This window comes from Peromyscus maniculatus, chromosome 2 (assembly GCF_049852395.1).
Source record: "Peromyscus maniculatus bairdii isolate BWxNUB_F1_BW_parent chromosome 2, HU_Pman_BW_mat_3.1, whole genome shotgun sequence".
Lineage (NCBI taxonomy): Eukaryota > Metazoa > Chordata > Mammalia > Rodentia > Cricetidae > Peromyscus > Peromyscus maniculatus.
The window spans coordinates 39,835,543-39,957,438 of record NC_134853.1 but is presented as its reverse complement, the minus strand read 5'-3'; the positions used below and the strand labels follow the sequence as shown (position 1 = coordinate 39,957,438).

Below are 121,896 nucleotides of genomic sequence, written 5' to 3'. Positions count from 1 at the left end.
GCAGGTCACAGGCCTGTGTTTAATTTCCAGCATCAAAGAGGTGGGGGGACCTAAACGTTGGTGACATGAGATTGTTTTTACCTGGACAAAAATAATCACGTTGTGGAGATTCTTCCTTGAGAAGCCCACATCTATGCTCTTGGGGCTGCCTTACTCTTTCCTGGGTAAAGTGCTTCTCATCCTATTAAGCCCAGTTTTTGGTCTTTTAAAAAATGTTTTTTTAAATAAACATCTACTCTGCTTCAAAAAATAATAATCAGGTTGGCATTTACCTCTCTGGTGAAGACTTCAGCAGGAGAAGATGATAGAGATCAAGAGTTTACTTTTGGATGTTGTCTTACTCTATTTTGATTTCTGTAACAAAATAATCAATATTTACTGGCAACTGAAAAGTCCAGGAGCTTTGTGTCAGCTTCTGCCCTGCATTTAGTGAGAGCCTTCCTGCTGCATCATAGCACAGTGGAGGCATCACATGATGTGATAGAGCCAGTAAACTAGAAAGGGTCCAATGTTGGAATTTAGCCAGTTGAGAAATGCCAGAACCTTCATGATCAGTTCTTTTCTGAAGGTCCCTCCTCTGAACACTAGTATACTGGGCGCCAGATTACACATATAGTTTGGTGTGACACATTCAAACCATAGGAGATATGAAAGATGCTCAAACAAAGGCCCACTTTCTCTCCTAAGCCCCTTTCTTGATAACTAATGCTGCAGATAAGACCAGCTATCTCCGAAAGAACTATGAAGAAGGACCTTTGAGTGTTGCCTGTCCTAACTTACATGGCCCCTAAGTAGCTCACTTCTGCCTCACTTTACTCTGTCCTCAGGCCCTCCTTCCTCCTCCTCATTATTCCCATTATACAATGCCTCTACAACTTCTCTGCACAGGTTTTCAGCATAAATGCATTTCAAAAGTCATTAAATACTGTGTGAGGTCAGAACTAATTATGAACTGTAGAAATACTGTTTTAAACCATTGTGCTTCCAGAGTGAACATGAAGATTTTAAGTAAATGCAAATAGAAGTGTGTTATTAATAGTTGAGTGGTCCTTGAATTAATAATAATCTGTGGCTCTACTAACCATGTTTTATTTCAAGCATTACCACTCCATCTGCCCAGTTTATATCAGTGCAGGCAAACTCTGCCTTTCTACTTCTTGGTTGCTGTTTACTGGATCCTTGGGACCTAGAAGAAGGATGATGTTGATGTTTCCAATAGCAGAAAATTTAAAAATACATCATGGCTAAGCCACAGCAAAATAGAATTTCAAACATAAGGTCTTGTACAAAATAGATCACTTCATAAATTTAAAACTAATTTCAAACTGTCTTAGCTGTGATTTTTAACTCTATGGGTGATTACCCTATTTTGGGAAAGGGGAAGTTTAATTTGCCATAGGTGTTTCCTTTGTGAAGTGCTATTGTTTAAATGCAAAGAACCTCAGTTTGCCCGGGAACCAGGGAAATATTGTTTACATTGATTTGAGTCTGTCTTGTTTACTGTGCAGAAAGTCATTTTCATGATCTTCAGCAGATGATATAATTAATTGGGGAAGTCAATATTCAATCAGTATACAGCCTCTAAGTTGTCTGATCCCTAAAGATCAGTGCTTTCAGGAGTAGGGATTACATGATGATTCCACTGTGTGACTGTTACCTGCACCTCAAATTGACACTCAGGATCTAGTTGAAAAGCAGACAGGGGCATCTGCAGTGCATGGGGCTGGGGGGCAGACAGGGGGCGGCTGGAGTGGAGAGTCTGGCAAGGTGGGGATGGGCCCTCGGGTTACTCAGACAGCTAAAGGTCTTTTCTGAGATAGCGTTTCTCCGGTCGAATTTTGTGGCTGCAAACAATAGTCTGTGGCTCTCTCTGTTCTTGCTGTTGGGGCCTATAGAGCACTACCACCCACACCCACCATACTTACACCTGGGGTCCTACCCAGGCTTCCACAGCAGGAGTTTCAAGACCAAAACTGGTAGCAGGCTAATCTAGGGAACCCAAATGGTGAGTGTCTCCAGATGAGCAAATGAGCATAAACTTTGTTTCTCTGGGATCTGTTAGAACTTTTATTCTGCCTGAAAACTTCCACAGCTCCCTCAAAAGGGTCTCTGTGTTGAAGCAGAGGACCGGAGCAAAATGCCTAATGAAGCATACCCAAGGAAGGGGCTTGAGAGAGACTGGGGAAGACTGGCTGGGAATAGGGGGCGAAAAAAGGAGGGTCGGGTTTTCACAAACACTGTGACACCAAACGCCGCCGGGGTCTACAAAAGGCCCTAAGCTTCTTCAGTTCCCTTGAAGGCAGTCCAGGGTCGGAAGTGTGCCGGGAGCTGCCAGCGTTTTGACTGCATTCTAACTTTCCCTGTGAGTGAGCCAGTAGCGATGGCTGAGCCTGGGCTCCGTCCAGGTGTAGGTCGCTGGGAAGGAGCCAGCCCTGTTTTAACTTCTTAGCTTCACCTAGTTGCTGGCGTCCTGCACAGGTTGGCGAAGGGTTCTGGGACTGCCCTGTGGTCACTCTGCCCCTGGGGCTCGGGAGCCAGGAGCAGGTGTGACCACGGCCAATGGTCCAGGTAGCTGAGCCCATAAGAACCGCCCAGGCCCTGCTCCTCAGTGCAGCTAAGTGTGTTGGCATGTGTTGGACAACCCCTTCCCACCCACCAACACACACACACACACACACACACACACACACACACACACCTCGAGAGGGATACATCCACTGCCGCCTCCCAGGGCAAGGCGGTTCTCTGGGTGAGGTGGCAGGTCTGAGTTTTCCAAATGACTCACTTGCCCTCCACAGTGAGCTGTTGGCATTTCTCCAGAAACCTCCAGTGCTCATAGTTCCATCCGCAAAAGTAAATGCACCATGGCAGAAGGCAGGCGTGGGGGCCTGTGAACCTGGAGATTGAAAATTCTAGGATGACCCCATTCCCCGCAAGAAACGGTAGTGAAGGAAAGCGACATTGTGTGTGCTTACACAGAAATGCAAACCCAGATCAACTCCCAAGCATACAAACGACAGGACAAATCAGACAGGGCTCGGCGGCTTCCCACAAAAGGCCTCATGAATGAGAATGGGTTGCTAGGTTTCCCTGCCCCCACCCCCATCCCCCGACAATCCCTTCCCACAAGACTTCCACAGACAAAAGAAAACAGGCTGGCCGGGTGGCTACAGACACTGGGAACCCAGCCAGGCCCGGGAGTGCCCGCGGCCGCTCCCGCATTCAGGACCCTGGAGAGCTCCCGCGCCTCGCCCCTGGGACCTGAGCCCAGCTGTCCTGGCTCTCTCCCCACAGGCGCCCCAACACACTGTCACTGGTATTCTTTGCTTCCCGCCTCCACTTTCATTTTTCTTGGCAACCACTACTCTTTTTTTCACAGACAGATTGAAATGTTTTTGTGTTTTGCTTGAGGGAAGTGTTTGGATTGGCAGAGCTAGGTTCCGGTTTGTAGCTACACTAAATGTTAGTGCCCAAGAAGCTAAGAAAAACTTAAACATGGAAGCCTAAAGTAAGTGGTCTTCAAACAGCACTAAAGCGCAGGGTGGCACTTACCTGGAACCCTGGAACCCAGGAAGCTGAGGTCAGAGAAGGAAGGAATGACAGCCTGAGCGACTCAGCAAGGCATTGTCTCCGTAAACAAACAAACCACAGATTTTTAAAAAGCAATAAAAACTTTTGAGAAATAGTTCTTTTTGGCAGTCCTACTGTATATCTTCTCTCTCTTCCCCTCCCCCTTCTCCTCCTCTTCCCCTCCCCCCTCCCCTCCTCTTCCTCCCCCTTCCCCTCCTCTTCCTCCCTCTTCCTTCCTCCATCTCCTCTTCTTCCCCTCTCCCTCCCCCTCCTCTCCTCCTCCTCCTCATCTTCTCCTTCTCCTCCCCTCTCCCTTCCTCTCCTCTTGTTTGAAAGAGATTTCTCAGGTTCTCATGTAGCTTGTGTTTACCTCAAATTCTCTAAGTCTAGGATGACCTTGCCTCCACCCACCTCCCCAGTGCGAGGCTTACTGACATGCTGGACTAGGGCTAGGTAAGCATCCTACCAAAGAGGTCCATTCACAGCCTTAGCTCCTGTGCATCCTCATTCTCCTACTAAGGCCAGAAGAGTTAAAGTTTAAAGATTCTTTCAAACAAACAAAACAAAACACAAAACAAAGCTAACAAAGGTCTCTCTGCACTCTCTACATAGCTCTGGCTGTCCTGGAACTCACTATGTAGACCAGGCTGGCCTTGAACTCAGAGAGATCTGCCTGCTCACATGCTGGGATTAAAGTCATGTGCCACTACCTGCCACTAAAGGTTCTTTTTAAAAACTAACTTCATTCTTCCATTTTTACAAAAGAAGTAGATAAACTCTAAAGTTAAAGTTTCATTCCCACAGTTGGGGGTTGTTAGTGGGAGAGCTATTTCTAGGACCCTGTGCTCCTGACTACTACACAAAACATGCCCAAGGACGATATTTTTTAACGTTCCATTGGGGGGGGAGCATGTTTACTTTCACCCTCTTAATGCTTAAGTCTCCTAGGAATTTGTAGAAAGTGGAAGAACTCTGAGAACAAGATGTGCACATGGAGTTCAAAAAGAGACCTGAAGTACGAATGCTTACAAAACCGAACCCTGGTCTCCTCCACTCTACTGAACGCTAAGGCCAACTTGGCCAGCCTTTCCCCACACAGCTTACAGGTCTGGCATTCTTCACCCACCTGCATCTACCATCCATGTCTCACTTAACAGCTACCCCAGTGTGACCTGGTAATCAAGTGTATCACTACCTCGGGCAGGTAGTGGTGTATTGGAAAAGAACAGGGTGAGAAGGATTCAGATGACAGAAGGAAAGAGGAAGAATTGCAAAAATGAATGTGTGGACATAAACCTTCTTACACAAGCACGCCACGTTGAATATGCATACAGATTCCATTAGGTTGTTAACTGGCAGATTCTGATGAACCAGGCTGGGTAGGGACACAAGTTTTGCATTTCTATGGAGTGGCTGGATATTGGATATGAGCAACAGCTGCTGGTCCAGGGACCACAGCATTAAACAGCATAGTTTTAAATGCACAGAGAGCAGGGCAATGGTGGTGCATGCCTTTAACCCAGCACTCGGGAGGCAAAGCCAGGCGGATCTCTGTGAGTTCGAGGCCAGCCTGGGCTACAGAGTGAGTAGCAAAGCTACACAGAGAAAGCCTGTCTCGAAAAACCAAAAAATGGGCGGGGGTGGAAGGAGGCTCTAACCTCACTCTTTTTCTTTTGCTTTCACCGACCTTCTCTTGAACCCCCAAAGTAAATTCTCAAAATGCTTCAGCAAGCTGTCTCAAGTAGGTGAGTGAACACGATACTAATGATGTGCTGGGTTTGTTTCTCTCGTTTCCCCACACCCTTCCCGTCGTCCTCCCTGCACAGCTCCCAGACTCTCCCGCAGTCCAGACGCTGCTCCACCACCTTTCTAGCCTGCTCAGCAGCTTCATGCTATTCTTGAAGGATCTTCTGCGGCGACCCCCTCCCACGGCTTGCCCGCGACGCTGGGACTTCACCCCTCAGCTTCCCGCCTGGCCGGGTGCCTGTCTCTCTCCAGTGACCCGCCGTCTCCTGCTCCTGCTTGTGGCCTCAATGGCATTGCCAGGCCGACCTCCGAGGGGTCGTCGTCTGAAGCTAGCAAGTCCAAACCCAGAGCCCAGAGAAGAGGACGCCTGCACTGGGAAGAGTTCGCCTGAGTCTGTGAGTACTGGGGACTCCACCAAACCTATCCTCTGCCTTCTGTGGCCCCAGCCTTTCCCACTCGTTCTAACCCCGACTGACCCAACCCAGTCGGCACAACGCTGGGCACACTGGTCTCCCTGACACTCCCACATCCGCGGAGGCATTAGAAGCTGCTTTCTACCAAACCACTCATTCCCTTTGTACAGTTCCTAGAAGTGGGAGGAAGCCCTCTGACGCCTCCGAGGATCTTTTCCAAGTGTGGTTGCAGCTCCTTCCCTGGAGCCTCCCCAGGCATCCCAGCGTGTCGCCACCGCCCACAGCCAGGTTGGCGCACCCACTCTTCTGCCCTCTCTGTGGGAGAGGGAGGAAATGACGTGATGTTATTTTTGTGTCAGGTCACTTTGCTGCTTCAGGTTAGCCCCCCAAGCTCAAGCTCACTGTCCCAGGGGGCCCCTCCAAGGCTTGCTCCCAGAGCTGCGGCAACCCGGCGCTGGGTGTCCTCAAGAGCCAGGCACCAAGTGGCGAGGCCGCACGGGGCTTCCCCTCCCTCCGCCTTTGAGTCCTAAAGGAAAGAAGGCTACTGAGGACATTCCACCTTGCCATTCCAGTCGCCAGGTTAGGCCACCCGACTCTGGATGACCCGGACCAGGGGGACCACCGTGGAGACAGAGAGAGACAGAGACAGAGAGAGAGACAGACAGAGAGAGACAGAGAGACAGAGAGAGACAGAGACACACAGAGAGACAGAGACACACAGAGAGAGACAGAGAGACAGAGAGACAGAGACACGGAGAGATAGACAGAGACAGAGAGAGGGAGAGAGAGACAGAGAACTGCGCTAGAGGCTGCACCGAGCGAGTTGGGGGCAGAGGTCAGAGGCGCTGGGGCAGCGGGGACAGTGGCGTCTGCAGGAATTGTCCTACAGAGGCGGGCAGTTCACAGGTGCGACCCAGGGTACAGAGCATCTGCTACTCTCACGACCCCCGCTCCCTCATCCCTGCACTGCTCCCCCCTCCCTCCACTCCCTCCCCGCCTCACTCCATTCACAAGGTTCCAGCACTCATTCACTCACTCTGGATAGGCCCGCTCAAGCTAAGGCCATGGAATAAAGGGGGTGGGCTTTGCAAGAACCCTCAAAGCTCGCCCCGCATCGCACACACTCCTTCGGTGCGGCTGGAAGAGAGAAGCCTAGGCTGGGGCTCTCTGGCTAGCGTGGGGACTAAGAAGTGCCCCCAGCCTCCGAGTGCTGCGCGCCGCCGCCAGTAGGAGGCGAGCCCGGGAATGCCCAGCCCTAGGAAAGCGAGCGCGGAGGCGGAGAGGAGTCAGAGAAGGAAAAGGAGAAGGAAGAGAAGAGCTCGGGAACTTGGACCCAGAGACGCAGGAAAGGGCGGGAGGCAGAGAGCCAGCACGGGCGGAGTAGGAACCGCGCTTACTTGTGTAAGAAAACTGAGGCTCACTCTGGACGCATGCGCACGGCCAACGGAGGCCAGAGGGCCAGAGCTTCCCCTCCAGCTAGTCCAGTGGATCCTAGCTTGGTAAGAAACTGTCGTCCTCTCCTTCCTCTCAGAGTCTCCCCTGAAGCCCTGAACCGGTCCGTGAAAGGAACCCCGAGGATGGGCTCGCTAGAGGGACCTGGGGCGCCAGTCCCTCCTTGCCCGGTGGTTGCAAGCCCTGGCGAGTCATCTCCCCTGGGTTAGTGAATGGCTGTGGCGACTGGGTTGTGGGTTAGAGGCATGACAGTGTCTGAAGGAGGGCTCGAACCATCGAGGACAATTATTATCAGACCCCCTTAAGCAGGTGGTCCCGGGTCTGAGACTCAGTGCGGGACGACAAATGTCATTAAAGTCTAAAGTGAATATTGGCCATGCCAAGTAAGCATTTTTGGAAAACCCAAGCGCCCTCACTGAGTTGGGGGAAGGTTGCGCTCGGGGGCGAGCGCCGGGAGCGAGCAGTTTGAGTGCAGGTGGGAAGGAGGTGGCACTCCCGGAACGCACCACCTCCCTCTCAGAGAAGTGCAACCTAGGCGATCCAGCAGAGCTGGGTAGAAAGTGGGCGCTCAGATCGCACCCCGAGCTCTAGAGTCTGCATGCACCTGACAACTGAGCAGATACAACAGTTGCTTAAGGAACAGGCGCTGGGGGCTATTCCTTAGCAGGCCCGGGCTCTAGATTCGCCACACTCGGAGGGGCGCTCTGGACGTTGGAAACAAGGCAGGCGCTCAGGCTGCGGCGACTGAAGGTACTAGTGGGAAGCGGAGAGGGTGCGAGGAGGTGAGCGATGGAGAGTCGGGTCCTTGTACACTGGTGCCCTGGGCCTTGGGAGAACTGAGTTGGCTGGGAGACAGCTCCTCGGGACAAGAGTGGGCTCTTTCGGAGATCTGAGTGTCTGTGGATATCCACACCCACTGCTTCAGCGGAGTAGGTAAGGGAGAGGCCTTGGAAGAGGCGGCGCGCGGGGCGGGGTGGATGTTTGGGGAGAGGTTTGAATACGCTTCAGGATTTCCACACACAAGGAGTGGGCGGCCGGAGATGGGCGTTGGGGAGGAGTGCGCGGGTGCTGCGACCTACCCATCCCACGCGTGTCTGGATGTGGGGTGCTGAGAGAGGTGGCTCTCTAGGGCTGGGATGGATCGGGAACTTAATGAACTCTACCAGAAGCACGGGGAACCAGGGCGAGAGGAGCTAGCCACACACACACAGCCCAGCAGCTAGTGGACACCGGGTGAAGTGTGCTTGGGACCAAGCTAAGGAGATTCCGGAGGGAGCAGCTTCCTCTGCGCCCCCAGGCGGTGAATAGCTCCGCGGCGCCTGGAAGGTGGTGGTGCAGAATTTCTGTCCTGAAGGAAAGTGTGGGAAGGGAAATCTCTCTTCCTTTCCAGAGACTTTGGCGAAGGTCTACCACTCTCTTGGGCTTTCCGACTTCACAGCCATATAGCTGTCCGGATGGGCTTGGGGGCCAGTCGCCAAATCAGTCAGAGCTCTCAGTCCTGGCGATAGCTCCTCGCCCACTAGCTAGCAGAAGCGATCAGGGGTTATTGGGCTCCAAATAACTCTGGGAATGTGGGCAGTGGGGGGCTCCAGCGTCAATCAGTTCTCACCACCTCCTTTGCTTGGTCAATCCCTACCCTTCCTCAGGGGCACTGGTGACAAGTCTCCTGAAAGACTTGACTTCCTCAAGGACATTTGTTCTAAATGACACTTACCTTTAAGTGCTTTGGAACAGTTTTAATGCATGCTATCTACTGGTTTTGTTTCTATTTGCCCCAAACGTATTTTTTTTTTACGGCTTCATCCTGTTTATCTTCTGTTCGTTAATGTGTATCTTTTATTTTCTTAAATCAGCAGAGTTTAAGACCTGAAGAGCCCTTCCTGCAATCTGTTGACTGTGATCTCAAATCCCAACCAACCTGTGTGACTTTAAGAGGTTACTTCATGTCTTTGTGCTTTAGTTTATCATCTGTAAAGGGGGAGTGGCCTACCTTTGATCAATTAATACAGTACAATTTCTGGGCTCATGCTATGCAAAAAGAAGTCATAGGACTGGAGAGATGGTTCATCTCATAGGTTAAGAGGATGTGCAGCTCTTGTAGTGGACCTGAGTTCAGCTCCCAGCACCCATGCTGGCTGCTCCCAACAACCTGTAACTCTAGTTCTAAAAGGGATCCAGCACCCTCTTCATGCCTCAGCAGGCAATGGGCACACTTGTGGTGTACCCACATACATAGCCATAAAAAAGAAATCTTTTTAAAAAACTATTCTTACTGTTACTATATTGATGCTACATTGGCTTAGTGGAATTCAAAAATCTGAAGACATATGAACAGAGGAATATGCATGCATCATTAGCCCTGGCTCTCCAAGGCTAAGGAGGAAAAATGTAAGCTTTGAGGGCAAGTGAGCTACATACTGCCATTTTTTTTGCCTCAAAATAAGTAAAATAAGATAAAAAGAAAGAAAGATTAAGATCAGGAACAGGATACCTCTTTTTGTATGCTATAGAGAGTATGTTTACATACTGAAATGGGTGTTCGTTGTCAAAATCATGAAGCAGTAAATGTTTTCTCTCAATACTTAAATTTAAATACAATTCATTTCTCTATCACATGGACCCATCATTATGAATAATTTTGAGATATTTGCATATAGTGTCAAACAGCATTTTAAGAGAAGTTTACTCTTTAAAAATAGTTGGGTGTGGTGAGATGTTAGAGCAGGTAGAGGCACTTATTATGCAAGCCTGAGGACCCAAGTTTGAACCCAGGAGCCCAAGATTACAAGGTTGGAAGGTGAGAACTGGCTGCACGGATGTGTTGTCTGACCTCCACATGGCCAGTCCTGAGCACCCCTCCCAACACTGCATACAAAAGTAAATAGTAATAAATGAGTACTTTAAAGAGTTGAGTTTATGAGGGCTGGAAACATATCTCAGTTGATAAGCACTTGTCTAAATCACAAAGCCCTGTGTTCCAGCCCCAGCACCAAGTTAACCCAGTGGTATCCATGCAGGTAATCCCAGCTCATAGGAGACCAGAATCAGGAGGATCAAAAGTTCAGGTCATGCTCAGCTACATAGCAAGTTCAGACCCAGCCTAGGCTACCTGAGATCTTGCCTTAAACAAACAAAAAGAGAGTTCCCTTTTTTAAACATATATACATTTAAAACTTAGACAATAAATTATGGTATTTGCAAAACATCCAATATTGTCACTGAAATAAGGGGCTTAGTCTTTTAGGAAATTTGGAGACTTACTGTAGGAACTAGACAGGTTAACTTTTTTGAGAATACTAAAAATTTACTCCAAAGGCTTGTTATCATATAAAAATATGGAATTATGATAGCCCAGTTACTTACTCTAGCTTTTTCATTTTACAAAAAAAAAAAAAAAAAAAAAAAAAGGAAACATTCAGAGGGTTTAGGATTTCAGCTACTGAGGAGCTGAAGGAAGATAAGAATTCTGACTCTTTCCTCAAAGCTCTCACAAATGACACTGAGGATTTGTGACTCCTTTCAAAAACAAGAGCTGGCTCTATATAGAAGGATAAACATACAAGTATGTGTTAGCTTCAACACCGAGAAATACAAACCTTTGTTTTCATGGTACTTATAAAGACATCATGGTATAATAAAGACATGATCACAAAGGTCACAGGACAAGCCAGCACAGAATTAAAGTCCCACTAGGGGTGCATTTAGTTGTATGTTCTATTAATCCCTTTGAGCAGTGTTATATTAGAAATCATTTCAAGCTTTTCTTACATTTTAAAAATGTTCCAGCACTTGGGAGGCAGAGACAGGCGGATCTCTGTGAGTTCGAGGCCAGCCTGGTCTCCAAAGTGAAGTTCCAGGAAAGGCGCAAAGCTACACAGAGAAACCCTGTCTCGAAAAAACAAAAACAAAAACAAACAAAAAAACAAAAAAAAAAAAAAGTCTTTCCTGCTAGTCTGAAGGTCATTCCCATGAGAAAGCGTTTTAGGAAAAGCCTTTAAAATTACACAGGAGACTTTTATTCTTTCCAATTTGTGAACTAGCAAGTGAAAAAGAAAAGTTTGCCTATTTGAATGTAGTAACTTAGCTAGTAATGTCAAATGTCAGTTCTTAAAATTCCACTGTGTGTTCCTACTTGTGTATTCATGTCTGTGAGGAGGATGTAGAGGATAGCTTAAGGAAGCAGCCCTCACAGGAACAGTTGAGCAACTGCCGTGGTGGTGTTCTCTCTTACAAAGTTATTTTAAGGAACACAGTGTTTTCTGGGGAAAGTATTTCTAGGAATTGTGGTTGCATCCTTGAAGAAGGAGACCATGGTTCTTTCTGGTGTGTAAGCTGAATGGGTATGTTGCCCTTGACTTTGCATCTTCAGAGGCCTGTATGTTCTTAGAAATACAGGGCATTAGGCAGGAGTGACTCTCTAGCGTGCTCCCAAGCCAGTTCTGCAGAAATGAATTTTGAAATGACATGTGTCAGTCAAGTCAGGTCACAGTGTGCTTATCTTGTGAATCACTGTCCAAGTGGAAATCTGAAGGATGGTTTTTGGGGCACCACCAGGTGACTCACAATGTGAGCTTCTATTCAAGTAAGCACAGTGCGATTCAGCAGCTAATAGATTCATTCTGAGTCACAGTTTAGCATTTAGTACAGTAAGTGTGAGTCACTGACTGCCAGCACTGTCTGAGGTGTTCCCTGAATATTACCTTGAGCTGAGAGTTTGAGGGTTTAGACATGGCTGCAAGGGTAAGTTGGCCTAGAACAATTGAATGGGCTCTGGCAGAGGCCATTCACAATCAGCTTTGATGGCCCTCCAGTTGGAATGCTCAAGGTGATATCCCATGATTAGGAATTCGCAGACTAGATTGCCTTGATTCTCGTCTGCTGATTTGATCCGTGTGTGCTGGAGATCGTTTGTGAAATAGAGTAAGGTGCTGGATTGCCCCTGCTGATTTGATCCGTGTGTGCTGGAGATCGATTGTGAAATAGAGTAACGTGCTGGATTGCCCAGTAGTGCTATTTTGCCTGAGTTATCTCTCAAGTCATTAAAGCCAGATGACTGTTCTGGTTTGTAAAGTAATTAAATTGTAAAATCCTTTCAAATCCATATTACTATTTGCATTTAAGACCACGGCACCTGATGTAAAATTACACAGCAATTTGACTTGACCAGGAGCTGTGCCATGTACTCTCTCTAACAATGTGGAAACAGAGGCCAGGGACATGGCTTGGCTTTCCTCATGTCCCTGAGTGAACAGCTCAGAGCTACATCACACATCTTGTACTGCTGTGTCAAGGATAAGAACATCTTGCTGGCATTGTGCCTCCACATAGGCACAAATATGTGTGTAGAGTGATGCATATGTATGTGCATGTGTGTGTCTGTGTGTGCATTCACACTTGGGAAGAAATGCAAGGCCTCACGCAAGGCCTTATGCAGTTGTGGTCATCACTAAACTACACCTCCAGCCCCAAATATGAAACACATGTAACTCCTGTAGGGCTGTATGGCCTAAGACAATAAAAATAATCACATTCCTTTCTAACCCTATAAATAAATGACTGGTGACTGATAGTAGGGTGATAATGAGATTTAATAAACTAGAAGTTTTCTTAATTTCTATAAAGGTTTTGTTGATAATTGGCGATGAAGAAAAGTGTTTGGAAGCACATATAAGGGGCTGGGGAGTTAGCACGGTGCTAGGGCACTCACCTAGCAGGTGTAAGGCCCTGGGCTTGATTTCCAACACAAAAAGTTATGAAGAATGTACATGTATATTTTCTTTATTCATTCTATTCGGGGTTTTTGTTGTTGTTGTTGTTGTTGTTGTTTGTTTTTGTAGAACCTGAAGTTTTTCAACCTCTGGCTTTGGTTTACTGAGTATTGGGATTACAGACCTGTAGCACTATGCCTGACTTCTTCATCTATTTTCTTTTCTTTTTTTTTCTTTTTTTCTTTTTTTGGTTGAGACAGGGTTTCTCTGTGTAGCTTTATGCCTTTCCTGGAATTCACTCTGTAGCCCAGGCTGGCCTCGAACTCACAGAGATCCGCCTGCCTCTGCCTCCCAAGTGCTGGGATTAAAGGCGTGCGCCGCCGCCGCCGCCGCCGCCGCCGCCGCCGCCGCCGCCGCCGCCGCCGCCGCCGCCGCCACCACCACCACCACCACCACCACCACCACCACCCGGCTCTTCATCTATTTCCTAATGCTTACAAAGAAATGTAGATCCACAAGCTATATGAGTTACCCTTTTGGGGAAGAAAGAGGTGCTCACCTGACACATAGGCATGCCATCTTCTAACTGCCATGTAGGTCAGGGCTCCCAACCTCAGAACTGCCTACATTCCGAATAGCTGCTTTCTATGGAAGACTTTTAGTGGGATGTGCAACAACATTCCCAACCTGGGTGTCTGGAGAGCCCTCCTAGACATGGCAATCAAAACATCTCTAGGTATTGCCAGATTTCCCTGAGGGTAGCCAAGACAACACCCTTGCTCAAGATCAAAATATGTAATATGTTCAGTCCCCCACATGTTGAGATGCCATCTTGCTTTCTCCGAGTCTGTTCCTGCAGCTAACCACTTTCATAGCCCCTTATGTCAGCTGTGCTGAATTCTGAACTTCATGTGGAAATTCAAAACAATCAACTATGAAAAGTTCATAGTCCCGAGCCTGCCTCACAGTTTTGCATGGTGTTTTTGAGATTCACTCATTATCTGAACTGTTATTTTCAGTGCTGGACAGTGTTCCTTTTTGGAAGATATCACTGTGTATTGGTCCATTCCACTATGAAGGGCACCGGAGGTGTTTCTAGTGTGGGACTACTTAGATAGAGTGGTAGTGGTATGCACCTTCTCACCCATGTCTGTTGACTGATTGATCTCTGTTGGCTGTATGAGCAGGGGTGAAATTGCAAGGTGATAGGTCCTGTATATGTTGAGCTTAGTAGACACCGCCAAACTGTTGCAAACTCCAAATCAATTTGCATTCCCACTAGCAAAATATGTCTTGACATATTGACAGCCTCACTGTACTTGATGCTGTTTGCCTGTTTCATGTTAGTCATGTTGATGGCTATGCAGGACCACCCTATTGTGGCTTTCACTCATCTTCCCCTGATTACTAATGACGTTGACTATCTTTTCATATTTTTTGGCCATCTGGGTAATGGCCAAATTATCCCTTAAAATCTTGCTCACTTTTGTGCACCATCTGTTGTTATTGTCATTACCAATTTGTATGAATTTTTGTGTATTCCACAGATGTCTTTCAAAAAAATGTATGTCTATGTTTGTGTGGATGTTCTGCTTCTCTAGTCCAAAGTTCCAAAGTCTTCATATTCCTCCAAAGACAGCATGGTCACATTCTTCACAGCAACAGCCCACTCTCTGATACTTGCTTCTGTATTAAGTTGCTTTTCTGTTGCTGTGATAAAACACAATGACCAAAAGCAACTTATGGAAGAGAGAGCTTATTTTGGATTACGGGTTCAGAGTTATAAAAACCTGTTATGTCAGGGAGGCACAGCAGCAAGCAGCAGTCAGCGTGGCATGAGCAGGAAGCTCACATCTTCCAATGCAAGCACAAAATCAGACAGCAAGGATGGGGTAAGGCTATACACTCCCAAAGCCTGTCCTCAGTGACATACTTTCTCCAGCAAGGCTGCATCCCTCCCCCAAACTTTCCACAAGTCCATCAACTGGAAAACAAGTGTTCTAATTCCTGACATTCTCATTCAAACCACCACAGTAGTTCAGCTGATAGAGTGCTTGCAGGAAACCTTGGCTTTTATCCCAGCACCACAGAAGCCAGATGAAGTGGCAAATGCCTGTTACCCCAGCAATTGAGAGGTGGGTGCAAGATGATTAGAAATTCAGGGTCACCTCAACTACATAGCCAGTTCAATGCCAGCATGAACTACATGAAAATAAATAAACAATAAATAAATGAAGGTTTCCTCTTTGTTTTTGGCTTGCTACAGTGACATTACCATGTACAGGTGCCTTTTCCTGGCACCTCTGTTTTGGAGTCACTGTACTCCTTGTATCTGTGGGTTGATGTTTCTCACCAGCCTTGGAAATTTTTCACTCACTGTCTCATGGTGCCCCCCCCCCTTTTTTACTTTCTTTCAATATCTTTTCAAATTCCCCATTTGTACTGCTTTTTCTTTTCTTTCCTGTTTCTGTGACTCAAACTATACATATTTAAGACTTTTTTTCTCCTCTCCCATCATGCCTCTTGCTTTCCTTGGTCCTGTGTGTATGTGCATGTGCGTGCTTGCTTCAATTTGAATATTTTCTGTTCAGTTGTGATTTGGTTTACTGGCCCTATCTTCTGTTATTCTTAATCTTCTACAAAACCAAATAGCAACTTGTTAATTTCAGAATTCATTTTGTTCTACATTAAATGTAGTGTATCCATTTGATACTTTTATGCATATAAAAATTTCTTGGCAAAATCAATCTTTTCAACAGTTCTATCAATTTAATTCTTGTCTGCTAAATTTAATATTAAAATTACCTATGCATCTATATCTATTGTTTTAAAAACTTATTGGTTGTGTTCTTTTGTCCCTAGTATCTTTTCCCCAGAGGAATCTCTACTATAGGAATTAGGAACTGATAATTTCAGGCCTAAATGACTTTAGTGGGCTGAGTCTGATTTCAGTTTTAATAAACTGTGCCTTACCCCTATTCATTCCTGTCCCTTGAGTTTTCCCTTGTGCTTTGTATCAAGAGCCTATGAGAAACTTGGTCTCACCTCCGAGGTTTCCAGCTTTGCTCTTTCCCTCTCCCTCCTGTGTGGCACAAGTCTGAGTGCCCAGCAGTGTCTGAGGAAGGTTAGCTGTTGAAGGGTATTTCTTCTTCCACATGAGACTAGAATTTGTTTGAAGAAGATACAGTACTCTTCTTGGGAGAGTCCTCACTCTCCGAAAGTTTACTTCCTTTAATCATCCTTGCTTCTGTAGAACACTCAGCTTCCCCAGAAATAGCATGTTAGTTGTTCACTTGGTTTTTCAGGTTGTTGTGTAACAGCAATCATCTTTGACCTACTGATGCTTTTTAGTTAAGTTTCTTTTTTTCTGCCTTGGGGTTATTTTATTTATTTGTTTCTTTGTTTGTTTGGATTTTTGAGACAGGATTTCTCTGTGTGTATTCTTGGCTGTCCTGGAACTCGCTTTGTAGACCAGGCTGGCCTCGGCCTCACAGAGATCCACCTGCCTCTGCCTCCTGAGTGCTGGGATTAAAGTCATGTGCCACAACTACTCAGCTACATTACATTTTTATCTTTCTATTATATCACTTGTTTTCTGTGAAACTCAGAAAATGTACATATTAAATATTTATAACTATGTACAAGATATAAATATATCTGTGATTTTAAATGTTGGAGAAACATATAATCCTGACAGGTCTCCAGTTTCATCTTATATCTCTGTGATTAAAAAGATGAGGATTAGATGAAAGAAAATTGGATTTCAAATTTGGTTCTACCTATTATGTTATAAACCTGAGTCTGAATGCATATAATGCTTATAACATTTAGTAAGCATACAGACCATGGTTCATGAAAGCTATTAAAGACTCAGCCCTCCAGCATGTATCCATCACTGTTTTGGCATCAGACTATGTATGACTTTAAACATTTGTGCTTTGACATAATTCTGTTTTATGAAAATTTTAAACGTTGTACCATTTAAACATGGTTCTGAGAAAAAGGTTTTAAATATAAAAGTCTGTACCCATGACTTGATACCTAGGTAAATGTTTCTGAATAAATTCACGAATTTACATTTTGCCAAATAATTGGTCATTCATAAATTTTTAAAACTACCTGAATCTGAAGAATTCAGATAAAATTTAGTTGTGGGTAATTACATTGATAATAGTCATTCTGTATTGCTGAATGAGAAAATTTTTCTTGGAGAGATGTAACATACATGTCTACTCACCCAAGATAGGAAGCCTTTGACAGATCAAAGTATGGATACCACCAAAGTTCAATGAACCATGAGTTTTATTGAGATTACTGACAGGAATATGGATGGGAGTTACTCACAGCAGCAGAAATTACCCCCTAAGACAGCTGCATCACCAAAGCCCACACCAGCCTGGTGACAGCTCACAAAGCTGGGAACCTGGAACACTGCACAGCCTTCAGGAAGCTCAGCAGGTGCCCCAGTTGGTTTAAGTCTATTTTAAGTAGCTGGGCTGGTTTTCACTTCTTTCAGACAGCTGGTCTGGTCTCAGGAGTCTTCTTTGCAGCTTGGCTTGTCTAAGAATTTTCTTTGCAGCCTTTATTGCTAAATCTGGCAGGGAGGGGCCTAGTGAATCCGGTCAGTTTCAGGGACTTCCTGAAGCTATTTTGGGTTGTTTGCTTTCCTGCTTAAGGAGCTTCCCTGAAGTGTGGAATGTTTCAGTCTCAGAGGAGACTGTTACAGAACATCTGCAAGCCGTCTTTTACCACTGCTTCATGCTATAGCCAGTGTTTGTAAGAAAACAGTATTAAGAAACATTAAGAAAAATACTGACTGTATTTTCTTTAAAGAACATTTCTTTGTCCTTTACAATGTTGCATCTGTAGGACTGTAAGTTATTTAAACATTATCTCTACTCATGATTTAAATATAATTAATTGTACATTCAATTTCCTGTTACCAGAGTGCTTTTCTTCTGTATCATTCACTTCTTTCTTAAGCATACTGTGGTGATATGTATGCATGTGTGTGGGGCTAGGTTCTACTTTGAATCTGAGGGGAAAACAGTAATCCTGGAGGCAGACAGCAGCAGGCAGGGCTGTCCCATCTGAAGCAGGGACAGTGGCTTCTCTTCTGTATCCCTGAGGCCTAGGCACATTGCCCTCTTCATTTCTGTAGCCTGAGTACTGGCTCCATGGCTCTGGCACATTCAGGGAGGTCTGAATGCCACACAACTATGAACAGATGTCACCCTTGACATCTGTTATGCATCAGTCTGGAGTTTACCAGATTCTCACTAGAGCTAAGTTTCACAAATAATTCACTTCTGGTCTTTTGAATAAATTGTGAGGCTATGCTGTTCTTTTGGGAAAGTGGCATTTAAAAAAAACAAAAAAACAAAAACAAAAAAAAAAAAAAAAAAAAAAAAAAACGAAAAACCACCATGGCATCATAACTCAACCCTACAAATAAATTTGGCATAAAAAGTAAAAAAGAAGTGTGAAAGGGGTAAAATCACACAAAATCAAAAGAAATGAAGAATTCAATCTGGATTTGTTGAGTAAATGTCATAAATGAAGTAAAAGACTTTATTTCTTTTCCTGATTTTCTAGTATCTGTTTTCAAAGTTATAAAAACTGAAAACTATAAATATCAATTTAGAGAATATATTTGTTTAATTTATATGAAATCCATGCCCAAGAATCAAAATGTTACATTTTAAATGAATTTTTACTATACCAAGAAATGTGTTTCATGTAGCATTTTTCATGCATATGGGTAAGAGTATTTGTTGCTCTTGTAGGACTTGGGGCGGGTTCCCATGGTGGTTTGAAGCATCTATAACTCCAGTTCACATAATCAAATGCTCTTTTCTGATCTCCCTGGGCATGAAGCACACATGTGTTGCACATACATACATATATACATACATACATACATACATATGGTGAAACACTCACTGTCTTAGTCACTGTTCTATTACTATGAAGAGACACCATGACCATGGCAACTTTTAGAAAAGAAAACATTTAATTGGGGTTTACTTACAGTTTCAGAGTTTTAGTCCATTATCATCATGATGGAAAGCATGGAGGAATTCAGATAGGCATAATACTGGAAAAGTAGCTGAGAGCTTCACATCCTGATCCACAGGCAACAGGAAGAGCAAGAGAGATTGGATCTGGTGTGGGCTTTTGAAACCTCACTCAAAGCCTCACAGTGACATACCTCCTCCAACAATGACACACTTCCTAATCTTTCCAAACAGTTCAACTGAGAACTAAGCATGCAAATATATGAGCCTATGGGGGCCTGTAGTGGTTTGAAAGAAAATGGCCCCCAAAGGGAGTGGCATTATTAGATGTGGCCTTTTCAGAGTAGGTGTCTTCTCATTGAAGGAAGTATGTCACTGTGGAAACAGGCTTTGAGGTATATGCTCAAGCCATGCCCAGTGAAACAGTCTACTTCCTGTTGTCTGCATGTCAACATGTAGCAACTACTTCTCCAGCACCATGTCTGCCTGCATGCTGCCATATCAAACCATGATGTTAATGGACTGAACATCTGAACTGTCAGCAAGCCACAACAATTAAATGTTTTATTTGTAAGAGTTGCCGTGATCAAGATGTCTTTTCACAGCAATAGAAACCCTAACTAAGACAAGGCCATTCTCATTCAAACCACCACACCCATACTCATAAAATAAAATAAATCTTAAAATTCCACTGAAAGAAAAAGGGGGGAAAACTGAAGCAAAAAGAGAAAATGTCACCCAGTAATGAAAAGAGGATAGAAACATTTAAATAAATGTATGAAGGAGAATAAGAGATAATAAAACAATTTTTTTTAAATATGATTAAGTAAAATGCTATTGACAGTGTAGTAAAAACAAGAATAAACACAAGGTGCAAAAAGAAAGAATAAAAGGAAAATGCAAAAAAAAAATGTGAAGTGTTGCAACACCTTCTTTTCTAGGTCCTGGAAAATTGGAGACTGACAGACATATGGCAGGAGGGGGCTGCTGAACTATGGACTCTCTGCTGTGTTTTTTGCTGGTGCTAGCTGAGCTTGTATTGAACAAGTGTTCAGTGTCTACAAGTTTTGTTTTCACTCAAGGGACCATTGCTGGCCACACTCCACTTTCAGTGCATGGGCTGGACAGGTTCTTCCATCCTCCCAACTCTCCCCAGTTCTTGTGTCCCACGTTGCTGAGAGTGTCTCCCAAGCGCACTGCAATTGGGGAAAGCAACATAGCTTCCCTGAGGTATGTATGGGTAGGCCTGTCTTTGTACTTCCAAAACCCTCTTGCCTCAGCTGTGGGATCACTCCTATGTATTTCCAAAGCGCTTTCTCTCTTTCTGTCTTTGAAATTGAATCTACTTTTTCTTATCCTGATGCTAATCACCTAATCACACAGAGGCAGTTCTTAGTCTTCCCTCTTAGAACCATACCACCACAACAGGAAAGGAGATTAAATTTGGATTACATTTTTAGTTAGCTTTTTATTGAACTGGCCATGAGTCTTTTTACTTATCCTTTGGTATGGCTCTTGTGTTCAACCCTTGGGGCCCAGCTGGTGGTTCTATTGTGGAAGATGATTGAAATGCTAAGTGGAACTTACCTACAGGAATTAGGCCCCTGGGTGTGGGTCTCCAGGGCATGTGTCTTCCAGAGGGTCCTCTCAGTCTCAGTTGACTTCCTGTCCACCAGGAGGTGAATGCCACATACTTTAGCCACCATGACCTTCTTCATCATGGGCACAAAGAGCAGCAACGAGAACCATGGGCTGAAATAAACAATGCTCTGTAAGCTGCATCTCAAGTATTTCACTACAGCAGTGCAAAAGCAGTGAGGCGGGCTTTTTCCTGAGTCTCATGTCTGTATGAGTGCCTTGTGTTCACACACACACACACACACACACACACACACACAGGGACACAAGTTCTAAATTGATGGAATCCTCTTAAAAAGAGGAGTCCAAAATGAATAACCACTAAGCATTGCAATTCTTTGAAGCCTTTTCCATTTTTCATCCTTATTCAGCCTATTTTACATTTTATATCTAGGGTGTAGAGCACTAAACTTCAGTGCATAATTAATACAATGTATAGAAAATGCAAGTGTCAGGGAACAAAGACTATTTCATGTTCTCCCTAGGGACATTAACTCAGAACATTCCATCATCTCAGCCCACAGAGAATGCCTTGGGAACAATCAGACTGTGGAGGGGTAAGATAATATGGGGTTTCCATTCTCCAATTCTAATCAACTGCACATCTGCCGAGGAAAGGACTCCATGGGCACCTACTGACAACCATCTAAAATAACCCAGATCTGTATAACTGTGGCTAGTGTATGTATAACTGTGGTAAGACCAGGATAGCTCTGTGAGATGGTGATGTGCTTCGAAACTTGAAGCTGAAATACCTGGATTTGTGTCTGCTTGTGGGCTGACTTATAGACATCAGGGAACTTGTGGAATTATATGAGTCTGAATTTCTCTAGTGATTAAAGAAAAGGATCTTGAGCCTGGTGGTGGTGTGCACCTTTAATCCCAACACTTGAGAGACAGAAGCAGGTAAATGGATCTCTGAGTTTGAGGCCAGCCTGGTCTACATAGAGCATTCCAGGACAGCCAGGACTATGCAGAGAAACCCTGTCTCAAAAAGCAAAACAAACAACAACAACAACAAAAAAGATCATGAAATCAACTAAAAAATAAGATGTGAGGGAGATATGTGTCATAAGTTTCCATTACTGTGATAAAACACTGACCAAAAGCAACTTGGGGAGGAAAGGGTTTGTCTTACATATCCCAGGTCACAGTCCATTGAGAGAAGCCAAGACAGGAACCAAGAGGCAGGAACTAAAGAAGAAGCCATGCAGGAACACTGCTTGCTTGCTCCCCATGGCTTGCTTAGCCTGCTTTCTTATACATCTCAGGCCTAACTGTCCAGAGATGGCACCATCTACAATGCTCTAGGCCCTCCCAGATCAATCATTAATCAAGAAAATGCAATTAGTCCTAGAGTAGTTGAGTTCACATGAGCTGATCACAACCAATTACAGATTTCTTTGCCAGGTGTGGTGGCACACACTTTTAATCCCAGCACTTGGGAGGCAGAGGCAGGCATATCTCTGTGAGTTTGAGGCCAGCCTGATCTATATAGTGAGTTCCAGGATAGACTTGCCTACAGGCCAGTCTGATGGATGTATTTTCCCAACTGAGGTTCCGCCTTCCCAAATAACTGTAGCATGTGTTAAGCTGACAAAATCTTAACTAACACAATATAATACATTTGCTCTGTAGACAAGGAAGTGTAGGGGTGTGTGCATTCATTGGAAATTGCTAGTGGGAAAACGAGGCTCTGATAAGAGATGTAGGTTTATTCTTGTGTCATGGGCTGGCACTGAAGATCCAAGGAAGATTAGTCTAAGCTAGCCCACATCTTAAGTCGGTAAGTTTTTATTATACTTTGCAGGCCATTCCTCTCGTATTAAGTCATGCTATGCTACAAAATATCTGAGGGAGGTTCATAGTCTTTGGAGGTTCAAGAGCATGGCGCTGGCATTGATTGAGGTCTGGGGAGGCCATTTGCTGGCCATCCAGGCAGTGTGAGATGTGGGCTTCAAATTGGACCAATTATAGGTTGGCCACTCCCATAAGCTCTGTGCGACCATTACTCCAGCACATCTTACATGCATAACAGATTGTTGGTCAAATTTTTCTGGCTAAATTGATGTCCCAGTCCCACTTCTGGGAGCCTTGCATGGTTATAGAAGATAGCCAGTTCAGGCTCCATATCCCCCATTACTAGGAGACTTAACTAGGGTCACAAAGAATCTAGGGAGTTTCCACTGTACTGGTTTTCTACATTGTTCCTCAAAATGTCCCCCAATTCCAGAAGTCTCTCCCAGAACTCTCCCCTTCAACCCTTCAACCCCCACCACCATCTGAACCCTCCTGTTCACATCCCCACCCACCTGCCCCCAGTTCACCTTTGAAATCTATTCTATTTCCCCTTCCCTGGGAGATTCATGTGTTACTCAGTGAGCCCTCCTTGTTACTTAGCATTTCTGGGTCTGTGACTTGAAGCATGATTATCCTTTACTTAACCGCTAGTTTCCACTTATACCATGTTTGTCTTTCTGGGTCTGGGTTATCTCACTCGGGATGATTTTTTTTTTTCTAGTTCCATCCATTTGCCCACAAATTACATGATGTTATTTTTTTAACAGCTCAGTAATACTCCATTGTGTAACTGTACCATATTTTCTTTGTCCATTTTTCTGTTGAGAGACATCTAGGATGTTTCCAGTTTCTGGCTATTATAACTAAAGCTGCTATGAACATAGTTGAGCAAGTGTCCTTGTGGTAGGATGGAACATCCTTTGAGTATGCACACAAGAGTGATATTCCCAAGTCTTGTGGCAAATTGATTTCCAATTTTCTTAGAAACCATCACACTGATTTCCAAAGGGGCTGTACAAATTTGCACTCCTACCAGCAATGGAGGAGAGTTCCCCTTGCTCCACATCCCCTCCAGCGTGAGCTGCCACTTATGTTTTTTATCTTTGCCACTCTGACAGGTGTAAAATGGAATCTCAGAATTGTTTTGTATTTCCCTGATGTCTAAGGATGTTGAACATTTCTTTAAGTGTATCTCAGACATTTGAGATTCCTCTGTTGAGAATTCTCTGTCTAGATCTGTACCCCACTTTTAATTGGATTATTTGGTTTGTTGATGTCTAGTTTCTTGAGTTTCATATATATATTGGATATCAGTCCTCTGTCAGATGTGGGGTTGGTGAAGATTTTTTCCCCTTCTGTGGGCTTCCATTTGGTCCTATTGATGGTGTCCTTTGCCTTACAGATGCTTCTCAGTTTTGTGAGGCCTCACTTACTGATTGTTGTTCTCTGCTTGTGCTCTCAGTTCCCTGTTCAGGAAGTTGTCTTCTATGTCAGTGCCTTCAAGGATATTCACCACTTTCTCTTCTATTAGATTTAGTGTGTTTTATTTTATATTGAGGCCTTTGATCCATTTGGACTTGAGTTTTGTGCATGGTAATAGATATGGATCTATTTGCATTCTTCTACATACATACAAACATCCAGTTAGACCAGCGCCATTAGTTGAAGATGCTTTCTTTTTTCCATTGTTTATTTCTAGCTTATCAAAACTCAGGTGTCCATGGGTGTGTGGTTCTTCTATTTATGTCTGGATCTTCTATTCTATTCCATTGATCAACCTGTCTGTGTTTTATGCCAATACCATGCAGTTTTTATTATTTTAGCTCTGTAGTACAGCTTGAAATCAGGGATGGTGATACATTTGAAAGTTATTTTATTGTACAGGATTGTTTTAGCTATTGTGGGTTTCTTGTTTTTCCATATGAATTTGAGTCTGTACAGAATTGTGTTGGAATTTTGGTGGGGATTGCTGCATCTATAGATTGCTTTTGGTAAGATAGACATTTTTATTGTGTTAACCTTACCTGTCTGTGAGCCTTGGAGATCTTCTATCTCTTCAGCTTCTTTCTTCAAACACTTGAAGTTTTTGTCATACAAGTCTTTCACTTGCTTGGTTAGAATTACCCCAAGATATTTTATATTATTTATGGCTATTGTGAAGGACATTCCTTCCTTGATTTCTTTCTCAGTCCATTCATCATTTGTATATAGGAGGGCTACTGATTTTTTGAATTAATCTTGTACCAACCACTTCACTGAAGGTGTTTATCAGCTGTAGGAGTTCCCTGGTAGAATTTTTGGGGTCACTTATGTAAACTATGATATCATCTGCAAATAATGATACTTTGACTTCTTCCTTTCCAATTTGTATTCCCATGATCTCTTTCAATTGTCTTATTTCTCCAGCTAGAATTCAATTACTATATAAGATGCAGGGGGTTATTTCAATTTTCTTATATCTGTTGAGACTTTTTTGTGACCAAGTATGTAGTCAAATTTGGAGAATGTTCTGTGGGGTGCTGAGAAGAAGGTATATTCTTTTGTGTTTGTGAGAAATGTTCTGTAGATACCTTTTAGGTCCATTTGGTTCATAACATCTGTTAGCACCAGTATTTTTCTGTTTAGTTTTTGTCTGGATGACCTGTCTATTAATGATAATGGGGTATTGAAGTCTCCACTATCAATGTGTGAAGGTTGATGTGTGATTTAGGCTATAGTAATCTTTCCTTTACAAAGGTGGGTGCCCATGTGTTTAGGGCATAGATGTTAAAAATTAAAAAAAAATCATCTTGGTGGATTTTTTCTTTGATGAGTATGAAGTAGCCTTCCCCATCTCTTTTGATTAATTTTGGTCTGAAGTATATTTTGTTAGATATTAGAATGGCTACCAGCTTGGTTCTTAGGTCCATTTGCTTGGAAAATCTTTTCCCAACCCTTTACTCTGAGGTATTGTGTACCTTTGAAGTTGAGTTATGTTTCTTGTGTGCAACAAAAGAATGTATCCTATTTTCGCATATATTCTGTTAGTCTGTGTCCTTATGTTAGGGTATTGAGCCCATTGATATTAAGAGATATCAGTGATCAATGAATGTTAATTGCTGTTATTTTGTTGGTAGTAGTGGTACTGGTTGTGTGTGTTTATTTCACTTCTTTTGGTTTTGCTGGTGTGTGAAGTTATGTATTTTCTGTGTTTTCATGGGCGGTTAACCTCCTTGGGTTGGAGCTTTCTTTCTAGTATTTTCTGTAGGGCTGGATTTGTAGATAGACATTATTTAAATTTGAGTTTATCAATAGAATATCTTGTTTTTCTATCTATGGTGATTCAAAGTTTTGCTGGGTGTAATAGTCTGGGCTAGCCTCTGTGGTCTCTTCGAGTTTACAGGACACCTGCCCACCTGACTTTTAGAGTCTCCAGTGAGACTCTTCTATCATTTCTTCAACACCTGAGATTCTCTGTTCCATCTCTTGTATTCTGTTGGTGATGCTTGAATCTGTAGTTGCTGTTCACTCACCTAGATTTTCCATTTCCAGAATTTCCTCAGTTTGTGTTTTCTTTATTGGTTCTATTTCTATTTTCAAAACTTGAACAGTTTTGTTTCCTTCAACTGTTTGTATTTTTGTGGCTTCCTTGACTTTCTCTAAGGAATTTATTTATTTCCTCTAATTTTTCTCTTTTCCTCTATTTCTTTAAGGGATTTTTTTTTCTTTTTTCAATCTTCATAAAGTTGATTTTAAGGTCATTTTCTTGTGCTTCAGCTGTGTTGATTCAGGCTTTACTGTAGTAGGATAGCTGGGCTTTGGTGGTGCCATATCGCCCTGGTTGTTGTTGATTGTCTTCTTATGCTGGTGTCTAGGCATTTGGGTGATTATAAATCTAGGTGCTGATTCCTGAGTTTGCCTCTGTTTGACGGGTGTCTTGTTCCTTGGTTTCTGTTTCCTCTCTGGTCTTCTAGCCAGAGTGTCCTATGGTTGAGTAGAAGTTCTCCATCTGAATTGGGAACCAGACTTCTGATGGCTGTGGTGGCCTCTGGTTTCCTCATGTGCTGGAGGCTGGAGTTGTGTTGGCATGGCCTCTGTTCTGGCCGGGGGTCCTCCACGGGGATATGGTGATAGGGAGGAGTGGAGTAATCAGTAGTAGGCTGGGTGGGCACTGAGTAGGGACAGTGTGGGCAGGTGGATTATCTGTGGCCATGCATGTTCTGATGGCCAGTATGGCCTCTGGTCAAGCAGGGGGTGTTTGCTGGAGCTGGGGGACAGAATACCATGACAGGGAGGAGCAGCTGGAGGTAGGGTGGGTAGGGACTGAGAGAAGGGGGTGGTCTACAGGCAAGCAGCCTACCTGGGATTCCGATGGCCAGTATGGCCTCTGGTGGGGCAGGGGCTTCCACCAGAGTTGTGGGCTGTGATATGGTGGTAAAGAAAGGAGTGATGGTAGGGAGTAGGCTGACCAGGCACTGAGGGAGTGGTGGCAGTTTCGGGGGCAGGGGCCTTACCTGGGGTTTTGACTCCCCGCGTGTCCTCTGGTGGAGCTGGGCTGATTGCAATTTTTTTTTACCTTTCTAGAGCTTTATTGGGAGAGAGAGAGAGAGAGAGAGAGAGAGAGAGAGAGAGAGAGAGAGAGAGAGAGCTCTCGAAGGGGGGAGAGTACGGAAGGAGAGAGTGCGGAAAAGAGCTCTTTTTTTTTTTTTTTTACAGCTGAGTAATTCTCTATTATGTAAATGTTCCATTTTTTTTTCTTTATCCATTCATCTCTTGAGAGGCTTCTAGTTTCTTTGCAATTTCTGCCTATTATAAATAGTGCAACCATGATCATGGTTGAACAAGATTCTCTGTAGTAGGATGTGGAATCTGTCTTAGTCAGGGTTTCTATTGCTGTGAAGAGACACCATGACTGTGGCAACTCTTATAAAGGAAGACATTTAATTGAGGTGGCAGCTTACAGTTTTAGAGGTTTAGTCCAATATCATAATGGCAGGAAGCATGACAGCATTCAAGCAGACATGGTGCTGGCTATAACTTTATCAGAAGGCAACAGGAAGTGGACTGATTGTCACACAGAGTAAAGCCTGTGAGAAAGAAACCTCAAAGCCTACCCCCCACAGTGACACACTTCCTCCAACAAGGCCCCACCACCCAATAGTGTGGGGGCCATTTTCTTTCAAATCACCAGAGTCCTTTGACTGTATGTCTAAGGGTGGTATAGGTGGATCTTGAGGTAGATGTATTCCCAGCTTCCTGAGGAACTGCCATGCTGGTTTTCATAGTGTCTGTACAAGTTTGCAGTCCCACCAGCAATGGGGGAGTGCTCCCCTCTTCCACATCCTCACTAGCATGGGTTGTCGTTTGTTTTACTGATCTTAGCTGCTATGACAAGTTGAAATCTCAAAGTAGTTTTGATTTGCATTTCCCTGTTGACTAAGGATATTGAATATTTCTTTAGGTGTTTCTCAGCCATTTGAATTTCCTCTATTGAGAATTTTCTGTTTAGATAGGTACTGCATTTTCAATTGGATTATTTGTATTCTAGTTTTTTGATATCTAGTTTTTTTTAGTTCTTTATATATTTTGGAGATTAACCCTCTATCAGATATGTAGTTGGTAAAAATTTTCCCCATTCTGTAGCCTGTCATTTTGTTAGAATAATGGTGTCCTTTGCCATGCAGAAGCTTCTCAGTTTCATGAGGTCCCATTTATTAATTATTGTTCTTAATGCCTGTGATAATGATGTTCTGTGCAGAAAGTCTTTTTCTGTGCCAATGAGTTCAAGGCTATTTCTTCTCTCTCTCTCTCTCTCTCTCTCTCTCTCTCTCTCTCTCTCTCTCTCTCTCTCTCTCTTCTGTCAGGTTCAGTGTATCTGGATTCATGTTGAGGTTTTTGATCTGTTTGCAGTTGAGTTTTGTGCGGGGTGAAAAGTATGGATGTATTTGCATTCTTCTACATGCAGCCATTCCATTTGACTAGCACGGTTTGTTGAAAATGCTGTCTTTTTTCCAGGGTGTATTTTTGCTTCTTTATAAAAAATCAGGTGTGCATTTGGATTTATTTCTGGGTCTTCAGTGATTCCATTAATCAATGTGTCTGTTTTTATGGCAATACCATTCTCTTTTTATTACTATAGCTGTATACTAAAATTTGAGAATGAGGATGGTAATATCTCCAGTAGCACTTTTATTTCTTGAAAATGTTTCAGCTGTCCTGTTTTTTATGTTTCCATATGAAACTGAAAATTGTCTTCTCAAGATCTGTGAAGAGTTGTGTTCAAATTTTGTTGGGGATTGTATTAAATGCTTTTGATAGGATGGCCATTTTTACTATGTTAATCCTATCAATCCATGAGTATGGGAGATCTTACCATCTTCTGATTTCTTCAATTTCTTTCTTCAGTCTCCCATTTCTTTTTTTTTTTTTTTTTTTTTTTTTTTTTTTTTTTTTTTTGGTTTTTCGAGACAGGGTTTCTCTGTGTAGCTTTGCGCCTTTCCTGGAACTCACTTGGTAGCCCAAGCTGGCCTCGAACTCACAGAGATCCGCCTGCCTCTGCCTCCCAAGTGCTGGGATTAAAGGCGTGCGCCACCACCGCCCGGCTCAGTCTCCCATTTCTTAAAGGAGCAATTACCATACAATGCTATGTCCTAGGGCCAAACTACAAACATCGACTCTTGGAGAAAACCCTGTCTAAACCTAGTGGCTTTCTGGGGTGATTACTTAACTCTGCCACAGTAGCTGGAAACCTTTAGAGAACAGAAGCAAGTGAGTGTATCAAGTTTCCCTTATAATAGTGTAGGCAAGAGACAGGACCCACCTAAGCTAAGGATGGGACAGGATAGATGCAATGTGCAGACCTGATATATACTGCTGAGATTCAGCCATCTGGTCAAGAGAGAATGCTAGCAATTCCTTCAATGTGAGTAGATTACCACTGTGTGTCTGGCCATGAGGAAAATAAAAGGAGGAGCAGAAAATGATTCAATAGTCTATTTTAGATGCTAAGGTTGATGATTCCCACTAGAGCCCCAATTTTGGCATCGAGTAGGCAGCTGTAAGTTGTTGAACACACGCCTCAAAAATTTAGTGCTTTCCTATCCCTCACAGCAAGAATTTTACTAACCCTGACCTATTACATAAATTGTAGGTGTCCGAGAAAATACTGAAGGAAGACCCAGACAAATACTATTGCAAGAACAAAGAACATTTATTACTATATGAGCATGCAGGGGTCAACCCCTGTCCAAAATGACAATGACCCTGAGAGGAGCATGCAGGCTCCTTTTAAGCACAGCTAGGGGAATTTCAGAAACAGTTAGATCATCTCAAACATAATTGATCAAGCAAGCAAGAGTTACACTAGTACACTTTTAATTGGCTGAGGTTTAGTTTTACCATTTTTGGACATTCTTGAGTTTGTCTGGACATGACTCTGAAGTGGGGCTGCAGAATTTGTCCTTGAGACATTGTGGGGCTGATTTAGGACTTGTATGTGCTCTCTGCCTCATCCTGAATGAGTGTTTTGCTGATAAATGGCCCTTTGTTGGGAGAGACACCTGTTTTGCTCCTCTCGGAGGACTAAAACCTAAATTCAGTTGTAAAATTTAAACCCTTCCAATTAAAGCCACAGAATGTTATGAGGCTCCTAAATAACTAATGTCAAAGTGAATGTGAATCTGAGAACCTACAGTTTCAACACTCAACATTTTCACATTAGAAAGAAAACTTAATGGCAATTAACAATTAAGTTCAAACAATAATATTCTTTCTTACAGAGATTGTATACTTTCAAACAAATTGTTGTTGTTTTCCCAAGCTAGGCATGAGGCAGAGGCAGAGAGCACTCTGTGAATTGGAGGCCAACCTGGTATAAAAGGCCAGCCAGGGATGCAAAGAAGAGACTCTTGTCTCAAGAAAAAAAATTTTTGGAGTCTTGAGAGGTGACTTGGTGGTTATGTATACTTGCTTCTCCAGCTGAGGACCTGAGTTCAGCTCCCATCACCCACTTTGGGCAAGTCACAACTTCCTGTAACTCCAGTTCCAACAGGATCCTGTGTCTTCTTCTGGCCTCTACAAACATCACATGCACTTGGTGCCCAGACAGACAAGCCGGCCACCACATGCACACCTAATAAAAATAAATGAAAAGGTTTTTAAAAGACAGGCTGTCCTAGTTAGCTCTGTGTTTCACCAGGGAAGATGGTCCTGAGCTGATAAGAAAACTAGCTAAGCATGAGCCTAGGAGGAAGCCAGGGAGAGAGTCACCAAGCAATGCTCCTTCATGGTTCCTGCCATGGGTTCCTGCTGAGGTCCTGCCCTGACTTCCTCAGTGATGAGCTGTTATCTCTGGAAGTGTAAGCCAGATAAAACTTTTTTCCCCAAAGTTGCTTTTGGTCAGACCATTTTAATTCAGCAACAGAAAGGAAAACTAAAACAAAGATCAAAATTCCAACTAAGGACTGGAAATAAAATCATGGTGCCCAAATGTTCCTCTGAGAACCCACAGTTTCAACACTCAACATTTTCACATTAGAAAGAAAATTTAATGGCAATTAACAAGCTCAAAAGTACTAATGAAGAAGAACCGTGGGGAACTATTATACACAGAGGTTTTGCACGTAAGAGCTGAAACAGCTTTCAGAGGAGTAAATTGGATACCACGAGCTTTAAATAGGATGGTCCACTCTTTCTTATCATCTATAACAGAATCACATTTGATGGTGGAGCATTTTAACAGTGGCTATAATGCCAAGTTACAGGAGCCAAGCTGCTATTCACAGGGATCGCAGAGATTTTCTGTAAGGATTAGTGTAATTTGTAGTAAAATAAAGGAAGGTAGTTACTTCTGCCACAACTTTGTGCACATTTTTATTATGCTGGATTTCTATGTAATGTAACACATTTCATGGTCCATCCGCCGTGAGTCATGGGGAAGTCCTGCAGTACAGACAAAAGGGCACCAACAGAATGAACCCAAAGGATGTCTTTCTGCAAGACAAGCAAGAGTGCTGCACAAGCTGCTAAGGGGAAAGGCATGGATGGAATTATCTAGCTGTGAACCCCATGAACTACAGTACCAACCTTCCAAGTAAGGCGTGTTCACTGGTACAGGAGTAACACAACTGTAGTGGGGAAATCAACTGCTTTCCGGTTAGATTTGAGACCTGTTCCAGGAGAGGGAATTCATGCCTGGTAGTATAAACCTAAAAGACAAACAAACAAAAAGGTATTGCTGAGACAGTCTTAGTGAACTTACTACTGTTGTTTAGCTAAATTCTCTTCTAAATATGTTTATACCCATAAACTTAACCCCAGTCTTCACCAGAGAAGCTTGTCTTTGCAGTGAATTCAGAAACAAGTCACTGCTCACACTGCTGAGACAAAGGGGCAGTTGAGTGATATTTATATCATTTCCTCTAAGTCTCAGGGGTCATTGTGGAAAGGTAGCAATCAGAGCTGAAAGAAAGGGAGAAGGGCTGTGAAATGCTGTCTTCTGGGCATAGCTCAGACAATAGAGTCATGGCCTCATAATACTGTGGTTGGCTGTGCTGGTCATGCACAGCCCTGGGCTTCTAACAGTCCGTGGTGGGTTGCAGAGGAGCTCAGAGGGCTCCAACCGTCCCCACTGCACTACAGGGTACTGGTGGATTTAAGGAAGCAATCTGTCTTCAGTTGTTTCCCTACTGAGGAGGCCGCCAGGCTCCAATGGAGTTCTAACTCACGTTATCAAAGTAGACACTAGTTAAAGAAAGACAGGGGGTAATTAGGATATATTTTATATATGTATAAAATTGTCAAAAATCAATAAAATATGTAAAAAAGAAGTATGATTCTATGATATGCACATTTTGAATAATAATGTCCATATAGAAGCTGCAATTTGTCATGTCCAACAAAATGATCAGTTGTGCTAATCTAAAACCTAACCATGCCGCATTATTTCTCAGTCTCTTTGTTACTTTTCCCTTATCCCCCAGTCTTCTTTGCCCCAGAGAGTGTTTTCTCACTTTCCATCTATTTGCTGCTTCCTCGTGGTGCTGACTTGTTTTCTTTGATCCCTAAATTCCTGCAAACTAGATGTTAGATCCAAAGGCTCCAGGGAGCTTGGGATCAGAAGCCCATTGAGGGTGCTTGTTTTTCCTGCTGTGTCAGGGGACATAGCTGCTTCATGTGAAGCCTTCTTTAAGTTACATATGAAACTTTATTCCCAAAAGCTGGGTGACTGAGGGGCTGACACGTCCAAGATGTGCTACAAAGATATTGGCAATGACCTTCCAAGCTGCCCTTGGAAGTCCTGACCCTCAGTAGGCCTAAGAGATAGGTCCCACATCTCCTTTTATTTCACCATGAAACATTCCTCTCTGTTCCCCTGGCTGTAACTCCCTGCTGGCATGGGTGTGAGAAAGAGGATGATGATAATGATGATGATACCTCTACACTATTAAATTTGGAAAAGATTCTAGATAAGGAACGTGTGTCATCTTTAGAAATATACCTGTAGGTTGCCGATATTGCCTGATCCCTTGCCCTGGGTACCTAGCGTACCAAGGAACTTGTATAGCAATTTACAGAGCCAAGAAGCTCTTCATTGTCTTGGAAGGCTGTGCCCCTTGTAGCACTTCAGGACTGGAGAAGACACTGGCTTCATTGTCCTCCTCATCACTCCAAGCACTTTATTAGAAGTGGGGATTTGTGGAGGATTTAATTCACATCAAATTTCAATTCTCGTTCTTTGGGTTATATGAAGCATGCATAATACATAATACCCTGTGAGCTCTAGATTTACTTAAACTTCAAAACTAGAGATGGAATGAAATATGCATGAGATTGAGCACAGCAAAGAATCATGTGGCATTAATTGCACATATTCATGGTCTTTTTTATTAAATAAAACCTGAAGTGTAATTAGTTCAGCTTCATGATTGTTGCCTCTCCAGATGCACTGTGTAGATGTGGGAAAGGCTGGATGCCATCACTGGCAAGCATGTCAGTGCTTTTCTCCAAGACAAGAGCTTGTAGTTCCTTATCTTTGCAGACTTAGGTCTGTAAAAGAAAGTGCTAAAATGCCCATAGTGTGATGCTCAGTAAAAGTATTACCTGGCACATTTCTTTTCAAATACACACATTTCAGTATCTGCTAAATATTAGGAGCTGCAGTGTTCTGGACTTGAGTTGGCATTTCCTTCTGAGTTGGGCCACTCCTCCCTGACTATGACTGAGATGAGCAGAGGATGCTGTCAGGTGCTGATGCTGTGAGATACTGATGCTGGCTGTATGATTTCCTAGGGTCCCTTCTCCAGAAGGATGTGCTGCGTAGACCACTGGGATCGTCACAGTCGTTTACCAGCACACCATATCTGTCTTTCGTATCTCCTTAATTTTCCTCCTTGGATATTTTCCCTGTATCTTCTCTGATGTGTCTCAGCATGCTGCCATAGAATCTTAACCTCACAGTATAGAATTGACGGACAACACAGGCACTAGCAGCCCAGAGCCCACACATACCTCATAAGACCAGCAAATTGATGAAAGAAATGAATTTGCAACCTGTGCTCCTATGGATGCTTTTTCTAGTCTACCACCTTTCAGTGAATTAAAACACAGACATTTGAAACCTGTATTATTTCCATGTGACTAACATGCCATATGATACACCCTTAAACAGATTTAAGTAGAATCCCAGGGTGGTATAACCATCACCACAATGTGCTTTAGAACATGTTATATCATCCCAAGAAGAAACCTGGTTCCCATTGGCCATTACCCACAAAGACTCTTTCCTGTGGCCCCTGGCCTGGTTCTGCAGACTTGCATGGGCCCAGTATTCCATATCGACGAGTTTATGTACTGCGTGGTCTGTAGCTGGCTTCTCTTCTGTTTGTACAGTTAAACCATGCTAGAGCCTATAACGACAGCATTTTAAAACAAGGAAGAAAACTTGATTATCATGCTCCTCCAGTTTGCAGGCAAGATAAATCTGGGCCCCAGGGGATGACTTCACTGCCAAGTGGACAAGGGCACCAATCAGAGCCTTCCAAACTCGTTCCTCCTGGCAGATTTCCTCAGGATTCCTGGTATGAGAAAATGCTGTTGGGCAAACTGGCAGAGTGACATCCCTCTTACCTAGCATTTCCTTTCTCGGCTTTGCAGCGCTGTTGTTGTCCCCGTTTGCATGGTCAGTGGCATTCTGAGTTGCCACTTCTAGTCTGTGAATGGTATGGATACCAGATGCCTGAGTGGGGTCCCCAGAGTTTCACTCTGCTGGCAATACACACATAGACACAGCACCAATGTGCAATGGTCTTAAAGAATGCAGGATGAGTATCTTTGAACAGAAATGCTTAGACTAGAAATTTTCTTGATTTTAGATTTTTTTACGGATCCCCACGACAAGTGTTCTGCCCACTGAGCCCTCTCCTCAGCTCATCATCTGTTTTTCTGTTTTGTTTTGTTTTTGTTTTTTTTAAATCACATCCCATGAAGTCAGGTGTGGACATTTCTATTTCTGATGTATATTGGTTTTCAAGTTCAGATTCTGAAGCATTTATTTCAGTTTTCAGATTTTTGGATAAGGACTCTCAACCTGAGTCTCTTCATATTTTCCAGTCATCTTTCACACCAAACAACAGGAGGTACTAAGGTAAAGTAACAGTGTTGGAACAGCACTTAGATTTAGGTTACTGTCATCAGTGTGTGTGTGTGAGACAGAGACAGAGACAGAGACAGAGAGACAGACAGACAGAGACATGCAGACAGACTGTGTGTGGTGTGTTTTAGGTGTAATTGCCAGCACAGGCACATGAGGAGGCAAGAGATTGGAATCCAGAGTCATTGGATTTCTAACTTAAACAAATATAGTCTCAGTCATTATCATTTAAAAAAAATAGTTCTTCCATGTTGCCTCCTAGTTCTTTGACACCAGGGTCAAAACCATCGGTGGGATAAAGTAAGCAAGTTGTAGCAGAGTAAAATCATGTAAAGATAGTTAAATGTGGGAAAGGAGGCAAGTGTCTGCAGTATGATGGATGGGCTGTTAAAGCCAGGATCCGCTTTCTTGCGAGCATCAAAGGTGACCCAGCAAACTAAAACAACCAAACCTTTGTTAACCCTGTTCCACTACGTTAACACATCTTATGTCAGTCTTACCATTTACATGGAGCTTTTAAAAGAATGTGCATGACATGTTAAAGAAAAGTATATATAGAGTTTGATACTGTTTTATAAACCAAAACATTTACATACCAGGCATCCAAATCAAGTACCAAAATCCTCCACACCCAGTGTATTGGTTAATTTCATGTTAACTTAACACAAGCTGTGAGTTAAGAAAATGTGAAGATCCTATAGGCAAATCTGTAGTGCATGACTGATATGGGGTGGCTGAGCCTCTGTGTCACCCTGCACTGGGGGCCCTGGGTTCTATAAGGAGACAGGTTGAACAAGCCATGGGGAGCAAGTCAGCAGTAAGCAGCACTCCTCCAAGGCCTCTGCTTCAGTTCCTGCCTCCAGGTTTCTTCCTTGAGTTTCTACCCTGACTTTCCTTCATGATCAACAGTAATTGAGACCTGTAAGCTGAAATAAATCTTCTCCCTCCAAGTTGCCATGGTCATGGTGTTTATCAGCAGGAGAAACATCACAAGCAGTGTTCTGACTTTGAACAGTATAAAGAGTTTTAGCTAGGTCTTATGTTTTCTTTAAATAGGGTCGTACAGAATACACTCTTCTGTATCTTGTTGTCATTGTCATTGTTGGATACAAGAGAATGAACCCAGGACACTATGCATGCTTAATATGGACTCAGTAACTGAGCTATGGCTTAGTCACCCTGGGCATTTTCTTTCACTCAGTATTGCTAATGAGATTCATCCAGATATTAAGAAGACTTTAGATCTCTCATTGTCATTGCCGAATAATATTCCACTGTAAGGCTATCCTACAATTTTACTTTGCCATTCTTTTGTTGGTGAACAGTTGGTTAAATTGTAGGCTGTTTGTATAATAGATTAGGGGTATCTGAATGAATTTTTTGGTTCAACCTTCCTGGAGAGTTTGTTCCAAAGGCTGCAGTTGCTGCATTATAAAATGTGCTTTAGTAGATTCTTAGAGTGTGACAAAGTCATTGCACCAAGTCATAACAGATCCCTACCAGAAAAGTAAGGTTTCTGGTTGCCTACTGTTCTTATTGCTGAAAGAACTGGAATTGGCACAGGATACCCCAAGACTAACTTCTCAGCACACAAGAGATGTGTTTGCCTCAGAGGACAAAGGGCACTAAGACAAGAGACAGAGGATGAGGGAGGAGAGGAAAGGAACAAGGGAGAGGGGACAGGGATATTTGTCCCAGAGGAACAAAGGACTGCCTCAGGATAGAGAGGAGACAGACTTGGCCGTTAGGCAAATGGCAGTTTATAAAGAGAAACTGTGTCAGGATGAGGTATTTAATTTTGATTTTACATGGTAATTAGGTGAGCCAAAGGGGGCTTTTGATTGTTGGGCTTCAATACTTGAACCTTGGTAGTCAGCCTCAGAAGGAAGAAGTGGCCAAATAAGGGAATGAACCTTAGTGACTAGGTTTAGGAATGCAATCTAACGGTGTAGCAAGGGAGAGGGAATGGGGGAGCAGAGTAAAGGGTAAAGCCTCTTGGCACCGCTTTTGCCGTGCTCAGGCCTGCAGAGCCCTTCAGTGGCCACTGGAGTTTTCCTCATTATTTTAGCTGTTGCAGCCAAGATGTGGCTGGGTACACACACACTTGGGCATCACTCTTTGGGCAACTTTGTATACACTGTTAGTCTATAGTTACTGCAATAGAAATTAAGAAAAAGAAAAAAACTTTAACTGTGAAAACAAAATGACTCAATTTGATATATTTTTTCTGCATATCAAATGATATATTTTGGCAGTTAAATCTCTTTCCTTTAAATCAGAATGAACAGACTGATTTATTAAGCAGACATATATCAACATTATGCATGTACGTGTGGATGCCTATGTTTATATAAATATGCACATTTGCACATATACAGCTCACTTCACACAGAATTTCAAGTGTCTACTCTATGCTAAGTCCTGAACTACCACCACAGAAGGCAACACTGCCCAGTGTTTCCTTGTAGATTTCTTTTTATTCTGTTGAATCAATACTGAGATTTTCACAGTTGTTACAGGAGAAGTTCAAACTTGGAGAACTATATCAGATTGACTACTCTAGTGTGCTAGGGACCTAGTCCAGAATTTGTTCTCATCTTACTGTGACTACATGTGTCTCCAGCTAGCCACAGTCCCTAGCAGTGAAGTCCCCCAGCAGCGGTCCCCACTATAGGGACTACAAGAAAAGAAAACTGACTGCTTCCTGCCCATAACCTTGCCAGCCCCTTCCAACTCTGGGGCCTGGGTTAGGCCACCAGCTTCTTCTCTAAGGTCAGAATCTAAACAAATCAACCTACATTAGCCTGGCCTTCCCTTCTAAGCTGCCCGCAATGGAAAGCGCTTCTCCCAGCACACACCTGCCCCCAAGCCAATACCCTTCCTAGTCAAGTCCCCACCGCTGCTTCAGAGGGAGGAAGACTGAGCACAGTGCTCTCAAGGCGCCAGATTTTACATTTTCTTTATTCGAAGGGAGAATGGAGACAGAGTTACAGAGAAAGTCCCATCAAATCTAAGCCCAAATATAGAGCCAAGATAAACACAAAAGGCCTCTGGGAGAAACTTCATTTGGTTTTGCTAAGAATTAGAGGTGGAAAAGCTGAAGTTAACTGCCCCCACACCACTTATTTTGTTTGTTTGTTTGTTTGTTTGTTTGTTTGTTTGTTTGGTGTTTTGTTTGAGCCAGGGTCTCATTATACAATTCAGACTGATTTTGAACACAAGAGACTCCTGCCTCAGCTACCCCTGAGGAATTACAGACATTCATCACCATGACTGCTTGAACTACTGAACAAAGAACAATGTCCCTTACCAAGGTAGAAAAAAATAAAGAGAATGGGTATATTTATTCAGTGAGATGCGGTTTGATTTTACAAATTGATTTTACCATGTTGTATCTTGTTCTTTTTTTAAATATTAATTTTCAGAGATTGCTCTACAATTCTCAAAGGAGAGTCCTTTCCTCCTGGGAACGTAAAAACCTGGCAGACATTCTCACAGAAACCGTTAAGGACTGCCTAGCACAGTCTTCAGACAAAATGTTTAGTGCATATTAAATGCTTTCAAAAGTACCCAGGGCTAGCTTATCATTGATGATGCCACCTACCTACATCCTCCCGAAGAACCTCCCATTATTTCCAGGGATACAGAAAGCCAGGCAGGGTCCATTCAGTGTTGGTGAGCTCCTTGGTCATTTATTGCTGCTGAGATAAGCAGTCCAACGGATAGATAGTTCATGCCCACAAACCAAGAACTTCGAAGGCAGAAGATCAGGGGCTGAAGGTCAGTATGCGCTAGGCCCTGCCTCAAAAAGCAAGAGAAAAAGAAAAGGAAAAAGATGTACAATTTGTTCATTTCCTCAGATCATATTTATTCCAAATCACAGTAAGAGTTGTCTTATATAGCATTTACTCAGTAAAAGCAGGAATGGAGAGACCGTGGTACAGTCTTAGTCTTCTCTGGCTTCAGACCTCCAGTGGCTTACAAATTTGGCAACAGCTATATAAACAAAAGTGTAAAAATTTCCATCTAAGTCCCTGCAATACAGTAACATGCCCAAGTGGCTTTTCAAAAGACATATATGAGCAGCCACTTGGTGACAAGAACTTAGAGCAGTCTTTTGTTACTAAGCTCTCGGCAGACTTCTACTTGAGTAACATGAAAACCACGTTTCCTTCACACCCATCCCAGATTATTTTAACAATAAATCCAGAATTTCATTGTACTGTTATTCATGTAGAAGGTCCACTCATTACCAAAGGCTGGCTGTCTTGCAGTATCATCTGTAGTAAATTACAGAGCTTTTTATTAGATTTGTGGTCTACTTATTCTGAAGTCCTTTTCATTCTAAATCTTCATCAATATTCATGAGCTAGAGCTAAATGAGCTTCTTCACGCTGATGGCCATGCTGCAGGATAGTGTACCAGCACCTAGTCAAAGGTAAAAATGAGGTCATTTCAGCATCCCACTAAACAAAATAGAAACCACTGTTGATCAGGAGTCACTCACTTCCCAGCAGTTAATAATAACAGGTGGCAGCCTTGGGCAGGCAGAGTGCCTGTTTGTGACTTAATTAGCATCATGTGATCTGGCCTTATGTTGGGAGGCTGTGATTCACAGAATCTGCTTTCACCTGTTGCTCTTTTCCGAGTAGGCCACTAAATCCAGAGAGCTTAGTGTGCAGTCTGCCCTGCTGTTGCTGGGGGATGTTTTCCAGAATCACTGTGGGATTCGTGAATGAGCGAAAATGAGCAGCCTACAGAAGACTTCCTGTGGGCTGAGTAGCCTGGAAGCCTGTCACATCTCCTTGGACCTTTCCTTGGGTTCCAGAAGCTGATGGCCAAACATCTGATGTATCTCCCTCCAGCACACTCCAGTCTCCTGTCCGTGGCAAGTCAGCTTTTCCTTCCTTTTCTTGCTTCCAGTTCATCTGAGTCCTTGCAGTTCTGCCCAAAACGAGAGGCATAGACTAGGAGAGTTGGAGTGGTAGATTCCTTCTCCTTCGTCCACAGGTGAGCACTCAGTTTTAGAAACATCCATACTCATCTGCTTACTTACACCTTCATTCGCATCAGGGTGTGCTAGCAATTGTAGAGCTGTGAAAAACATGCGGCACCCACAGCAAAACACAGCAGGAAAAGTTCTCCAGGGGCAAGGCAACCCTAGAAGGCAGGAAAACCAACAGGAGGTAGAACTGGGAGCAAATTGGAACATATTGTGCTAAATTACTCAGAAATGTGGCTTCAGAGAACAAGAAAATGAGGGTGTCTCTGGAGGCCACAGGACGGAGATATTCCTGGAATATCTGTGCTTTTCCAGCACTGAGGTACCTCAGTCCCCAGGGCCTCCGTAAGCAGGGAAATTAACTGGAGTAGGACTCAGGAGGAATGAACCTTTGTCCCTAATAGGGAACAGCAACAAAAACCCGATCATTGTAACCCGCTCAAACCCACAGCACTGAGGAAATAAAGCAAAACGATAGCATCCTGCCCCGGTGCAAGTCATCCACATGTGCTGGGGAGAGAGCCCGCTGGGTTGTAACTAGCCCTGAATGCTTTTATTAGAAAACAATGATAACTGAAAATACAGCTATGAAAATGGACTATTGTTCGGTTTGCTTCTTTGACATGGGGGGATTGGAGTTTGTGAGCCTCCTGTCTCTGCTCCCCCCCACCCCCACCAGCCAGCTGGAAAGTGGCTTAACAAGAGCAGACAAGCATGGAAAGATGGGAGCAGAGCCGAAGTCAATCGGGTTTCACTGGACAAAACGTAGGGCTGATCCATGCAACCTAAAAGGCAGTTCTGTGATGAGCAAGGGTCCATAAAGCAGGAGGAATGAGTTGTGGCACAGCCAGAGATGGGAATATTTTAAATCAAAAGTAAATACTATGTGCAAGTTTATGCCAATATATTTGAAAATCTTACACAGAATGGACACTTGTGAGAAAATATTTAAAATGTTGTTATAGCATGGGGGATATAGTGTTTGTCTACCTTTACAAAGCCCTAGGTTCAATCCCCATAAACACACACACACACACACACACACACACACACACACACACACACACAGCAAAAGCAAACCAAAACAACAGAAAAACTGAGTTATGTCGAAGTTGGAAACCCTTAATCACATGAATAATCACACTGTGCAGAATATGTTGAAAGGGTGGTGATGTATTTAATAACCTCTTTCACTGGCAAATATTTAACAGAACAACATAGGAGCAGAAAGGTCCATTGGGGCCCAGGGTTAGAGAGTCTCAGGCCCTCTGGCAAGGAAGGTGTGGCTGGGGATCTTCACACCTGCAAGGACCACACAGAGTGCACCCAGAAGCAGAAGTGACCATCAATGTAAAGGCTGCCCCCCAACAACCCAGTTGTGCTAGCTAGGGCCACAGTCCCAAGGTTCTACAACCTCCCCAAATGGCAATACCAATTAGAGACTAAATGTTCAAACAAGCCTATATGGTCATTTCACACCCAAATCATAGTAAGTATTAGAAATCTGACCCAAAGAAAGGCATAAGACCCAAGGCTTGTCACTTCAAGGAACAGGTGAGTCCAATGTTTCAGAGTATTAAGATCCCAACTAAACTTTCCAACCTCAGTTTGCCACAGAACAGTCTAAGAAAATGTAAATCAGATAAGGGTGGCCCAAACAAGAATCTTCTTAAATGGACATCATAAAGACACAGAACTTAGAAGATTGCAATCCCTATACATAGAAATAACTCAACATTCATTGAGTGCCACTGTAGGTTACCGACATGGCTAGTTGCTTCACTGGTATAGTCACACTTAATCCTTCTCCTCATCCCAGGTCTGTGGCTAAGAGAGGCAGGACTCCAGAGATGCAACAGTTTCAGATGATCAGCCTTGAACTGGTGGTTAAATCACTTTCCTCAAATCCTAATTTTTATCAATGTGTGATAGATTTTTTTTCTTTATTTTATTTTATTTTATTTTATTTTATTTTATTTTATTTTATTTTATTTTACAATACCATTCAGTTCTACATATCAACCACGGGTTCCCCTATTCTCCCCCCTCCCACACCCTCCCCTTACCCCCAGCCTTCCCCCCATACCCACCTCCTCCAGGGCAAATCCCCCCCCCCCAGGACTGCAATCAACCTGGTAGATTCAGTCCAGGCAGGTCCAGTCCCTTCCTCCCAGACTGAGCCAAGTGTCCCTGCATAAGCTCCAGGTTTCAAACAGCCAACTCATGCAATGAGCACAGGACTTGGTCCCACTGCCTAGTTGCCTCCCAAACTGATCGAGCCAATCAACTGTCTCACCTATTCAGAGGCCCTGATCCAGCTGGGGGCCCCTCAGCCTTTGGTTCATTATTGGAGAAATTATTTTGGCCACTCCACGTAGTTAAAAGGATATTTATTTAATGGCGTAACTCACAAATTAAGTAATGGGTAGGTCGCAGGGTTTGGGGAAGGTGTAATGCAGTCCAGCGGTGTTCTCTGGAGCTCTGCACAGTCAATCTGCACCGGTCAGCGTTCCGGCACCGAGAGAGCGCCCAGAGCGAGCGCTGGCCCATCCAGCTCTCGGGTCCCCAGGCACCTCCCCTCGCCCCGCCTCGTAGGCGTGACAGTTGCCAGAGTCTCAATGGGGGTTGGAACTTCCAGAACCAAGCTGGAATGGCTACCCACTACAGTTCATAGTTCATGTGTTTCCATTCATTTGGCTATTTTTTTTCAATAATTGAGTAAAACCGAAATTTATTATAAGCCACAGTCATCCTAGGAACCTCCATGCCATATATATAGCCTCTATGGTTCTATGGGTTGTGGTCTGATTGTTCTTTATTTTATATCTAGAATCCACTTATGAGTGAGTACATACCATGACTGTCTTTCTGGGTTTGGGTTAGCTCACTCAGGATGATTTTTTTCTAGTTCCATCCATTTGCCTGCAAATCTCATGCTTTCATTGTTTTTCTCTACTGAGTAGTACTCCATTGTGTATATGTACCACATTTTTTCCATCCATTCTTCCGTTGATGGGCATCTAGGTTGTTTCCAGGTTCTGGCTATTACAAATAGTGCTTCTATGAACATAGCTGAGCATGTATCTTTATGGTATGAATCAGCATTCCTTGGGTATATGCCCAAGAGTGGGATGGCTGGGTCTTGAGGTAGTTCGATTCCTAATTTTCTGAGAAACCGCCATACTGATTTCCACAGTGGTTGTACAAGTTTACATTCCCGCCAACAGTGGAGGAGTGTTCCCTTTGCTCCACATCCTCTCCAACATTGGTTGTCATTGGTGTTTTTGATCGTAGCCATTCTGACAGGTGTAGGGGGTATCTCAGAGTCGTTTTGATTTGCATTTCTCTGATGAATACGGATGTTGAGCATTTCTTTAAATGTCTTTCAGCCATTTGTAGTTCTTGTTTTGTGAATTCTCTGTTTAGCTCTTTAGCCCATTTTTTAATTAGACTGTTCAGTATTTTGATGTCTAGTTTCTTGAGTTCTTTATATACTGTGGAGATCAATCCTCTGTCAGATGTGGGGTTGGTGAAGATCTTTTCCCATTCTGTTGACTGTCTTTTTGTCTTATTAACTGTGTCTTTTGCCCTGCAAAAGCCTCTCAATTTCGAGAGGTCCCATTTATTAATTGTTGTGCTCAGGGTCTGTGCTGATGGTGTTTTATTTAGAAAATGGTCTCTGGTGCCAATGCGTTCAAGAGTGCTTCCTACTTTCTTTTCTATTAAGTTTAGTGTAACTGGATTTATGTTCAGGTCTTTGATCCACTTGGACTTGAGTTTTGTGCCTGGTGACAGATATGGATCTATTTGTAATCTTTTACATATTGACATCCAGTTATGCCAGCACCATTTGTTGAAGATACTTTCTTTTTTCCATTGTATAGTTTTGGCTCCTTTGTCAAAAACCAGGTGTTTGTATGTACATGGATTAATGTCAGGGTCTTCAATTCGATTCCATTGGTCCGTATGTCGGTTTTTATACCAGTACCAAGCTGTTTTGTTGTTGTTGTTGTTGTTGTTGTTGTTTGTTTTGTTTTGTTTTGTTTTGTTTTTGATTTTTCGAGACAGGATTTCTCTGTGTAGTTTTGCACCTTTCCTGGGACTCACTTGGTAGCCCAGGCTGGCCTCGAACTCACAGAGATCTGCCTGCCTCTGCCTCCCGAGTGCTGGGATTAAAGGCGTGCGCCACCACCACCTGGCCCAAGCTGTTTTTATTACTATAACTCTATAGTAGAGTTTGAGGTCAGGGATGGTGATGCCTCCAAAGGTTACTTTATCGTATTGGATTCTTTTAGCTATCCTGGGTCTTTTGTTTTTCCATATGAAGTTGAGTATTTTTCTTTCCAAGTCTGTGAAGAATTGTGTTGGGATTTTGATGGGGATTGCATTGAATCTGTAGATTGCTTTTGGTAAGATTGCCATTTTTACTATGTTAATCCTACCTACCCATGAGCATGGGAGATCCTTCCATTTTCTGATATCTTCTTCAATTTCTTTCTTTAGAGATTTAAAGTTCTTATCAAAAAGGTCCTTCACTTGTTTAGTTAGTATTATCCCAAGGTATTTTATATTATTTGTGGCTATTGTAAAGGGAGATGTTTCTCTGACTTCTTTCTCAGCCCTTTTATCATTTGTGTATAGGAGGGCTACTGATTTTTTTGAGTTGATCTTGTATCCTGCCACTTTACTGAAGGAGTTTATCAGCTGTGGAAGTTCCCTGGTAGAGTTTTTGGGGTCACTTATGTATACTATAATATCATCTGCAAATAGTGAAAGTTTGACTTCTTCCTTGCCAATTTGTATCCCTTTGATCTCCTTTTGTTGTCTTATTGTTCTAGCTAGAACTTCTAGTACTATATTGAATAAATATGGAGAGAGTGGACAGCCTTGTCTTGTTCCTGAATTTAGTGATATTGCTTTGAGTTTCTCTCCATTTAATTTGATGTTTGCTGTTGGCTTGCTATAGATTCCTTTTATTATGTTTAGAAATGTTCCTTGTATTCCTGATCTTTCTAAGACCTTTATCATGAAGGGGTGTTGGATTTTGTCAAAGGCTTTTTCAGCATCTAAGGAGATGATCATGTGGTTTTTTTTCTTTTGGTTTGTTTATATGGTGTATTACATTGACTAATTTTCGTATGTTGAACCATCCTTGCATCCCTGGGATGAATCCTACTTGGTTGTGATGGATGATTGTTTTGATGTATTCTTGGATTCAGTTTGCCAATATTTTGTTGAGTATTTTTGCATCAATGTTCATGAAGGAGATTGGTCTGTAGTTCTCTTTCTTTGTTGCACCTTTGTGTGGTTTGGGTATCAGGGTATTGTAGCCTCATAAAAAGAGTTTGGTAGTGTTCCTTCTGTTTCTATTGCGTGGAACACTTTGAAGAGTATTGGTATTAGTTCTTCTTTGAAAGTCTGGTAGAATTCTGCACTGAAACCATCTGGTCCTGGGCTTTTTTTGGTTGGGAGACTTTTGATGACTGTTTCTATTTCTTTAGGGGTTAATTGGTCTATTTAAATGGTTTATTTGGTCTTGATTTAATTTTGATATGTGGTATTTATCCAGAAAATTGTCCATTTCTTCCTGGTTTTCCATTTTTGTGGAGTACAGGTTTTTGGAGTATGATCTGATGATTCTCTGGATTTCCTCATTGTCTGTTGTTATGTCTCCCTTTTCATTTCTGATTTTGTGAATTTGGGTGCTCTCTCTTTGCCTTTTGGTTAATTTGGCTAGGGGTTTGTCTATCTTGTTGATTTTTTCAAAGAACCAACTCTTTGTTTCATTGATTTTTTGTATTGTTCTCTTGTTTTCTATTTCGTTGATTTCAGCCCTCAATTTGATTATTTCCTGGCGTCTATTTCTCCTGAGTGAGTTTGTTTCTTTTTGTTCTAGAGCTTTCAGTTGTGCTGTTAATTCATTGGTATGGGATTGCTCCATCTTCTTTATGTGTGCATTTAGAGCTATGAATTTTCCTCTTAGCAGTGCTTTCATAGTGTCCCATAAGTTTGGGTATTTTGTACTTTCATTTTCATTGAATTCTAGGAACTCTTTAATTTCTGTCTTTATTTCTTCCTTGACCCATTGATGTTTCAGGTGGGCATTATTCAGTTTCCATGAGTTTGTGTGTTTTCTATAATTTTTGTTGTTGTTGAGGTCTAACTTTAAGGCATGGTTGTCTGATAAGATACAGGAGGTTATTCCAATTTTTTTGTATCTGTTGAGATTTGTTTTGTGTCCAAGCATGTGGTCAATTTTTGAGAAGGTTCCATGGGGTGCTGAGAAGAAGGTATATTCTTTTGTGTTAGGATGGAATGTTCTGTGGATATCTATTAGGTCCATTTGAGTCATAACATCTGTTAGGTCCTTTATTTCTTTGTTAAGTTTCAGTCTGGTAGATCTGTCTTTTGGTGAGATTGGTGTGTTAAAATCTCCCACTACTAATGTGTGGGGTTTGATGTGCATTTTAAACTTTAGTAGTGTTTCTTTTATGAATGTGGGTGCTTTTGTATTTGGAGCATAAATATTTAGAATCGAGACTTCATCTTGGTGGATTTTTCCCGTGATAAATATGTAATGTCCATCCTGATCTCTTTTGATTGGTTTTAGTTTGAAGTCTATTTTATTAGACATTAGGATAGCTACACCAGCTTGTTTCTTAGGTCCATTTGCTTGGAAAGCCTTTTCCCAGCCCTTTACTCGGAGGTAGTGTCTGTCTTTGAAGTTAAGGTGTGTTTCTTGTATGCAGCAGATGGATGGGTCCTGTTTTCTTATCCATTCTGTTAGCCTGTGTCTTTTTATAGGTGAGTTGAGACCATTGATATTGATGGATATTAATGACTAGTGATTGTTAATTCCTGTTATTTTTTGTGGTTGTGTTGTGTTGTCCTTCTGTGGTGTATGTTGGTGTGGGATTATCTATTGCTTGATTTTTCATGGATGTGTTTAGCTTCTTTGGGTTGGATTTTCCCTTCTAGTGCTTTCTGTAGGGCTGGGTTTGTGGACAGGTATTGGTTAAATCTGGTTTTATCCTGGAATATTTTGTTTACTCCGCCAATGGTGATTGAGAGTTTTGCTGGGTATAATAGTCTGGGTTGGCATCCGTGGTCTCTTAGTGTCTACATGAGATTTGTCCATGATCTTCTAGCTTTCATAGTCTCCATTGAGTAGTCTGGTGTTATTCTGATGGGTTTGCCTTTATATGTTACTTGGTCTTTTTCCTTTGCGGCTCTTAATATTTTTTCTTTGTTCTGTGTGTTTACTGTTTTGATTATTATGTGGCGAGGGAACTTTTTTTTTGGATCCAGCCTATTCGGTGTTCTGTAAGCTTCTTGTATCTTCATAGGTATTTCTTTCTTTAGGTTAGGAATGTTTTCTTCTATGATTTCGTTGAATATATTTTCTGTGCCTTTGAGTTGGTATTCTTCTCCTTCTTCTATCCCTATTATTCTTAGGTTTGGTCTTTTCATGGTGTCCCAAATTTCCTGGACGTTTTGTGTTACGACTTTTTTGTCTTTAGTGTTTTCTTTGACTGACGAATCTATTTTCTCTATCGTGTCTTCAGTGTCAGAGATTCTCTGTTCCATCTCTTGCAATCAGTTGGTTATGCTTGTTTCTGTAGTTCCTGTTCGTTTAGTCAGGATTTCTATTTCCAGCATTCCCTCAGCATGTGTTTTCTTTATTGTCTCAAATTCATTTTTCAGATCTTGGAATGTTTCTTTCATCTGTTTAATTGCTTTTTCTTGGCTTGATTTGATTTCTTCCCATTTTTTGTTCGTTTTTTTCTTCCATTTCTTTAAGGGAGTTTTTTTATTCCCCTTAAAGAAATATTTATTTATTTAATGGAGTTTTTCATTTCCTCTTTAAGGAAAGTTTTTATTTCCTCTTTGAGGGAATGTTTTATTTCTTCTTTAAGGGCCTCTATCATCTTCTTAAAGTCATTTTAGGGTTGATTTCTTCTGTTTCTTCTGTCTTGGTATGTTCAGGTCTTGCAGGTGTAGAATCACTAAATTCTGATGTTGCCATATAGGTCTTTATGTTGTTGCCTGTATTTTTGCACTGGCGTCTACTCATCTCTTCCTCTGTGCGGTGCAGGTGGTGTCTGTGTCTGAGAGTGCCTCTCTTGTTCTAATTTTTAGTCTTGGTTTAGTAGGAGTTCTTGGTTAAATTGGTGCTATTGGGCTATTTCTTCAGGGGCAGCTGATCTCAGTCAGTGAAGTATATACTTATGATTCTGGTGATCTGGTTTGGTGGCTGGGCAGCACCTTCTTCTGTGTTCCCAGGTCACGTTTTGTTCATTCGTCAACTCCTCAGCTGATTTTGTTTCTTCAGACTTCCAACTGTAGGCATCTGAATCCTCTCCCAGATGGGTTTCAGCTGAGCAGGGTAGTCTCACCCACACCTCCAAGTTGTTGGGTTTTGCAGGATCAGCAGCTGGGCCCTGGGTTGTCCTCAGACGGAGTGTTCAGATTCGTTCTGGTTCCATCTCATGGAGATAGCTTCTTCCCCGGGTGTTGGGGTTAGAGGCGTCCCTGTTCCAAGCTGTGTCTGCTTGTCTCTGTCACCGGGCCTGTCTTCCTCTGCGGTCCGCTGCCAGGCCTGTATGTCCCTGTCAGCTGCTGCTGGGTCTGTCTGCCTCTGCAGGCTGCCGCCGGGCCTGTATGTCTCTGCCTGCTGCCACCGCGGGCCTACCTACCTCTGCTTGTCACTGCTGCCAGGGCCCATCCACCTCTGCGGGCCACCACCGGGCCTGTATGTCTCTGCCGGTTGCCGCTGAGCCTGTATGTCCCTGTGAGCCGCTGCCACCTGGCCCGTCTACCTCTGTGGGTCGCCGACCTGCGTCTGCCTGTCTCTGCCTCGTGGCCTGTCTACTTCTGTGGGCCGCTGCCGGGCCCGTCTACCTCTGCTTGTCTCCGCCGTGTGGATTGTCTACCTCTGTGGGCCTCTGCTGGGCCTGTATGTCTCTGCCAGCTGCCACTGGGCCTGAATGTCCCTGTTGGCTGCCGCCGCTGGGCCCGTCTACTGTGACAGATTTTTAATTTTTTTACTTTTTATAAATCTGACAGGTAAAATGTGATCCCTGGCTTTAAATTATTTCTTATATTTGAATCACATTTTTTTTCTTTTGTATCACTAATTCTTAGGAAATGCTTTAGTGCACACATTTCTCTTCCCTAACGGGCTCATCCTGACAGGTGCTTGTTCAGCTGTTTGGACACTCTGCTGGGGTGCCAGGAGCCTTTTAAATGTGGCAAAACTAACCTTCTTTTATAGGTGATTTAGTTACACACAACTGCCATTTATATGGGAAAAGTAGGATAAAAGTATGATTCTTCCTGCTTATTTACCAGCATTCACAGTCATTTGGTTCCCTAAAGTCTTCTAGAAATAATGAGTGAAATATTTTAGTATTATTCAGTGCATTGAATGTGTATTTTTAAAATTTTCATGTGCACGGGTGTTTGGCTTGCATGTATGTCTACACCCTATGTGTGTGCCTAGTGCCCTCAGAGAGTAAAAGAGGGCACTGGGTCCCCTGGAGTTGGAATTACAGGTGATTATGAGCCACTCTGTGGGTGCTGGGGCTTGAACCAGGTCCTCTGAAAGAGTAGCTCATGCTCTTAGCCACTGAGCCACCTCTCCAGCCCCACTAATATTATTTATACTTCAATTTACCCATTCTTGGCCAGCAGCAGCCTTGCTTGTATTTATCTCTTGTGAATCAGAAATTTAGTGTTTACATATAACCAATCTGCCTTTTATTACATACAGTCATTGGGAAAAATTAAGCATGTTTACTATTTAGATCAAAACATTTTAATTATAAAATACTACCCAGCTATCAAAAATGAATGTGAAAAGCTATACCAACCTTCAAAGAATACTTTTGAGGCATTTTAAAAATAAAAGTAATTAAGGAGTGACCCTTGGTGGTAGAGTGTTTGGAGGTGTCAGGCTTAATTCCCAGCTCCAGAACAAAGGTCATATCATCCTAAACATATGTGTGAGAAATAAGTTTGAGGTCAAAAGGAAAAGACCACCACTTCAATTAAATTGTCTCCACAAATAAAACTTGAATTATCAGAACTATGTACTGCATTCAAAAGCAGAAGAGCAAGCACTAGGGCAGGACAGCACTTGGTTTTTTTGTTCTAAATCACATGGTGACTGTGCCTTTCCCCGTTGGCTAAGGGCCAACCTCATGGTCTTTTGAGATAAGAACAAGCCCAGAGGAAAAGAAGGGAAGGGGGCAGAGAGTGCAGCAGGCCTCTGTGAAAACAAAGTATACATGCATATCCTCTAATGATATTTAGAGAAGTGTGTTTTAAACTAAAGTTATTTATGTTTTTAAATTCATAGAAATGGCTCTGGAAAGATTCACATTAAAACCTTAATATCACTACTTCTGGGACTAAAAAACATTAGTTAGTGTTTGGGGCAGAAAATGATTAGTGTTAAGCATCATGCATTCCTTTTGCATGTGGGATAGTGTTCTTTGAAATTAGTTGCTCTTTTTCAAACTCAAATTTATTACAGTATTTATCTATTATGTGTGCATGTGGCGGGGGAAGGGGTGGTCAGAGGACAACTTGCAGGAAGGAGCTCTTTCCTTCTGCAACACGGGTCCTGGGGTTAAACTCAGATCATCAGGCTTAGCAGCAATGCCTTTATTGCCCTAGCCATCTCTCCAGCCCCAAACTCAAGTGTAAATTGTTTTTCCTTTGAATAGACCTTATAGCTATCAATTTCATTTGGTTTCTGTATTTGAGACAAAATAAATGCAAAAACTTGGTTAGAATATCAAAAGACAAAAATGTGGTAATGTTTATAAAAACTTGTAGCTTCCTGGGAAACTGATATTGAGAAAAGAGTGACACTGTATGCATATAGCATGGGAAGTAAGAATGTTTATAGGAATGTAATCTCAAATACTTTTGACTAATTGCATGACTATTAACAAACCCCTTATATTCCTTTGGCCTGAGTCTGATGTGGTGGCACACATTGTCAATACTTAAGCTCCATGCCAGCCTGGGTTGCTGGTCAAGCTCCTGTCTCAAGGCCGGGCATGGCTGTAGATACCCTTAATTCCAGCACTCAAGAGGCAGAGATAGGTTGGTCTCCGTTACTTTGAGGCCAGCCTAGTCTACATAGGACAGCTAGGGTTATGCATAAAGAGCCTCTCTCAACCCTTGTCCCACCAAAAAAAGAAAGATTCTGTCTCAAAACAAAACAATAAAAGAAAAACCTCTCCTAGCCTAAAATTAAGCATTAGACTCTGCTAAATAAAGGTCACTCTTAGAGCATGCGTGCTTTGAGGCAAACATGTCTGTAATGAGCCAATGAGCTGATATGAAAAGGAGAGTTAGATTGGTATCTCGGTGACAAGGTTAAAGGCATACCATGTCACATTGGGGAGATGAGTTATGCCATTTAATCCTTGTTTTTTTCCTCTGAAAGGGGAAGCATTTGCAGTCATACTTAAGAGTCGTAGGAAGGGCGAAGTGAAATAACACATATAAGACTTTCTTGTAATATATAACAATATAAAATATAAAGTATTATTTCTTTTAATCAGTCTTGAAGGCTATGCATCAAATTGGGGCCTTCAAATATAATAGTAGAATAGTTTTTTTTTCCTGTATATAGTATAGAAAAGGCCTAGAAAAAGACTGCAGCATAGCAAAAATATAACTATAGCACAACCGTGTTTACCCATGATTTGATGGTCACTGACTAGGCGAGTCACAGATCTTAACTTTGGAACAATCCCTGATACCATCAGTAATTGAATAAGAAAACACCTCGAATGTAGGAGACCCTTCAGAGACTGATCTTGATATGGTTGGGCACTGGCTAACTGTATTAGTTTCTGTTCTATTGCTGTGAAGAGACACCATGGCCAAGAACAGTTATAAAAGAAAGTGTTGGCTTACCGTTTTAGAGGGTAGGAGTCTACGATAGCTGAGCCAACCTATCCTGACAGAAATAGCTGAGAGTTCATGTCTTGAAAGACAAGGCACGGAGAGCTAACTTTAAATATCAAGTGTCTTTTGAAACCTCAAAGTCTGTACCTAGTGACACGCTTCCAACAAGGCCACACGTTCTAATCCTTCCCAAATATGTCCACCAACCGAGGACCAAGTATTCAAACAAATGAGCCTATGAGGGCTATCCTTATTCAAACTACCTTATTCCACTCCCTATCCCCCATAGACTCTTGGCCATATCATAATGCAAAATGCAACTTCAAAAATCTCCCTTGTCTTTTACAGTCTCAACACTGTTTTAAAATTCAAAGTCCAAGTCTCTTCTGAGACTCAAGTCAATCTCTTAATTGTAACCCTTGTAAAATCAAAAAGCAAACCACATGCTTCCAACATCTAATGGCACTAAATATACATTACCATTCATAAATAAAGGAATGAGGACATAGGCAGGAAATACTGGATCAAAGTGAGACCAAAACCTAGCAAGGCAAATTCTAAATCCTGTAGCTCCTTGTCTAATGTCAAAGGGTTAAGCTGGCCTTCCAGCTTTGCTGCCTAAAACACACATTTCTCTTGGGCTTCTTGCACTCCCTGTCTGCAACTCTTGCTGGCAGATGTCTCGTGACTCTGGCATCTCTGATATCTTGGTGTCTCCAACAAAATCCAGTTTTGTTTGCAGAGTTTCATTCAATGGCCTCTCCGGACCTTCATGCAAGGATGGCCCTGTCCCACATCACCTGGATTCAAAGGCTTTCCTTAACTATGGAGGAAGATCCCATAACCCCTTTACTCATGTATCCCTTCATAACTCTAAAGCCAGATTCGTGAGGACAGTGTTGCCAAGTTCAGTTTCCCACTGATGATGGAGTCTGTCCCACTTGAATCACATTTGCTGCTTTCCTTTGTTGCTGGTTTTTAGGCCTTTGCCTTTTGCAGGTTGGAAGTTTAGCTGTGTGGGTCATGCCCTGAGGGCACCCTTCCCTTTTTTGCAAAGCCTATTTTGCAGTCTCAGCTCTTTCAGCACAAGCCTTGGCTCCAGAATTAAATTTTCTGGTGCTCTTTTTCTCTTCAAACTATATATTTTTATTTCTTTTCTGCCTTACTTGCTCTTTACATTGTAGACCTGCCTAAGAATGATTACTAATGACATCACAAAGCCAATATTAGGCTTCCTTACAATCTCCTCTCCAATGTAAATTTGTCTATTGCTTTTGCTTTTCAATTTAACATCAAGCAAAATTTTTAGGAAAAAAGCAGAAAGCAGTCACATTCTTTGCTAAAATATCACAAGAATGGTCTCTAGCCCAGTTGCTATTGTTGTCATCGGAAACCTCTTGAGCTGGGCTAAGGATGGAGAACAAGACCTCTCAGTGTCTACAGTACACATGGAACAATAGACCTAATTATGAAGCATATTTTAGTATGTTTCTATTCATCAAAATTGTACAGTTAAATAAGAAACCATCTTCTTGACTCTCCACAATTATTTGTGCCCATAAGATTGAGATGTAATCATGAGATTACATGTACACATTACATGGAAATGCATAGTGAATGGGGAGATATCATAGCTGTTATTAAGGAAGGAATGTAGTTCTTAGGGAAGCAATGAAGTGGCAGATGAGAAAAACACAGACAAGGATCAACTGGTCATTTATAGTCAGTTACCTCATGGCCTTGCCAGGTGGGGCTTCCCATCAAAGAGTCATTCATTTGGTGGGTTGACATTTGAACACTAGTTAACACCTGCTGTATACTCTCACGCCAATATCATGTATCAGAATCAACCTCAGGAACACTGATACTTATAGCTCCTTTCCCACCTCCTCATTTTGGTATAGTTATGCTGTGTAGATGTAATCAAGTGTCTTATTAAATAAGAAACACAGAACCAATGTAAAAGAGAAAGCCAAGAGGTCAGAGCTCAGAGCTAAAACCTTACCCTTCCTCCTGCGGTGGTCCTACCTCTCCGAAAGAGACCTACTTCCTGTGTGTTTGTCTTTAATACAGTCTTTCTGTTCTGCCTTCTCATTGGTTGTAAACCCAAACACGTGACTGCCTCGTCACTGCCTGTAAGTACAGCCCTCCAGGTCTTAAAGGCGTACGTCTCCAATGCTGGCTGTATCCCTGAACACACAAAGAGATTTACCTAGCTCTGCCTACCAAGTGCTGGAATTAAAGGCGTGCACCACCACCGCCACGCTCTTGCTATGGCTCTAATAGCTCTGACCCCCGGGCAACTTTATTTATTAACATACAATTAAAATCACATTTCAGTACAAATAAAATATCACCATAATGCTGTGTATATAAAGTTTATGTGTGTTTCAAAGCCAATAAAACATTGTTATAATTTTAGTTTTACAAACCTTTTAAAGAAGCCAAGGAAAGAAATAAGAGTACTAATGCATTACTGAGTTTAATTTTTTAAAAATTAACCTTCTGATTTCAGGAAGCACAGGCAGGATGATGTCTGAGTTTGTGGCAAGTTTGGTCTGGATAGGGAATTCCAGGCCAAGGGGCTACATAGTGAGTACCTATCTAAAAGGAGGAGAAGGAGGAGGAGGTGGGGGAAGGAAATGAAAGAAAAAAGAAAAAGAAAATTTAACCTCTTACTTACCATTCCTGGGTTTCTTCTTCTCTTGGTCATTTCCTTTGCTGCAGCGTCCTGGCCACCTGTCTCTTCTCTGTTATTGTCATGGGTTACCTCTTTAAATGTTAGTCCAACAGAGCAGTTTCATGAATACTGTTTTATTCAATTGCTTTTCTAATCATGTGGAAATAGAAACATATAATCTTTTATCTTTTATCATACTGTCTTTTCTTTATTTAGATAATTATATGGACTGTAGTCCCTGTGTATATATGAGAGAGTGCAAGATTGAGAGCATAAGAGAAAAGAGAGATGATAGATAGGTGATAGATAGATAGATAATAGATATATGGATAGATAATTATTATGATGATGATAGATGATAGATAGATACATAGAAAGATAGATAGACAGATAGATGATAGATAGATACATAGATATATACGTAGATAGATACATAGATGATAGATAAATAGAGGTTGAGAGATTAATTACTATCTGGTATCATTTCCTTTGAAGGATGTCCTTTATTTTTCCTGAAAGATACCACTACTTGCATTGAACACTTTTTTTTTTCTTAACTGGAAATATCTTTGACTTCCATTTTTAAAAGACAGCCTTAGAGAATGTAGGCTTTTTAGTTGATAGTTTTGTCTTTCAGCATTTTGAATGTGTTGTTCCACTGCTTCCCGGTCTGTTGTTTGTGACAAATAAAAAATAAAAATAAAAAAATCAGCCGTTAACCTTCTTTTGATTTACTTGTTCATTATGAGTCTTTTTTTTTCTGCTTTTTTCCTCTTCTCTCTGCATTTTGACTGTGGCTTCTCAGCTTACAGTTAATTGTTCCTGTTGCAAATGTATGTTAGTGGTCTTCATGAATATTAGGAATACAGCAGCCATTATTTCTTCAATTTTTGTTTGTTTGCTTCTTGAGACAGGATGTAGCCCTGGCTATCCTGAAACTCACTGTGTAGACCAGGCTATATTTGAAGTCACATAGATCCATCTGCCTCTGCCTCCTGTATGCTGGGACTAGAGGTGTGTGCCACCATGCCCAGCCAAATATTTTTTTTCTGTCCTGCTACTGAAGTTAATTAACACAGGCTGCTATCTTTAGAATCTTTCCAGTTCTGCTTGTCATATTTTCTCCTGCCTGGCATCTGGGGACCTGGGTTTCAGTGTTTTCAGTCAATGGCTAGGTGATGGCAGTTGTTCCCTAGTGTGTTGTACAAACAATAGGCTCATGCTGAACACCTGCTTTCACTTTACGGCTCTGGAATTTTGTTTTTTGTGAGCCAGAATGCCAATATCCCCAGTGCTCAAACAAAATCTTGAGACTCCATCGGGCTTCCTGGGCAGAGACAGCACACACTTGTTGCTGGGGAAGTGTTCACTGAGATTAGTCATGACACGGAAAGGGCCAGGGAATCCTGCCCATGGGCCCCTCTCACTTTGCCCAGCCACATCTTTCACCCTTGCAGACGCTATAGATCATGGCCCCATCTGCCTTTTGTGTATTGTTGCTAGTGTCAGGGATGACGAGCTCTGCCTTGATTACCACTACAACACCACCTTCTCTCAATTTCCTCAGTCATTTCCTCCTCCTTTAAAGATGTAGTTCCCTCAGGTAGAACTGAGAAGCCTTTATCTTGAAAGCTTGGAACTTCCTAACAAGAGGGTACCATACACACAGCATACCTCCCTGTAGCTGCATCTCTACTCTGAGAATATGAGTGGACAGCCTAGGTCTTCCCAGCCAGCTCCTCTCACTGTAGAACTTTTTAGATTTTGTTTGTTTATTGTTTTGCCTGTGTATATGTCTTTGCACCACATATGTGCAGTGATAATCTGGTAGGTTATGAACCACCATATGGATACTAGGAACCAAACCTGAGATCTCTGTATGCGCAGAAAGTGCTCCTAACCTTTAACCTATCTCACCAGTCTCTGTAGAATCTTTACTAGCAATCTAGAGCTTCTATCCTGAGTGTGGGGACTAGAGCATGAAGGGAGCCCTTGTTGTCTTGGCCACAGTCAGTCTTCATTACTTTTCAAAGGCTGTGACAAAACACCATTACCAAGGCAACATAAAAAACAAAGCATTTAATTTCACCATTCCAGAAGGTTAGAGTCCATGACCATCATGGCAGGAAGGATGGCAACAGGCAGGCAGGCATGGTGCAGTGGCCTCTGTTGAGAGCTTATTTATATCTGATCCACACATGAGAAACAGACAGGAGAGTGGGGCGGGGGTTGAGCACTAACTGGGAATAATAGTATGGCCTTTGAAACCTCAAAGCCCACCCCAGTGACATAACTCCTCTAATAAGGCCGTATCTCCTTACCCTTCCCTGTAAGACAAATGTTCAAAGGTTGTATTAATAAAAAGCAAAAAAAAAACAAAAATAAAAAACAAAAAAAACAAAAACACCCAGAGCCAGATAGTGGGGTAAAAGCTGAAAGATCAGAGAAGCAGAAAGAAGCCAGCCATGCACTTACCGCTAGGAAACAGCCACTTCCTTTTTTTTTTTTTTTTTTTTTTTAATTAGTATTTTATTGTGTATACAGTGTTCTGTCTGCTTATATGCCTGCAGGCCAGAAGAGGGCACCAGCTCTCACTATAGATAGTTGTGAAGCCACCATGTGGTAACTGAACTCAGGATCTCTGAAAGAACAATCACTGCTCTTAACCGATGAGCCATCTCTCCAGCTCCACTACTTCCTGTATACTCATGCCTATATACCTTTCTGTGCCCTGCCATCTTACTTTCTCTCTCCACCCAGCTACATCACTTCTTTTCCGCCCAGCTCTATCACTTCCTGTCTGTCTGTACAGACCTCCAGATCTCTATGGTTAACTAGCACTGGGATTAAAGGTGTGTGCCACCACACCTGGCTCTGTTTCCACTGTGGCCTTCAACTTACAGAGATCCGGATGAATCTTGGCCTTCTGAATGCAAGGATAAAAGGCATGGTCTACCATTGCCTGACTTCTATGTTTAATATAGTGACTGGCTTTTTCCTCTGATCTCCAAGCAAGCTTTATTTGTTAGAGCACAAATAAAATATTACATTTCCCCCCTTTTTTTGGTCTAAAATAGACAAAATTATAACTAATACAATATATACAGGCAATAAATACATCAACAATGCCTAGGCCATTTGCATTTGACAAATTCAGAGAAAACATTCCATTATCTATCCAATTTTGATGAGTCCAAAATGTACCTAATTCACTTTCTATACTAAATTGTATTACCAACCGAAAACTATCTTTTGATGTCTTTCAAACTTATATATTTTATATCTCTTTAGTGCATTTCTTTTCTGAATTTGTTAACAAGGAAAACTATAACTATTGTATCTTCAACTTCCTCAGAGACTTGAGAAGGAAATAATATTACCTAGTTAAACAGGCTGTGCAAACAAGCAACTTCCAAAAAATGTGAGAAATGACAGAAACAGCTGGCTGTCTGGACAGTCATCTGAAGTTTTTCTGCAATGTTGGAGCATCCATCTCCAGCCTACAGGCCTAGCATATCTGACAGACTCATCTGTGAAGCAGGATTTTCTAAAGGGCCTTCCTACCTTGTCTTGGCAAGGTTTGGTAGTCCTTTCTTTTGTGTCCTGCTTGTCCCATTTGGACAACATACTGTCAGCAGTCAAGGCAAGGACACTTTCTTGCTCAGTGGCTAACTTTTGCCACAATGAAAGTAAACTCCATATGCAGTTTCTTCAATGCCCATCATCTTCTCTGAAGTAGATTGGTGCTGCCAGGAGCAGACATGTCTCATTGTCATACAAAAAGAAAAAAAAATCTATGTTATTAAAACATCTTAAATGCCATATTCTGTAGATCTCTGAAGTATTTGAAGATGACCTGTATATCTAAAATATATTTCTGCTTGACCTTGAAAACATATCTAATATGACTACAAGTTTGATTGTAATGACTAACTACTAACCTGCATTTCCTTATTATCCTAAATAGTTGGTAATAATTTTCAAGGACTAGAAAATTGCATTACATTGTTAAATGAACTATATAGGTACAATACCTTGAACAAGATTATAAATATATGTACAGTATTTTCAAACAAAATCAATCTCAAATTTGTATCACTATACAAAAATCCAATCCAATGTAAAATATTTAAAACTAGTAGTTGCCTTTTAAAAGTAGATTCAATAATCTACCTTTTCTCTTATATCCATAGTCTCTCTTTTTTTCTTTTCAGAGTAGATTCAATAATCTACCCTTTATCCATCATTTCTATATCTTTTTTTAAAGTAGATTCAATTATCTACCTCTTATCTATATATCTATATCATCTCTTTTTTCTTTTCAGAGTAGATTCAATAATCTACCTTTTATCTATATCCTCTTTTTTCTTTTTCTTTTTTTTAAACAAGAACCTTGAATCTAATTTCCTTTGTTTAGATTTTTTTCCTGACCATTATCAATTAACAACTTGTAACCAACCACCCTAAACAGTGACAATTATTCATAACCCATTGAATAACCAAAAACCACCCACCCCACCTCTTGGGAATGTGGGTATCATGTTCTTAAAATTACTTCCTGCTGTCTGGGGGTGACAGCATCTTTAGGGGATCCTGAAAAGAAAATTTTGGGGTTAATTGTCAAGTTCTGTGAGAGGTAGCTGTATCATTTGTTGTCCAATCTCTGCATAATGTGAAAATGTAGGGTTTGTCTCAAGTCCTTGCTGGAGTAGTCTCTGAGGCTAGATCATCTCAGCTAGCCATCTCAAAATTGTTCTGAGCAGTTTATAGTCCAAAGCCAATCTTTGGGTGGTATTTGTCAGCTTAGTGGTATTATCCTCGTCCTGATGGAATCAACATTGTAAGTCCTCATCATCTTTTTGGATACCTCAAATTTGCTGTTAGGTGTGGTCATGATTCCCTGAAGAAAACTGATTAGACTCAAACATTGAAAACATGAACAGGCAGCTAAATGAAGCCTTTTTTTCTAGAATTAGTTAGTTAATTCTGACTCCTCAGGGATAAATTCTGCTGTTTCAATATGTAAGACCACTCTTTCATCATACTGAGAGTCAGTAACTATGTTGAGGGGTTCCAAAAAATCCATTAATAACACCAGAATAACATATAATTCTGATTTTTGGACAGAATTATAAGGACTTTAAAACACTTTACTTAAATTTTCTAATTTGTAACCTGCCTTTCCTTGTTTGTTTTTATCTGTATAAAATATAGGGGCTCCAGATATTGGTGTTTTCCATACAATGCAAGGCAGGATCTAGTTAGCTCTCTTTATAAGTTTAATTCTATTGCTTTTGGGATATCTATTGTTACAGGATACATTAAGGTTGACTGTTTGAACGCCTTAGACTGTTTCTCTGAGACTATATAATTCAATGCTAAGATAGGTTCACCCTTAAATTCTTCTGTCTGGGTCTGAATTTCTCTATGATTTGTTTTAACAAGTTTTTCTAAAACTTTTATCTTGGTGCTCAGATTAACCAACCATTTTAATGATAAAACAAAAATGACCAAACAAATAATATTCATAATTGACATTACATAAATCCCATCAACATTAATTATCCTCATTTAATTGTTCCATTTTTAGACCACCTAATGTGTTATCAAACAGAGACCAAATTCCCTCCATTGTAAAAATGTTAGAATATTATCTTTTAACTAATTTCTCCCCTTTAAGAAATCTTACTTTACTCATTGAATTTGCCAACAATAATGATTCAGATGTGAGGCTGATTCCTCTGTGTAGAACAATAGAAGCCCAAGTAGGTTTCATGACAGCTACTTATTGTGGTATCAGCCCGAGATGGGGATTCAGAGAGAGCCCCCAACACACCAGGAGAGAAAAAGTGAAAGATCCAGCCATCTGGATCCAGCTGGTTAGGGACTCTGGCCCATGTTGGGTGGAGACTCCAGCGGAGTGCAGCTCAAGCTTGAGCTGGGACCTATAAAGCCACAGGCAAGCAGCTTTTTCATGAATTCATGCCACAAACGTTGGGAAGCCAGATGTAAGATGAATTGCTAAGTGGTCCTATTAATAAAAAATCTGGAGCTAGATATTGGGGTGAAAACTGAGAGATAAGAATAGAACAAGCTAAGCCACAAGTTCTTACCACTAGGAAATACTCAGCTCAAGAGAGAGCTACTTCCTGTATACTCATGCCTATATACCTTTCTGTGCCCTGCCATCTTATTTCCTCTCTCCACCCAGCTAAATCACTTCTTTTCTGCCCAGCTCTATCACTTCCTGTCTGTCTCTACAGACCTCCAGATCTCTATGGTTAACTAGCACTGGGATTAAAGGTGTGTCTGGCTCTGTTTCCACTGTGGCCTTGAACTCATAGAGATCCAGATGAATCTCTGCCCCCCCTAATGTTAGAATTAAAGGCGTGTGCTACCAGTACCTGACCTCTATATTTAATATAGTGGCTGGCCTTTTCCTCTGATCTCCAGGCAAGCTTTATTTGTTAGAGCACAAATAAAGTATCACTACATTTCCCCAATAGTTCCACCAACTAAGGACCAAACATTCAAGTATATGAACCTATGGGAACTATTCTCATTCAAACCACTACAGAAAGAATAGACTTTCTGTAACACTGAGCTGATGGTGGATGAAAGATAGTGGGGAAAACCAGCACCATGTATTAGAAAGAATGGAGAGGATCGAGCACCCCCTGGCTTCTTGGTTCAAAATTAGGTAGGGGTGAAACCATGTAACCAGAACTCTAAAGCAATGGACCCAACAATCTCATGCTGAAAGAAGGATAGGCTAAATTCTAGTGTCAATGGAGGAACTTGCTTCCAGGAAGGGACTTCATACAGTCCTGACAGATTATCTCACAGGTAGAGTCAACACAGGTAATCACTTGGCCTCATTTTCATTTTTTCTTTTGAATTGTAACAGCACACTAGGAAAGGCAAAGAGAATCTAAGAACTTGTCTCCCACTAGTTCTGACCAAGTTACAAATAAATTCATTTTAGTTTCCCAATTTATGTTTTCTAATTACTTTTGGAATATAGGGAGACTGCAGTTTATATACATAAGTACCCAAATAACATTTTTTTTATATTTGTCTTAGTTAAGATGCCTATTGCTGTGAAAAGATACTATGACCATGGCAACTCTTATGAAGGAAAAACATTCACTTAGATTTTCAGAGGTTCAGTCCATTATCATCATAATATGACATGATAGCGTGCAGGCTGACAAGGTGCTGAAGAAGTAGCTGAGTCCTACATCTTGACAAAGGCAACAGAAAGTGGTCTGTCTCACTGGGTGTAGGTTGAGCATAGGAGACCTCAAAACCCACCCCCATAGTGGCACACTTCCTCCAAAAGGCCACACCTCCCATTAGTGTCATGCCCTTTGGGGGCCATTTTCTTTCAAACCACCACATTCTACTCCCTGGCCCCCAAAGGCTTGTAGCCATATCATAATGTGAAAATTCATCCAGTCCAACTTTAAAAGCCCACAGAGTCTATCACAGTCTCAAACTTATTTAAAAGTTTAAAGTTCAAAGTCTCTCTTGAGATTCATAAAACCTTTTAATTGTAATGAATGCCCTGTAAAATAAAAATGAAAAAGCAGATCACATACTTCCAACATACAATTGCACAGGATATACAATATCATTCCAAAATGTAGGAAAGGGAGCATAGTGAGGAAATGCTAGACCAAAGCAAGACCAAAAACCAGCTGGGCAAACTCCAAACTCTGTATCTGTATCTCCGTGTCTGATTTCAAGATGCTCTTCAGATCTCCAATTCTTTTCATCTTTGTTGAGTGCAACACACTTCTTTCTTTTGGGTTGATTCTACTCCCTGTTAGCAGCTTTCCTTGGCAGGCATCTCATTGCTCTGGCATCTCCATCATCTTGGGGTCTCCAAGGCAATACAGGCTTCACCTTCACAGCTTTGTGCAATGGCCTATCTACGCCTCCATTCAAAGAAACCCCTGACATATGCCTGGCTTTCCTTAGTAGTGGAGGAATGTTTCAGAAGGCCTTTCTTCTATCCTTGACTCTAAAGCCAGAACCGTGTAGCCAAAGCTGCCAAGTTCTGCTGCTTGCTGGGGCTGGAACGTGGACCCCTTGTTCAATTACATCTTCACCAGCTTCCTATTTTCAATGGTTACCTTCACTGCCTAAGCTTGGCTGTCCTGAAACTGTATATGTAGATCAGGCTGGCCCCAAACTCAGAGATCCCCCAGCCTCTACCTTTCAAATGCTGGGATTAAAGGTGTGTACCACCAGACCAGACTCTAAACTTTTCTTTAATTCCTTTGCACAAGTTGAAAAGTTAGCTAGGTAGGATCTTGCCCTGAGGTCATCTCTCACTTTATTCCATTTCTTAATCTGTTTATCTCCTTGCTCCTCTTCATTATAAATCTTTATCAGAGTTAACACTAATAACCACATGACAGAGTCTATACTACGCTGTTTTGAGATTTCCTCTTTGAAAGGAATTAACCTAAATTCTGCACTTTAGCCCCAGGCAGACTTTTCAGACAAAGGCAAAAAGCTGCCACATTCTTCACCAAATATCACAGGAACAATCTCTAGACCACATACTGACATTCTTCTTCTCTGAAACCTCTTAAGCCAGGCCCCCACAGTTCAAATCACATTCAACATCACTATCTATCTTCCATGTTCCTACCAGAATAGCCCATTAAACAGTACTTAAAGAGTTCAACTGCTTTCTAATCCAAACTCCCAAGGTCCATATTACTCCAAACAAAAATATGATCTGGCCTATCACAGCAATACCCCAGTCCCTGGTACTAACTTCTTTCTCAGTTAGGGTTTCTGATGCTGTGAAGAGACACCATGACCATAGCGACTCTTATAAAGGAAAACATTTAGTTGAGTGTCTTACAGTTCAGAGGTTCAATCAATTATCATTGTGGTGAGACATGGCAATGTGCAGGCAGACATGGTGCTGGAGAGGTAGCTAAGAGTTCCACATCTTGTTCAGGCTACAGGAAGTGAACTCAGACAATGGGCAGTAACTTGGGCATAGGAGACATGAAAGCCTGCCCCCACAGCTATGCACTTCCTTCAAAAGGACCACACCTACTTCAACAAGGCGACATCTCTAATAGTGCCACTCTCTGTGAGCTTATGGGGGCCAATTACATTCAAACTACCACAATATTTTTATTTATTTGTTTGTTTGTTTATGTGTTTATTTGAGACAGACTCTACCTTTGTAGCTCAGGTTGGCCTTGAACTTTGAATCTTTCTGCCTCTGCCTTCTATGTGTTGGGATTACAGGTGTGCCCACTGCTCCTGGCCTCTAGTTGGGGATTTATTTTTCTTTCTTTTTTTAATAAGTCACATATTTATCTCATAATTTGGGATTTTGTGGGGGAGAGCAATAATTTTTTGTTGTTTGTTTGTTTGTTTTTGATGCAGGATCTCACTCTACAGCCCTGGCTAGCCTGGAACTCATAGAGCTTTGCTTAATTCTGCCTCCTGAGTGCTGGGATTAAAGGTGTGTGTGACTGGGTCTACAGTTCGTAACAACTATTCAATTCTGTTTAAAAAAGGAAACAAAAAATCACAGACATCACCTTTATTCACATTTTACATTTGGTTCCATAAACAAAGTTGTCAAAAAAAACCCTCTAATCATATCTATATTTATAAAAATTTCATGAATATAATCTTTATTACTTCTGAAAATATATTATTCTAAAGATGAAAATTCAGGAGAAAAGAAAAATGTTCACAACAGACTTCTTAAATTTCCATCCTTCCAAGTATCTAAAACATCATTACATAACAAGCCCCGGAAATTCCTATTTCTTCCCATTTGTCTGAAGTAAGTCTAGTAGAAATTGTACTGGTGAACTACACATTCTTTCTCCTTGCACAGGAAGAAATACCTTTCTTCCTTCCTTCCTTTCTTTCTTTCTTTTTTCTTTTCTTTTTTTATCCAGTTCAGCATTTGGTTCAGATTTTCTCTCTTAATTTGCCCTAATAATAACCTCATTTTTCAGTGGGTTTTTGAGAAAGCAAATTATTTGTATTCTTGCTATCACATTCATTGGGTTTCTGAGGACTTGGGGTATAGTTTTGAGCTTCTCGGGTATTCTTTTGGCATGTATCCTTTTATCAGGTCAGAATCCTGACAAGAAACCAAATGAAGGTCCTTTTCCTTCAGATCTTTAGCTTGTATTCCACTTGCTGAGACATCCTTTGTTGTGGACCCTCCTGGCCTTGGGATTCTCATGGCTTTGGTTCATGGCAGCCACCAACACCTAAAAGTTGGGTACAGACTAGTGCCTGACTTTATAGCTGCAAAATTGCCTGAGTGTCCACCTCCATATGGACAGTCGTCAGGTCTTTCCAGGGAATCTGGGCTCCAAAACACAGAGAAGGATGGACACAAGCCCAAGGGAGTGTGCTGGGCAGTTCTAACTGGCAATTTTTATGTGCTTTGCACTTTTGAGTTGCAGGTTCATTTCCGTGAATTAGCTCTTCTCACTCTGTTTCTTTGCTGATGGTGGTTTTCCATGTGCCATAGTTGCACTGGTTTAACATTTCCTGCACTGTACATAAGAGCATCCTATTGAGAGCCTGGTGATATTATGGGAGCTGTTAGGGTCAGATCCTATGGCCTGACAGCCTTAATAAGCCAAATTCAACTATGCAGCCTGAATAGGCCAGTTAAAGAGACAGAGTAACAGTAAAGATCATAAGATGGAGGTTTATTTGATGTGGGTACTTTGAGAGGAGGAACCAAGAGGTCTGGTGAACCCCCCAAAGTCCATTTTGGAATACAAACATTAGGTTTAGGTTTAAATAGATACAAGAGGTCCACATAGCTAAACAGTACTGTTACCATATAGGGGTCTTGATGGGTTCTCTTTTCCTGCCAGTCAAAGAATTAAAAGGCAGGGAAATCCTGAGTATGAGAGGCAGCCGCAGGGGAATCTCGGACCTTAGGCCAGCAGTAGATAGTCAGCCAATGACGGGGGTTTGGGTAATTACAGACTAAGGAGGGGTGGACACACAGACAGAAGACTGCAACGCAGAGGTGGGCCCTGGAGACTGCGCCTAGTCTCTCCGTGGGGTGCTGGGGGACCAAAGAATCTTTGAGTGGTCTCCCTCCCCTAATTTAGCATTTGTCAGTTTGAACAAAGGGAGGGTGATAGGCCTTTGATTTGGGGTAAACATGCCCTAATCAGCAAACAGGCCCCAGTGGAAGGAGAAACAGGCTGTCAGGCTTTGTTTTAAGCTGTCTCCGTGAGGAGGGTGAGGAAGAAGCCAGACATTTGACATTTTGCTGCCTAGCTGTGGCCCCTCTCCTGATCTATCTGCCTGTCAGGGATCTGTCTAACTTTGCTCCCCAAGTCCTGCTCAAGGCACACTATCACCATCACTGTCTAGGTTCCTGACTCTCCAGCAAGGTAGGCTGACAAGTCACCTGCACTGTGTGGAATGTCCTCCTGGAGACAAGCTCTCCTTCTCTGCCAGGCATCTTGACCCCCCAGGCCTTTTCCTTCTCCCAGTACAGGAGAAATTTGTGGAAATTCTAATTCCACTGGCTGCGTTGTCTCTATAGTCTGATAGCCAAAGGAAGGGACACATGTGTCTCTTCAGAATATCTTACTCCTGCCAGCAAAGTAACAAAGCGCAGTTCAGAGTTCCAGCACAGAAAATACTGGGGTATGGATGATTTGGTCTCAGAAACAGCAACTCCAGCTCATCCTATAGCTTTCCACAATCTCACATGTAGGGGCAGTAGAGCCATGGTTGTTTCCAGTGAGCTTTGTCCATACATAAGAGAAGATTCTGTAGCTGGAATGGCAGAGTTTATGCTGTCTGTCACCTCAAACACCGATGAGCAGAAACAGCAATTAAATCATTAAGCCATAAAGTATTCAGAGAGTTGGCAATCTGGGAAAAGAGAATTATCATCCCAGGAAAAAAAAAAAAATCTGGCTTTCCCCTTTGCTCATCAGGAACACTTACAGGAACTGGCCAAGGCAGCCACTCAGTGTTGCTATTCTCTGGTCAAGTGGTCAGCCTTGTCTCTGAGATCCCTGGTTCTGCCTTCACACCCTAAAGGATCAAAATTTCAGAGGGGAAATTTAGGGAACAGAGGAAGGAAAAGGAGCCTCCTGGCCCTGGAATCCAGGTGATGCCTTTGCCAGCTGCAGAGCAGGAATTCCTGAGGCACAGTTACCAACAGCTTCAGGTCTCCAGGAATCTCACCTGTAACCTGTTATGGGCAGAGGGCATATACTCACCCCTCTGCAGGCCCAGCAACTCATGGCTTCACTTTATCTGATTATGATTCTCTCTAAGCATCCCCAAGAGCCATCACACTTATTAAATGAGAAAAGGGAAGGGGGTGGTGGAGTTTCCTAGCAACCTCATGAGATGGAACTTGAGAGTCATCAAAATGGTGTACATGGCTGATGCTAAGATGAATTGATTTCTTCCCTGAGAAGCTCACACCCACACTTGAATGCAGTCATTCACACTTTCTGCAAGTCATTCTTTGAGAAACCCACACTCATACTCTCTGTGTCTTACTGTTCTGAGAATGTCTTCTTTCTCTTAATCCTTACATTGAAGCCTATATTAAAATATTTTTAAAAATCTCTGCTTCATAAACTGACTATTCCTGTTATTATTTCAACATTGAAGCAATGAATCAGGATTTGGTCTGAGTTGGGATCCATAAACCTCTATGGGAACTCCTCAGGCTGCTGAGGGTGACAGTGGGTGATTTGTGTCTGTCCCTTCACTTCTGACAGTTTCTGTGCTGTGGGGTTCTCACACCCATTCCTCCCCAAATGCAGCCTAGGTCAAAGGTTAAGTCAGAATGGACGGGACATCAACAATGTGTACCGAGCTGTTTACAATGTGAATGTCCAAATAACTTCTTATAGTATGTAGTACAAATGCACCTTTATCTCTTGGAATATAAGTGCCATCACCCTTCCTTCCTGTCTCAGACCAATCCTTCCTTGCTGCTGCTTCTTCTTGTTGTTGTTGTTTGAAGCAGGGTCTCATGTAGCCCAGACTGGCACTGGACACCCCCCCCCAACTTCTAATCTTCCTGCCTTCACGGTGTTGGTGATAACAGGTACCCCACCATGCCTGGATTTTACTTGGTACTGAGAACTGAATTGTTCTCGGACTTCTTGCGTTTTAACTAAACACTCCACAGAATGGACTACACTCCTAACTGCACTTTGCATTTAGAAACAGTGAATCCAGCTCCAGACTTTAATCTCGGTTGCCTTCTAGAGCAACATTATCTATACCTCTTACTTGGGCTAAAACCCAAGGAGGCCAGCCCACTGCTATTCCAGGCAATGATTGACATTTCCATTGCCTCTCTGGCTTAGAGATACATTTCCCTTGTATTTGAACTCAGCCTATGTCTAGATTTTTGGCTGGAAGGAAAATGGGTGATCAGAGTAAGGAACTCAGCTTGATTAGATTCCCCAGTGATGGTTATGATAAACGCACTGGTGGTGATGCTGGTTACCTCGTGGAAAGGTCACAGTCACAACAGAACCCAGTGTTAGTTTTAGAGCTTTATTAGGAGGGAAAGGGGGGGGTAGAAAGAGGAGAGCCAGGCCTGGTGGGGGAGGGAAGTGGGGAGCAGAGAAAGAACAGGGAACAGAGAGAGAGGGTGGGGTCTGCATCTGGCTTTTTAAGGCAGGGATTGTGTGACCACGTGGCAGGTATGTAGTCGCCAGTGCCCACTGATGACACAAGATGCAAGACCCCGAGCTATGCATGTACAGGATCCTAACATTCCAGAGTTTTTGCTTATTATAAAAAGCAAGTGAATAGGAATAGGGGCATTGTTACTCCCGGAAAAACTGCTTCCAGCTGACTAGCTTCTGTTTTCCTTTACCTGGACCTCATCTATAATTCTATATTCTTATGAAACAAGAACTTGTGTCTTGGGCCATGAAAGACAAGAGATCTATTTCCCTCCATAAAACTTTATTTTTATTATATTGATATAGTCTCATTGTATGATTCAATAATGGCTATTTTCAAAAATTGGAAACTATAATAGCTATAATGAAAATAAACAGCTGATAATGAAATGAAGTCATTCAGTTTAAAGCCACCAGAAAATTCAAAATAACTTCACTGAGCTAACTATAGCTGAATATTTTTCTGACTAGTGATGCTACTTTTAATTCAAATTAATAAAAGAATGCAATCAAGACTGAGAGTGAACCAGTGAGGTGGCTAAGCAGGTAAAGGCACTTGTCCCTGCCCCACATACTACACACACACACCATACATACCACATCACACATACCACACATACACACACATACTACACACACATACCATACATACCACATCACACATACCACACATACACACACACACTACACACACACCATACATACCACATCACACATACCACACATACACACACACTACACACATCATACACACATACACCATATACACCTCTACACATCACACATAACACACACACACACACACACACACACACACACACACACACACACACACGCATACATATGTCATACACACCACCACACATACACAAAATAAATAAAATAATTTTTTAAATTAAAAGTTTGCCCTGGTGCTGGGTGGTGGTGGCACACACCTTTAATCCCAGCCCTCGGGAGGCAGAGCCAAGTAGATCTCTGTGAGTTTGAAGCCAGCCTGGTCTACAGAGCAAGATCCAGGCCAGGCACCAAAACTACACAGAGAAACCCAGTCTCAGAAAAAAAAAAAAGAAAGAAAGAGTTTGCCCTGGCATTTAGATGAACTTCTGAAAGATCCCATTAAACGTCAGGTTGCTAGGAATTTTCTGACTTTGTTAGCCTTAGATTATCTCTTATTGAGATCTGAAATACTAAGACACTATCAGTCTTGGTCCCATTTCCTCAGGCAGGTTTTTATGGGGTTCCCTGCAGACAATATGGCTGGCTGGCAGAGAAACAATCCAGGTGGGGCAAAAAGGAAGTCTGGTTTAACATGACTTAGTTAGCAGGTACCAGTTCAAACTTCTGGAGTCCTGCCCTAGCAGTTTATCTTTTACACATTTAAGCACTGTACAACTTTGGAAAAATTGTGAAAAATGTTTTTTCCTCATGACAATTATCATAAACATGTTTAAGGTATGAATACATCAAAACACTTTTGCAAAGTACCTGAGGTGAGGCCTCTTCCATAAGAATGAGTTCTATCGACTGAGAAACAGTGCTCTGGAGTCTAGGGAATTTGGGTGAGTCCTGGCTCTAGATCACCAGATTATTAACTACATCCAATCCCAGCTTTCCTGGTGGCATCATGTTTAGAGCCCTTCTGCTGAGAAACAAGCCTGAGTTTGATTTCCTGGTTCCCCTAGTGCTATCTGTGAGCACACGGACCTCGTGCCCTCTGCAGTTGTGAAATGCCTTAATTATCAGCAGAGCATCTGGGATGGTTAACATAGTGTCACACTCACCCAGCTACTCAGACTCTGGACTCTTAGGCATGTTGTCCAGTACATAAAGGATGCTGCTTGTGATATGCAGTGTCTTTCCAGTACACATCAAGATGACACCAGACACACAGTGAAAGAGAAATGGAATACTAGTGGCAAGTAGCTCTGTTTCTAAGAAAGAATCGTTCTTGCAGATATCATGAAGCCAAATGTAAATCATATGAAGTTAGTTTGCTTAATGTGGTGGTTTGAATAAGAATGCCCTGCCACCACCACATAGGCTCCTATATTTGAGTGTTTATTCATTAGAGAATAACACTCTTTGAAAGGATTAGAAGGACTGGGAGGTGTGGCCTTGTTGGCATTGAGGTTTCAAAAGCCCATACCAGGCCTAGTGTCTCTCTCTTTCTATTGTCTGTGGATCCAACAGCTACTTCTCTATTAAGATCAATCCACGTGAGTCTATTAAATGGGTAATAGGAATTTATTAAGATATAAATTGAGGAAATACACTCACAAATACAGAACGGAGTGGACAGCTGAAGCCATCCTCTGATCTGACTGGCAGGAGCAGGGAGAAGGGGCATGTGACCCTCCCCCCTTTCCTTCTAAGAGGTCACAGACAATGGCAGGAAGCACTGCTTCCTTCAGGCCCTGTAGCCCGAAGTCAGGAGCAGAGCAAACACCACTGCGCTTCTCCAGCGCCATGTCTCCTGTGTGCCACCACGCTCCCCACCGTAATGATAAAGGACTAACCTCTGAAACTGTAAGCAAGCCTCCATTCAATGCTTTCTTTTATAAGAATTGTCTTGGTTATGGTGTCTCTTCACAGAAATAGAGCAGTGACTAAGACAGTTAATCATAATCATTAAAAACAACAAGAAGTGCCCCAGACAACTATGTTAAGACATACTCCTATACCACATTGTTAAACCTTATGGGTATGTAAAACTTAATACACACTATTAAACTTCATATCATTACTAACACATTTAAAATATTCATTTTTTTATCAAAATTATTGACACTAAATATGCAACTCTTAACTGAGTATATGATTCAAGCACTCAGGAAGCTGAGACAGAAGGATCAAGTGTTCAAGGTCAGGCTGGACCAGTGAGAATCTATGATTCAAAAAATAAAAACTCTTCCCTATACCACTTCATATTTGTCTTTTTTTAATAGATTTTTTTCCAAATTGAGCATTGTGGTATACATTTTTAATGCCTCCCAACACTCAGGATACAGAGGCAGGCTAGAGAGAAACATGGTCTGCAAAATGAGTTCTAGGATAGCCAGGGTTATACAGAGAAACACTGTCTTGAAAAACCCAAAAAGAGAAAAAGAAAATGGATTATTTTTTATGCCATATATTATAATTACAGCCCCCCCCACTACTTCTCCCTATTTTCCCTAATCTCCCCTACCATCCAGATCACCTTTTCTGTTTCTTGTTAGAAAATAAACAGACATCTAAGGAATAATAATAAAATAAGATAAATTAAAAACAAATTGGAATATGCTTACACAACCAAACAAGAAAAAGAGCCAAAGAAAAACTATAAGAAATGCTTATAGATGCAGAGACACACATATTTGCACACTCAGGGTGCCTATAAAAACCCAAAACTGTAAGTTATAATGTATACAGAGGACCTGTAAGGTAGAAAACAAACAAACAAACAAATAAAAAATGCCCTGATCTAGCATTATGAGACACAAAACCTCCGAAGATGCTGTTCAGCACGTTTTGTGTTGGCCATCTACTGCTGGGCCTGGGATCCACCCTTAAGCATAGTTTGTTCCCTCAGTGAGACTCTCTTGGAGAAAACTAATTTTTCATTTGTAAGTGGCTATGAATTGGATATTGCTTCTGGGTTAGAGATGGGGGCTTGCGTCCACTTCTCCTTTCAGCTCTAGGACACCAATCTACTGTATACCCTTGCAGGACCTTGGCAAACTGCTTCAGTCTCTGTGTCTTCACATGTGTGGTCATGTTGATTTAGAGACTTGTTTCCTTGATGTCCTCTATGCCCTGTGGCTCTTACACTCTTTCTGCCTCTCCTTCCACCAGGTTCCCTAAGCCTGAAGGGAGGGATTTGATGAAGACATTCCTCTTAGGGTTCAGTGTCCCAAGGTCTCTTACTCTCTGCATATTGTCCGACTGTCTTTTCTGTATTTGATCCCATCTGCTGCAGCAGGACGCTTCTCTGGTGATGGGTGAGCAAATCACTGACCTATGAGTACAGCAGAATGTTGTTAGGCATCATTTTATTGCTACATTATTTAGTAAAACAATAGTATATGATTTTACCCTAGGTCTCTGGCCTATATGGTTTCAGGCTCTTGACTACCAAACAGTGTTGGGTATGGGTTCCATTTCATGGAGTGGACCTTAACTCAAATCAAATACCGTTTGATTACTCCCACAAAATTTCTGCCACCTATTGCACCAGGTATCTTGGAGGCAGGTTACTCTTGTACACTGAAGGGTTTATGGCTAGGTTGGTGTTTACCTTTCTTCTTTGGTAGCCCGCAGAGTATGTTCCAGTACCATGTAGTGGTGAAGGTTGCCAGTGTTACAGCTCTGGAGGGAAAGGTATCCTGGCTTGTTGGGAAGCCAGGCAATACCTCAAGCTGGGGTGCGGTGGGTGATGGTCTCCCTGCAGGATGTAGCAATACTGCTCCTCTCCTAGAGAAAGCCCTTACAGCTGAGCGTTGCTCTGCCTGCCCCCTTAAGAGGGCTTCCCAGCAGAGCTCTGTTTCTTCTTCCCTCCAGCCAAATATGTTGCTTTTTCCACTTCACTCTGCTAAAAGGGAAACCCCTACAGAAATGTAGTGATCTCCTCCAGCTGTGGTGGAAAGTTGTTACTTTTTTCTGCTCAGCCTTGCTCAACACCCCCTAAGAGACTTAATTTAAATGATGACAAATATCCATGACCCATCTCTTGGAAATGTGGGCATTGTTTTCTCTAGACTGCTTTCTGCTATGTGGAGGCACTGGCACCTTTGGGGGACCCTGGGAAAATTAAGGATTATGGTCAAGTCTTGGCTGGAGTAGTCTGAGAGGCTGGGCCATCTCAGTCAGCAGCCATGAAGCTGTTCTGGATGCAGAACTCTTGAGAAAACTACAACAGAGGTATTTTGAGATTCTGGATCATCTGCACCATTCATTTTCATTGGTATTTGCCCCCCCCCTTGTTCTAAAAATACATAAACTTTCAAAGGTAACATATATATTTGTATTAACACAAGTATGGAATGTGTGGTCTGTACACATCGGTTAAATATTTTTTTTTGTTTTATTTTAGAGCAAGTAATATATACGTTTCATGTCTTGTAGTTTTGGAGTGGTTTTTTTTAGGTTTATTTCTTTATGTATGTAGCCAGGATTTTCAGGGGGCTCTTCCTCAATCAAATCTGATCTCTATAAATATGGTTGCTTCACAGGGCTGTGTTTTCCTGGTATCCTCCTTCCCCTCTGGGTCTTAATACTGTTTCCATCTCTTCTTCCATAGGGTTCCCTGAGCTCTGAGTCTACTAATTGTAGGTTGCTTACCATATACTTAAAGGCTAATATCCACATGTAAGTGAATACATACCATACTTATCTTTCTGGGTCAGGGTTACCTCACTCAGGATGATTTTTTTTTCTAGTTTCATCCGTTTGTCTGCACATTTCATGATGTCATTTTTTTTTTTTTAACAGCTGAGTAGTACTCTGTAGCTAGAGTTTTTCTGGTCCTGCCTGGCCCACAGTCTGGACAAATCTCTCACCCACCAGTCCCACAGCCACTCAGACCCAACCACGTAAGCACACAGAGACTTATATTACTTATAAACTGTATGGCTGAGGCAGGCTTCTTGTTAACTGTTCTTGTATCTTAAATTAACCCATTTCTATTAATCTATAAGTTGCCATGTAGCTTGTGGCTTACCAGTATCTTAACATCCTCTCATGGAGGCTACGTCTCTCTGCCTCAGCCTTCCACTTCCCAGGATTCTCTTCTCTGCTTGTTCTGCCTATACTTCCTGCCGATACTGGCCAATCAGCATTTTATTTATACAGAGCAATATCCACAGCACTTCCCCTTTCCTTTTTTTTTAAAGGAAGGTTTTAACTTTCACATAGTAAAATTACATATAACAAAACAATTATCAAGCAAGGATTACAGTTAAAATATCTAGTCTATTTATAATATCTAGTCTATTTGTATTTGGCAAAATTAAAGAAGATATCCTATCTATCCTATATTTGTGAGTCTAAGGTTTCATATATAACTTATATTTTATCATAACTGAAGGAATTTATAACTATCTAGTCTTTAGCTACATCAAAGACCTCAGAAGGATATAATATTACCTGAGAAATGGGAGAAGGATGCAAGCAACTTTCGGGAGTCTTGCAGGGTAGACAGAGACAGCTGGCAGCCTGTACAGTCACCTAATGTTTCTTTGTAAAGCTGGGGCATCTGTTTTCAGCCCACAGGGATAGAGTCTCTCAGTCATTTTTCTCTGTATCCTCTAGAATGTCTGGCAGTTTCCTCTGCGAAGCAGGAACCTGAAGGACCATTTCGCCAAGCAAAGTTCAGTGATCACCTTCCTATGGGTCTTGCATATCCAGTTGATCAAGCAGTCCAGGCAAGAACAGTTTCATGTCCAAATGGCTATTTTTGCCAAGGTGAAGATAAACTCCATATGGAGTGTCTTTGATGCCCATCCTCCTTTCTGAAGTAAATTGGTGCTGCTAGGAGCAGACATGCCTCATTGTCCAGAAAGTCTAAATTTTTAAAAAAAATTTAAATGCCATATTCTGTAGATCTTTGAAGTGTTTGAAGATTACCTATGTATCTGAAATATATCTATGTATACCTAGAAAGCTTAACTAACTTGGCTACAAGTTTGGCTACCATGGAAGACTAATTATTAATCTGTATTTTTAAATTATCTATTACAATCTAAATGAGTTACATAAACATAATACCTCAAATGAGAATAGAAATATATATATATATGTATGTATATATATATATATACAGTATAACAAAATTAAGTTTAAGTTTAAGTCAATAGACTAAAATCCATAGCAATGTAAAACATTTCAAACAAGTTGCTCTTTAAAAGTAGATTTAATAATCTACCCTTTCATCCTACCGTATCCATATCCCCTTTTCTTTATATTCAACCTTTTTTAAATAAAAATATTGGTTTTTCTCTATTCCATACCAGAGGGCTCATCTGATATGGGACACAAGAATCTCTTTACCTTTTCTTTTAGTAATATGCTTGGGTTTAGAGAAGGAGTGATTCCATCTCCAAAACCGGATTGGTATATTTGGGAATTTGGGCATAGCTTCTCTTACTACTTCCTGCTGAAGGGTGGCGCTGTATCTTATGGGGACACAAAGAAAATTTTAGGCTTATGGGGTAATCTATGAGGCTGTATTGTCTGAGCCAGTTGCCTTGAAACCGTTCTGTATGTTGGATCATCTGGGCCATGGTGTCATTGGAGACCTTTGACGGGGGGGGGGAGGGGGGGGGCAGGTCTTGGCTGGTCAAACCTGATGTATCTTAATCTGGAACAAATCCATAGCCTCTGGCTTTCTATGGAAACAGAAGTAGAGCCTCCTTTCCAAAGCAACATATCCTTAGATCCAAATTTTGAAGTCAAGGTACCTTTAAAATATACAAATTTGCTTAACTCGACAGCTTTTACAATCAAATGTGTTTCTGCAGTTAAAAATCCCAAAGATGGCCGGGCGGTGGTGGCGCACGCCTTTAATCCCAGCACTCGGGAGGCAGAGGCAGGCGGATCTCTGTGAGTTCGAGGCCAGCCTGGGCTACCAAGTGAGTTCCAGGAAAGGCGCAAAGCTACACAGAGAAACCCTGTCTCGAAAAACCAAAAAAAAAAAAAAAAAATCCCAAAGACAACACAATCGAGATTCTCTGTGTTATATCCATCTTTACATGGCTTATTTTTTAAAACTATGTATTTCTTTATATAACTGAATATATATATATATATATGTATATATATATATATATTTCTCTCTTTGAAGCCTACATACATTTTTACACACATTGTAAAACATTTAAAATCTTGTTCCATCTGAATATGTGAATCTATTGTTTTAAACTGCAGCATTACTAGGGCTGAAATAGCAGCTTTGGCTGATGGCTCCACCCACCTCAGCTTCCCAACATGGCAGTGGTACATTTACCACCAACTCTGGGCCACTGCCAGCTCTGGGAGCCATCAACTCTTAGAAACAGTAGTTCTATGCTTCTATCAAAGCAGCATGTAGCCCAGAAACCTCTTTTTTTTTTTCTAACTAGCAAAGACTAACTCTACCACACAAAGTAATGTGCCACTTGTACACACCTCATTCCCACCATACTGCTGGTCAAATGCACATGCCAGGAACCTGCCAACTTGAGAGAGACAACTAGGAAACTGTTTTTAGCTCCGTTTAAAAAAATTTTTTTTTCAGGTTTTAGGTAGAAACTCTTGCCAACCTGTTAGGCACCTTTTGTAGCTTGAGTTTTCTCTAGCTACAGTACTCCCTTGTGTAAATGTACTTCATTTTCTTTATCTATTCTTCTGTTGAGGGGCATTTAGGTTGTTTCCAGTTTCTGCCTATAATGGATAAAAGAGCAATGAATATGACTGAGCAAGGGTCCCTGTGGTAGGGTGAAGCAGCCTCTGGATATATGCACAAGAGTGATATAACTGGATCTTGAGGTAGATAGATTCCCAACTTCCCAAGGAACTGCCTTATTTATTTCATAGTGTGTACAAGTTTGCACTTTCACCAGTAGTGGAGGAGTGTTCTCCTTATTCCAAATTCTCACCAGCATGAACCATCATTTATGCTATTGATTTTAGCCATTCTAACAGGTGTAAGATGGAATCTCAAAGTTGTATTAATTTGTATTGCTCGCCCTGGCGGTGGTGGCACATGCCTTTAATCCCAGCACTCGGTAGGCAGAGCCAGGCGGATCTCTGTGAGTTCGAGGCCAGCCTGGTCTACAGAGTGAGATCCAGGACAGGCACCAAAACTACACAGAGAAACCCTGCCTCAAAAAAACAAAACAACAAAAAAATTAATTTGCATTTCTTTGATGTCTAAAGATATTGAACATTTCTTTAAGTGTTTCTCAGCCATTTGAGTTTCTTCTATTGAGAATTCTCTGTTTAGATCCATACCCCATCTTTAAATTGGATTATTTGGGTTTTGATATCTAGTTTCTTGAGTTCTTTATGTATTTTGGATATTAGTCCTTTATCAGATGTGGAGTTTGTAAAATCTTTTCCCATTCTGTAGGCTGCTACTTTGTCCAAAGAGTGGTGTCCTTTGCCTTATGGAAGCTTTTCAGTTTCATGAGGTCCCATTTATTGATTGTTGTTCTTAGTGCCTGTACTATCAGTGTTCTGTTCAGGAAGTCATCTCCTGTGTCAATGAGTTCAAGGCTATTCCCCACTTTCTCATCTATCAGGTTTTGTGTGTTCTGTTTTATGTTGAAGTTTGAACCATATGGAGTTGAGTTTTGTTTAGGGTGATAGTATAGATCTATTTGCATTTTTCTGTATGCAAATATTCAGTAAAATCTGAAAAAGCAGGTTTTTTTTTTAAATATGTGAGAACAAATTTTTAGTGGATTTAACATTTGACTGTTAAAAGTTATATTTGGTCTTGCCTATCTTAGGATATTCTCTAATGTATGTTCATGAAGTGAAGATTCTTACAGGTTTTATCAGAAATTAGTGTGCATAAATGAATAGAATGCCATAACTTGTAACTAGAGATGTAACTCCACCATAGAGTGTATGTGTAGTGTGTGCAAAGCCCTAGCACAGAATGAACATCTATATGTGCACATGCTAATAAGATGGGAACCCAACTTGCTTTCTGCTGTGTAAGTAGAAGAAAGCTTGCTTAACTTGTAAAGTTATCTTCAAATGTGTTTCTTCAAAAGTTTCTCAGATGTACTGGAAAGCATTCTTATATTCTGATTAAAGAGAATCGTGGAAGGACTAGAGAGATGATAATGTGGTTAAGAGCACTTGCTGTTCTTCCAGATGACATGCGTTTGATTCTCAGCACTCATATGGTGGCTCACAACAATCTGAAACTCCAGTTCCAGGGGATCCAATGCCTCTTCTGGCCTCCTCATGCACCAGGCGCACAGATGATGCACAGACAAGCATGATGGCAGATACATATAAAAATCAAAGTTAAAATATAACAGAAACACACAATAATCATGAAGAAGTCAAAAGAGCAACAGTATTTCCATATTTTCATACTTTCTATACTTCTGAGCCAGTGAAATAAGACAGATGTTCATATCTTTAAAAGAATCAGGAAGTAGAGAAGCAAGTGTGATTATTCATAGATGGTATGATCATATAGCAAACTAAGAGTCTTCAGAAAGACATCTAAAGCAATTAGATCAGTTGGATCAGTACAGTATTGTTAATTTTCTTAAACTCCAAAAACTACTAAGAAGACACAGAGAGGTAGGGGTGCAGCAGAAGTGGTTCACTGTATCAGCAATGATGACTTGTTTGAAAATCATTCAAGAATAGGTCTACAAAAATGTGCAAGACCTGTGCAAAGAAAACTAAGATGATACATAAAATGGGTTTTAATGAATTGGTATTTTTTGTACTAATTAGGTGGACCTGATGTTGTGAATATTAAAGTATGAAGACCTGGAAACTCTCAGGCATCTCTTTCTCTGTTAGAGTCATGGATTGGATCCATAGCGGGGCATGATGTTTTTCAGTACTGACATCTTTTTAGCAGATTCCTTGTCTCTTGCCCCTGCTACTTTTCGATAGCATGGAGGTACATATTTGCCAGCTGGTCTGTACATGTGCCTCATCTTTGCAGGGTACCTACCAGGCTCTGGCCTTTTCATCTTCTCCCTCATGGCCTTCAATAATCTGGAGAATATGATCTTTGGTAAAGGTGCCCTTGCCTGAGATTCTCTTGCTGTTGGTACTCTTTGCATCCAGTCTCATCCACCAACACTCTGTCACCACCTGCCCCATTTTCTCCATGGTTGCTCTGTACTCAGTCAACAAGATCTCCTCTTCTCTGTACCAGGCAATAGCTCCAGTCATTACACTGGCTGTGGAAGTTTGAATGTAATTGGCCCCCATAGTCTCATGGGGAGTGGCACTGTTAGGAGATATGGCTTTAATGGAGTTGGTATGGCCTTGTTGGAAGAAATGTGTCACAGTGAGGTGGGCTTTGAGGTTTTCTATGCTGAGGATACCACCCAGTATCTCAGTCTATTTTCTGTTGCTTGCAAGATGTAGGACTCTCAGCTACTACTCCAGTATCATGTCTGCCTGCATACTGCCATGCTCCTGGTCAAGATAATAATGGACTGAACCTCTGAAACTACAAGCCACCCAATTAAATGCTTTCTTTATAAGAGTTGCTGTGGTCATTGTGTCTCTTCACAGCAATAGAAACCCTAACTAAGACACTGGCCAAAGTGACTGTTGAAAAACAAACAAAAAACACCATTCTTGAACATCATGTGTAACAATTCATCCCCCTGTGGGGAGGAGTTGAAGCTTTTATTTTTAATGAGACAATATTCTCAAACAGCTGGCTGGAGTCTTTTATTTATCTAGATAGACATCAGGGGTAGTCAAAGAAACTCTTGAAGTACTGGGCTTCAATAGTCTTTGTGTCCTTCCATGTTTGACGGTCCACAGTGTAGCAGACAGGCAGAAGAACCAGTAGGCAGTACCCTCATTTGTTACAGCACATGTGAAGGTTTGGCACCTCAAGATTCCTCAGCTCTTGGCAGTGTCAGGGTGACAGCACCCAAGCCTGGGGTTTCAGGGACTTCCAAAAGTTTGACAGATTTCTTGAACTTTTCTCACTTCCGCAGACTGTACTTTTTCTTCTCTGGCTCTTTACAGCCTTTTAACCTTTAGTCTGCTCTTCTCCCCTCTATCTGCTTTTCTTCCTCCTCCTCCTCTCCCTCCTCCTGCTCCTCCTTCTGCTGCTCCTCCTCTTCTTTTGCTATGATCTCTGCCACAGTTGCCACCCTTTGCTGCCTCTGCTTCAGTCTGCAGCTGGTCTTGCAGCTCCCTCCAGGTTGAGGCTGCCAGTGCAGCCAGCACTTGAGTGCTCCTGCTCAGCCTGGGTTGCTCAGCTCCACACCTGCTGCTTGTCAGGGTGGTGTTCCTGTGTCTCTGCCCTGAGTACACTGTTCCACTGTCTCTGCTGCCTGCTGCCTTCTTTGTGTTACCAGCCCAGCTTCAGTTTCCCAAAAGTAGGCAAGAAGAGACCACTGCCTTTTGTTGCCACAGGGGAGATGGCACAGGAGGCCTCCTAGCTCACGTGGTGGGCAGAGCTGCAGGGTTAAATAGCTGCTGAAGGGATAGTGTGACGGTCTCATCACACCTTTCATGCCCGTGAAGGTCTGTGCTTCCACCAGTCATCACATTGTCCCTTTGGCACCAGCCCCAACAGTCCCTTTGCTCAGCCACCAGGGACATGCTCCACTCTGGCCTCAGTGGAAATGGCTTCAGATCCTGCTAAACTATGTTGAGGCATGTGGCTGCAAACAGTCCAGTGCCAACTGTTAGAAACAGTTATGGTTGGGGCTGGCCCTTCAGGAGCACGAGCAATGAGTCGCAGTTGTTTCCTAGGAGTTTCTTCAAGCACTGCCTTCAAAATCTTTAGTGCTAGTCTAAGGGTGATTTAGCTGGCTGCTCGGTTGACAGCCCTTAGGTGAGGCCGCCAGGGCACAGTGGAAAGTCCACCCAATTTTCTTGTTGATGATGTATAGGAAAATAAATATGGAAGGAAAGCTTATAATAAGAACATATCAATATAGGTTTTGATTTAAGCAGTGTTCCCCACTGCTTTAGCCAGTGCTGAACACCTGCCCTGCATCCCAGAGAAAAATGGATCCTTCTTGTTGTCTCTGAAAGTTGTATCGAAATCTCTTAGAACCTAACAGCTATCTGGAGATGTTGGGCTCTAAACATCTTTGGGAATTGTGCGGGCTCCTCCTTGTACCTCAGTATCCTGAAGTGAAATAAACCCTTGTTGGCCTGTGTTTCTGTTGCAATGCCACAGATGAGCTGAGAACCTGGTGCCTGGTGTTTCTGCCCTGGGATCATTTGAGACTCTTTCTGTCTTGACACCATCTCCCAAGGTGCCCATAGAACATAGTAGAGAATTTGGCAAATGTCTCTGCTTCCTTCTGACCAAGAAGACTACACAGGCTTGTAAACCTTGGCCTGCTCAGTCCAGTCTAAGGTGCTATGGAGCAGTATCTGGGTATTGTGAGTGTAAAGAGTCAAGAAGCCATTTGCTAATTCTTCTTATGTGCCCGACTAATTAAAAGAAATCCAGATGCCATGCAGTTCTTCATAAATAGGGCTTAGGCAGGAGGAGCATTTGAGCATGAGTTCAGGGCCAGCCTGAGTAATATAGCAAGAACTCATTTCTGAATGAATGAATGAGTAAATAAATAAATCCAGTTGCACATAGGATACATCACAGTCAACAGGAATAAACAAATCTAGCACTTAATTCTAAAGTCCTATTTAAGGTTCGTGTGTGTGTGTGTGTGTGTGTGTGTGTGTGTGTGTGTGTGTGTGTGTGTGGTTTTAGCTTTCAGTTAGATCCATCAAGAGTTGAAAGTTTTCAAAAGCAAAATTGGATGTAGCAATTTCTCCTTTCTTAGCTGCTTGTGTGCCCACCTCTGTCATTCGATCTTCTAATTTGCAACAACAGCAAACAGGCTGAAGGCCAGATCTGTTTGATGGCTTTGAACCCCTGGAGATAGACAAGAGCACTGTCCCTCCAAGGACTAGGCAGGGCTCAGGCTGGTGGCTTCCTGGGAAATACTAAGCAATTCCTATGTAAGCAGTGTTCTTAGTGCTATGCTGCTGGTGGAGAGTTCTCTTGTAAAACACCACTCAGCTAGTGAAGATGTTAGCAGCATGTAAGGCTCTGGCTGTAGACCTGAGGCACACATTGCCACCTCCTCCAAATGTTCTTCAGAGGGCCAGGTTTGAGTGGCCAGGTTTGAGTGGCCAGGTTTGAGTGTGCTCAGACTCCTGGGCAACTGTGGTTGTACTGTCTCTTTTAACTGCTCTGCTGCGTTTCTGTATAGAGGGAATCTGAAGCCCAGAAATGATTCTGTGGTCAAAACTTACCAGTGGCCTCTTTATACTAATTTGCCTCCTTAGTGAGCTACATAAGGGCAAGCCTGCTCTCCATTTTATTCCTGGAACTTACACCATGTTCCATTAACTTTGCTAAATAAGGTCTCATCAGAGTTCAAACACATTTCACCAGTATGCAAAAATGACATGGGTATTATCATGTGATGTCTTCTTGATGAGCCAAACAAACACCTGGGTTTAAATCACAACTGTTTTTTTGTTTTTTTTGGCAGCCTGTGGGATCCGAGAGGACTGAGATGCGGATGCAACAGACATGTAGCGGGAGCGAGACGGAGGGCTCCATCCCAAGCCAGCAGGGCTCGGGTAGCCGCGGCTCCAATGCCTGCTGCTTTTGCTGGTGCTGCTGCTGCAGCTGTTCTTGGTAAGGCTGGGGGCTTTTTACTAAGGTGCTGGTGGGAGGGGGCCTTTGACTACAGCCTCTTTATGACACAACTGGCAAGTAGGGTTTGGTTTGGCTTGTTTGTAGCCCAGGCTGCCCTTCCAAAGGCCTCTGGATTCAATTCCCAGTACCCACATGGCAGCTCACAACTGTCTGTAACTCCAGTTCCAGGGGATCCAACACCCTTTCACACAGACACATATGCAGGCAAAATACCAGTCCATATAAAAGAAAAATATATAAATTGAAATATGCTTTTTAAAAAGTTTTTTTAAAAGAGAGAGGAAGGGAGGGAGGGAGGGAGGGAGGGAGGGAGGGAGGGAGGGAGGGAGGAAAGAAGGAAGGAAGGAAGGAAGGAAGGAAGGAAGGAAGGAAGGAAGGAAGGAAGGAAGGAAGGAAGAAAAGAACAGGGGGGAAAATCCCAAATTTGGCATGATGGCTGTAATCCCAGACCTGTTACCCAGCATCTGGGAGACGGAGGCAGGTGGACCCTTGACAATCACCAGTCAGCCAGCCAGCCTAGCTTTGGCCAATGAGAGACCTTGTCTCAAAACACCAAAACAAAAACCCAAGGTAGGTAGCTCCTGAAGAAGGCTACTTGATGTTGTCTATGGACTCCACATGCACACAGACACACACACACACACACACACACACACACACACACACACACACACACACACATACACGCATGGGTACCCACACACATACAATAAAAAATTCATATCCATAATATACGAAGAGTGTCAGGGCATAAAACAACCAAATGAGAAACAAGCAAATGAAGTGGCACAGAATAGGTAATCTATATGTGCTCCTGCCAATAAGATCAAGATAAATGCAAGCTGATAGCCTGTTGTACACATACCTTTAACCCCAGTGCTGGGGTGGGGGTGGTGTGCAAAGACAGGCAGATCTCTGTGAGTTCAAGTCTAGTCTGATTAACATAGTGTGTTCCAGAATAGGACCCTGCCTCAAAAAGAAAAAAAAAATGCAAGTTGAATATACACCCTTCTAAATGTGCACCTAGAAAGCCCTCTAAGAAAAAATGAGGCACATGAAGAAAGAATGTCTGTGGGGATTTGCTATGGCCTCAGTCTCTATGAGAAAATGGAAAGTGGTTCCATTCACAAACAAGAAATATGTGGATCCATGCCTTGTGGTGTCTTCATGCCATTGTCATGTGCTACGGGGAGGAAAGCAATTCTGGAACAGTGGATACTGTGAAATGGTGCTTGTACAACATCTAAGATGCATATGTGTGCACAGAAAACAGTGCTTATACAACATCTAAGATGTGTTATGCCCAGATTGTGACCCCAAAGAGACCACCAAGGACCATAGGTGTCCAGAATGCAACAGCAAGGTTTATTCTGTAGATACAAGTGTAGACAGAGAACTCATTCCTATACCCAATAGAGTGAGGCAGGGAGGAGTTGCTCTTTCTTTGTATGGCTGGCTTTTTAAAGGCAAACACCATAAGCCCTTCAGGGGGGTTGCGGGGGGGTTGCAAAGGTGCAACTCGGATTGGTTTATTTTTATCTCTGTTCTCTTTTAATTGGATGAGCGTATGTAACCTTTGAATTTACTGGTTGGTGGTTACAATTATCACTTTGGGGGCTGTCTGGGACAAGTCCCAGGCTTTGTCCTTGAGCCACCATGGGGGCTGGCTGGCCTAGCATGTACTGACTGTGGGGGCTGGCTCAGTGGTCCAGGCTCTGTCCTTGACTTATGCACATAACTCTAAGTTGGTGAGGGGTCCCAGACAGTAAACATCTGGCTGAACTTTGAGCAGTCAGAGTACGTGCAGAAAGGGAGCTACTGCAAGGACTATGTCTTTTGTTCATGGCCCTCCCAGAGACTGCTTGCTCAGTCTCAGAAAACTGAAATTGAAGCCTGATCTCTGAGAGAAGACTGAGCAGCCTGTTATGGCATCTGCTTGGTCCTTTCAGATACATATGTGTGCACAGAAAATAGTGCTTATACAACATCTAAGATGCATATGTGTGCCCAGTAGCATAACAGTGAACAAGAACGATGACAAATTGAACTTGATGGTTATCTCTAGGACTCAGAGTAGGGGCCAAAAACAATAAAGTTTGTGTGTATTGACAAGAATTTTTTCCCAAAATTAATGGATTCATAATTATCCTGAAATATAATGTGTTGATATCACATCAGTGGAAAACAATTCAATTTCCTTGACTTACCAACTCCCCCACCCAGCATTCTTTGAAGATGTGTCTGTGTTGGTATACATAGTAAATTTTCTAGAAAGATAACTAGCAATGCTTTCCTAAGCCTCAAAAACATTACCCTCAGAATTCCAGTCCATGGCCTTCTAATATAAAGGGAAGCACTCAGATTTTTATCCTCTAAAATATAAACTTTTTAGCCACTGGTGAGTTGTGCATGCTCCTGTGAATAGCACTTCACCCACGCTCATGTAAACAACTGGCCACCAAAAAGAAAGAAAAGGGTCATAAAAGTAGAAGGAGTAGTTGGAAACAGGAAGGGGGTCAGTGGGAACAAAAAAGGGACAAGGGAGGGTAATGAGATGAATATCATCAAAACACATTTATATGCATATGTGAAAATGTCACATAACTAACATATGCTAATAAGGCAATAACTTTAATTGTTTTCTGTCATGCTGGAGGGTGCCCCCCTCCTTTCTCACTGGAAAGGGAAGCCCTGAGTCTTATAGAACATTGCTGAAGTATGACAAGCAGGGCTTTGGCTTGTGTTCATCATCCTCTTCTGGGATAACAGCCACAAAAGACCCCCATAAACACAATGAACCAAAAATAATATCCTGTGCCTTTTCTCTAGAATACATTGTCTCCTTTAAACTATTTCTCCTTTAGCAAAATAAGATGGAAAATGTCAAAGCTCAAGGAAATTTTGCATTATTAAGTTCACAATATGGCTTCCAATTCTCTTTGCAGCTTTGTGTCAAATTCATAATTCCTTTTTCTTTGCTTTTTCATACCCACTGTGCAGTCGTGTGCTCTGCTTACAAAGAAGCCAGGAAGTTAGGCAGGGATAAATGCTCCCCAGATAGGAGGCCACCCAGTGCCTCTCAAAGGGTTTTGTTTTGTTTCATTTTTAAAAACCATTATTTATTGAAATAAGTCAAAAGGATTCCTGCATTTTTAATGATTTTGTCTTTACATAAAAATAGATTCTCTCTCTCTCTCTCTCTCTCTCTCTCTCTCTCTCTCTCTCTCTCTCTCTCTCTCTCTCACACACACACACACACACACACACACACACACACACACACACTAAAAAAACTTACAAAGCTGATTGCTAAAAGCAGGCTACAAGACATTCCTAAGATAAAATGCTTAGGAAAAGCATAGGGAAGCGAACAGAAGCACTAATAGTACAGTATCAAAACAAAAAGCTTAAATCATCAATGATAAAAATTCATTTTTAGAGGTTCAGAGGGTTGTTCAGGGGTAAAACACATGCTCACTCTTGCTGAAGTACTGGGTTTTGTTTTCAGCATCAAAACAAAACACTATTTTAAGCTGTTGGGATTCTGAAAACTTCCTGCTAAATAAGTCAAGAATAAGAGAAAGACTTGACAGTCTCTCCCACTTCCACAATGTCACACAACATCGTGTTGTAGGCATCAGCCAAGAGGAAGCATATAGATAGAGCCTAGGACTGGAAAAGGACAGAGAAAATCCTCCCGATTTTAGATGACACAAAAACACCCCAAAAGTTCAAAAGAAACTTTATTAGAACTGATGAGTAAAGAAGAATATAAAGTCCATAAAAATAGCTATCATCAGAGCTTATATCTAAAATATATAAAGCTATTATACAGTTCAAAGCCCTGGCTGCTCTTGCAGAGGACATGGGCTCCACTCCCAGTGTCTACAAAGTGGTTCACAGCTCCAAGGGATCCATTCAATGCCCTCTTCTGACCTCTGTGGACACCGAGCATACATGTATGGTGCACAGACAGACATGCAGGCAAAACACCCACGTGCAAAACAGTAGAATCTTTGGAATATATAAAGCCGTCTATCTCGAAAGTAACAGACAAACTGATATTTAAATGTCAAGGAATAGAAAAAGATATGTTTTCAGAGAAAATATGTGCTAGCTAGTGATACGTGGAGAGAGGCTGGACAAAATCAGCCTTTAGTAAATGCAAATCAAACTCAAGTGACATTTCACACCCACCAAGCAAACAACAGTTGGGAAAGGATCCCTTGAGACCCCTGCTACATACCAGGATTGTGCCCTGGCCCAGCTGCCCAGGAGAGGTAAGAGTGGATCGTCTGCTCTGCGGCTGTGTGTAGGGAGCATTCTGGCAGTGGAAACTTCTGCCCTCTGAGCCGTCTCACCAGCCCTACCAAAAAAAAAAACAAAACCCAATTTCTTTCTGTCAGTTTTGATTTTTGAGACAGGGTCTCACTATGTGGCCTAGGACTGACCTAGGACTCCTAGAGATAGACAGACCTGCCTCTGCCTTCCAAGTGCTAGGTGTGAAGGCGTGTATCACCCCTGGCTTGTTTTTTTTTTTAAAAGATGTATTTATTTTTATTTGTATGTACTGCCTGCACACACACTAGTACCACGTGTGTGACTGGTGTCTACAAAAGTCAGAAAAATATCTCTAGTCCCCTGGAACATGAGCCTCCACGTGGGTGCTGGGAATTGAACCCCTGTTCTCTGCAGAAAGTGCTTTTTTACCACCCAGCCATCTCTCCAAACCACTTTTGGTCCTCTTAAAAATATCATTCAGGGTCACATCTTTAAAAAAAAAATTAATTTTATTTGAGTATCTAAAATTATCTTAAATATATTCATTTAGGAAAATACGTTTATTCAAATACCTCAGTCCACACATAATTGTCTTGTTTCTTACAGCCTCACTGTCAGAAACCAGGAAGACCAGAGACCCCAGAGAGCCTCCCATGAACTTAGGACAGACATTCCGGCTTGTGAAGAAAGGTGAGCTCTGGCATTTTGTTACCTCACATTACTGACAGAGATGCCAGCATCTCCCTTTTACTTTTCGCATTGTAAGTTTCAACAGAACACATACATTTTCCATAACTACCATTTAGTAACATCAGATCTCAATGTGGCTTTCAGTTTCCCCTGTAGAATCCCTTTTAATTCATTTCATAACAGGGAAAGTCAGCTCACTCTTCGGTTCCAGTGCTGAATCACAAGTAGAAGTTGATCCCTCCTGACAACCCATAACAATGCATAATGTGATTTTATTTTTATATAATATATATATATATATATATATATATCTTTAAAAGTAAAAAACATAATGATACCTCATAGTTGGTCTTCAGGAAAATCGAAGAATTACATTTTTCAGTTACAAATTAGTTCTAAATGGCTGAGTATTGTATGACTTTTCCTGGAAGACATGAACCAACATCTACCTCAGATGGGGCACTGTTGGCAGATCAAAGACTTAATGAACCAGTGAGTGTATTGGAGTTATTCACACGATCATAGGCCAGGGGTTACCTGCAGAAACATGGGTGACTCCAAGGCAGATTCATCACAAAGCCCACTGAGTACAGGCGACAGCTCACAGAAGCTGTGTCCCTGAAGCTCTTGCACAACTCACAGGTATTGGCGGTCGAAGAGTCCCCTGCCTAGCAACCATGACTACTTGTACAGTCTTGAGGAAGCACCTTCTGAATATCTCACACTTCTGCTTCCTGGATGCCTGGGTCTGTGAGCCCCCTTCCCTGCAAAAGAGAGTGTTTGAATTCAGTGGAAACCACCAGCAATCTGCTGTTTAAAATCTAAGTATTTTGAAGAAAAAATACATAATGTAATATTTTTTACCTTTAATTTAATGTTTCAGTTTTTAATGTTTAATTTTGGAGTATTTGATGCAGGAGTGGGTTGGGAGCCCCAGATCTGATGGATCTTCCAGCCCTCCTCCTATACCTCCATACCGAGCTTTGTATTGCTTTTCTTTTTATGTTTCTTCCCTTGACCCTTTTCTTTCTTTTATCAAATTTCCCATGGATTTACCTTCTTTTAACTATTCTTTATTTTACTCTTTCTTAAATATTTATTTTTCCCCGGATGGCGCACACCTTTAATCCCAGCACTTGGGAGGCAGAGGCAGGTGGATCTCTGTGAGTTCAAGGCCAGCCTGATCCACAAAGTGAGTTCCAGGAAAGGTGCAAAACTACACAAAGAAACCCTGTCTATAAAAACCAAAAAAATAAAAAATAAATAAAATAAAATAAACAATAAAATCCACTCTAAAAAAAAGAAAAAAATATTTATTTCATGTATGTGAGTATTTTGGTTGCATGTATATATGTACACCAGGTGCATGCCCAGTGCCTGTGAATATCAGGAAGGGGTGTTGGGTCCCCTGGGACTGGAGTTACAGAAGGCTGAGCTACCACATGGGTGCTGGGAATCAATCCCTAGTCCTCTACAAGATCAGCCAGCACTACTAACTGCTGAGTCATCTCTCAAGCCCCTTTATACCTATTTTTAATATTATGCCTTTGTAACTGCAGACATTAGACAAATATCCTAATGGCATTGTTCAAATAGTTTTCTGTTAACTTGTTTATCTTCAAAGATAGAATAGTAGACCATCCCGGTTATGTAAACTTCCTTTCATCTTTACCTTATGTATATTTGCCCAGGTTTTCAAAGTCTGAAAGATACAGCAACACCCCTGCCCCACTTCCCACGGTAATGAATTTGTCAGAAACAGCAAGTGTCTCACAGACCCCAAGGCACTGTATTCTGTACCATGGCTCCCAAGCACCAGGGCAGGCAGGATGCAGAAAGCTGATTGTCCTGCTTGTGTGGCCTTCAGCCCTGGCTTAATAATGGCCACATTCCGCCTTAATTTGTGTGTGTGTAAAGCAAGGATGATAAGTTTGTTGTGGCTAAGCCAATCAAGGGTGGTTGTGAATACTGGGTAGGGAAGAGAGGCACTTGCAACACAGCCTTGCCAAAGGGAAGTATCCGGTGTAGCTTGGTCTGGCTTTGTTCTAAGTCACATCCAATTAATAAAACACAGAGTGATAAAATATCTGCTTTTGGGGACAGATGCTCATGGTTCTAAGCAGATGCTTCACAGATGAGTCACAGCCCCAGGCCTATAGCACAGTCTGTCTGTGACTGAAGCTCTGCTTAGGTGCTCAGTGAGAGTGTTGCAGCTCTGGAGAAAAAGGAATCTTGACTTGTCAAGAAGTCAGGCTATACCTGAGCTGCAGGGCTGTAACACTCACATTTTGGTGCTGAAACCTGGGATAGACTGCTTTGGTGCCTGTGCTCTCCCCTAGTGGTCTGAGCCACACTGGGACCCTAGCCCTTTATCTCCAGTCCATCTGCAACAGACTCACTTCTGGCTCAGGCTCAGATTCAGGCTCAGTTCCTGATATAGCCTAAGACTGTCTGTCTAGGGAACTGCCTGGCCCGCAGTGGACTAGGCCCTCCTACATCAATTAACAATCAAGACAATCCCCCACAGACATGCCCACAAGACAAGCTGTGTAGTCAATTCCTCCATGGGGCTCTCCTCTTATCAGATGACTCTAGGCTGGATCAAGTTGACAATTAAAGCTAACTGGACATTTATGTATCAAATTCTTAATATATAACCTTCACCCTTAATCAGCCTGCATGAGGCCCTGTGTTCAATTTTCAGCACCAAGGCGAAATAAAGCAAAACAATACTGAGATTTATCTTTCTGACTTGCAGATCATAGAGATTCTCACTACAAAACCTTAGTTTTTGCATGCATTTAAAATGTTGTACAAAAATAAGGAAATAATGAAATACTTGAAAAACAAAACTCAGTGAGTAAATTGAGCCCTGAGTTGTGACTACTGAGCTCAGGAAGGCAAAGTGGCATCGTTCTCTAAGAAAGCATAGATTGCTTAAATGGGACTTTACGATGGTATTAAAAAACAATACATGGTGAGTGGAAATCATATTTCACATTCTTCCTGTGGATTCTTTCCCAGGCTGGCAGTATGTGGTAGGGTCCTCTCAGAATGCTGGTTCCTCTCAGGTTCTTTCAGCTGTAATCCACTCATCAACATGATCACTTTGCTAAATGGTGATGCTCAGTGGGTAGGAGGGGTCAGTGCCTTCTCACCTGCAATATTGTCGTCCATGGTGGCTTTATCTGGATAAGCTGACAGCATCCATGCCTGGAACCATGAGAGCAGACACTGAATTCCCAGATCCCTGAAAGGAATTTAAGGAGTCCTAGGCCTGCAACTCTTCTGAGATCCTGAAAGATGTCCCTGCCTGAAGGAATGGCAGACACCCTTAGTTCTTATCCCAGACTTCACACAGATTAGTTCAAACAAAAATGGGCTCTTGGTCCAAGATTACAAAATTGAAAGGCAATAGCCCACCACAAAAGAGTCAATAAAACAATTCAGTTGAAAGCTGGAAGGATTTTAGATGTTAAAGCTGTCCATAGTAAAACATGGAGGAATGGGCTCTAACTCATTTGAAGAAATGAAAGGTAGAAAGGAAGAAAGAAGTGAGGCATGGCAATGTAAGCCATCATGGAAGGCTGAGGCAGGAGGTCAAGAATTTGAGGTCAGCCTGAGGTACAGAGTGAGACCCTATCTAACAAAGTAAAGTGAGTAAGAAGAATTCAGCTATCAAAAACTGGAGAACTGTGGTCCTGTACTGTCGTCTCTCGGATGTCCCTCTCCACTGACGAAGCTGGCTAGTGAGCATGTAAGAGCATCTGCATTATTTTTCATCTTAGTAATATTTTTCCTTTATTCATAGTATTGTAAAACCTCTAATGTCAGTATGTATACATCACTATACCTCACATGTCTGTTATCAGTTGTTATATTATCTTACAAACACATAGGCAAACCCATCATTATCTCAAATGTTTAAAAAAAGGTTGACTTAAGAAAAAAATTATACATTCTTGTCAAAATTGCAGGGCCAGGGAAATGGCTTAGCTCTTCAATATGCTTGCTGCCAAGGCTGATGACCTGAGTTCCATCCCTGAATGTACAAAGAAGTTCCAAGGGAGGCTTTCCAGGAAACAAAAACAAGACCCCAAATCAAAATTCTGAATTATAAGAAGAAATGTGAGGAAAGGGTTAACATAGATATTGCTATTGAGTATTTTATAAACACACGCACACACATATATATATACATTATGTAATAATCATAGTGTTAGTTGATACATTTTTTGAGACAGGTTCTCATGTAGCTGTTCTCCTAGGCTGGCCTCACACTCACTATGATTTGAACTCTGGACCCTCCTGCCTAGTTTATGTAGTGCTGCTGATCAAACTCAGGGCCTCGAACATACCAGGTAGGTTCTCTACTACTGATCTAGATGATAAATTTTTTTCAAGCCTCAGAGCTAAACAATCAAGTATAATTAGACAATAATATGGCAGAAATAAATCCAAATGATGTCAAAACAAGAAAAATAAAAGAGATAAAAATAAAGAGAGTCTTTACTGGATAATTTAATGGAATGACTAAAATAATTACAGTTAATATGGAGTACTTACCATGTGCCAAGAACCGTATGTATGCTTTATGGTGTTATTCTGGCTCATTAGAACTTCACAATCCAGGAAAGCAGGTATTCTCAGTATTTGAGAGGGATTAAGTAATTGATCCACAGCCTCCAAGTTTATGAGGACCAGTGCTGCCTCCTGCTGACTGTCTTCTTCCCAGGAGCAGATGGCAAGGGGGAAGTGTGAGTTCACCCACAGCCTACATTCTCTTTGGCAAACTGTGTCCGCCTGGAAGAGTCCCCTTTTCTTGATCAGCATAGATTGTGACTTGTGCTTTATCAGGGCTAGTATGGCCTTGGAGAAATAGTGTTGCTTTCTTTTAAACTCAGTCATTCTGACCAGAGTCTGTCTCTACCCTGTTCTATACTGCTTCCTGACACTCACATCAAACAAAATGACTCAATAGAGCGGCCGAGACAGGGTCACTACTAAAATGCTGGAGTTGAGCTTGCTGAGGGTAGAAGGACTTACATGTAACTAATATAACTAATTTAATAGTTCCCAAACATGTAATTGAAAGTTTCTAGAGTATAAAATTTACAAACCTGTTATCACATGGATATCCGTCAGGGGTGAAGAATTAGACTAACTAACTTGCTAGAGTTTATGCTAAAACAAGTTGCTCATTCTCAAGCATACAAAAAACATTTATAGTTGACTAAGTTTTTTCTCATAAAATTTGGTTTTGTTTTTTGTGTTGTTTGTTTGATTGATTTTTGCTTGTATTGTTTGTGTTTGGGACAGTACTAGGGATCAAATCCAAGGCCTTGCACATGCCAAGCAGTGTTATACCTCTTAGCTACGATTATAGCCCTTTTAAAAAGTGTTGTTTTGAGACAGGCTCACTAATGAGAGCAGGCTGGCCTCAAACTTACATTCTTCCTTCCATAGCCTCTGGTATACTGGAATTAGAGGTGTTCCTCACCATCCAGGTCTGGCTTTTGTAAATTATCTGAATATATTACTAGGATTATTATTGAACAGACTATATTATTAACCCCAAAACAATTAAAACAAAAGTCAGGAGTTTTAAAAACATACTCAGTAAAATCCTCTTCTGTTTGATATTTCTAAGACCACTTTCAATTTAGTACCTCCTCAATGAATAAATCATAATACATTTTAAGAAATAATATAACTATATGAAAATATAATCATATAAAAATATGGGATGCTGAGAATACATTAAATAGAGCAAACATAAATCCCAAAACCTAGTTTTTTACTCACTTACTCCTATTTTGGGGGGACAGGGCCCCTCTATGCAGCCTTCCCTAGCTGTCTAGCTGTCTTAGAACTCACTGTGTAGACTAGGCCGATCTTGAACTCACAGAGCTCTGCCTGCCTCTATCTCCCAAGTGCTGGGATTAAAGGCATGGACCACTACACCTGGCAAAAACCTTAATATCTAGAAGAAAAGAACTAATCACTACTGCGTTAAGTCCAACTTCCACATGAAGAGGGAGATATCAGCATATAGCATAGAAAGTTAGACATGTAAGGAATGGGTCCAAATAGTTCCAAACTGTTAAACTGTATGAGCAATTGATAACTTTTTAAATTTATTTGCCAATAAAAAGTATTCAAACCTGAGTAGTTAAAACATCAAAAATATTTTATATCACAGTTCCAAGATCAGAAATTCAAGATCCAGATGTCAGCAGGGCCAGGTCTTGTCTACACTGGTTCTTGAGGCTCTGGAGCAGACTCCCTCCTTGCCTCTTCTGACGTTTTGGCAGCTGCCCGAAGCTCTGGTACCCACTGGTTTGTACACACATTACTACAGTCATATGGCTATATTCTCCATGTGTCTCCAGAGCTTCTCTCTCTGCCCATGTCTATACCAAACTTCCTTCACTAGTAAGAGTTTCACTTTCATTCCAGATTAAGCCTGAACTAGTGACCTCATCTTAATGTGGTTAGCGAGGACCCATTTTTTTTTAATAATTTATTTTTAGATGTACAGGTAGATGTTTTGCCTGCATGCATGTCTGTGTACCACATGAGTGCCTGGTGCTCCAGCAGGCCACCATATAGGTGCTGGGAATTGAACCCAGGTCCTCTGGAAGAGAAACCAGTGCTCTTAACCGCTGAGCTATCTCTCCAACCCAATGACCCACTTGTAAATAAGGCCATATTCTGAAATTCCTGTCATTTGGACTGCCTTTGGGTGACACAATCCAACCAGTAACACTGTGTTCAGAGTCAACATTGCAGCCAGACGGTCTAATGGACCACTTCCACAAGATGGCCTGGAAGTAGCTCATTCCTCTTCTATATGACATCTGAGAGGCTGCTCTTACCACTGATGGCAAAATCTTACAAAAACAGAGAGTGAGATGCAAGTCCTACTCACAAGGCAGTGTGGGTAAATCTCAGGGACTTAATAAGATGGGAAAAGCCAGGCCACAGAAGACAGTGGACCGGCTATCTTGTAAAAGTTTTTAAAGCTACAGAATATACTCTTCAAGGCAACATAAAAATATGGAAATGGAAAAGACAGAAGAAAGGAGATATTAAGGATCACTATTAAATAGGCCTTTTCTGATCTTAGTACAGTTAAACTCAAATGCTGGGCAGTAGTGGTGCACACCTTTAATCTCAGCACTTGGGAAGCAGAGGCAGGCAGATCCCTGTGAGTTCAAGGCCAGTCTGGTCTACAGAGTGAGTTCCAGGACAGCTAAGGCTAAACAGAGAAACCCTGTCTCAAAAAAAAGACCAAACCAAACCAAACCAAACCAACCGAACAAAAAACCCCTCTATTGGTTTTAAATGTGGCACTTTCACTCTGTGAGGAAAGGTCATGAGGCGAGGCCCGTGACAAAACCCAGTATCAGAGCTTTATGGAGCGGGGGCGGGTTGGGGGGGCCTGGGCAGAAGAGAGTGACCAGCTGTGAAAGACAGGTGCTGGGAGAGAGAGGAGGGTGGGAGGAGGAGGGAGCAGAAGAGAGGGGAGGAGTCTGTGACCAGCTTTTTAAGGATTTCCCTGCATATGTGCATGTGGGCTTATGGAGCTAACTCATGCATGCACAGATTGCATAATCACGCAGCACAGATTGCATAATCACGCAGCACGCTGATGACATAAGACCCCTTGTTTAGCTACTGAACTGTATGTGTGCGGTCATATAGCTGGAGGAGTGGCAGAATCCTAACACTCTCAAAGATGGTAAGCCTGGAAGTGAAGCCCAGCAGGCCTCTCAGGACAAGCGGCTCCCTCTTCATGTCAAGAATGCGTTTGTGGCTGATCATTTTGTTGCTGTCTTGTCTGTGTTCTGTGTTACATGGGTCACTCCAGCATGTTTCACGGCTTTAGCAGCAGCAGGGGAGTCGGCTTCTGATGGACTGACTGTCTCAGGGCTTCGCTTTTACAAAGTCTCTTTATCGTTACACAGACATCTTTAGCACGTCAATTTCAGCATGCCAAAACCTCTTATCTGATCTGGGAGTTGTCTGAAGGAACCATTACATAGGCAGTTCTCAGCCATACTGGACTTCCTGGTTTGTCTGGAGACTAAGTTATGCCGGGACTGTGACTCCTTCAGGAAGAGCAACTCAAGTAGCAGTCCTGACGATTTACAAAATGTCGCTTCAGAGCCCAGTTGCCATCACTGGGGAATTCACAACAGATACAATGAATCTGGGGAATCTTTCACTACACTGTCCCTCATAACTTGGGATTATATTATGTATGTTCTTTTCTCTTTCTCAAATGTTACATGAATCTTAAAAAGCATTCAGTGGACATTGCCCACTGATGTTCTGTTGGGCTACTGTTAAGCATCACTTAGTTCTGTTTGGGGTCAGATGGCTGCAGGATTTTTCTTCACTTCTGTAATTTAAAAGTTTTGCCAGATGTTCCCAGATGTAAACAAAGTACGGCTGTAAGGTTGGTCAAGAAGTTACAATGCACTGGGCATGGTGAGACATGCCTTTGACCCAGAGAGAGGAGGCAAATCTCTGTTAGTTCGAGGCCAGCCTGGTTTACAAAGAGGGTTTTTGGATAGCCAGGGCTACACAGAGAAACACAGTCTTAAAAAAACCAAAAAGGGGGGCGGGGGATGAGGAAGTTACAACACACTCCGACAAAGCCACTTGCAAACATTCTGCTTGTAGGTGTTTTTGCGAAAGAATTGAGGAAAGGAGACCGGTGTTCCCCCTTCCTTAAGTGGGAGACAGTTGTGCATGTTACAGCAGAGAGGAGAGCTTTGTGACAAAAGCTGGAGTCACCAGCGGTAACACCTTCCTTTTGTTCCCTCTGACCACTGCTCAGCCCCACCCCCACTCTGGAGGAAGTCTGTGCCTGGGCGCAGTCATTTGACAACCTAATGGTCACTCCAGCTGGAAGAAACGCATTCCGGGAATTCCTTCGAACAGAATTCAGTGAAGAGAACATGCTTTTCTGGATGGCCTGTGAGGAGCTGAAAAGGGAAGCTAATCAGAGCACGATTGAGGAGAAAGCCAAGATGATATATGAAGACTACATTTCTATTCTCTCTCCTAAAGAGGTGTGTGTCTGCAAATGTCTCCTTAGAGCCATCGCTAAATTGGCTGCTTCCGTGTTTGGTCACGTGCTGCTTGAACAAGTGGCGATATTCCAAAAACACAGCCATGGGCTCCTCCCAATCATGTCGTTCAGATTCAGGGGACCGTGGAAAAAACATCCATGATTCACACCAGCTTTGTAGCAGAGGGGTCCAGACCCTCACACTGACACGCATTTCCTTTCCTTTGCTTTCTGTTTTGTGACCCTAAGGATAAGCCCAGGGCTGGGTAAATACTCTCCAGCCTTTACATTGTTTAAAAACACAGTGCCCTATAAACACTCATTTAAATAAGATTATCCTACTATTGTGAGTAAAGTTTTTCCTGGGGTGTGTTTCTAGTTACAGCATTGCCATCAGTGCTGAAACTGTGAAGGTTTTCCCCAAGATATCTTCTTAACATCACACACACACACACACACACACACACACACACAAAAAAAAAAAAAAAAAAAAAAAAAAGAGCCATAGGACTGAGATTACCCAGGTTCCCACCTCTTAGCATTTGTTTCTTCATATCTTCTGTCCTGAAAGTTGGGTTGTTCTTTAATTCAAGTGCCTTGTATCACTAATTACACAATCAATATTATTATCTCCTGCTGTGTTCTGCTAAGACTGTGGTTAATAAGGTAGAGCTTCTCTTCTGTGGTCAGGGACCTCACAGAGGCAGGAAGACCCATGAGCATCCATAGTGTGATGATGGCCCAGCATCCTCAGGATAGAATGAATCATAGCAAGACAAGATGGAGATAGACAACGGATAATGAAAAGGAACTTGCCAGAAGCACAGGAAATGAGGTCATCCTGGGGCTAGGACCAGCGAAGCCAAGGGTGGAAGTGATGTGGTAAATGGGCAGTGAGCACGGCAGTGTGTGGGGCCAGCAAACCACCAGAGCTGCGGTGGACAACAGCAGACCTAGAAAAGGGGGCTTCTTCAAGGCAGCTGTACAATGAGGCTCCGCTTGTACCTTGGTTTAGAAGTAAAATTTTTTAGTTTTCTGCAGGAAAAACTACCATCTTGGTCCTCTGACAGGACTCCCCTCTAGACAGTGTTGTGGCATACTACAAGGATCTTCTAGTGGACTTCATCAGGAGAGAAAAGGTTGTCCCACCACTCGAGCTCCTTCCTTCTTTAAATCCCACATGGTTCCAACACCTTTTCAGCTGCATAGTAAGATAGAGCTGGAAATTACAGGAAACAAATGACCATGGGCTCAAAAGCCTAACCTTGGGACTGGTACACTTTGGACTTTATCCTGAGAGAAGTCAACAAACCAGAGCAAGGCACAGTTGAATATCAGGATGAAGTTTGCTCTTTAGAAAGAGTCCCTTGGTCAAATCACAGAATATGTTGGGAGAGGTGGTGGGCAGACTCCAGAAGGCAAGCCGGGAAGCTGTGACCCAAATCCAGCAACACCAGGCATGGCAGAGGGGAAGGAGGCAGACAGATGTGTCGAGGAAGTAGGAGAGTGGTGCACACCTGTAATCAGAACACCTGGGACACAAGTTCAAGGTCACAGAGTGAAACTGTCCAGAAGAGAGGAGAGGGAAAGAGAGAAACAGAGGGAATGGGGGAGGGCACTTAGAAAGAGAGTCGAAATGAGAGATACACAGGGCACTAAATTGGGGGAATAGATGGTTCCATTGAAAGACCTTGCTAGTTTTCAGGCACTTTATTTATTAGGAATTCACACTTCGCTTACTGTCCCACTATAGATAGTGTCTATACTATCTATAGATAGTGTGACAGTTGGGATAGTGAAAGAGAGTTATCAGCTCGGGATGCCCAAGGCCAAGTTCTCAGCACATAGGAGATTTGTTTGCCCCAGAGGGACAGAGAGTAGGGATAAGGGACAAAGACAGGGGGAGAAGGGAAGAAAAGAGGGAAAGAGGAAAGGACTATCTGTCCTGGAGGACAAAGGACTGCCTCTGGACAGACAGGAGATAGCCATGGCCCATAGGAAAATGGCTGTTTATAAGATGAGATGTTTAATTTTAACTGGGCATGGTACTTCGGTGAGCCAAAGTGGGCTTTTGATTGCTGGACTTCAATACTTTGGTAGCTGGACCTTGGTAGTCAGCCTCAGGAGGAGGAAGCGGTCAAATAAAGGAATGGGTCCTGGAGGCCAGCTTCAGGAATGTAGATTTTAGCAAGGCAGCAGAAATAGAGGAGAGGGGCAAGGCCTGCCAGAGGCACATGTTCAAGTGAGCTAGAGTCCCTTCAGATAGAAACCTGGATGTCACTCAGACCCTGTGATTTAGGCACTTCATGTTACAGATTCCTTCCTGTTGGCCTGGACTGGCACCAGGAACCTACGCCCAGTTTCTAGCTGGGCGGGAGCCTACAGCTCCCAGGTTTGTGCCTTCATCAGCAGGATAAGTCCGTGCATGCCACCGTCTATCTTCAAAGGCCATCTCACACTCGTTTAAAAGAAGCAAAGCAGTGTGTGGTTTTCTAAAGCAGCCAGAGTTCTTACAACTTGTGAGTTCCTTACAACTTGTGAGAAATACAAAGCATGGCCCCTCACTATGACCTACCGAGTCTTCTAGCACTGGGCCAGCAATCTGTTCCACAGTCCTTCTGGGGCCACTGGGGCCACTGAAGTCCCAGAGTTCCCTTCCCTCACCTGTTAGTTTCTCTCAGCAGTTCAGACTTTTGGAAGATCTTGTTTGGTTTGATAAAACAAGTATGGGCGTTGGGGTGGACTTCCAAGAGAAGTAATAAATGCAACTGCTGCTTCTGTCCACAGGTCAGTTTGGACTCCCGCGTACGGGAGGGCATCAACAGAAACATGGTGGATCCATCCCAACACATATTCGATGATGCTCAACTTCAGATTTACACCCTAATGCACAGAGACTCCTATCCCCGGTTCATGAACTCCACGGTCTACAAAGACCTGCTGAAGTCCTTAGCTGAGAGATCAGGTGAAGCATAGGTGGTGTCCAGCATACTTATCATTAATAAGTCCAGAAAATAACTCATGGGCCACATTCAGCACAGGAAATCTAGAGGTAGATGTTCTCTGCTAGAGAAATTCTTGGACTGTTGTAGCAACAAATTCTTCCTCCGCAGAGAGCTATAGACTCACAGTATAACTGCAGCCACCTTTAGTAATACTTGTCAGGAAGAAAAGGGATATGACAGCCTTACAAAGACAATGTGCTCACACTCACAGTGACAGTAGCATGTTCTCAAGGGGAGGGCACACACTAGCCTCTGCTCTGCCTGCAGCTCAGACACAGAGCAAGTGGGGACACTTTTGTTTTGCATGAGTTAATACCCTGTTATACTCTGAAGAAAAGGTATTCAGGTTTTTTTCCAACTAACCCTTCCTTCAGTCTGAATACTTCACTTAGCACCATGCCAGGATTGGAAGTCACATTTCATGAAGATGTGACTATTCCTTGTATAAACGGCAACCGAGTGCATCTGCTATGGTGGTGGAACACACCACACACCGTGCTCCAGGTGGGTCAGTCTCAGGTATTTGGGAAGAAAAGCAATGCTTAAGTGATTCTTCATTCAGAAAGGATGACCATACTATCTACCAACCTGAAGAATGACTTTCAAGTTCATAGCTTGTCATGTTCACAAAGCTTCAAATAAGCATATTTTAATTTTTTATTGAAAGAAATGTGGATATTTTCACTCTGAAAAATAAAACATAAAAGTTTTCTCTCAATCTTGAATTATTTCATATGGGATTACTGGGGAACATGGATCTTGTAAGGATCTCTCACCTCCCAGATGAGTATTCTGTCTTTACATGCCAGGATTTCTTTCTTTTTTTTTTTTTTTTTAAAATCACGGCTAATAGAATGATTTCATAGTTTACAGATAAAAGTGGTTATAGACCTAAGCCACTGTCTTAGTTAGGGTTTCTATTGCTGCAGCTAAACACCATGACCAAAAAGCAAGTTGGAGAGGAAATGGTTTATTTGGCTTCTACATCCATATTGCTGTTCATCACTGAAGGAAGTCAGGACAGGAATTCAAACAGAGCAGGATCCTAAGGCAGGAGCTGAGGTAGAGGCCGTGGAGGGGTGCTGTTCACTAGCTTGCTTCACTTGACTCGCTCAGCCTGCTTTCTTATAGACAGCCTAGGGATGTCCTCACCCACAATGGGCTGGACCCTCCCCATTGATCACTAATTGAAAAAATGCCTTACAGCTGGCTCTCATGGAAGCATTTCTTCAACTGAGGCTCCTTCCTCTCTGATGACTCTAGCTTGTGTCAAGTTAACACACAAAACCAGCCAGTACAGCCACCCTGATGAATTCCATGTCTGCAATAAATGGGAAATATAACAAACTGGACGTATTTCAGGAGCAGGTTAGACATTTAATTAATAAGGACCACACCAGCTCCAGTCCTTATCAGGAGTCTTGGCCTCCCCTTTGCCTGGTCCTGCAGCAGCCTGACTGGCTTTATTACTCAGCTCAACCCCAAATAGAAACCCCTTTCCCTCACTCTCAACAAGCCATCTCACCTCTAACTTTCCATGAAGATTGTCCCTCACTTCTTACACTGTCCATGAACCCATGAATATGCAAGGGCCAATCAGTACACCTCCCTCAGTACATCTCAGAAAATGATCTACCATTTTGTACCTTTCTGGTGCCAGTGCCTTGCAATGCTTCCGATCCTATTTCTTCCAACCATTATTTTTATTGAACAGAGGTTGTCTTAGTTAGGGTTTCCATTGCTGTGAAGTAACACCATGACCATGGCAACTCTTATAAAGGAAAAACATTTAATTGGGGCTGGCTTACAGTTTCTGAGGTTTAGTCTGTTATCATCATGGTATGACAATGTGATATGTAGGCAACAAGAAGTGGTCTGAGACACTGAGCATGGCTTCAAGATATATGAGACCTCCAAGCCCGCCTCCACAGTGACACACTTCCTCCAACAAGGCCACACCTCCTAGTAGTGCCACTCCCTTTGGGGGTCATTTTCTTTCAAAGCTCTACAGAGGCCATAACTGTGGGTCTCCAAAGGGTTACCTGCCAATGGCACCTACAATTACTGCCAGAAGTCCTAGAAAGGTGCAAACACAGCTTAAAGAATTTTAAAAGTTACATAAAGACTTTGGCAGAAGTCTCACCTGAGTTTAATCCAGAACAAGAGTGTGATGTCCTACCAACAGTTACTACAAGTGGAGAAGGTATTTGAGTGACTACACAGTTAAGACATGGAAAGTGTGAGATAATTGCAAGGCATATAAAAGGACACTAGGGGAGATCATTTGTGTGGAGGGACCTGATTGGTCAAGAGTCTAGGATTAGGGTCGAGTGTGATGGCACATACCTGCAATCCCATCACTCATGAGGCTGGAACAGGATTAGCTATACAGAGACTCTGCATTAACTATTACAGCACAGATTTTAGGCTAGAGGACTGGTCAGGGGTTTTCAGCAACAGACATTTGAGACTCCCTGGAGAGGTAAAGTATGAAGACTGGCAAGCCCTTGTGTGGATGGGAAGAGAGATGAGTCTCAAAGAAGACCTGGAAGAATTGCCTCAATATATGCAAGAAGGAAGTGGGGACATGCAGGAAGGCATAAAGACAGATGTCTCAAGCAGAGGGAAGCAGCATTTCCTAGGGGTAAGTCAAGCTCTTTCCACTCTCTCACACCATCATCCTCACCTGGGTTCTTCCCCACATTGTAGGCTTACCCCATTCCCAGGTAAGAACAAGCCTGTGTCCAATGGCACAGTTGACACTCGCTCCTTCCTCACTAGATGTTCACAATAGTCCCCTTCTACCTCCACCTCATGTCCCCATTCATACTCACACGGAAGGAGCTCAGACTGTTCCAAGAAGGCTTCTGTGGCTCTAAAGCACATCCTTTCCCATCAGCCTCTTACAGCATAGGTGATTCTTTCCTCTGTCTTCTATGGGTCTGACAGTACAGTCCCTGCATCCTTCCCCATTCCATTGTGGGCAGCAGAACACAGTAACCAAGCACAAGGGCTCCCAGTCAACATCTCCCAACTCCACAGGCAGGTCAGTGATGGTGGATAGTAAACATTCTTGGGCTTGTTTCCTCCTTGGTAGGACTGGAAATAATAATAATGGCACTCTATAAGGACTTAGACAAATCCACGAAGATCACAATAAATATTTACAAGATGCTCATCATTGCTATCACCTCCCTATTGAGAGCCAGAGCCCCTGAAATTTGAGTTTTGGCTTACTTTCCCCTGATGTCTTCCTATTTACTTAAAATGCATTGAATGCCTATCAAAGCAGGGTCTGATCTGAAATGCCTCCTGAAATTAAGTGAGCTTCTATTTGGACATCTGATATATCTCATAGATGAGTAATACTCACCCTGTTTTAATCTTGACTCAAGGTCCCACTGCTTTCTAATCTCCGATGCCTACTACACATAATCCAGCCAGTCTTCTGAGTTTTCAGTTAGTACTAACATTGGGTCATCTTGTGAAGGCAATACAGACTCCATCTTAGGGAAGGGCTGCCATCTTAGACCACCTGCTGTACTCAGTTCCAGGAAGGGCCTCAGAAATGTGCCATGACAACTTGAACAGATACAGGGCAGTATGCTTCTGCAGACATTCTGTATGCAGTTTATGGCCCTTGAAGATATTCAGATAATCCTACTGAGCAGCCCAGATAATCCTGCTCAGCAAGTTGTGGTTCCCCACCAAAAGTCCAACCCAATAGTTTCAAATGTGGTTTCATGCCAAAAGTCTAGACCAATAGTTTCAAAAAATCACCTTGCCCCATATCCCTTCTACCCAATCCAAAGATGCCAAAGCATGTAATTCCTGGCTTGCAGTTTTTTTTCTATAAAAACTCTCTACCCCTGGGCCCCCCACCACCAGATTTCCCTCCATCTGCCATTTGGTGGCCCAGGTTCAAACCTGACAATAAAAGGACCTTTATGTGCTTGCATAGGAAACTGGCTCCTTGGTGATCTCTGGGGGTTTCGCAAAATGGGTACAACAATCTCTTCTTGTGTATTCTTCCCAAGTCCATGAGGGATACCTAAACATTTCTCATATCTCTTTGTCCATTTCTTTCTCTGACCCAGCACTTCTTACTGTGTCACTGTTAAGAAGAACCCCTCAGCTGGGTGGTAGTGGCGCACACCTTTAATCCCAGCACTCAGGAGGCAGAGACAGGTGGACCTTAGTTTAAGGCCAGCCTGGTCTCAGGACAGCCAGGGTTACACAGGGAGACCCTGTATTGAAAAAGCAAGAAGAAAAGCCCCACAAATACTATACTATGTCAACTCATGGCTGCTAAGAAAAGAAAAAGACAGGTAACTGTCTGTAGACAGTATCCTGTCTGGGGCAGGAAGCAAGGTGGTTCTTTGTTCAGATGGCTTCTCTGGTTAACTCTACCAAATATTTAAAGAACTGATGTCACTTTCTTCTGAATTTTCTAAGCAATCAACAAAGAAAGGACATCTTTATGACATCAAAATTATTCTGATACCAATCAGAAAAAGTAGTGTACAAAAGCAAAACTTAGAATCCAACAATTGGGAGACAGAGGAAGAAGGATTTCCATGAATTTTAGGCTGGCCAGGGCTTTTGCAGCAAGTCTCTTTCTCAAAAATTAAAAGCATACACACATACACACGCACCACACACTGCACACACATAACGCACACATAGATACACATACACACACACACACACACACATACATATATACAGCACTCCACATAGCACATACCACACACACACACCATATACACACCACACCACACACACACACACATACACACACACCACACACTGCACACACACAATGCACGCATAGATACATACACATACACACACATACATATGCACAGCACACCACATAGCACACACCACACACACACTATACACACACCACACCACACACACACACACACACACACACACACACACACACACACCACTACACACACATAACGCACACATAGATAGATACAAATACATGCACATACATACACACAGCACACCACATAGAGGGGTATACAGTCCAAAACATTAGGGAAACACAACACCAGGCAACCAGACCAGGAGCTGACTGGTCACATTTGGTCAGCACAGAAACAGATAGAGAACAGCAAGTGGAGTAATACTGGAAAATCTCAAAGCCCACCAACAGTGACATACTTCCTCCAGGGAGGCTTCATGTCCTAAGAGTTCCATAACCTCTACAAGCTGTCATCCAAGCATTAAAATACCTGAACCCATGGGTGACATTTCTCACGCAAACCACCCCACACATTAAGAGAATAAAAATGTTGGGCATGGGTGCCTGCCTTTAATCCCAGAACTCAGGAAGCAGAAGCTGGTGGCTCTCTGTGAGTTCAAGGACAGCCTGGTCTACAGAGTCAGTTTGAGGCCAAACTGGAGCTACATAGTGAGATTGTGTCTCAACAAAAAACCTGCCATCAAACTAGAAGCAGAAAGAAATTATCTGAACATAATCAGCACAGCTCATAGCCAGCATTATTCTTAGCACTAGAAAGCTGAGCACTCATCTAAGACTAGGAAAAATATAATACAACAATCTATCATTGTTCAGTACTCAGCAACTGATCACCTGCGTTTCCTAAATGCGAACCTAATAAGGGAAACAGGTGCCTTAAATGAACTACCTCTAATAAGGCTTGTCTCAGATAAAAATTAAGCAGAGTACTAAGGCCAGATCTACCTCAGATAAATGTCACATGTCTCCATCTGGGCAGGCCAGATCTACCTCAGACAAATGCCAACTCCAAAATAAAATAATAATAATACTTTTTCTCTAAGCTTTTTCTATGTCAACAGTATCTTGTCAAACAGAAGGTTCCTAGCTACAGCACGGATGGACAGCTGCAGAACAAGGGGATGGCAGAACATCATTCCAGGACCTCCCCACCATCATCCCAGGACTTCACAAGCTACCCTCCCCATTTCCCCCAAGAGCCAACCAATGCCCACTATTCAGCCGGAAGCAGTCATTGAGAGAAACTTTGCCCCATACCCACTCAACCACATTTTTTTTTCTTTTTTAAAGAAAAAGAGCCAGGGATGATGGATTCACAACACGCCCCCACGGTTGGGCGTGTTTGCACATGCCCAGCGGACCTGGATACTTCTGCCCAGCCAGTTCCAGGTCAAAATAGCCTTTTCCGGGTCAAGGCGTCTTGCGTGACCAGAATCCGTGACTTTGCATGGTTGCATAAGAGCACCCAATGCAGCCATGTGATCTACGTGCATGCATGGAGTTACATCAACCTGTGCACGCCCAGCCTTTATAAGCCGGCGCCATATTCCCAGCTTTCCCACAGGCCTGGGCACTCATCTGTCCCTTTCATCTTAATAAAACTCTTGTTAGCGGATTGTGTCGTGTTTCATGATATTTCCTCACAGAGTAAGATCGCCGCAAAATAATTAACACAAAGGACCCCAAATAGATGAAGCAACCAAAAAGAATAAATAAATAAAAATAAACAAAGCTGGGGCACAGGACTTTGATTTCAAAGACAAATAACAGTAATTAAATCATTCCACAAGCATAAATACATACATATGACCAATGGAACAGAAGAAAATATATATAGAAATGTACAGCCACGCATATAAAGTCACCTGATCCTCAAGAAAGATATCTCATTTATTATAGAGAGTGTATTAGTCAGGGTTCTCTAGAGTAACAGAATTTATAGAATGAATCTCTATATATAGAAAGGGGCTTTGTTAGAATGACTTACACGTTAGCAAGGTGGTGGTAGCATGCACCTTTAGTCAGGAGGCAGAGGCAGATGGATCTCTGAATTTGAGGCCAGTCTGATCTACATACAGAGTGAGTTCCAGGACAGCCAAGACTATTACACAGAAAAACCCTGTTTGGAAAAAGCAAACAAACCTACCAGCATGACTTACAGGCTGTGATCCAGCTAATCCAAGAATCCTGTAGTTGTTCAGTCCATGAGTCTGAATATCTCAGCTGTTCTTCAGTATGCACTGGAATCCTGAAGAAGTAGGCTCTAATGGCAGCAAAAAAAAAAAAAAACAGACTTGCCAGCAAGGTGAGAGCAAGGAGGCAAAGAGCAAAATCTTCCTTCTTTCATGTCCTTATACAGGTTTCCAGCAGAAGGTACTGGCCCAGATTAACTCTGGATTAAAGGTGTGTCTTCCAACCTCAAAGAGCCTATTAAAAGTAGATATTCTTACCTCAAATTAAGCAGAAATCCCTCAAAGGTGTGCCCTCTATATTTTAGTTTTAGTTAATTCCAGATGTATAGTCAAGTTAACAACCAAGAATAGCCATCACATGGAGATGGTCTCTATAACAGATGTGCTTGTAAAACTGAAGTTGCTGATAAAAATGCACTCTAATTTTACACTGTGCACAAAACCCAATTCAAAATGATAAAAGATTCACACACTAAGACCCCAAGCTGTAAATTACCTAGATGAAAATACAGAAGAACTGTCCCCAGACCTCAGCATTGGTGATGGGTTTTGAAGATGGCACCAAAGCAGCAGCCACCAAAACAAAAATGGAGAAGTGGGAGTACATGAGAATCAAATACTTCCTGTCTACACAGGAAATGGTCCACAGGAGAGAAAGCTGCCTATGGAATGGGAGAGCCTGCTTAGAAACCATGCATCTGGCCTCGAGAGATGGCCCAGAGGTTAAGAGCACTGGCTGTTCTTCCAGAGGTCCTGAGTTCAATTCCCAGCAACCACATGGTGGCTCACAACCATCTGTAATGAGACCTGGTGCCCTCTTCTGGCCTGCAGGCAGAACACTGTATACATAATAAATAAATAAATAAAATAAATAAATAAATCTTTAAGAAAAAGAAACTATGCATCTGCCAAGGGCATAATACTAAACATATAGAAATGACTAAGTGTGTAAGACTATAATCTGCACAAGTGTGAGGACCTAAATTCTAATTCAGTCATGTAAGCCCATAAACCCAGCACTGAGGGACATAAGGGTGCACCCGGAAGTTTGTAGGCTAGTCAGACTAGCCAAAACCGCAAGCCTCTGTTCAGTGAGAGGCCCTAATACAAGGCAATAAGTGGAAAGTGATGGAAAGATCTCTCTCTCTCTCTCTCTCTCTCTCTCTCTCTCTCTCTCTCTCTCTCTCTCTCTCTCTCGGGAGTTTCAGTGGGCTTTTATTGAGATAAATTAACAAAAAGAAATAAGCAAGATTTTACCAACCATCTTTTCTGAACCATGTATAAACTGTGAAGACTCAGATCCTAGACATATACATACAACGTAACACATCCCGACAAAAACATACCCCCCACCGGAACATTTGCCAATTAAACAGAAAGCCAACTTTCCCTTTCCCCAAAATGTTTTCAAAATTTTAAGTTCCCACTTTTCAAAGTGGAACTGGTCCCTTCTGACTAGGGACATTACAATTTTCTTATTTTTACTGAATAAAAATTGTAATTTTTTTCTAATTTGTTTTGCTTCAAATAAGGGAAGTGACGTTGTTTTCTTCAGGCCCCCTTCCCAAGAAACACTGATTAAAATACAGCAGCCTGTCTCTTTAACTCAGATCCACCCCTCCCTTGCCCTGCCCAGCTTTGTCTACTGGAGATTTAAATACACTTCTGTTGGAGTCTGTCAGCTGTGGAGGGGCCGAGTCCAGGCCAGGCCAGCTCCCTCTGACCTCATACTGGTTACAACCCGTAACTCTTTATTCCAAAGATGAGTTTTTACATCAGAGAAGAAAATAGATTTGCTTTGGGAGTCTTGAATATAAAGTCACCAAAGTCCACATAAATTCACCCCAAAGCTGGCTTACTTCGCCTCCCATGAGGCCAATAATTTTGCCTGACAGAGGTACTTGGTACAAAAATCATTCCACAGTAACAATTTTAAAGATACACAGAAAGTTGGAAAAAAAATGTACCCAATTAAAATAACATGGCTTAATTCCCAAGAACTCTTTTTATCTTTTTGTTGCTCATTTGAAGGTCAGGGGTGTGGCTAAAGGCAGTTTCCCACGAGCTTCCCAGCTCCCAAAGTGTTTCTAAATCCTTAGTGCAGACTCCCTCCCTTTTGGGACACAGCCCCCTCCCCCCCATTAAAAAAAAATAAACCAAATCAAACAATCAGAATGAGATGTTTTGTTTCCAACACTTGGTTTCACTAAAGCTTTGTGCTGGGCTCTGTTCTCACTGAACACGACGGTATCCAATACAATGCAAGTGGCCAAGGAAAGATGCCCTTGCCTCATTCTGAAGATGAATTACGACAACCGCCCACCCCGCCCCACCACTCTGGGCCAACCCAGGATTATGATGCTGGTACCCATTTGGAAATAATTTACAACTAGTTGGGCTCTCCTTCCAGGAAAAATCATTTTCTGGTAAATGTATTCCATTCCTAATGGAAAGTTTCGTTCACCTTCAGAACGCAAAGGAAGAGAAAATAAAATAGGCCCTGAGGCAGCAAGGTGTGTAACAGCTTACAACTTATTACACATATGACCAGAAGCTAAAACCACTGAGGTGGACATAGTCTGAATATTAAAAATAGGCTGCAGTTCTTTCATCCAAATGAACTACTGGAAAAAACAAAACCATTACTTTAAAAATTACTGGAAAGAGCCGGGCGGTGGTGGCGCACGCCTTTAATCCCAGCACTCGGGAGGCAGAGCCAGGCGGATCTCTGTGAGTTCGAGGCCAGCCTGGGCTACCAAGTGAGCTCCAGGAAAGGCGCAAAGCTACACAGAGAAACCCTGTCTCGAAAAACCAAAAAAAAAAAAAAAAGAAAAAAAAAATTACTGGAAAGAACCTGAAAGACAGTTTCCAATAGTAGCAATGTTCCTTATTACGAAGGTCTTAAAAAAAACCAAAACCAGGCTTTGACCCAGTCAGTAGGGCATCTTCCCAGTACCAGCTCATGTGAGCTAAGCACTTCACCCACCATGGCCTCTCCAGTGTCCCGCGGTGGTGCCAGCTAGTCCATGTTCCACAACTCATCAGAGGCTGTATTCAGTAATGCTCTCCATGTGGAGCCTGTGCTTTAAGAGGGACCTGTAGGCATGTGGCACCCGGCAGAGAGAAGACATTTTTCATTCACCTCTGGCCTCCAGAGTGCACACACCTGTAGGTGGACTTTTCTATGTTCTGGAATCCACTCACAAATATCCACTCTGAGACTTAATATCAATAATAAATGCTCGGCCAATAACTTGTTACTAGCTAAAACTTACATTTTAAATTAACTCATATTTCTTATCTATTCTCTGCTACATAGCAGTACCCTCTTTCAACATGATATGTCCATCTTGCTTCCCTTTGCATGCCTCGTGACTTTCAAGACTCCACCCTTCTTCCTCCCAGCATTCTCTCTGCCCCCAAAATCCTGCCTACCCATCGGCCAATCAGCTTTTTATTAACAATGAGAGCAACACATTTTCACAGTGTACAAGGTTTCTCCCTTCTTGTCTAAATATAAAAGGAAAGTTTTAACTTTAACATAGTAAAACTATATATAACAAAAACAGTTATCAAGTAAGAATTATAGTTACAATATCTAGTCTATTTGTATTTGGCAAAGTTAGAGAAAATACTATAATCTATCTCATCTTTATGAGTCTAAAGTTTTATACCTAATTTACTCTTTATCATAACTAAGAAAAACTGTAAGTTTACTTATTTAGTTTTTAACTCCATCAAAAACCCCAGAAGGGTGAAATGTTACCTAAAGACAAGGGACATCTGGCTGCCTGGAAAATCACCCAAAGTTCTTCTGTAATGTTGGGGCATCCAACTTTGGCCTACAGGCCTAGTATATCTGACAGACATTTCTGAGAATTTTGAAGGATTGTCCTGCTTTGTCTTGGCAAAGTTTGGCAGTCATTTTCTTTTGTGTCCTGCTGGTCCAGTTTGGACAGTAACTGTCAACAATTGAGGCAAGGGCAGTTTCTTTGCCCAAATGGCTAGCTTTTGCTATAAAGAAAACAAACTCCATACAGAATTTTTTCAATGCTCATCATCCTCTTTTGAAGTAAACTGGTGCTGTCAGGAGCAGACATGTCTCACTGTCATGAAAATCCTCAGGTTATTAAACATATCAAATGCCATATTTTGTAGGTCTTTGAAGTGTTTGAAGACCATCTGTCTATCTAAATATATCTATGGAGGACCTTGAAATCATACCTAACATGACTGTAAGTTTCACTATTAAAGATGACTATTAATCTGTATTTCTTAATTACACATTAAATTTTTAAATGAGTTGCATAAGCACATTATCCCCAACAAGAATAGAATTATGCATACATATAACAAAATTAACTTTAAATTTGTATCAATAAACCAAAATCCATACCAATGTAAAATATTTTTGAGATTAGTAATTGTCTTTTTGTATTAGATTCAATAACCTACCCTTTTACTTCATCATTTCTATATCATATCCCCCTTTTTTCTTTTAGAAAGAGATCTTTGAATTTAACTCCATTGTCTAGATTTTTTTATGACTATGACCAATAACAACTTCTAACCAACCCCCCTAAACAATGACAAACATCCATAATCTATTGAATAACAAAAATCCACCCATATCCCATTTCTTGGGAATGTGGGCATCAGTCTCTAGACTACTTTCTGTTGTCTGTGGGCACTGGTACCTTTGGAGGAACCTTGATAGTCTCCTGAAAAAAATCAGGATAATTATTAGGTCCCGACTGAAATAGTTTGTGAGGTGGAACCGTCTCAGCCAGCAACCTTGAAGCTGTTATGGATGTAGAATTCTGAGGAGACTTTAAAAGAGGCATTTTGAGATGCTGGATCACCTCTGCCATCTGTTTTTATTGATGTGTGGTCTCCTTGTTCTGATAATACATAACTCTTAAAGGTAACATACATATCTGCATTAATACAAGTATAGACTGTGCATTGTACACAAGTCAGTCAAAGGTGATTGTTTTGTTTTATATTGGAGCAGGTAAAATACACATCACGTGTCTTGTTTTTCTTCTAGGCTTATTTCTTTATGTTTGTAGCCAGAATTTTCAGGGGGTCTTCCCCAATCAAGCCTGATCCACATCAACTTGAAATGAATCCACAGCCTCTCATTTCCTGTGGAAATTAAAGCAGAACCTAGGCCAGGCGGTGGTGGCACACGCCTTTAATCCCAGCACTCAGGAGGCAGAGGCAGGAGGATCTTTGTGAGTTCAAGGCCAGCCTGGTCTACAAAGTGAGATCCAGGAAAGGCGCAAAGCTACACAGAGAAACCCTGTCTCGAAAAACCAAAACAAACAAACAAACAAACAAACAAAAAAAAAACCAGAACCTGATAGAGATTTACAATACGCCCCCATGTCTGGTGGACCTAGAGACTTCCACCTAGTCATTTCTGGGTCAAAATAGCCATTTCCAGGTCAAAACGTCTCGCATGAACAGGACCCTCGTGGCTTTGCATGGCTGCATAAAGCACACAGCGCAACCATGTGATCTATGCGCATGTGTGGAGTAGCTACATGGGCCTGTGTGCGCAGGTGCGGCCCCGCCTTTATAAGCCGGCGCCATATTCCCGGCTCCTCTCTTTAATCACATGTGTTTCCACAGGCCTGTCACGTCTGTCTCTTTTTCCTAATTTAATAAAACTCTTGTTAGTGGATTCTGTCATGTTTCATGACATTTCCTCGCAGGGTAAGAGTGCCACAAATAACTAACAGAAACTCTTCTCCAAAATAACATATCTTTTGACTTCCATTTTGAAGTCAAGATATTTTAAAAAGATATAGGTTGGTTTAATTCAACAGTTTTTATAATCCAATGTGTCTTAGCAGTCGTCATTCCTTTATCAGCAATCAGAAAATTCAAGGCAACACAGTAATATACAGAATCCAGACTCTGTATTTTCCATCTTTACATGGCTTTTTTTCTTTTATATTATTTACTCCCTTTTTAAGGATTTTAGTTTATTACTTTAAAACACACACACTGGGCTGGAGAGATGGCTCAGCCATTAAAGGCTAGGCTCACAACCAAAAATAAAACACACAGACAGACAGACAGATAGATAGATAGATAGATAGGTAGATAAATTGATTGATTGATGGATTGTCTATATCCTTTTTCTCTTCTCTCCCAAGCCTTTGTACATTTGTAAGCACACTGTAACCCATTAAGAGTTTTTTTCTGTCTGGATTTGTCTTTATTGAGCATCTGTAACCTTTTCTGTATGCATGAGTAAAACCCCAAACCCACCATGCAGTATGCTGGCAGAGCTCATGCTGGAGACTCAAGCCCATAGACAGCAGCTGGGAGATGCCTCACTGTACCACAGCCCATAGGAGAGACTGTGACTCATGACATGCTGGTAGCTGCCAGGAGATGCATCTCTGTAATGCAGCAGGCATGAGTGACACAAGACTAAAAAGCTGAGTTTGTATTCGCTTTTGTGTGTTTAGAACCTTTTTAAAGCTCTCAGATCTTATGTGGATGAGGTACCAGACGTTTGGGTGCCATATGTAGGCAGACTTTTCTGTGTCTCAGCAGCCACTCACAAATAACCATTCTGAAACTTAATATTAATTATAAATGCCTGACTGATAGCTCAGGCTTGTTACTAACTAGCTGTTACATTTTTTTAATTAACCCATATTTCTTATCTACCCCGGGCCACATGGTGGTACCTTCTTTCAACATGGCACATCTTGCTTCCCTTTGCATCTGCTTTCAACTCCAAAGACTCTGCCCTTCTTCCCAACATTCTCTCAGCCCTGAAAATCCTGACTCGCTATCTACCAATCAGCCTTTTATTAACAATGAGAGCAATACATTTTCACAGTGTGCAGAAGGATTATTCCACATCACACAACCAAGCACCCTCATGTATACACACGTGTGTGTGTGTGTGTGTGTGTGTGTGTGTGTGTGTATGTGTGTGCGTATTTGTGTGTGTGTGTATGCATACATACACTGTAACAGGACCCCAGACCTTAGCACAACAGACTCCATGATGGAAGTATCATTTGGGCCATAAAACTCAGCACATAGAAGGTACCACATACTAAAATGAAAAAATACACCTAATCTATTAAAGTCCATAGTTGGAAAAGTCTCTAAATGTACTAACCTAGCTTTTGGGCTTCTGTAGTTCTGCTTCCAGCTAACTGTTCTTGTTAACTAAAGTATGTCAACCCAGAACATGATTCTGCTTAAAAGCTCACCCCGAGAAAGGCTCTGTGCTATGCTGGGATCACAAATACCCAGTGTAGTTGTGGCTAGCAAATGAAGACTTTCTATCAGCTTAAACCCATGTCCAAGCAGTCTTCTTTAGTGGACATCTCACAATAACACATATGTGTATGTGTATGCATACACATTATATATAACTCCATAACACAATAGCAAGTAAAGCACCTGGCTAAAAATGGGTCAAGAAGAAAAAAGGGTCAAACATTTGAATAATCATCTCCAAAACTGAACAAATAAACAGAAGCTCATTATCATTAATCAGAACTGTAAGCATCTCACACCTAGAAGGATGAGCAGCTGTCAGAAAAATAAAAAACAGTCAAGTGCCAAAAGCGAGGCTTGTAATCCAAGCACTCAGATGCTGAGACAGGAGGATAATGAATTTCAGGCCAGCCTGAACTACAAAGTCAGACCTTCTCTGAAAATACACAAACAAAAGAAAGTAACCAGGCGGTGGTAGTGCACACCTTTAATCCAGAGCTTGGGAGGCAGAGCCAGGCAGATCTCTGTAAGTCTGAGGCCAGTCTGGTCTACAGAGCAAGATACAGGACGAGATTCTGGGACAAATGTAGGAGATGGTATAATCTGTTCATTGCTGGAGAATATTGGAAAACATCACAAGAATTACTCAAAAATTAAAAGTAGAATCACTATTATTATAGAAGCCAACAATCTTATTTCTAAATGTTTATCCAAAAGGAATAAAATTAGCATCTCAAAAAGAAATACAAACTTCCAATTACTACATTACTATCACAAGAGTTAAGCTGTGAAATAAATATTCAGTGGTGGTGTAGTGGAAAAAGAAAATGTGGTCTGTAACACACACTCTCTCTCTCTCTCTCTCTCTCTCTCTCTCTCTCTCTCTCTCTCACACACACACACACACACACACACACACACACACACAAACACACACACACACACATACACGAAGGGAGAGGGGGAGATGGAGAGTACTCATGCCTAGAAAAGGAAATTCTGCTATATATGATGATGGGTGAAACCCAAGGATATAACTTTGAGTGAAACAAGAGAGTCCTGTGGCAGGAGAGCAGAGGGCCTCCAGAGGCATCATGATAAATTATAAGGAAGTTGACAGGAAAGCTGGAAACCCTTCTCCATCAGGGCTATACAACAAACAGAGCACATGCCAGAAAAGCCCACACTCCAAACGTGGGAGAAAATGTGTGCTGTGTAAACGGCCTGTACAGACTCACCGCTGTCACTGAGCCCTGTTAGTGTCTCAGGCCTGGTGCTGCCCTCTCTTTAGTAACTGTCTCTCTTTCTGCCACTATCCAAGAGTTCCTGGTCCAGTCTGTCTCCGGACCCAAGAATCTGCATGTCTCAGAGGGTGCCCTCCAGATGTAAGCCACACCTGTAACTTCTGCTAAGACAGCTAGCAGGTAAAATGTCTCTCAATTCGTAAAAATATGACTTTAAAAAACAAACTAACAAAATACCTGAGCGTATTCCTTTCCTTATTTCTTTAATAAGGGTACCCATCTTACCAGCCAACCTATTTCTTCCTTCTGCTCTGCCCTTTACTTTTCCCATATGCTCACCCAAGTTTATGAGCAGAGCATGCACTCCTGTTTCCTCCATCTCACTGCCTGCCTCTCTGCCCCCCCCTCCTTGTTCCCTGCTTGCCTGCTCCTCCAGTCTTACCTCCAGCATGGCCTTTGGTTCTTTCTCCTGTCTCCAATAAACCTCTTGTTCTTTTAGCAGCATGCCTTTGGCAGGGCTGGCCAAGGGTGCCCACTTTGACTTTGCCCACAGGCTTCCCTGGTTGTTTGGTTTGGCCAGGTGGGGATTTTTCCTGTGACAAATCTGTTCCCTCTGCCTGTTCTACCTGCCCACTCCACCCATACCAAATCCATTCTCCTTGTTTGTTCCTGCCTGCTCAGTCTCCCTCTCCAGGTCCTCCTCTGGGCTCCAGGCAGCAGGCTGCCCCAACCCGATGGGAGCCCTGCTATGGCCAGGAGGCATATTTTATTCCTATGCTGCTTATGCTGTAAACTCTTACTTTAGGATTTTTAAGATGGTCATCTGACATGGATTCCCAGGAAAAGTTTTGTTTGTATTTCTATTAAAAAGTCTCATCTATTTCAAATGTATGGATGAAAATGTGTGAATGATATGGCCAACTTATGCTTGTTTTTACCTGGTCTTGGATACCTGGGTTTGTGTGTTCAATGTGTCCTGGTAATAGCTCAGCTATTACTACAACTAGCTGCCTGGACTCAGAATATGATGACAGAGAAAGTTATTTTATGCTGTTCTACCTTATTATAAAGAAAAACAGCTAAGAAATTGGGTATGGTTAAAAATCTGTAAGAAAAGTTAACTTGAAACTGGTAACTACAAATTTAAATTGCTCTGGAAACCAACACATGGTCTGCCACTACCCTAATTAAGTACAACCAGCCATGTGGGCAACCATCATTTTGGCTAAGATTAAAGAGAGGTCATATGACTTCACCGCCATCTTAGATAGAGGTGACCACATGGATATGGGTCCACCAGGAGACATCAGGTCTCCAAGTTATTTTGGATTAGGATAGATTTCTGTATGATAATTCCTGTCCTGTCCTAAAATCAAGGTTTATAAAAGATAGGATTTAAAACAATGCTGGTTTAATGAAGTATTAAAGTGGCACCTCCATGCATTCATGCACAAGGATGTATCTTGCTGGCAGCCAGATTTTGTAACCTAAGAGTTCACAGTGTTAAAACTTGGTTTTGCCTTACTAATATCCTAAGATATTAGGACCATAGCTGAAAACTAGAGACTGAAATATTCCTTCTAATCTTCTTGATTTTACTAACATTACTAAGACATGTAAACTACATGTCTAGATTTCACTTATATGCTCTTAAAGTTAAGCCTAAACAACATTTGTCTAGTTTAGATAGACTTAACAAATTTTGTTCCCCTGACCCTCAAGAACTTCAGAAATCTGAGAATATGGCATTTTAATAAAAATAAAGACATGCCAGCTTCTAGCAGCATCCTGTATCTATTCCAAGGAAGACCACAGAAGAACTTCCATCTGGAAACTTGCTTTAAATGTGGCAAAGGTAGCCACGCAGCAAAAAACTGCTTTGCACTTTAAACCACTGCCAAAACCCTGCCCAGACTGGACAACAGGACAATGGGGGTCAATTGACCTACTTTGCCAACATAAGGTGGTCACTTTCCCAAAATTCCTACCCTGTAGGAAAGTCTGTTAGATATTCTGGGCTTGGCAGCTGAAGATTGGTACTGCCTTTGAGACTTCTGTCTCCATTGACCACAGAGAAATCTAGGACTGCCCAGACAGCTGGAAAAGCTGTCTCACTTCTTACTTATCCTTCTCAGATCTGATGGCATTTGATGACTAGGGTACTTATAAATTGATAGAGTGCTGACTACAAACAGTTTTCAGAAGTTTTTAAATTTCTGTGGATTTTACTGGTTCCAGCTTTTAGAGACAGGTTAGCATTAGAGAGGTTATGGAAGCCTGTAGGCATGTTCAACTCTGTTCCTCCCTTCCTCCTCCTTCACTCACTCAACGTTGTCCATTCAGTAAATTTCCTCTGGTTGTCCTCTAAGTGTAGACATAAAGGTGTGTTTCATTGGGCTGAAACCAGGCCCTAGGAAAAATAGTCATACCCTTTAACCCAAAGCCATAGCCTTTGCTATGATACCAAGATGTAAATCTGTTGCAGTTGTTTTACAGACACCTGAAGGTTCCTGGGGGAAAGAGCTCTGCTATTGCATCAAGAAATTTGGCCTGGTGGATAAGTCCCGAGACAGGTCCACACCTCCTGCCAGACTCGTGCCAAGGCCAACCCACAGGGGACCCTCCAGATATGCCAGTCCCTGCGCCAGCTCCAAGGACACCAACCAGGTGAGTACTGACAGGTTGATTTCACCGACATGCTCACTCATGAAAAGCTCTGTTGTCTCCTAACTCTTGTTGACACTTTTACAGGATGGATAGAGGCATTTCCCACCTCCAGGAAAACAGCAGATGTGATGGGTCAGGTACTTCTAAACACATTCCCAATTTGACATGCTGTCCCCCTCAAGCTCCTAGAACACCAGTGTTGGTACCACATCTCCAGACTCAAGGGCATATCTGCTCTTTCATCTGGCTCATTCACCCTTGCCTTTTCTGTACAACCAGGGCACATCTCCATCCTATTCTTTTTCCCATGGTTAGTGTCATTCATAGGGCCCGTGTTAATAATATATTTTTTCCCCTTAGCAACCTGTCTTCTCCGCATCCTCATGAAACAGGTTCCTGAGGTCTCCAGGATGGCAGCTAACCAAATGCTTATTCGCCCACACCTCCCACTGAGCATGAGCCCAGACTCCCAATTTTCCCTTCCTCATGTCATCCCTTGCCAGAAGGAAGTAGCCAGACTTGATCTGACATCTATATGCCCAAAAGGGTTGGGATAGTGGGGATTTCCCCTGGAGCTGCCCTCTCCAGACCCTGCTCTCAGAAGGGCCACCAAGGGTCAGGTCAGCCCCTCACCTGGTAATGTTCAAGACCATGCCTACAGGGTATTTAAGACCTGATCACTACACCTGCCATGTGCTCTCCCTCCTGCTTTCCTGAGAATTATCTGAGAGGTGCTTTGCTCTAGATTTATTAATTTGGCTTGATTGGCTTATGGCATCGGCAGAGGATACCCAATAACTGGGGCTCCAACACTAATCAGCTGTTAATAGATGTAAAATGATGGATATAAGTATTTGTTAAACATCTTTTGGTAAAGCTGGGCGTAGTGGCATATACCTTTGATCTTGACCCTTGGGGAGCAAAGGCAGATGGATTTCTGTGATTTCAAGGCCTGCCTAGTCTGCTTAATAAGTTCCAGACCAAGGTCTACAAAGTGAGACTAATTTTGGCTGTCAACTTGACTACATCTAGAATCAACTAAAATCCAAAAATGTCTGGGCAAACCTGTGAAGGATTTTTGACTTAATTGGATCATTTGAAGTGGGAAGATTCACTTCTAATCTGGATATTTGAGGCAGAAGATACACTTTTAATTCAGATCCTTTGAAGGGAGGAAGACCCACCTCTAATCTGGGCCACACATTCTGCTGGCAGCTATATGAAGGACATTCAAGAGGGAAGCTCTCTCTCTTTACATGCTTGCTCCCACCCCTGATAGCAAGTCCATTCTTTCACTGGCATTAGAATCTACTTCTTCAGGATTCCAGCATCTACTGAAGACCAGCTGAGACATTCAGCTGGATTCTTGGACTTTCCATATAAAAGCAGCCATTGTTGGATTAGCCGGACCACAGCTAGTAAGTCATTCTAATAAATCTCCTTTCTTTATATAGATAGAAATTCATTCTATAAGTTCTGAAACTCTAGAGAATCCAGACTAACACAGAGACCTTATCTCAAAACAACACAACAAAACAAAAATAACTCCCCCCCCAAAAAAAAAAAACCAAATCGGCAGTGATGTTCAGAATCTGGGTAAGCTTTCTCTATATGTGATATGCAAGGTGGAGGAAATATGCTGTTAAGTCTCACATCACACACATACTAAATAATGATCCACCAAAAAAAAAAAAAACTAGTATCTTACATTTTAAAGAGAAATTTTAATTTACAATTATGGCATTAAGGTATAAAAATGACTAGTTGACCTAGGCTTTTCTCTTTTATTACCACTACAACCACCACCAAAAATACCCATCAGTAACAATCCACATTTTCCAGGGTTCTTTTCATGCCCAATTTAACATGAAAGAGGAATAAAGGTCATTTTTAAACGATGTTGTTGATGCCTGTTAAGCCTACTTAGATCCTCACTGATTATGAAATTAGGCTATGGCCATTGAGGCACCTCAGGTGATTTTTTTTTTATTATTTAAGATTTATTTTATTATGTATATGTATGTAGGGCTATGTGAACATGAGTGCTGTGCCCACAGAGGCGAGATGTTGGATCCCCTGGTGCTAGAGTTACAAAGAGTTCTGAGCCATCTAACACGTATGCTGGGAACTGAACTCAGGTCCTCTGCATGAAGTCAGTACATGGTCTTTACTGCTGTCATCTCTCTAGTCCCACCTTGGTGACTCTTGATATGACAGGTTTAAAAAAAGTGTTTTCTCTCCAATAACAAAACTTCATTCTTTGATTTAATCAATAACTAAGGATCCTTTACTAAATGAACTTATATAGTAACTAGTGTTAACAAGCATGCTCCAAAGCTGAAGGAATTATAGCTGTCAATCCCAGGCTTGGAATTGCCCAGTGCACAGCCCAATAAAGCGTAGCATCAGGAGTCCTTGTATGAAAGCTAGAGAACATTCCTAGATCCATAGCTTACTTCATGTCTTAGTTACTTTTGTACTATTAGAATAAAATATTTATAAAAGGAAGAATTTAATTTGAGGCTCACAGTTCCAGGGGTTTAGAGTTTATGACCACGATGGCAGGGACCATAACAGCGGGGAAGCAGGCAGATGGAGCAGTATTTGTTGGGTTCACATTTGATCTACAAGCACCAGGCAGAGAGAACTAGGAATGCCATGGTTTTTTTGAACTTTCAAAGCCCAGCCTCAGTGACATATCTCCTCTAACAAGGCCACATCGCTTAACCCTTCCCAAACAGTCCCACCAACTGTGGACCAAGCATTCAAAACATATGAGCCCATGTGTGGTGACATTTTGTTTGTACTCTAACAAAATTTGCCTGAAGATCAGAGGACAGGGCCAGCCACTAGATTAAACATAGAGGCCAGTCAGTGGTGACACACATCTTTAATCTTAGCACTTCAGAGGCAGAGATCTGTCTGGATCTCTGTGAGTTCAAAGCCACCCTGGACTACACAAAATTAATCCAGTCTAAAAGAGACACATAGCCAGACAATGGTGACACACACCTTTAATCCCAGTACTTGGGAGTCACATTCCTTTAATCTCAGCACTAGGAAGGTTGAGGCAGAAAGTGATATGGCTGGGCAGAGAAAGGAATATAATGCAGGAGACAAGAGCTCAGTGCCCTTTCGGCTGAGGACTCAGGAGCATTCAGTCTGAGGATTTGTGGAGACAGGATCTTCCCCTTTTGGCTGAGGAGTTGGTGAAGTGAGAAGTGGCTGTGGCTTGTTTCATCTGATCTTTTAGCATTTACCCTGATATCTGGCTCCGGGTTTTTATTATAAGACCAATTAGGATTTGTGCTACACCCATGGGGGGCATTCTCATTCAAACCAGCACAGTTCTCTAGCCAAAAGTTGTAACATGTGGTTACTAGGACATTTAGAGCAGCTAAAGCAATGCTAGATGAGCCTAGTCAAAAACACACATTCTGATGTTTTCTAACACGTCTCAGGGTAGATAAAGGACTACTCCATCCAGACCAAAAGAACTCATTATGTGCTAAAATAACAACTTTATCTTTCTGAATCTCCACAATCTCAAAAATAAATTAGCTTTAAAAATGATGTATGTGGCTGTTTTGTGCATATAACTGTGTACTACGTATATGAAGTGTCCTCAGAGGGAGGGAGTCAGATCCCTCGGAACTGGGGTTACAGACAGTTGTTAATGGTCATGTGGATGCTGAGACTCAACCTGGGTTGGTTGGAAGGGCAGGCAACTGCTGTGCCATCACTCTAACCTGTCTTAAAAATAACTATACCTTAAATACAAATATAAACCTTGTTTATAACCTTTCAGTAGTTACTTGTTTGGGCTTTCTTATTTTGCTTTTGGCACTGTACTTACTGGTTACCACCTCACAGGTCTTTAATATATTCCACCACAGAATTCCTTCTTAAAATTGTTCTTTTGCATTTTCCCTTATTCTCAATACATAAATATCAGTATGCTCAGTATGTTTAAGATTTGTGTATGCAACCATGCCACTGGTTGAGTTTATGTGTACTATGCGCACACAGGTACCTGTGAAGGCCG

General features: G+C 42.2%; 1 protein-coding gene across 5 annotated transcripts; it reads left to right on the top strand.

Moving 5' to 3' along the window:
- Positions 1-7,006: 7,006 nt before the first annotated feature.
- Rgs20 (regulator of G protein signaling 20) lies at positions 7,007-100,446 on the top strand. Of its 5 annotated transcripts, XM_076563983.1 has the most exons (6): positions 7,007-7,228; positions 74,571-74,723; positions 82,487-82,635; positions 87,544-87,627; positions 96,476-96,710; positions 99,497-100,446. In XM_076563983.1, the coding sequence occupies exons 1-6, from the start codon at positions 7,160-7,162 to the stop codon at positions 99,683-99,685; spliced, it is 879 nt and encodes a 292-aa protein (XP_076420098.1). In that variant the 5' UTR covers positions 7,007-7,159; the 3' UTR covers positions 99,686-100,446. The 5 variants fall into 5 exon arrangements, with proteins under 5 accessions (XP_076420098.1, XP_006994247.1, XP_042126840.1 ...); XM_006994185.4 differs by lacking the exon at positions 74,571-74,723; XM_042270906.2 differs by lacking the exons at positions 7,007-7,228; positions 74,571-74,723 and adding an exon at positions 7,245-7,385.
- The last annotated feature ends 21,450 nt before the right edge of the window (positions 100,447-121,896 follow it).

What these genes read in the sequence shown, in the direction of transcription:
- Rgs20 (XM_076563983.1), top strand. Translation starts at nt 7,160, where the DNA reads ATGCGCACGGCCAACGGAGGCCAGAGGGCCAGAGCTTCCCCTCCAGCT. An exon ending in GTCCAGTGGATCCTAGCTTG is followed by an intron (nt 7,229 to 74,570) that starts GTAAGAAACTGT and finishes TGTATCCTCTAG; the next exon opens with AATGTCTGGCAGTTTCCTCT. An exon ending in AAATGGCTATTTTTGCCAAG is followed by an intron (nt 74,724 to 82,486) that starts GTGAAGATAAAC and finishes TTTTTTTGGCAG; the next exon opens with CCTGTGGGATCCGAGAGGAC.